Source organism: Leptosomus discolor, chromosome 8 (assembly GCF_034619465.1).
Source record: "Leptosomus discolor isolate bLepDis1 chromosome 8, bLepDis1.hap2, whole genome shotgun sequence".
NCBI lineage: Eukaryota > Metazoa > Chordata > Aves > Leptosomiformes > Leptosomidae > Leptosomus > Leptosomus discolor.
Window position 1 is genome coordinate 13,821,612 of NC_141398.1, and position 139,239 is coordinate 13,960,850.

The 139,239-nt window shown below is 41.2% G+C and overlaps 1 protein-coding gene across 2 annotated transcripts; it reads left to right on the top strand.

Annotated features, from left to right (window-relative positions):
• Positions 1-6,669: 6,669 nt before the first annotated feature.
• Positions 6,670-112,889, top strand: GRB10 (growth factor receptor bound protein 10). Of its 2 annotated transcripts, XM_086469148.1 has the most exons (16): positions 6,670-6,720; positions 30,918-31,011; positions 58,084-58,300; positions 61,119-61,260; positions 89,171-89,327; positions 95,114-95,229; positions 98,039-98,113; positions 101,244-101,381; positions 102,002-102,112; positions 103,210-103,308; positions 106,337-106,414; positions 107,077-107,193; positions 108,069-108,135; positions 109,149-109,236; positions 111,832-111,925; positions 112,743-112,889. In XM_086469148.1, the coding sequence occupies exons 1-16, from the start codon at positions 6,670-6,672 to the stop codon at positions 112,887-112,889; spliced, it is 1,791 nt and encodes a 596-aa protein (XP_086325274.1). The 2 variants fall into 2 exon arrangements, with proteins under 2 accessions (XP_086325274.1, XP_086325275.1); XM_086469149.1 differs by lacking the exons at positions 6,670-6,720; positions 30,918-31,011; positions 101,244-101,381 and having other exon boundaries at positions 58,092-58,300.
• Positions 112,890-139,239: the final 26,350 nt, after the last annotated feature.

Sequence of the window (139,239 nt, forward strand, 5' to 3'; positions counted from 1 at the left end):
CTTGTCAGATCTAAGCTTATGGCACTTGCTTTCTTAGCAGAAAACTAACCCAGCAAAACAAATGAGTTAATTAACACAAGCTGAACTCATTAAGGGCCATACATGGCACAAAAGGGGGAGAAAGAGGGAGTGCCATGAAGTTGCTGGGAGGAAGTGGAGGAAGAAAGCAGAGCGAAGGCTGATGGAGAGAGTGGGATGTCTGTCCTGTTCTTGGCAGTAACAAGCTATTAAATCATCTTAACTTGTATAACTTCACTCTAAATCTTCAGGTTGGATAATAAAAGCCTAAAATAACAGAAGGAAATAATTAGACTGCTTCCCAAAATTACAAAACTTTGGATTCTCTGTTATGAGAGATTTGACTAGACTATGGGGAAGAAAAAAAAAAAAAGGGCAAGAAAATGACAACACGGGGGATAGAGGCAGTATTTTCTGGTTCTCTAGAAGCGAAGAATATAGCGAGGACATGTATATACAAAATTAGAGGCCATTAGTCATGGCATTTTTGGCTGAAGTTGTCCTTAGGCTGCCTCACTATGCATCTCTTGTCCCAGTCATGCATCTGTGGACCTGCCCTACTTCTGTATATGGCTTGCTAATGGGATTGTCTACTGTTTATGACATAGTTCTTTATTTCAGTTTGTCTAATTAACATTTTGTTTAGACTTAGGTACAGTCTGTTTAGCTGTCAAAGTTGCTGCTTCAAAGCTATGGATTTAGCTATTGAGAGGCAGAAGAGGATTTTCAGTGATCAGGGGTTTCATAAATGTTTCCAAAGTTCATTATAGGTTTGTTTTTTAAACTGGAATACTTCCTTCAGGGACAAGAGTGAATGTCCTTACTTAAATGGGCTACATGCAAAGTAACTTTTTCTCCCAGGACTTTATCCTTGCTGTCAGTGAGGCTGCCCTGTCGGGAAGTGAAGATGAATTCACAGGCTATGAATCTTGAGGAGCCTTTTCAGAATTTTAGACAGCTTCAGGAAACCAAAAAATGCTGAACTGCATATATTTTATTTAATTTTATTTGGCAAGACGTGAAGTGGGATGGCATCAGCTCTTCTGTGCTTCTTCTGAAGTATGTATCTGTTTTGGCTTTCAAAAGCCTGAATTGCTGTTGCCAAGATTCTTCACTTTCTGGCAAAATTACAATGGCAAATGGCTTCCTTTACAAGGTGTAATATTTAGACTAACAGCTTTGCAATTAAGAATGGCAAAGAGAATTATATTCCGTTTTTTTTATAAGACCAGATTTTTTAGTATGGAACCGTGGGAGTGTTTGGACGTAACTGCAGTGCTTTTGATTGATGATTTATATTTTGAACAGTGCTTTTCATTTTAGTGCGCAACACTCACTTGAAATTTTAACTAGAACAATGCTTTGTTTTCAAAGATGTTCGAAGTATTTCTCTAGTTAGGTTGTTGCTGTATAGCATAGACTTGCAAATGCCCTTTGGGTACTTATGTGTAACAAAATGTGTGTGCACATACCAACTCATGCAAAGGAAGTGGGAAGAAATTGGGAAATCTGCAAGTATTCTTAAATATTACCTGCTGCTAATCTCAGTAGGTCATCAGGATGTCAGTGGTCATGTCATTGAGTCTTTTGCAGTTGGAGAGCGATAGTGTTCTGGAGTGTTTGGGGAGGTGTTTTGGAGGCAAAAGAACTTGTTTGAAGGGAAGTTGCCCAAGTGTTAGTTTTCAGTATGGGAAAACTGGAGCCTTTGGCTATGGGGTGGGACATTCAGAGCTGGGGAGAGAAGCAAGCGTGTTTGGAGTGAGTAAAATGGGGAAGTGGACAAGAAAAGGTTTGAGGAGATGAACTCAGTCTTCTGAGTGCCTAACAGAGCAATGCTGTGTTGTTCCTTTCGGAGGAAGTCTTTTTTTGGTTATATTTGTTTGGCAGCCTGCACTAATGAACCTTTGAGTCCTGCTGACCAAATGATCACCTTGGGGGTGGAGGGCATCCTCAGCCTTGTAAACTGACACAGTCTTTACCTGAAACCACCACCAAAAGAGTGGAATTTGCTTTAGAAATCCTTATATGTACTGATTGCTAGAGCAATAATGGAGTCTGGTGGCAGGTGTGTGTGCTGTCAAGGCTGCTATAGAATCTAGTCATCTTGATCCAGCCACCTGGGGGATCGGATCTCACTTTCTTGCCAGCTCATGTGGTCAGGCTTCCTTCTTGTGAGAAGGTCTTGTCCTTGCATGGAAAAGCACATCTGGGTCCCACAGTGTAAATGCAGCTGGGGACACTGTTACCTGTCAGGTCTTTCAACTACAGAAGATTCACTGGCATGCCTCATGATGCTCATATCCAAATCTTACTTCCGTTGTAACTATGGCAATAGGAGTAGACTAGTAAGAAAGTATAAGTGTATGTGTTCTCATGCCCTGTGTTGGTGTGGAGGATTGCTAGATGAATCCATTTAACTACCTTATCTTGAAGCTGTGCTTCAGTGAGATATCTATCAGTCTGTCTGTCTGTCTATCTATAGGTCTGCAGAAAAAAAATAAAACACCTCCCTAGATGCTATGAAGCAGTGGGGAGCATGGAGCCAGGTGGGTAGACAGTTGAGATCTTGCAGATTTCTCTTTATGTGAACCAACAAGACAGGGTCTCTTTTCCCTGACTCTTCAAGATGTTAAATTGTAAGTCCAGTAGAGCTGGCCCAGACAGTCCTGAAGATGCCTTAGGGGAGAATATTGTATGAGCTTATTTGTTTTAAGACTTTGTTATGTTTTCTCATAAAAATCCAGGTTTGGTTTGCTAAGCCTTATGCTGTAAGGTGGGGAGAAATGAAGTGGTGACACTGAATGTCTTGGAAAGTGAAAGATATGTAAAAGAAAGGAAAAGATTTTTAACCTGTATGTTAAACGTGAGGTCTTGGAGAGAGGTCTTCAGGTAGATCAAAATTTAAGGCTATATTGAAGCCTTTTTACCCTCCCTCTTCCATAGTAAGCAGTTCAGTTACAGAAAGCAAATCGTTACAGAAGAAAAATAATGAAATACCGAGGACTTGAAATAGTATTCAACAAATTTAAGTTACCTTTCATAAAAGAGCATAACTCCAGTTTTCAAGAGCTCTGGAGCTTGTCTTGCAACTCTGCCAGGTTAAAATATTTTCTTTTTTTTTTTCCTCCTCCTGTTCCTAACTAATATGCAAGCAATTGCATTTTAAAAATTATTTTTCTCTTGAATTTAAAGACTTTGACAGATGGCACATGTAGAACCTGGAAAACTTCCTGAATTGGCAGAGTGACCATACCCCTGCCATCTTCCTACTGCAGTATCTGTAGGTGCGTAGGCTGTGTGTGCTTCCAGAGTGCTGGGTGAGATACTGTTTCCTCTGCTGGGAATATGCAGAGAGCAAGTGATAAATCAAAAAAGCATACCTGGTGACAGCCTTAATTTGCAGTTAATAGATAACTTAATCTACTGGTTAGGCAGGTAATTTGATTGTGACTAGAAACAACTCATTCAGAGCAGCAGTAATCTCCAGGGTGCGTACCTGCAACATTTTCTGTGCAGGATGAATATCAATCTTTGGTTAGATAATGTGAGTTGGTTTAACACTTTCGAGAGACCGAGACATCAAAGCTACGCCTCACAATAGACTATTCTTTAGGCCAGAGGATATTGTACCAAAACCTAATCTTATGACCCTTGAAACTTGGTTTATTGTGACTGTTGTTCTTTCAGGGACTCTGTCCAAGGAAGACCTCTTAAGCCAGTAAAAGCACATGAAGTCGCTTGGTTTTGAATGTGCTCAGGCTGTCTGGCTCAGTGCGGCATGACAGTTTTCACCACTGAATGTCCTGAGTTTTGTAACAGTGATTGACTATAGAGCTTGTTTTCTGTTTACAGTCCTTTGGAGTTTTTCTCCCCCATCTAAGGCATTTTAGGAATAAGGCAGTAACTTGGCACTTAAATATCTCTTTGTGATTTGTGCTGTTTAACTTGCATGAAAGTTAAACATATAAGTCTGTATGCAGTTATGGTCTCTGAAGAGAACTGACACGCTAAAAATCGTGTTTAAAGACAATAGCAAAGAAAAACTTGATTTACTTTTTTTCTTTTTAAACCATAATTTTTATCTGCCGAACACATGAATTGGTGTAGAGTTCTGTCCCTATAAAACTTACTGCTTGTTGATGTGGTACAACAGAACCTTAAATCTGAAAGGTGAGCAAAGGCTTTTTGTATTACTAGGGTAGGACTGCTTTGATAAACTGCCTTTAGACAGACAAAAGAGATGCAATCTTAAATCAGTGTTAATGTGTGACTGACCAGGAATGATATCATCTAGAGATTATTGCTTTCCTCTGTTTCTGCGGTGTTAACAAATGAATACTCAAGAATGTAGCAGTGAAGCAAATGGGTCTTTATAAATTATGCAGTCTTGACTCCAGCTATTGTTCGAGGTAATTTATGATCTTCCATTGGCGTAGCGGGGCTATGGCATAAACTGCAGCACGCCCTAGAGTAGACAAATTGGTCTGGTATTGTTTGAGAACATATTTAATCTATCTTGTTATAAGTGAATCGGTGCCTTTTGCTGAAACATCAAGAGAAAGGCCAGTATTTTGATATTCAGTCCTAAATAACCTGCAGTTAAATTTAGAGCAGTTGTGCCTTTTTCTGTTGTGTAAATACTGAATAAACCTGTTGCAATCGAAGGCTGAATTCTTTTCCCTTATCCCTTTACATAAACTTTCTTTAATCTTGATGTGTTTAGAGGCTAATAATACAGTTCTCTGTTCTTGATGTGTTGTACCAACTTCAGAACATCTGTTCCAGTAGCTTGCCTACTTTTGCTTTAGATGTATTTACAGAAAACTACACTCCACAAAGTGAAAGCTTCTTTTTTCTTTTTTTTTTTGCATACATCAGCCAAGATAAGAAGTTCCCATAAAGATGTGCTTAATTATCCCAAAACCAGCTGAGCGAATGAGACAAATCTTGCCCTGAAAATAAAATCTTCAGATCTGTCTTAAAAACTTCTAAGTGTCGAGTGGGAGTTAGATGGCCGTAGACCATTATTTATATGTTTAAAGACTAACAACAGTGCGAGTTGGGCATCATGTCTATGGAGTGAGGTGCTTCAGGTGGGTTCTGCGCCCCCCCCCCAGCCTCTACCCCAGTTTGAATCCTGTAAGATTTTTGTGTTTAAACTTCTGTTAATGCTATGGGGAAAAAAGTATCTGGAATAAACAACTTGATTTATGCATAATGAGTTAAATAGATTTCCAGACCTGCTGTTGCCAAAACCAGTTTCCTCCCAAGGTAATTGGTGTATGAATTGATCCTAGAAAGCTGCTACCTCAGGAAAACTGTAGAAGGCCAGTAACTCATTCCTGGAAAGAAGCTCCCAGGAGTTTGCGTGCCTTTCTGATAGAGGAGGAGGCTACCATACCTCAGACAAACTTTTCCTGGAAATAGATAAAATAAAGCTTCCTTGATGAGTGCATGGCTTACATGGACCATAGGCTGCAACTCCTCTGGGAACAGTTTTTCCAAGATGTGTTTTACCCTTGTCCATGACTTAGCTGCCCTTAAATCTTTCTGGGAGTTTTGGTTTGGTGGCAGTTCATGCCTACTAGAGAGCAGTGGATAGCCTGTTTAAAACTCAGACTTTTGTTTTGGGTGCATAATTGATAATTAACAGTGAAAAAGACGGGAGCTCTCTTGTAGTAGGAGTAAAAGTTCTGTCTCTGCTTTGCAGTCTGCTCTCTTTCCCCCATCTCCCTTTTTTCATCTGCTTGGAGGTGGCATCACTTGTGTTATCTCCAGCTGAATGCCACTGGTTGGGAGAAATGCTGGGACCATCAAGTAGTGCTTTATGTATTTGTATGCTTTTATTTAGTATTGTTTCCTTTGTTATGAAGCAGCAGTTAAAAATACTTTCTTGACATTGGCTTAATACTGCCTTCTCTTTTGTCATTTTTAGTTCTTTAGCCATATGCACCTGTAAATATGTTTGCAGTAGATTTCTTTTAAAGCTCTATCTGATCACAGACGTGATGCTTAAAAGAAACATTAGTTGCCTTGCAAAGTTGCTGCTAGTAATCACCCAGAAGAGGAAATGCAAGACTTGAATGCAGATTTGCATAGGACACCCTATTAGGTATATTCTGTGAGAATAAAGCTATGAGAGAAAAGGCAGGTGGGAAAAGGTAAAGGGAAGAAGTTGTGTAACTAGGTGTTGAAGGCTAACGCTGCGTAATGATCTTGATCTTATTGGTCTCTTCCAACCTAAATGGTTCTATGATAAGTGGCTGTCATCTTAATTAACTCGCAGATTTCAATGTATTCTTTCCACAGTTGAAAACATAGCCTCAGTTCCTGTGAAGAGAGGGTTTCTTTTTTGCCTGGACTGTGGAAATAAGAGGAGCCATTCAGCCTAAGAATAGTTATGTTGGGCTTTTGAATGAAATACCAGGTTGAATGTGTTTTCTAGGCTACAGACAGCAAATGTGCAGATTTGCTACTCCCAAGTTCATGCAAATCCTTGTCACCTCATCTTGCTCTTCTCTGTCTTCCCCCTCCAACTGTTTTCAATAATAAGTTGATGAAATGTCTTCAGTATGGTTTCTGACAGTTTGTTTGTACTCTGCAGGTCCTGTGAAGCAGTAGATGTAATTTGAAGAAAATTTGAAGGAACAAATGGCTTTAGCTGGCTGCCCAGACTCCTTTTTACATCTTCCTTATCGGATAGTAAGTTATGAACTGCATGTTCCTGTCAACTTGTAGCATCATTGCTGTGTGCCAGTGACTGATTGTGCATTCAAACTTTTCATCAGACTGCTAATAGCTGTCTGGCAATTCTGTGGGTTTTGCTAATGTTTGGGAACAGAGCCTCTGTTACCACCCTGTATTCAAGACCTGCTGCTGAAAAAATTGGGTCAGTAATGTATACTAATTAAGATTTGATACCTGTCCTCAAAATGGCCAGTTCGTATTTGGAGAAGACACTTGTTTAAAAAAAAAAAAAAAAAAAAAAAGCTCCAATATTAGTGAAATGCCTTGCACCAAAAAGTATCAATGTTGGCTGAGTGCTATCTTTGTAGGAACAAAGACAGAGATTTTCACACTTGGTTAGTCCTATGTTTGTCGAGTCATTATGCTGTATCTAAGCAGCCAATATGGCATATTACAAAGCATATATTAAAAAAATCCTCAACTCAATTCGAAGGTGCTAGGCAAAAATGCACTTAGAAGTTCTCATATTGTTTGTGGGGTTTTGTGGGTTCCCCCCCACCCCCAGGCACTTGTGGTTGGCATAATGCATGCTTTGTATTTTTTATGGAACTGCAAATTTATTTTGGACATGACCTGTTTTTTGCCCTTTTTTCTCTTGTTTTCATAGTGTGCTTAGCACCCTAAGGATTCAGTTATGATTTTTGGGCCCTGCAGATACACAAATAATTAAACAGAGTATCATATGACCTTGGGACCTTTTTCTCTTTCTCCCAAGAGAAACATTACTAGTAGTCATTACTACAGTCATGCTACTCATTTGAAAGAGAAGCAAAAAAAAAAAAAAAAAAAAAAACCAGAAAAGACAACAAGATAATCCTCAACAAACCCCTGTATGATTTATACATCTGTTTTGTAATATGCCAACTTATAATTTTTTTCTCCAACAGGAAACTGAATTATTTAAAAGACTTAATGTTAGTGTATGCTGAGTTGTCAGTTGAATGTACCTGAATGCTTTTCCTGATAACAGGAAAAACACAACACTTCCTTTATAACTGCTTTAGCAACTATAAAAATAGAATGGACTTTGAGAAACTCTGTGTCCTGAAGATCTGTTACTATACTTGGATCTATGATTTTAAAAGAATATGTTAATAGATGTGCCTGGACTTCATAATTTTGATGCACTGTGAAATTATGCTTCCAATACATTTAGAGCATCATCTGAGTCATGATGCAGAGCTGAGGGAGAGGAAAGCTATGTAAGAGACATTGTAGGCAGTCAGTTTTGAGCTACAAATTCTTTACTGGATGTCAAACTTTCTCATTAAAATAGTGTCTTTAGTGGTTCATGCTCAGTAGGAATGTGAATTTTCCGTGGTACTTCCCCTTGCTCTTACAAACCCTGTAGATAATCTGCTTTAGTCTGGGGCAGTCAACAGACTAGAAGTGTCAAAGCAACATGAATGACACAAGATGGTGGGAAAGTGACTCCCTGTTAATTATTTTTGGTCATAGCTTACTGTATGTTAACTATCCTAAGTGCTTGTAACCGTTTTGAAGACCAGCTTTGGAAGCCCATTCACAACTACTGTGCTTTCTGTCAGAAGTGAAGTCTGCATTAAAAAACCCCTGAACATCTGTTTTTCCACCCTTACTAAATCTGACTTAGAAGCTTTCATCAACTTGTCTTTCAAATTTGGCTACAGTGCCAGTATTGTGTTGGTAAAGGGCTGAAAGAAGGTTAAACTAAATATGCTCTAGATTAGAGTGTGAAGAAGTATTCTATTTTTTTCAGTACATTTTCTGACTTAATGTGAATGGAAGGCTATAGAGGACATTCCTCCAGAGTCCCCAAGGTTGAGACCTTAATACTGTAACTTGAGTGTTCAGAATAAATTGATGAGTTGGAGTTTGGGATTATATTCGAAGCAGACAGCAAGAGAAATGAGAACCTGGATAAGTGAATATGTACTACAGAATTTCCATTAGGATGCCTTGTTGCCAACCACCCTGTACTCTTCCTTTTTTTTTTTTTTTTTTAAGGGAGATGGGCAAGGTGTAGATATCTGACTTCCTTACTGCCCTCTTTGTTTGTAGTGTTTGCTGCTTTCGGAAGCTTTCAGGTCTTTTTTAAGAGCATTTTTTTGTTGAGGTTTTGCAGTGGTTTTGTGTGGGTTTTTTTTGGTCTGTTTTTTTGTTTGTGTTTTTTTGGGGGGGGGGTGGGGGGGTGGTGGTGGTTGTTTGTTACTTTCTCAGGAGTTAGCTCATACACCAGTCACACTGAGTGCATTCTCCTAGAAACAATCTCTGGCTTTGTGGAAAAAAATCAATACTACCTTTTAGTGGCTTTCAGGAGCTCTTTCCAAATTCTCGAACTCTTCAATAAAAATCCGGCAGTAAGAATTGGCAGTGTTTGTCTTCTGTTCCTGGAAATTCAGAACATAGTCCCAGAATTTCTCAGAAAAAATGGGATGATTTACTGTGTTTCCGTTCTTTTGCAATCTGTAGTCACAACAGTATTTATGCGCAGTGACTTGAACTCTTGGGGAAGATTTAGTTCTTTAACCCTTTGATGCATGAATTGCACAACTCTTAGTGACATAAATAACAAAAGGATGGGTTTTTTCCTCAGTTTCTGAAGATAAAATTGTGGGCATGCAGGAATGTTTTGTTCACTTTCTATTTTCTGCTTTCCGTTTATTTTCTCGTAACCATGATGCAGACATGACTATATTAATAATTAATAAGAATTTGTTTTTAGAGAGCTGAATTCTTATTAGAGAAAGGACTTATTCGCGTCATAGTCATAGTCTAACTTGGCGTAAAATGCACTGCAAGCACTTGGTCACAAAACAGGGAGAAAATGGAAATTGCTTTCTCCTACATGTACAGAGCTGTGGATTTCAGGATTGCTAAATAGTCTCTTGACTGGATAAGAGAGCAGAATATTGCACATATGTGAGAAGCTTTGTGCACTTTAAGAGTAGGGAAGTAAATACCTAAGAGAATTAATCAGTTAGAGGCTAGCTACTGTTATAAAAGCCTCCTGGTGTCAGATTTGTGGATGTGAAGATGATGTACTGCTGTTACTACAACAGTCAATTTCTTTGCCTTCACTGGAGGAACAGCTAGGCACAAGGTCTCCAGGTTTTAATATGGCAGCTTTGATCCATATTTTCCATGAAATGGTACAGTAAGTTAGAAGACACCTTTGGAGGTCATATGATACAAGTCCATGGCATTTTGAGGTTATGCTTGTTTTCCTAGGGTGCTTCATCTCTGTGAATGTGGGTTTTCAGGAGACTTGCTTTTTCCATTTTCAGGCAGTGTTTGCTTTGATTGGGTGGTTAGAGAGGGTTTCTGGTTTAGCAGAAAAAAGAAAAGATGATGCTTGTATCTCTAATTCAGAATTACCTTGGTGGATGCCATAATCATCATTCCTATGAAAATCAGGTGCCTTCTATGTGACTTAGTCTTATCTCTGCCACTTTGGAATTGAACACTCTGATATTCAGAGTTAATACAGATATACATGCTGCTATCCGTGTTTGCATGCATTAAATGTCTCTTGTCCTAAAAAGCACAGCATAAAAAAAATCAGTTGCAGAATTTCTGTCCAGGTAGAGTGAAAACCTATGTGGGAAGAGCTGTCAAAATGAAGGTTTTGGCTGTCACGGTCTGCCTGACACTGTTTGAAAACCTTAGTTCACTTGGCTGTTGACAGGTTTTTTTATCAAGACTGTGGAGATCTGTCTTATGATTTGTGGTGGGTTGACCCTGGCTGGATGCCAGATGCCTACCAAAGCCGCTCTATCACTCCCCTCCTCAATTAGACAGGGGAGAGGAAAATATGACAAAAGGTTCATGGGTCAAGATAAGGACAATGGCGATCACTCAGCAATTACCGTCATGAGCAAAGCAGACTCAACTTGGGGAAATGAATTTCATTTACTACTAGTTAAAAAATCAGAGTAGGGAAATAAGAAATAAAACTAAATCTTGGAACACTTTTTTTCCCCCACCCCTCCCTTCTTCCCAGGCTCAGCTTCACTCCTGATTTTCTTTACATCCTCCCCCTGAGCGGTTGTGGTCAGTTCATCACACGTTGTCTCTGCTGCTCCTTCCTCTTCAGGGTGAGGACTCTTCACACTCTTCCCCTGCTCCAACGTGCAGTCCATCTCACAGGATCATAACTCATAGAATCATTAGGTTGGAAAAGACCTCTAAGATCATCAAGTCCAACTGTCAACCGAACAACACCATGCCCACTAAACCATGTGCCAAAGTGGCACATGCACGCATTTTTTGAACGCCTGACAGCAAACCTGCTCCAGCGTGGGCTTCTCTCTCCACAGGTCCGCAGGTCCTGTCAGAAGCCTGCTCCAGCACGGGCTTCCCATGGGGTCACAGCCTCCTTTGGACATCCACTTACTCCAATGTGGGGTCCTCTATGGGCTGCTGGTGGATATCTGCTCCACTGTGGACCTCCATGGGCTGCAGGGGGCAGCCTGCCTCACCATGGTCTTCTCCACAGGCTGCAGGGGGATCTGCTTCAGTGCCTGGAGCACCTCCTCTCCCTCCTTCACTGACCTTGGTGGCTGCAGAGATGTTTCTCTCATGTATTCTCACTCCTTTCCCCAGCTGCAATTGCACAGGTTTTTTTCTTCCCCCTCCTTAAATATGTTATCCAGGGGTGCTACCGCCATCGCTGATGGGCTCGGCCTTGGCCAGTGGTGGGTCCATCTTGCAGCCAGCTGGCATTGGCTGTATCGGACACGGGAAGATTTTAGTAGCTTCTCACATAACCCCCCTTTGCAGAGCTCCTGCTACCAAAACCTTGCCACAGAAACCAAATACACGATTTTTAAGATTCAAAATAAATGGCAGCTTAATTTATTCTCATAAGGCTTAAATGTATAAGGGTGCTGCTTATATAGAACTTGCCCTGGAGTTTGGTTTTTTCATGCTAACGAGGCAATATGGAAGGACCAGAGTGCACAAGCAGGCTTTCAAAGTCTTTGGGTGTAGCTGAGTGAAAAAACACCAGAGGCATTATTGCATTGCGTCATTCTTCTACATATTGTATGAAGAAGTGAGGCTGAAATGTTGCTACTGCCAATGCAGAAAGTCATCAGATTTGTGAAATATGGTGTCAGTCAACAGATATTTTGTTGATGATGCTCTTGTTTTAACAGTTTACATGTATGTGGTGTAGAGGGTTGACGGACTGCAGCAGACATAAAGCACAAAGCAGTGAGAACATTAGTGAATATTTTTACAAGACATGTTGCCTCCAATATGAAGCTATGAAATCTGTCTCCCTGAGTGCAGACTGCAAATGTTTTTTACAGATAGAGTTGATGCTGCTTGGTAATGTTTGTTGAAGAGCAACTGGAGCTGGATTTCTAGCCTCTTGTCTATTTTTCTTGGAAGAAATCTCTGCAAAAAATTGTCCCCAAAGCAAGTTGTTTTCACTAACATTGCAATAAAAGTGTGGTACTTACCGCTTAAGAGGCCATGGGAAGGGTACTACTGTGTCATGTCATCAGAATATTGTGTATGAAGTAAAATAATGTCAAAGAAATTTGTATCATACTAAGTTTTTGTACAATTGGTTAGTTTTGCTTCTTACAAGAAATACCTGTCAATTGCCTTTTTTTGTTGTACCAGCTTACCTTTGTACAATTCCAGCTGAAACTGCTCTTCAACTTTTGTTTTCTAATTTACACAAGTTGCTTGGCAAAACATGAAGTCTTTTTTTTGAAGGTGAATGTAAGCAAGAAATTTCAAGTTATTTTATACTTTTTCAATTATGTTAAGACTTTTCAACCCACAAAAAAGACTCAAAGCACTCTAATGGTCAATCATACCATTTACTACTTACATTACTACTAACAGTGGTGAGGAAACAATCTAGATGTTGCAAATCAAGTGAGGAAATGACAAGTAAATAAGCTTAATTTTATATCTTCCCATTAATGGTTTCGTGCTTGAACAGTAGACTGAACCTGTCTTTTAATCTTGTTATGTGTTTATATACAAGCAGTCACTTGATTTAGCTTTCGTTTTCATACATGTTTAAACCTACAGTTTGCTGCTCTTTTACTTAAGATCCCCCACCTCAGCCCTCTCTTATGAATGTATATAAATACCTGAAAAAAGGGTGCGAGGAGGACAGAGCCAGGCTCTTTTCGATGGTGCCCGGGTACAGGAAAAGAGGCAGCGGGCACAAACTGAAACACAGGAGGTTACATCTGAACATCAGGAAACACTCTTTCACCATAGGGGTGACTGAGTACCGACACAGGTTGCCCAGAGAGGTGGTAGAATCTCTATCCTTGGAGATGCTCCAAAGTCATCTGGACATGGTCCTAGGCAACTGGCTCTAAGGTGGCCCTGCTTGAGCAGGGGGGTGAACCACATGACATCTGGTGGTCCCTTCCGACCTCAATCATTCAATAATCCTGTGAAAATCAAAAGCAATGGGTCTCTTTAGGTTCTGACTTGTGGGCAACTTTTAAGATGCCACTTCCAGATTGTAAAAACACCCACGTTGATAAAACCAGACCATTTTCTGCTGTTCTCTCACAAAACTTCATGAGATCATTCTGAAGTTATGGTAACAATCAGTTTAGCAGACCGTAGCAACAAACTGAATCTTGTATATTTTTTCTTATGAATGGGATCTTTTCCAAATGAGTAAATATTTAACAAGCTGTTTACCAACTGGTTATTTTGGAGAACTACCAGTATGAGTGTTTTCATGTTAGTAACAGCTCTCACTTAACGGAAGAGAAAGTTAATGTACCAGTCCTAAAACAGCTTCATACTTCAAATATCTGAGTAAATGTAAAAGAATAGAAACTTGAAATGTAAGAGAATTGAAGTAATTATTTTTTTAATTGGCTTTGTTATAGTCAACTGGAATTGTGTTAATGGTAGTTTGGGGGTGTGTGTTTTTAATGAACCTTCCTCCTACAGATGTTCTGTGCTCTACATGTGAGTAAATAATAACCACTGGAGAAGATTATCTTGTTTTTTAAGAGGAAGATAAGATTGCTGTGTATTTGGAGCTGTCACCTTTCAAGAAAGTGCTGTGGCTTGGATAATTCTTAAGTGTTGCTGTCCTTGCCAGTTGGCTCAGACAGGCCTCTTCTATCCTTGGAAAGGACCAGCGATATAAAGTTGTCTTATGCGTAAATATTTCCAAGAAATATATCTAGATACAGTATCTATCCAGTAGATTTTCTTGCCTTACACAGTCTAAAGGGAGACTGATCAAAGGAAGGATAGTATCTCCTAAGCACTTACGCTTTCTTCTTAAATTAAGAAAGGAGGGCAAAAAGCCGCAGACAACAACCCATAACCAAAATCCTGTGATTCTGCATGAAGTTGTTTAAGTGTGATCAATTCTGAGAAGAGAATTTTTCTTTCTAAAAAGAAACTGTGGGTACAGTTTCCGAACTTTATTGTTAATGTGATGTCTTATAGCGGGGATCATTTTGTTTCTACACTTGCAGACCATCTAGTTGTAGTGCTGCTGCTGATTCAAACAAGAACCTATAGCCTTATCTCACCATGGCTTCAGTGGTGGATGTGCCACTTAATTTGCAAAGCTAGGGATGAATATATGAAGTCCACCTAGCACTAGCTATGACTGAAAAGGATCTTCACCTGCTTCTTCTGGATCCTCTTAAGAATTTTTCTTTCAAATACAATGCAATCTGAAATACTCTTTTAAAGTTCTCCCTAAGTTCCCACAAAACTCTGCCACTTTTCAGGTGTATCTTTCATTCCTAGAGTTGCAGGTACATTCCCTTCATGGAAATGTGGGATGGAGAGTGCAGCACAGAACGAGGACTTTAGTTATTGAAGGATTGACTTTGCTTTTTCAGGATGGAATTTTACCAAACTGATCAGCTTTCAGGAATCCTTCATGTGCAAAGGGCCAGATTATTGGTATTAATGGCCTTTTATGCTAGATAGTATTGATATTTTAATCCAAGGCATTAAGATACAGTGTTTTTCTTTCTGGTTTTGAAAGAACAACAAGCAATCAAAGGTAGGACACAAATGCCCGGCAAAGCTCTCAGGCTTTACTGCTATTTTAAGATAGCTTTGGCTTGTGTACTGGTAAGACCAGTGTGCATATTTGAAATTCTAGCCTCTACAATGAAAGACAAGCCCTCGGAAACAGCCAGTGGTTTTGGAGCATGCTTGTCCTTTGCAAGCTGAATATTAAACAATGACTTAAGACTCTACTACACACTGGCTGTAGCTCTTGATGTCTTACACACTGGCTCCATTTTTTGACATAATTTTGGCAAGTCGGGGAACCTGGCAATCCTTCATACTAGAGGCCTTAGCTCTAATAAAGCGCTTTAGTTATTAGCACAAGTAAATAGTTGTCCATTTGTGCTTCATTAATGCATATTAGTCATACAGTAAATACTGTCATGCTGGCAAGGTCCCCAGAATACTGAATACTTCTGCACAGTTCAGGAGGGGGTTTCTGACAAAGTGGTGTTGGCACCTTTCTTGAAGAAGTTCTTGAAACTATTAGTGTAGGAGAGTGACAGACCATTATTTCAGCTCACATGGGTTTTTGTAAAACTGATATTTCAGTGAGAGCAAAGAAGTATTTTTGATTAATTTTATGCTGTTGCAGTAGGTCCTTCTCAAGTTTGCAGTTAGCTTTTCTACAGTCTTCAGCTATATCCAAGGCATATTGCTTTGGGCTGTGGGGAGTACCAATGAGGTGCCTACTCTTCTAATGAACCTAATTAGATATTCTAAAATCCTGTAAGATTGGCCAATATTGTAAAACTTTAGCTATATATTTGAAGAACCTAGGCTGTGCAACAGTATGAGGAAATCAAAAGGCAGCACAATGATCCATGGTTTGTGTGTTTTGTTTTCTTGAGAGAGAAGACTCTTAATATAAATGATATAAAATTGTGAGCTGAAATGTCTTACATACAATGTATGACTTGTTCTTTGGAACAGCCGACATAGATTTCCCAATTGCTTTTTTTGTCCTTCATATGCCTGGCAATGACTTCCAGGACGACTTGCTCCACAACCTTGCCAGAAACTGGGCAGGGCTGACCAGCTTCTGGTTCCTCATATCCTCATTCTTGCCTATTTTGAAGATGAATGTGATTTTTGCCTCTGCAGTCATCAGGTTCCTCCTCTGATCAGTGACTGACTTTTTGAAGATAAGAAGGAGTAGCCTCACAGAGGTATTGGTCAGCTTCCTTAGAATCTTCTAATGCATCTCATCTGGTCCCAGGGGCTTGGTCCAGTTACCTTGTGTGATCCATAATCTTCCTTTGCTCTGAGTAATGGTGCAATCTCCCAGATGCTGATACTATGGTCAAAGAACGGGGAGATGTGAGGACAAACTTTACTAGAAAAACAGAAGCAAAGAAATCATTGATCTTTTGTGTCCTTAGCTGCTGGGTCCCATGCACAACTGAGCACTAACTAGACTAACATTGGCCATCTTTTTGCTCTTGCTCACCTGTAGCTGCGTCCCTTGTTTTTTTTTCTTGGCATCCTTTGCTTGCTCCAGCTCTTCAGCTTGGGCGATACCTCCATGTTCTTTCTGTATAGCCTCTTCCTGCTTTGACCTTCTTTTCATTTCAGCATTTGACCTGAGGCAGGAGTTGCCTGTCCATTCACCCTGGCTTTCTGCCATTCCCCTGTGACTTTCTGCATGCCAAAATGGACCATTCTTGAGCTCCAAGAGGGCTGTCCTGGGCCCCTTGGTCCTTCAGAGCAATCTTCCATGGGAACCTGTCAAGCAGATCTTTGAGCAAGCCAAAAATCTGCTTTCCTGTAGTCCGGGACTGTAAACCTGCTAGTAGTTTTCCTTGCTTTGCTTACTCTTGTTACCTTCATCTCAGCATGGCATCAGACTGCAATCATCTTCTACCTCTGCAACTGGTTCTTCTTTGTCCATGATTTGGTTTTGCTAGTTTGTTGGTCAAGCAGAGTTCCCTGGTTTGACTCACTGATCACTTGTGATGTGACGTTATCTTCAGCCTACTCCAGAAATCTATGTATTTCTGTGCTGGCTGCAGCTGGAACTGCACTATTTGCTTGAGTGGGTCACAAACATGATTTAACTGGCTTGTTTCCAGTTTCTCCCTATCCCGTGCACCTGGCTGCAAAAATGGACTTGCTTGGCCTAGGCAAGACAGGTATTCTTAGCTTTCATCTTACCCAAGATGTTGGGTGCCTATTTCAGAAACAAGCATTGAAGTGGAAAACTAGGGACTTGCCAGTGTGACAGAAGCAAAGGAGAACCTAGGGGTGCTAGCCAATAGCTCAGGTATCTCCTGGGCCACCTCTGTGCTTTGTGGCTTCCAAGACAAGCTGTTAGTCTCCTGTCATGGTGCCCTCCTACCTTCCCTGGTGTTTACTCTGTCTCTCAGGGTTTACATGCAAGTGGGCTGTCTCCTATGCTGCCTTCCCTGAGGACCAACTGCCAACGGTATCTCCTCAGAACCATCATTGGGGCAGGATGAAGAAGCTCGACCTCGCTAAGTGGCTTGTGAGCTTCCACCCTCAGGTCTGACTGGTGCTGCTATCCTTTGGTCACAAGTGCCCCTGGTTCCAAGTCATTTGGTGGGGATGGGCATGAGGTGCTGGGAGTCCTGGCCAGGTGTTTCCCTTTCTTCTCCATTGGGGGCCCATTTCAGAAGAGATGTCACCCTCCCATGCCTGGGGTGTGAAGAGGCTGTGCAGGTCAGGAAGTAAGGACTGACACAAGCCTTGAAATGCATGAACTGTTTTATTAGTTGTAAAGAGACTGTGCCCAGTCTGGCAAGGCTAACATCTCCCTTTCCTGACTGTGGGGTTTCTGTCTTCTCCACCCCTCTGGCAGGAACCTGAGCTGCCCAGGATTTGCTTGAGTGGTTGTGTGCAGGCTGATGGAGAGTAGTGCCTGGCGGAGCTTGGCAGAAGATACTTTTGCCTTCCTGGAAGTGACTATACCTTTGGCTAGTCCCCTCTGTGGGCTATCTTTCCTAATCAGCCCATAAGGGGCTTTGGGTTCCTGCCATCAGGTTGAGTGAAGCCCTTTAGTCCTGCACAGTCCTTCTGTGTGCTCTTATCCTCCCTCTGCATTTCCTTCCTCTAGCAGAGCCTCCCCCTCTCTTGGGCTCGTCCTTCTTTGACTAGCAAGTGAAGCAGGAACCCCTTGGCAAGCCAGGAGCGGTTGCCGTAGTCGCACTGCCATGACCACTTGTCATGACCTGCTGGATGGATTTATGCAGAAAGTAACTCTCGGGTTCTACGTTACATACATGTTCTTCAGTGTCTCATGTTATTTGTTCTTACTAGATCGCTTCAGTTGGCTCCTGAATGTTACGGATACCCGTTTATTATAGCAACTTACAGCATGTTTACCCACCCACACATGCATGGTCAATTTATATGAATTTTTTTCCGTTTCAAATTCATGACAGACTCAGGATTTTTCAAACCACATATTGACATCAACGTTTGAGGTAGTCACCTTAAGCCTTTTGTAGCTGGAGGTACTTGTAAGGCCTGTTCTCTAAGGTGAGTGTGAATTAAGACTTCAGAGTGCAAATTTCTTTACTTCTGACCATACAGAAGTATAAGGCGGTTGGTGGTAGGTTTGATGGGAAGAATGCCTTCCTACATGTGTGCTGATAAAATTTGTGCACGAAATATAAATATAGTTATTGTTTTTTTTTTCTTGACATGAGCAAATGGTTAACCAAGTGTGCTAAAGATGTTCTGAAAAAGGCATCTCTTGCAATCTTGTTTTTTCTGGAGTCTTTTATGTCCTCAAAATTATGACAAACTGCTGGCTGTTGAACATGAATTGGCTGGATGGTTTAGTCACAAACCATAACTGCTACGCTGGATGAGAGCAAGTTGGAAAAATAGTTTTCTGACAGCATATCTTTTTAGAGCGTGACTTGCCCTGAAGAATAAAAACCCAAACTCACAAAACCAGAAACTTCTTATCGACTATCTCACTAGCATCTTCTGGAACAGGGATGTTGACACAGTAACATGCATTAGTAGGATATAAGAGGACACACATACTGTCAGTATTGTGGTGGGGTGCTAATGAACTCCCAGGCAATCTGACAGTTAATTTTTTTGTTCTAGCTTGACGTAATGGTCGTCGGTTCAGCTGTATCCAGAAGGTGGCTTGCTCCTCTTGCCCACAGTTTGCTTCTGAAGCCTTCTGAACTTCTGAGTTTTTTTCTCTTCTCTTCCTCATCCCACGATTTTTTTTTTTTTAGTCTCTGGTTTGGCTTTAATCTCAGCAGCAATCTCTTCCACTACCTATATTCCACAGATCTGCATTTTTGGGTTAGAAAGAGTAGCTTAAAACTAGAGGAAGAAATACTGATCGTGCTGTAAAAGTTACCACCCTGAACTTTGGAGTTAATCAACATCTCAGCCAAAGCGTGGTAGCTGCTGACGTGCAAGCTGCTAGCCTGTTGGACTGCAAAGTAAACAAGTCACGTTCTCCCCATGTCCCCCCGCCCCATCTTCAGCAGTGGTTTCGGGGAAGAGAAAAGAAGAGAAAGGCAGGTGTTTTAAAGCTACTTTAATACTGACTAAAGAGGAGCTCATCTGACTGCATCCTGTCTTCCTCAGAGTGAACAGCGGAAATCCATTTGCAGAACCGTTCTCATGGTTAGTAGCTGTAGTGTTTCAGGATTGCTAATGGCAGCATGATCAAATGTTGCACATGTGGCAGTATTATAACTGTGGATTTCTTGAACTTTTCTTCTGGCTGACCAGCTTTGCAATCTGTGTTGAAATCTCATCCTGTTTGGAGGCCCCGTACCTGGGCAGGTCTTGTTTGGGTTGGTTTGCTTGTTTTGTTTCATGTGCTACCTTGGCAATTTTTGGCACACCAGACCTTTCTCCAGTAGCATGTTGGTAGTTATGAAAACTGTTTGGTCTGTTGAAGCTTTAACATAGCCCAGTGTTCAGAGGATTTGTACAGAATTAAAGCAGCCGCTGCTGCTAACCATGTTGAAGTGTTGCAGTGTATGTTCTGATGTTCTGTGGCTAGCTTTGTTGGATGTGTCCAGTAGGCGTTAGCAAAAAGTGGGGAGAAGCTGTACAAAGTAAGCTGTCACTTGACACACTTATGCTGTAAACTAGTTATAAAAGAAAACAAAAACAAAAGTTCACAAGCATGAAGAGCTGATTGGTATGCATTTGCTTTTCGCAAGTGAGCTCTTTTCTGAGTGCCAGTTTGTGCAAAAACTGAGTTTATACTTTGTATTGGGTTTTCCTGGGACAGATTGCAACTTTACATGTAATCTGTTACTATTTAAGTGCAAATTGCTGAGCTTTTGCGAATTTAAGTCAATAAAGATTTTCTGATAAAGCCATCTTTTTGATGCAGGATAACTGGTAGAGCTACCTGCAATTAGCTAGCTTCGCTCAAGGAGGGGAAGATGTGGCAGCCACTACATTGAGGCAGATATATACAAATATATATATTTATTAATACTGGAACAAGTGTAGCAATTAAGCACACTTCATATTGTACCTAGATTTTTTTAAAATCAAAGATAAGTAAACTATCCAGAGCACTGAGAGAAGTTCTCAGGCTAAAAGGTTGCTTTGAGCTGCTTGGATTCTACGATAGTCAAGTTAGTTAATTCTTTTTCATATTTCATATCCAGATAAGGACTCTGAAGACGTAGAAAATATTGCAAGTTTCTTTCATTTTGAGAAGCGAGTATAAGACACTGGTGCACTGAAATATCCAGGATGACCCCTGTTGGTAGATTTAGCTTAATTTTTGTTTTGTTTCCAACTATTGTGAATTGACCATTTGTATGTAAGCACAACTGCAGCATAGTTGTTATTAGAAATATTGTCCAGCTGTTGCTAACAGTTTGGAGCAGTGACTTCATGAAGTCTTAATAGAGGATCACTGTTGAGGGAAAACTGTTTTGAACATCAGTGTGAAAGGTGTGGTGATGTGACTTTCTTAAAACTGTGAAGGTCAAATGAGATTCAGACATGATTGAAGAAAGGCAGGCAGAGATGTAGGCATCCTGTTTTATTGGTAATGGTGTTTTCTTTTCTGAGGGCTTGCAAAATAACCTATTACTGCAATGTAAGCAGTACAAAAAGTACAAAAACTTTTTTTTTAATTACTCATATATTGTAGACTATTTCTTATCATTCCTTTTTCTTTGCATAAATTACGTTATTGATTTGCTCTGAGAGAGTAGAACCCTGCTGTTTGGTTAGGGGCGAGCACAATGGTCTGTTCCAATACAAGATATGATGCCGAGTTGTTAATCATAAAAAAGCATGATTGTTGTGCTTTAGAGATGTGTCTGATTTCTGTGGGATTTTTTTAGTAGGTTATGGAGCTGTGTATAAATCTTTACCCCGTATCTGAGATTCTTAAATATCATCTTTTTGTTAAGGCTTGCTGGTCTGGAGATAAGTGAAGAGTTAGCTCTGTATCACACTGAATGCAAGTCACCTCAACTACAGATGTCCGTGTCTGAGGTGGGCAATTAGTTCTGGGGCAGATTGCACCATGTAACAGGTAAATGTTTCTTTATCTAAGCAGAAGGGTGTGTGGCCAATACAATTAGGATCATAGGTTTGATCAGATGGGACAGCCATTTCTAGACCTAGTTAATTACTTCTGTAGCGCCAAGGATCACTCTTCAGGGCAGGAGAGGAGGGGTATCAAGCACACCTTAAATTGCAGCAATTGAGCAAATTGGCTAGAAAGTAGAGATAAGATTCATATTGCTGATAGTTGAAGCAAGCAAGGATAGCAAAGTAGTCTGGTATGAAGTTGTTCAACATAGCACTTAAAGTTAGTCAGATTTTCAGTTTGAAGACGTGAAGAACAATTTCGTTAACAACCTGAAAGTTATGTTGCTTGCTGGCATCTGGTAAGTTTTAATGGTCTGTGCGAGCACATTGGCTCTTGCCACACGGGAGGTTTATAATCTTGTCAGCTCTGAGGACTACAAAGAATCATCTTCACCAATCGGCCTGTTCAAACAGTTAGTTTAAACCTGAACTATCAAGAAAACAAAAGTGCATTAGTACTATTGCCTTTAAGAAAGCAGACCCACATTCAGATGGGATAAACTCCTTTGCTCTGTGTTTCAGTCGTCTTTCATTCCTTTGTTAGAGTTTCATCAGTCGAGTTTTCAGAGCTGCCTAGCTATAAGGGTGCATACACTTAAGTGTAATTTAGGTTATCTGGCTGTGGTTGCCGCTTCCCAAAGCGTAGCAATTTGAGTCTCTATTCTTAAAGAGAATGCACTTGTATGGAAATAGTGGTTCTTGCAACCTAGGTGGCATCTTCCCTTGTTTCCTCCCTCCCCCAGCCTGAGACACGCACGTGTTGCTGCAGTGTCAGATCCCAGAGTCCACCAGGTTATCCTTTCAAGCATTGAGCCTTCTGAGGTTAAAGCAGGGATCATTAGCCTGCGCTGGGACAAACTGTCCAAGGCGGTTCGCAGAACATCTCCCATCCACTTCTGCAAGGGTGCTGTGAAAACCTGACTCCCAAAGCAAGTGTTCTTGGAAGCAGCTGGCCAGCAGACCTCTAGTAGATTTGATGCCAAGTAGAACAGATGAGCTACCTTGTATTTCACAGGTCTGAGCATGGGGAGGGCAGTGGGTTGAAAAGGATCAAATATCCTGTACCTTCTTTCTGTGTGTTAAGCTTCCTCTGAAAGAACATGTAAAGATTATTTTTTTTTTTTAGTGCAAGCTGAAAGGAAATAATTTTGAAGACCCTTTCTCAGAATGGACAAATGTGTTAGCAGGTGTGTGACATGCTGAAATTTTCCATAGCACCTGGGTACAAATATTTTCATTGTCTGTCTTTCCATATTTCTGATGAGGGAATATAGTCTGAGCATGCTCTTCAGAAACTTGGTCAAAACATAGAAAGTGATTCTGGTAAGGAAGGTAGAGGCTGAAGATTTTATGAGCAACAACACATTGTTATGTGTTGCATTGCTCCCTTAGGTTGATAGGCACCATCCAGTATAGTAAAGATGTATGGGTTGCTAAGTGCTGTTGCTGTGCTTTTAACTCAATTTAAGTAGTATGGTCTGTTAAGTATCAGTTTTTTCATAAGAGAGTGATGCAAAATCTCACTGAAAAGCCTCTTTAAGAAGAGGAGGAATGTAACATACTAGCTTATACTTGCTCAGGGTAACAAAACTGGATGTTTCTGTTTAATTCCTATTGGCAGATACAATTCTCTCTCACAAAAAACAGATACTTTTTTTTTAGGAATTTTATTGGTGGAGCCAATATTGACCAAAACCGAAGAGCTTGGAACATGCAATAAATTGGTGTTCTGTTAGCTTGGTCAGTGGCAGCCTCTTGCCAGTGAGTATGACTTGCTTTGGAGGTAAGGCTAACTTACAATTGAGTACAAGCTAAAGATACATTGTCAGGATCTATAGGCACCAGCAGAAGAAACAGAATCTCCCTATAAGCATGTAGTTTTCTACTGTAAAGAATTTCCTAATATAAACTTTATTTATCCAGTGGTGTTTGTTAGAAATGAAAAGGAACCTGGTTTATGTTTTTAAAAAAAGAAGCAAAAAGACACTTTATCAGAAGGTAAGTGCTTTCTAGCTGAAGACAGCTCTAAGTGATTTCTTTCACAGAGAACCTTGCTTGTGCATTTGTTCCTTTTCTGTATTTCAAGACTTTATTTTAGCTGTAAACTATGTAAACTGTTTCTAACAGCCACGGTGGTTTTAGTCTCATTAAAAATAGAACAAAGCTTTTAGCATTTCTAAGCCTGTCAGTTGGATTCCCTCCTTGCTGGCTGATTAAAAGACAGCAACCATGATGCGCTGAATTTTATTCTACCATAATAAATGGCAGTCTAGTCCAAAAAGTGCACACTGTGGAATATACTATCCATTTTCTCTGTGAAGAGTGCTGGGAGACAGCTAAATTCTTGCAGAAGCGGTTACTTTCTACTAAGAGAGGACTGCATCTAGTGAGAGAAATTTTAATTTGACATAGTTCTTGCTGGATTCTGGGTGCATAGTGTTGAAAACCCTGCTAATGCCAGTATTGCAAAGTCCAGCCTAGATAAACTGAATCTGTAATGCTAGTGTGTGTGCATGCTGTAAAAGTGCATTGCTGAAGCTGTCAGCTAACACGGTATACTCGCTCCTGCCTTACTGAGGAGAAGCCTTTTTTGAATAAGCTGCTGGTGCCGGATACTGTTGAAGGTTGCTAATCATGGTCTGGCTCTTGCCACATTAGATTTATTTGTTTGTTTTACTTATTGGGGGGGCGGGAGCTGAAGAGACACTTGGTGGGGTGGGGGCTGAAGAGAAAGCTGGCCAGTAGATAACAGTAGTTTTTGATGTAAAACAATGCTGCCCTGATAGCAGTTGCAATGCAGGTAATGACAAGTCACATAACTGGCAATGCTCCTTAAAATAAATCTGAAACACCTTTGGAAAAACAACTTTCTGGCTCCGCTATAGCAGTATATTGTATAACTATCAGTCCATGTATTTAAGAAAGCTTTTTTTTTTTTTTTTTTTTTTGGTGTAGGAGAAGTAAACTTCACTGTCTTGGGGCACACACACTATGGGATTTCAGTGTTGACAACAGAGTCCAAACCCCAAATTTTTGGCTGGATTGAAGGACTTTCTGGTCAGTGGGTTATTGAAACTCAGATGGGGGTCGGGAGAGAAGTTCTTCCAAGGTCAGACTGGCAAGCGTTTCTGCCTTCCCCTGTATCATGGGATGTAATATAATTCCTGCGATTCACTTAACAAATTCCCTGCCACTGCAGAGACATAGACCATGGACGCAGGTCTGTCTTGTCTGTTAGTCTCTCTCTTATTTTGCTTCTTTCTTTGCTAATTCCTGGTATGTTATGTTTCTTGTAGCTATTGTAGCAGTTGCGTGCCAGGCTGGTAACTCTGCTGAGGGTTGTGTGAATGTGTGTATAGCAATAGGTCTGTGCACCCTGCCAGGTTACTGCATGTTTTCAGTGATTTGCAGCACCAAGGATCGGAGGTGCTGTGGTGTGTTGGGAAGAATGTACTGCTGCCTTTGCTGCTCCCGTAATCCCAAACTGATCTTGTTTGTTCCTGGTCTCTAGGGTTATCTCTCTCAATCTTGACAGCCAGTACTGTAAAATCCGAATGATTCCTGCAGTTAGTGGCTTTGCTACTTCAGGAGAGAGAGCCTGACTTTTGACAAAGCTAAGTGGCTTTATTTTAAGCCCTTGTTTGAACAAGCTCTCTTAGCAATGGGAATGCTAAAATTCTAGGTTCACGGTTACTCTGTTGACTTACTGAGCCTTTCACTTGGCTCTTACCTTGTCAAATGACTATAGTTAAGAGGCAGGAAACCTAGTTACAGGTCTTTAATTATGTAATATGTGGGTTGCCTGAGAATGCACTTTAAAGTTTTTTGCCTAGTGTGCAGAGCCTGGTTTTTCTTTATTTGTATGACATGTTAAGTACTGGCCCAGGGAAGATGTGATTGGAGCAGAAGACAGTAAAAAAATGTGAATTGTATTTGAGTAAACTTGAAATCATTTGCAAAGCAATGACTTTGGACAAATCTAAGAGCGTTGCTCTTACCTCACGACTGTACTTGGGACAAATTTCCTCAAGCTCTGGGGTGTCAGGCTGAGAATATGTCGTACCAAGCAGCTATCTGGTAGGGGACTGTGCTGTTGTATTTAGCCACTAAGAAGCCCATTGACTTAAATCTTTTAAGAAAAGAATGTCATATGCATTACTAATTGATCTAGACTATGGAGTTTGGATTACAGCTTGAACATTGGTCTGGATCTGTCAGGTGGATTTCTTCCTGTAATAGCCTATGTGTTTGCCTTTAGAGGGCTAAAAGTAAAATTGAATGACAGAACAGAAACTGTGTGGATGGCTGCGGATCTAGTAAGCTATAGGAAAGTTTACTTAGATGAATAGCAGGCTACTTGGCACTTACCATAATTGAGTGTATTCACCTTCTTGCGCATATGAAGATTTAAGTAAATCAAAGCTATAAAATCATGGTCTAAAGAAGTAGCATAGTTTAGAAAATGAGGAAAGTTACTTTACATAAATGCAAATAGTGTTTTGTTTGGAAAGTGGAGAATCATATGAAGCAATCCTCAGAAGAAATGCTGCCTAATCTGTTCATTCCCTAAGGAAACTCCAGAAGCATGTTAATAATGGCAGTACTGGGTCAGATAAAGAAATGTTAGTCTACTTCTGTGTCCTTCGTCTAAGACCAACAAGTTGCAGATACAGACAGAGTGTGATTTCTCAAAGTATCCCTTTGCTGCTTCTGGAGCCTTGAGCAGGGTTCACTGTTTCACAGCCCTTGGACACCTCTTCACTGAATTTTAATAATTGCTTTTTTTGGAAATCCTTGAACACTGTGCAATAGTTTCCTCAGTCTGTGCTAGCAGTAGGTACTTCATTTTGCTTTACACAAGTTGCCTAACGGAGTAAAGCTAAGGTGGCTCAAGTAATGACTTGGCTAATTTTCTCTTTATGCTCGACTAGTTTTTAGACATCTACCTCAGTGTGATAAAGTAGCACCATCAGGTAGGCAGCAAGCTCCTGGCGCCGCAGGAGTGTCTCTGCTCTGAGGCGTATCTGTCTTGATAGTCTCCTAAACCGCAGTGGGACCCGTCAGCACGTCTGACTTGAGTTTCAGTTGTGCTGGACAGTGTACAAACATCAGAAGTATGTCATGATCTTAATTTGTCGCTGTGGGACTGCTGGCATGAGTATGCGTGACTCTTGCTCAATTGAACCTTTTGTTCATGGGCATGGCTGTGTGGGTTTGCAGACAGCTACAGTAAATCCAAAACCAGGGACTGTCGTCTTGGTGGTCTGGACATCCTCAGTCTGGCCATGCTCCCAGGAGCTTCCAAGAAGCTGTGCTGCCACTCGTGGCCTTCCTTCATCTCATAAACTTCCAGTGACTGCTGAAGTTAGAAAAAGTTGAAACCTTTGGTAAAAGGGGATTTCCAGACTTCTCGAGAAAGCTGCCCTGCCTCTGCTAATGTCAGACCCCTTTCTCCAGAAGGAAAGAGGGAGAAGGGAATTATAGATGATATTTTATTATTTGTACTTTCAAATCTGCTTCTTCCCTCTCTAAGATGTATTTATCTCTAAGATTATCCTAAGTGACTGACTGGATAACCTTTGCTGAAGGAGCCAGGATGAGAGAAGTAGCAACACACTGGTCAGCCCAATAATGCTGTCTTGTGCTGATATAAATACTCTTTCTGAGGTAGGCTGCAGGTGGGAACAGGAGCACTCAGGGCCAAAGAAGTGATTAAAGAGTACATGTGCAGACAGCAGAGCTGCTATAGTATATGGCTGTCTGATTCTCTGATTAAAAGACCAGATGTAATGTTTTCTTTGATAACTGGTATGTTTATTGTGCTAGCACAAACAGCAGCAAATGTTGTATGACATAGTTGAAGGAGTGCAACTTGAAAGGCTTGGTTATAGATTGAAAAAATAAATCCAGATTGTCCTGGTTACTGATATGTAGAGATAACACTGTATGAGTGAACTTCGGCTCTTAATGCAGTGCAAGCATGTCACATTTTGCATCATGTAATACAGGTTTGCAAAAGGACACTGAATTCTAACCTGTAATGATAGTGTGTTTGGCTATATGAAATGCTAATGCTTTGAAGGACTCTGTAAAAAAAAAAAAAAAAAAAAAAAAAAAAAAAAGCCTGCTTCAGATCCTTCTAACACTCTTGCTAGTCACTGATGAAATCATCCTTTGTCGCGGACGCTGACTGACAGGGAAAATAGTACATGCAAACAAGTCAGCGAGGGCTAATGCTCAGCTAGCTTCTAAAAATACAATAGCTGGATGGTACAGTAAGTTAGGTAACATGCTTTAATTTCATATTGAGAGCATTTATTGGAAGAGGAGGGAGAGCTGGGGATTAAAACATGGAGCAAACACATGACTTACCAGGAGCCTGGTTTCAGTGGCAGCAGGGGGGATGGTGATGGACCAAAGCAGGTGCCCACCTTGCTGAAGGCCTGGGCCAGGGCCCTGAGCTGGAGCCTGACAAGAACGCCTCTGGCATGGACCAATTATATAATGTGGTTGATTGTTTGTTTTTTTTTTTTTTTTTTCCCCTTTCTTCTTTTAACCTTGTTCCAGTGTCTGTCTGATCTCTGCTGCAGCTGGCCAAGTGCCACTGTTTGTCTGCACACAACGGACACAAACAGATTCTGGAGGGTCATGTGAAACTACCCTGAGCTCTTTAAATCGCACCGCCCTTACCTTTTCTCCTCTGCTGCCCGCATTGCTTTAACAGGTGTGGCTTTGTTTATGCATGTCTGTCGCTTTACTCTGGCACCTGGGTTGTGCTGGCCCTCAGTGCCCGGAGGAAACCTTTGGTTCCATGCTTTGCTTGAGCTGCAGGAGAAGTCTGCAGACCTTCTGGGCAGGGGTTTGCACTTAATGAAACAGGCAGGGGCATCAGCTTTGTAAGGGCAGCACCGGCAATCATTAGTCATTGAAACCTCTGCTTCTGAAAACTTCTATATATATCTTACCATGAAGTCAGCTTAAGCTTTGTGAATTAGGCCTGTGGTTCTCTCTATCTTCTGGTACAGCTGTAAGGTGATTCCAGACAGGACGAATCCTAGTCCTGTAAATTACTGGCAATTGCTAGTTAAAAAAAAAAAAAAACAAACAACCACCAAACTGTTCTACTTGAAGAGTTATGAGCTTGCAGTCACCTAAAAGCCTGAAATATAAGTGTTTCTGTGTTACTGGTGTGGGAAACCCGGAGGTAAAAAGATGCGTCTTGGCCAAATCTCATCCTCTGTTACTACATAGTACTGCACGAATCTTGCCTTCCACTGGGGACTTTTAAGTCTTGAGACAACTGAAAACACATTTATGTATGTAACAAATAGCTGTTCCACCTTTCATTTCTGTTGGGGTGCCCTGTTGCTCTTCCCAGCTGAGAGGCAATATATGACTGCATCCATGCATCAGAGGTCCGGACTCATTCCTGGGAAGTGGAACTAACACTGCTAAACTGTGACAGTGGTGTTTTAGCTACCCTACGTGATGTTGAATTGCTCTGTGCTAGGAGGGAGGATGTTCTGCTGCGTTGTTCTCCATGCCTGCGATGTTCGCCTCTCAACCTTGGTACTAGGTTTGAAATAACTGAAGAGCAAGGGACTTCAGATTTGAGTTTTGACTTCCTAGATAAACATCTCTTCTACCCTGTTGTCCTTGGAGCCTTTGAATGAGTTGCGCTAAACTTCTGGGGAGTAGACTCTTAATTTTGTATGTGCTTGCTTTTTCCTTCCTGCAGTGGCTTTCTTGTGCTTCAAGTCCCGAATTTCCTGCATGAAATTTAAAATTGAGATGTTGTGGGCCAGGTCATTGATGATTGTGTGGTATCCCAGAGGAAATGAGATATATACAGTGAAAACAACTAGCGCTCCAAAAGCAGTAATAGCATTAGGATGCAATACCCTGCAGTTGCAAAGGATTTGAGAGAGGCAGGAGCTTGTGAGTTCCTTTTTTTCTGAACTCATATTCGGTTAGCTCCGGTGAAAGAGCTAACATATTGCCATGCTTCACGAAAGTAAAAAAAAAATACAGGCATGCTGAGAGGACGTCTGATTTCTCTTCTTGATTCTTCAGACGCAGCTGCAAAAACTTGAGATTGGCAAAATGTGGCTTATGAAACAACAGCTAGTGTCGCAAAAGATCAGTGGCAAGGATGTAAGGAGCTGTAAGGGGAAGTAGCCAATATGGAGACAAAAGACTGAGTAGGTCTCAAGTATATCTGGCATAGATAGATGGATGCTGTATGTATCTTACCATATATTGTTTACTTGTAAAAACCTCCCTTAGTCATTCCACTGTTGGCAGTTCTTGTCTTACAAATGCCTGTGGGCTCCAAAATTGATCCCTGGTGATGAAGTACTCAAGAGCAGTGCTTCAGTACTTGAATCAAAGCTCAAGTATCTGCTGTTTCAGACAGTCTCTCTGAAGAAGAGATAATATAACTTATTTCATATCCTATATAACTATGTACAATTTTTATCCCCAAGCACTACATCTGTTATGTTTTTGAGTATTGGTTTACGGTCTGTAAGCTGGAAGTGTTGGGCTGAGAGCTCACGGTTGCACATAGTTGAATTGCTGCTCACTGCGTGCATGTTACTGCTCTGCTGTAATTATAACGTCGTTTGCTATGAAGGTGGTTCCTATGTTTTGACATAAATGCGGGTCATGCTGTTACGTATTTATCCTATACTTTTGGGCACAGCAGGAACATGTATACAGTCACGTATATCACTGCAGCATCAGCATGGTTTATGGGCAGTGATATATTAATGTAGTCAACTTTATGCACTTGCTTCTGTTTTTCCATCCTTACCCTTAACCAGTATATGCAAAGGTATGCCAACTTTGTAAAACTGTGTACCTGTTCAAAATTTCCTTCTAAATTTCCTTCTTCTAAAACTCAGTGTGACTTATCTTGCTTTTCTTACTGTATTTCAATTTTCCTGCTTTCTCCTAGTTGTCTTTTTTGGCAAGTTCTGTGAGAAACCGTGGTATTTTAGACTTAGCCAAATTCAATCTGTGTTAAAACTTCTTGAAACCTGATCTTGTGAGAATTCTAGTATGAAAAAAAAAATAATACAGGTTGGCATGGAGAGCCATGGATGTTTATCTAAACTGAACTTCTGATTCCTCTTGAGGTTTGGTAGTTCACTACTGAATCTGTTTCAGTCCAGTTGATTAGGTAAAAACCCCTAAGCCACAGGCTTGGAATTGAAGAAGACAACGCCTCAAGCCTCCACATAATTTGACTCAAGAAGAAACTTTTATTAAAATAAAAAGTGCATTTACATCACCGTTTCCCAGTTTGAAGTGCAAAATTTATGTATAGGTGAGCCACCAGCATAGTTACTAATTCTGCATTCATCCCACCTGTATTAACGCGATAGTCTAGTGTCCCTCTATAATCTTCTCCTTTCTCCCCCTGCCCCCTTCTCCAGCACTGGTTTTTCCTTTCAGAGGTATGGCAGGGACTTTTTTTGTATCGCTGCTTTGGCTCTGTGCAGTGTAGCTAACAGGGAGTACAGAATGCCTGTTTTTGATAAGATTTTCTGCTCTTTTGTTTTTAGGACAATGTAGATCAGACTTCGGCTCATGGTCGACGGGATCTGGTGGAACCGGGTTTCCAAGAACCATCTAACCGCATCTCCCTGAATCACCAAGGTGAGGAACGGCGGGTGGGAATGCAGGCTTCGCAGGGGAAAGCCAGGGCACTGAGTGCAGGGATAGTTTTACCTCCGTGTTGTTCTTTCTCTTCCTCATTTAAAAAAAATAAAAAGAAGTTCTGGGTGGTTGGAGGAGGAGAACTGAGAGGGTTTGGTTTTTTTTGTCACAACTGTCCTGTGAGCTATGGATGAAGACCACAAAGAACTTGTGGTGCATCTCAAGCCTTGTAGCCCAAACCGGGATTGCTAGCCTGGGTGGCAGGTATAGCTTCCTGTGTTTAGGAGGGGGGAGGAAGGAAATACTGAAATTGAATTCAACATTTGTGACATTTAAGTTGCATTTGAAATATCTTTGATTAATATAAGAAGGGTTCAGGGCTCTGGCTGAACTCTTGCACTAGGAGAAAAGTAAATACATTTACTTGCTTTGCATGACAGAAATCAGTTCATTTGGGGAGAGTCAGTCTGAATTAGGCATTGTAAAATAAATCTTAAGTCTTTCTTTGCCCACTTCTGTCTGGTTTTTAGGTATGTCAGATACCTAAAAAAATCCAGTTACTGTTATAGCAGGGACTTTTTAGCTCAGCTTTATTATTTTGGGTTTGAAATAATTAGTAATATAGAGTGCCATCTTAACTAGTGAACCCCCTTACCCTCAGGGTTCATGATGGCTTAGTTTGGAACTAAGTCCTTGAAGGTCATCTTCAAATGTTGTCTCTTCAGTGCGACAGCTAATAGTGTTGCAGTCGGCACGAGGCTAATGAAACAAAGATCATGAACGTATTAGCAACTATGACAAACTTAACTTCCTCTAAAAATCCAGCTTCTTATGTTTGCCAAGGGTAGCAAGACTGGAATTTCATGACTTGTAGATCCTCAAGGTTATTTAAGTTTCACAAACAAGTCCCAGAATGTAATAAGGATTGTATTTAAGTTACTCCCTGCTCACAAGTCTTCCAGTTTTTTTTAAAGCTTTGCTTTCAATTGAAAATAGAAGGTAACAGGTTGCCATGTTATCCCATCTAAAACTTCCAGTATTGTGTTGTGGCATGCTTGCATGCTTACAAAAGAGAGTTTATAAATCCCATTTTTCAATCGTAGTAGAATGGTACTGTTACATTAATTTCATCTACTTGGGATGCACAAATCTTGGAGCAGATCTATATAGGTGCCTTCTTCTGAAGCTATTTGTAAATATCCCCTTTTGATCAAGGAATTTTTGGGGGAAACACATCCTGTGCGGTCTAAGTTCATGCATTAGAGTAAGAGTATGTGTGGCTGTGGCTTATGAAGTCTGAACATTTACTGAAGAGGTAGATAGTATTGCATTTTAATGGCAAAAAGCTAACTTCATAGCCTGACATTTTCCTTACATAGTTATACTTCTTTTTCAGATCCTCGTTTTCCTCTATCAATATTGTAGTGCTGCAGAAGGATCCATACAGTGTCACCTGATGTGTGGCTCTGCCTCAGCTACTTTGGGACACATGTCTGTATGCAAATTGGTCCAAATTAATTTAGGAAACAGCTATCTTTAAAGACAATGGTTTTTCATAGAGGTACTGGCTGTTTAAGGCCTGTTTATGAAGAAAGATCCTGTTGATGTTTTTTCCCAGTAGTTTCTGAAGTAAAGATCGCTTTTGCACCTGATAATTGTTTGGGGTATTTTCCTACATCAGCTGACTGACAGCAGTCAAATCCAGTATTTGTAAGATCTTTCTGATTTTGTTGCTGAAGTAGATATTTAGCACATTATTAGTCTTTCTTACCCCCATGACCATGAAACGCTGTTAAGTTAGCAGCGTAGATTAAGAACTGAAACCTGAATGCCCAGAGGTGGCCTTTAATGCTGCCCTGGGCTGTAGCACTTGTGTCTTTTTGCAGTGGTGGAGGGAAGAAGCATGCCTTACAGGCACGATACCTGCTGCTTCAGTATCTTTTGGAAAATGGAAGTGACCATAAGCATGATGTTTTGTCATGTCTTGTGTGTTTGTTCTGTAAAAGTATGAGCGTCTACACTCTTTCATAGCATATGAAAAACACATTCTTGTCCAAGAACTTGAAAGTACAAGGATTTTAAGAGCTGCCACATATTCCAGTAACTGACTAATGAATAGTACATAGAAAAATATAACATGAAGAGCTTCAGAGGGAGTTGTGACATGGTCTGAACTAGGTCCTTGTAGTCGTATTAGTCACACAATAAATAAGAAGACTAAATTAGCTGTTTGCTTTGATTTATTTTTTTTTAACTCTTATACTACACCAGGTTATCCATTACTTTCTGTAAAGCTTTGCTGACACTGAGTTTGATGAAAAACTTGGAGTAAACCTGCATCCAGAAGTAACTTACAGGACCACTGCTAGCGTTTAAGAAATGAAACTGTTTGATGGTGTATCTTGATTATGTTGATGATAAAGATATTTGCAACAGACTATGGCAAATTTTTCTGCCAGTTATATATAACATTGCTTGCTGACATCAGCTTATACTGACTACCAGATCTAAAGCTTTTGTTCCTGTCTTTTGCGAGACTTCTAAGGAAAACTTATAGGTTTGCAACAAAGCTGGTTTAATACGTATTTAATGTGAGCAGAAATTGTGGAAAGATTAGAATTGGCTAAAATATTTGACGTGTTAGGTACTCCCTGCCTTTTTCCATTTAGCATACTATGCCTTAAATGCTGCAGCTGAACTTTGAGCAACGTATTTGTTATGTTGTTTTATGTATACACTTCCAACTCATACCTGATCACATTGCTCAGTGAGCACAGCAGATTTGCCAGTTTCTGTTGAACATTAACTTATAGCCCTTTGCTTTTCACTGAGAGCGCTTTGGTACAAGCACTTGCAATTCTGAACCAGACCCTGCTTTCCACGGCCTATAAAAATGGTGATTAGCTTCCTCCCAGGCATCTGAATCCCTTCAACACAAGCTGGAAAAAGAGCATTCAAGTGGAGACTGAGATATCCCTGCCAACTGTCCCTGCGTGAATAAGCTCTTTCTTGTGAAGGGTATTTCAAGTACATGTTTCCTGCTGAATCACTCTTTTTGCACAAGCAGATGCTTTATAACTGTTCAGCTTTTTGTTTTGAAAGAATATCTTGTAAAGATTGGGGAGCAGAGAATACCTTTTGGAAAGTGAGTAGCCTTTAAAATAGGCAGGTTTCATATGAAATGGATGTAAAAAGTTGAGTGCAGATGGAATGCTATTTTTTCCTAGAAATTGTTCAATAACTGCTAATGTGTACGTATGCTCATAAACTTGCTTACTTTGACAGTAAGTATTTTTATATCTAAGCTGTTATTTAGTATTTGCTTTTCAGTGATTCTGCTAGTTGGGCAAACTTCGTAAAGGCACTTAACACAGGGAGCAGGAACTAGGATTTCTGACCTCTATTCCCCAAAAGCTACTTCATAAATTAAATGCAATAGGAAAGAGCAAGCATCATCCAGCTGAACAATACCAGTGTCCACTGATGTAAAGGAACAGATAGGCTTCAGCTACTTGTTGAAAGTTATAGAAAGTTAGCAACAGCCAGCCAGGATTTGTCGTTTAATAAACAGCAAGTCAAGTAATTCTTGAGCAGTCCTTCCAGAAGCTGTAGTAAAGACTCTAGGCTTGGAGAAGAAAAATATGTCAAAACGATGTGGCATTTTCTGAAGAGTTAAGGAAGGAGGTGAGGAAACAATCAAAAAAATTATTTACCATCTTTAAAAATACTAAGAGAAAGAGGAGGTAAGAGCATGCTTAGGATGGGACAGGTATTGTTATTTTTCTAGGTTTTTTTCCCTTCAGAAATTGAGTGTGGAGATAAAGGAAACTATAGGTTCCTCAGCTATGTCTCACTTTGCAAAAGATTTGGCACTCATGATGTTTAATATTTTGCCATGACAGGTTCTCTGCAGCGTGTAGCCTATAGCATTTGTACCGTGTATAGTAGCAAGGGGCCAAACTGGGGAGTGTAGTGGTGGTTTTAGTCAAAACACTGAAAGTGCTGTTTTGAGGCCTTTTGTAGAGATGAGGGGCTCCAGCACTCATTCTCCCTGTTCCGTCCCAAAGGATGCTGCTGATTCTCCTCTCTCCCCAAGTACCCTGGCAGTGCAGCCTCCATCCCTCTGGGCTGCGCACGCTGCTGTGCGGTGCCACCAAAGTTAACCTGGAATGTGTCTGAGTAGCAGGACAAGTCTATCCTATGGATTTCGCTGTGCTGCCTAGGAGCGGCCTTGCCATATGAAGTATGATAGCAGAATGCACCATGCTACAGAAAACCGTAAGCCCAACTGAATTTTGTTTACCCTTGAACTTCGGCAGGGGTTAACGTGCTAGCCATGCCACTGCCGTTTCTCATCTTGCTCTGTACTTCTTGGTTTTTCTTTTTTGAGGCGTGTTTCAGAGCTCATCTTTGTGTTTGTGTTTCTAGCAAGCAGCAAATAGTGCCCTGAAGTTTATGGGCAGTACCTTTTGTTGGTACTTTACGTGTACTTTTTGAAATTGCGTAGCTCCTTCTTATTCAGGATTTTGCAGCCAGGCATAAGTAAGATACATTGTCACCTTCACTTTAAGTGGAAATATCAGACATGCAATTCTGGCACTCTCTGTAATATGTGTACTTGTGGGATAATTGTCAGTGTCTGTACAAATGTGTTTTGCCATGGGTCTGTGGTGAAAGATTTATCTTTCTTTTATTAATGTGTTCACATGTGGCCTTCATCTCATGAGGTGCTCTTAGCTCTTGTTGGACTTGTTGCTTTTTGTCACAGCAGTTCGCAGACAGAGATGAGCCGAACATTGTGATACCTCTGGCTCCATAGCCAGGTGGCTTTGGCAGCAGAAAGGAAACGGTGGTATGAGTTGTTTTAGCCAACAGCTGTCCTTTGTCAACAGTCAGCTCGTCCTTTGGTGGTCTTGGTTGGTCATGATAGGAAATCTTGCCTCTAGTGAGAGAGACAATGAAGATGCTGTAGTTGTGGATCAGTTGGCACTAGGTTTCCTGCCTCTACATACAGACAACTTGTTCCCACTGAAACTGGAGGGATCCAGAGCAGCTGCCAGCTTGCATTGCACTGCAGCTTGCTCTTGAGGTAGATGCTCTCCTGTACTTCACTGGCTAGTAACTAATACATTAACTTTTATAGATACGGTAAATGTCAGTGGTGGTGGAAACTGCCCTTCTAGCACACTGCCTGGGTCCAGAAGACACATACCCATGTAAATATAAACAGACTTTTGAATGACTGTGGGCTTAGTTGAAGTATTATGGTGTCTAAGATTTAGCTCAGAGAAATAATGTTGTGTAGTGCTTTTATTCCTTCACCACTGTTGTCACTACTTGCTTTTAATATCTTTTCTTTTGTATCTGCCTCAGGATAGGCACATGAGGTTGAGGTGATTTTGTTATTCCTTCTGTGGCTGAGGAGGAGCACGTTTAGTAACAGCCGGTGCTACTTCTGATATGCTTCAGTTGTGGGATCTGACTGGCATGAGTTGGTTATTTGGTCTATCAGAACTGACCCATGTTTTTGCAGAATCCAGCTGGTACTGAACTGAAAACGTAGAGTGAAAAACAGACAGTCTTATTTGTATTGCAGAGACAATACTGCCAGACATTCATGAATTCTCCTGCTTTGTATAAATGTTGTTGTCATTGTCCAGCCTTAGAAGAAAAACTCCATTAGTGCCAAAAAGATTTACACTGACTACCCTTATACAGAGAGCAGAGCCCCTGCTTCCTGCCTAGCTCATTACAGTACCTTTGTCTTGTTTGGGAGAAGGCTTCCATTATATTTGGTGATGAATCTTGTTAGCACAGCTACGAGGAGGGCACCCGTAATAGCTGTGCAGAAGTTTAACTTCCCTCATTATATTAGTTCCCAAACCCTTGGGCTGACAGAACTCTGAAAAAAAATTAAAAAAAAAAAAAAAAAAAAACCAAAAAACCACCAAACAAAAACCCACTGAATTTAAAGAGGAGACAAAGTAGGTTGGTGTTTAGTACAGATAATTTAAGAATTTTTAGCAAGCTACAGGAAGACAAAAGAGACCAACTGGTTGAGTTTAGCAGGAGGCAGCTAATGAAGATTGAGTGAAATCAGTGAAATGAGAAGAAACAGACCACAAATTGTTTAAAATGTTGCATGTTCAGAGAAGTGTATTTGCAGGTGACTGATGGATTTCCTTTTATTGTATTTTTTGCTTTATATTTTTATGTATCAGCTTTGCAAATCTTAAGTTTTGGACATATTTAAAAGTAAATGTGTTCCACCTGATATGAATAATAAAAGCTTGACTATCTGATAGCTGACAAGCATAGGATTTTAAGTCTGTTTATAATCGCTCAGGATTCAGTGTCTTTTGGGTAAATTCCTCTGACAAGGCAGGATTCAGTGCAGGGAAGGAGCCCTCTGTCTTGGTTGTATAGGGTGTAGCATGGTTTGTCTTGGGGCCTTTATTTGTTGGAATTTTTACAAGTGGAAGTGTAGAAAAAAATTGAGAGTTTTAAAGTAACCCTAAAGCAAGAAGTGTTACAATATGAAAAATTAATCTTCCGTATTTACGTGACTGTCAAAGTAAGTTTTAAGCCTGTTTTCTTCTGTGGCCTATGGAAAAATGGTAAAATTATTACCAGGTTTGCCATGAACATCTTGCCATGTTGGAGGGGAGATGGTTGCTGGGGCAGAGTGGTTGTGTTGGGAGAGCAGGTGGAACTGGGCTGGGGAGTTGGGTTCCTTGCCTCAGATGGTCCATGATGCATTGTACTTATCCCTTGGGGACTGAAGCTGTATGGGTGTATGACCTCTGAGAAGGTGTGGGGGGTGTGGTTCATGCTGAAGATAGAGCGATTGTGCTCCTCCACCTTCTCTTTCAAGATTTGTATCTCTGGTTATCACAAGGTGGGGGGAGTAGATTCACAAGATTTGAATTTAGAGTGATTAGAGACTCCTTTCTTGTTGGTGAATTCTTGTCTAAGGCTTTGGGAGGAGAAGGTGTAAATTTGGCATTTGGGTGGTGTGATTCTTTTGCTTCTTTCCAGATCCTCCTCAGAGCAATAGGGTATTTCCCTCCCTCACCTCTTATGTGTTACCTACTGGAGAACAAGTTGACTTAGTACTAGTATAAGCCTAAAGTGATGACTCTTTAAGAAACTTGCCACAGATGAAATGGGGAGAGGGAGACACTGTGAAATAAATTGTAAAATCAAATGTCCTTTTTAATTCACTTATGTCCTTAATATTAAGGGATGTGCATTTCCTGCTACCACTGAAGCAGAGCTAAGACTAACTGTTGGAGCACTCGTCATTTTGCATCCTTTGGCTAGGGTCAGAGTAGGAATGCCCTCTCTTCTTGTCTAGGGGTGTATGCGCTTGGACATCCTGTGGAAAACTGTCTTTCTCTGCTGCGGTTATAGCACAAGAACCAGCTGAGTGCAATGTCACGCTTTGGGGGCGGTTGGGGGGGGTGGGGGTGCCATGAGGCAGGGGTGTAAATGTATTTGTTATAAGAGTCTGCTCTGTTAGCAGGAGGCAAACTTTCGCATCATGTATTTGTTTGCTGTTGGCATGCTTCACCAGAGGTGTATCAGCTCAGCAGGGTGATGTCATCGGTGGCACAAGTACTTTCTGTGCTGGTGTGGCTCGTCTGTTGTCGGGGCGGCTGGCCGCTCGCCGAGTGCCTGTCTGCCAGCAGCCTGATGCACCAGCCTCGCCGGTGACTGCTGGGGAGCAACAGCACCTTGCATGGGCTGTGAGAGGCCTCCTGGAGGAAATCAACCTTGCAAGTCCTTCATGGAGATGATGTCATTCGGGCTTTTCATTTGTGGGGCTTGAGCTTGTGAGTTCCATGCTTCTGTTGGAAATGGTGTGCTTGGGGAAGTTCAGATACCAGAGGGAAAACAGTGTCTCAATATCTACTCATGATGAGGTGCTTCTCCCAGGTACCTGAGCTGAGCTCATTTCTTGTGTGTTTACCTCATGTCTTTTGTGAGCAAAAGAAGCCCAAAATCCTATGGGTAGTGTGCTCTCTGTTCTGTAAATGTATTTACTTAGCAACTTCAGTCATCCCTGTCCTTTCTCTAAGCAGAAGCAGCCAAGTGCGATAGATTCCAGTATTTTTTTTATTGCTTTATATACTGATTTGTTTACTGTCCAGCAGATACGGGGAGACTTGTGATCTCAGGTTGTCCTCTGCCTCCTAGGTGGCTTATTTCTCCCATCTGAGTTAATGGTCTGTAATTGAGCTTGGTGATCTGAACTGCCCTCTTCTAATTTAGTCAATGCAAGTTAACGGTAAGATCTTGGGATGAACTCGTACGTTTTCTGGAATAACTTTTATTGCCTTTGTGTTCTCTTTTGTAATCTGACTAAACTTCTACTGTCAAGATGTTAGGAGAGTGGAAGGATGGAAATTCATACCATGAACAAAGGCTCTTTTGATAGCTTCTGGATGGTATTTTTAATGTGTCTGAGTTGAATTCTTGCCTGTGACACTCCTCCATCTTCCTGCCTGTCCTTGGATTCTGCGTATCCTTCCCTGTTAGGGGGCATGTTTTAAGTGTATTTGGCTTTATATAAGAAGCTTTTAAATCTTTCACTGAAGGTGTTACAGCCAAATGTCAAAACATGGCTGTGGTGCCCACTTAAATAGTCTCAGTACTAATGAGCTTTCCAGCTAGGTAAGTTGATTTATTATGTAGCCTAGTTTTAAATAATGCCATAACAATGACAGTTGTTAACTAAAAACAGTATCTCTGCAGCATCAGAATATTAACTTCAAATTCTGACACTTTAACCAAAATGAAATCTAAATTTCAAAGGCAGTTTGACATGTAAAGGGGAAGGGTATATTTAGAGACAGAAACAATCCATACTCACTGCCTGTTATGAAATACTGCTTAAAAGAATATTTTCGAAGGTGTAAGTATCTCTAATTTCTGAGATAAAAGTACAATGTCACTATGCAAGGTCAGCTTTAATGGAGAGAGAACTGCCTTTCAGTATCTGATTACATGGAAAGCTCTAGGGTGCTAATGTAGCTTCATGACTGTTGTGTTCAAGTCTGAAATAAAGCTATTCTGCGTATTCAGGCATTTAAGTGCCACCTATAAATAGATCAGAAATTGATTGCCATTTATCTGCAATGCACGTAATGTTTGAGATTACTGTGACTGATGGGGGGGGCTATTTTCTTTTTTAAATCTGTCTGCTTTTGTAAAATCTTTATGGAGCACAGTGTTACTGTACGTCTCTGTGCTTTCTGAAGGCAACTGGAGAAAACAGACTCCCTTTCCTGTGAAACTCATTCCAAGACACTGGTAGCAATGGTGTGGCAAAGTGGAGGCAGTTTTAATGACAGAAACTGCTCCCTGAATTCTTGAAATTGTCTGCACTTGAGCTTCACAAGAAACCTTTTAACAGCCTTAGCTCACCAGTATGTTTAGCAATTTTGTGACTAAATACAATTTTTATTCCTAACAGTCCGTGTCCCCCCCCCCGGCTCCCCCCAGTGAAATCCATTTAACTCCTTCAGATAAATCCCAGAGTTACTCCCACCCCTGTTTAAAACATACTGAACTGATTCGTGTCCTCTTTCTGATCAGCCACGCACCTTTGATCTCTCCTGTGATGGCAAATAATTTCTAATAGCTGACACAATGCAGCCCTCTCGTCTGTGAACAATTCTGAGACATGTATTCAATTTTTAGGTTTTTCTTTTCCTTTGACCTTCAAGGTTATATTTTTGGTCTCTATCAAAGTAGTGAGAGGGTGGAGAACAGGCAGTACAGCTCTTTGTTTCCTTCCATTGTTTGTCCTAATGATACAAGTGTCCTACCCTTTGGTTTCTGTCTCTTCTTTCCAGTGCCTCAGGTGGAGCAAAATATAAGTTCATTTACCTTTTTATGAGCTACATCCTCTAAGTGAAGCTTTTATCATCTTAGGAATGAATATAGAAATTCACTTTGCTCCTCTTTTGAAAAATAAAAATAATTAAATAAAAAACCAACCAAGCAATGTTTACTTTCTTACATGTTACAGTTTTACTGTTAGAATTCCAGGGGTTAGAAACAGAATGAGAGTGAGGTAAGACTCTTTTGCAAGTGAGATGGGGTGTATTTGTGATACAGCAGTTCTCCTGGCAAAGGCTTCTGTTGCTTTAGGATTCAACAACTTGGTTCTCTCTCTTTTCAGTTGTTAGCTGGTCTTAATTAGAGGAAGAATTGCAAATGCTAAACAAAAGTTGGCTTTGTACTTAAAAATTGAATGTATTATAAAAGTTGGCTGACACTATTACAGCAAACTTAGGTTAAGTGATCTGGACAAGTATAGAATTAGTTTAAGGTTTTAGTATCGTCCTCTGCATATTAGAACAGTTTTTGGGAGCTTATGTATTAGGAAACTGGGGTTGTCCATAAAGATGTAGCACATCTTACAGCTGAGAGAAAATGCCCAATTCAAGTTATAGGTTAAACATAATCTTTCTTAGAAATGCTTTTTCTAATCTGTTTATAAAAGAGATTGATTCTGCCAGATGACTGGGAAGTTGAGGACTGCGGATTTTAAGATTTTTTTGCAGCATGGGAACATACTTCCTTTAGTCAAGACAAACAAATTGCACTGGAATGTGCTCATGGTCTGTATCAGCAAGTATAGCTTAACTTAGGTATGTCAAGAAGAGTATATACTGTGGTATATCCAAAAAAAGGATGTCCCTAAAAATACCTGGCTAATAAATTTCTGTGGTGTTGAGTGAATGTGAAAGTAGGCTTTCTTAGTGGCAAAGTTGTGTTTATATATGTATCAACATGATTTTCTATGTTTAAAAAATGATTAAAGGTTCATGACTGAAGTTAGACTTAAGATAGCAAGAACAGTGCGAAACGGTACCAGATTTGACCACAGCAACATGCTGGTTCTTTCTGCAAGCCTGCATCTCTGCAGAGTGTACTGCCTGTACCCACAGCCAGTCCTCACTGAAAGAAGGCGATTTGAAGATGAGTGACTTTAGGCTGGCTGCCTACTTTATTGATAGCAGAGTCTTTGTTGGGAGAACGATTTCTTTTTCATTCATTTTTTAAGATGTGTGGAGTAACAAACCTCTGAAGTATGCTCTTTGTGCCGTCTTCCTGTGTGAACGACCGATTGCGAGCTATAGCAGTTAACCCGAACCAAAATCTGATTCTATGATTAATGATGGCAGCAGCAGACCTGACTCCCCTGTGTTGTTAGTTAGCCATCTATACCTCAGGCAGCTCTAAGCTGCTCAGAATAATTGGACTCACCAAGGTTTTGATCAAACTGACCACAAGTTGTTGCAGGATGCTGCTAAGTGTGCGTTTCTTCACATGAGCGCACAGCAGCAGCAGCGGGCTCTCCACTCCACATCCCCCAGCAGGAGTTGGGAAATACTTGCAGGGGTTGGCCACTGTGCCTGTGCGGAACAGGGAAAATTAGAAGCACTCATTCAACAAATTAGCTGTTACATGGGATTAAACAAATCACTGTAGATGTCTACCTATGTTTTTCCCCATCAGTGAAATGGAGATACTGCTATTGCAAAACCTCTTTGAAGTACGTTGTTGAGATGTGCTTCACAGTTTGCATGCTAATTTTGAAGATGAAGTCCCACTTTGCTCACATTATTAAGTTGAGAGCCAGTTCTGAAGAGATGAAGTCAAGACTGAAATGTCAACATATGTGAGACTATCCTGATATGTAGGGTAAACCATATCTGTTAGTTTGATGTGATAGGTAGCCTTTCTGTAGATTGACGTTAGTGTGCAGTGTATGACATGGAAGTGGTGAAAGATAACACAGCTTCTAAGTACTATAAATGTGGTTTGAAGGAAGGTGCATAATTCTTGACTCACAGCAAGGAGGCAGTCAGTGAATTAAGCTGAAGGGTATTTGAATCTTTCTCTGTGTGTGTTTGGAGGTTGAAATCAAAGTTGGGAACAGTGACCAGTCTTGCAAGTTGACCTTGGAACACTTACTAAAAAGAAAAAAATTGTCATTAAATGTGGAATAATGAGGTAAGCGAAAACTGCATGAGGCATAAAGCATGGTGAAGAGCCATGGAGTTTAAGATGGTTTTAGTATGTAGCTGAAGTGAAATAATTGAGATGTAATTCCTTTTCATTACTATAGGAGCCGAGATGTCTACTAATACAGTGTTTATGTTTGTGGTAATATCTTTCCACCATTGTGTATCTCTGTAAACGTTTTGTTTAAGAAACCAACCAAAGAAAGCAAAACAAAAAAACCTCTCGACCCTCCCTCTGTACGGTGATACAGCCAAACTGTTTGGGCCAGGATACATGTCTCCTGCTGTGTTAGGCTGGTGAAACACAAAACAGAGATCTCTTTCTGAAGAGCAAGTTTAGAGACAAATCTGGCAGATTGTTGGCTCCAAGGCAAATTGAGACTATCAGGGAGAAATTTGTTGAAGATGTGGTTCGGGTGAGTGCCTCATTTCTTACAGTGAGGGTGTTTGAGCAAGAGGACTTGGTGATAGCAGCGCTGATGACTTTACCCTGAAAAAAGATGTCCTTTCAAGTATGCTGTTCTCAGACCATTTACATTCCCCAGGGTCTGGTTTCTACCAGGGATTTGGTGGTACAGCTGTGCTGGCCCACTTCCTAATGTACTTGTAATAGCAAAAAAAAAAAAAAACAAAAAAAACCCCACCCAAACAAAAAAAACAACCAAACCCAAAAAACCCCCATACTTTGTCCAAAGGAAGTTTATTCTGGTTTGACAAGTGAAATTAAATGCAGCAGTGAAAGCATTTTTACACACTTATACTAGGCTATTTTAACAGGAAAAACAGTTGAAATGTGGAGTTGTTTCTACTGAACTGGTTGCGAGCAACCTTTCCCTGTATTTCAGGCAAATGTGCAGACCTCTACAGAGTGGTGGCAATGAATTCAAGAGGCTAGTGTTGAATATTGCATATGTCTCAGCTCCAGCCTGAACTTAGCCCTTTTGATGTTTGTGCTATAGAAGCACAAAGGAAGGCTCAGCCCCCTGCTAATGAATCTGACACAGAAGGGATAGAAAAGAAATGCTTTTGTACTATTAAGTTGTTGATTTCAAGTCTGTGAGGTGGAAGTCAGATTTTTAGTGCCATGGGTTAAATAGCTTTTAAATAGCCATGGAAGAAACTTCAGGGTTAATCTATTCCCAAAACTTCTATGGATGTAGTATTGCCAGTATAGGTTTGTGATCCCTTTACAGTATTCTATAGTTGTGATGGATGCTTGTGTATAGACTCAGTTGTCCCAGAAAAATGCTGCTGTTCAGCATACCTCACTTTATTCACTGACATGATAAACCAAGGTGAGTGCTTTTCACACATTAACGAATGCCTGCCTGCAAAATGTTGGTCAAAATACTTGACATGTCGGGTGCAGGCATCTAGATTACTTCAAGATGCATTTTATGGAGAGCATGTGGGAAGAGAGATTCTTCTAGTGCATACTCAGTTTTGGAGGGGCCAACAGACAGACTAGCTAATGAAGGCAGAATTGAGGGGTGGTGTTGACAGAGTGGGCACTATAGAGTATGGTAAAAGAAGAGCATAAGTGGTTCTCGGTGAAATGGTACCCACTGTGGTGAAGGAGGGTGGTAAGAGTCTGATGTTTATTTGAATCAAGTTCAAAAGAAAGTGTTGCTCTTCAGCTGATGCAGGATAACTCTGAAAATTAGTTTCCTGGAAGTTGAAAGGAATGTGGGATGTCCGCTCTGGAGGACCATTGGGAATGGAGAAAACTGAGGTGGGTTCTAGTGCGTTACATAGTGCAGAAGCTCTTAGTGCAGGTCTTTCCTGTTCTCAAACCATATGTTGGTTTATCCATTTTATGATTAGAGTTAAGAATGTATAGGTGTATAAACATGTCAGAAACCAGGAAGAATCTTAATTTATTTTTTACTACTAAAATGTTACAGTATTTTTAGGTAACAATACATTCTGATGTTATGCTACAGCTGCTGTGGCTTGTGCCTTAAGTTGTATATTTGTCAAATAAAGAAACAAAGTCTGTGCTTGTTTGTTTATTTTTCTAGTAAAGTGGTCCTCAAGTTCATCTAAGAAAAGATCGAGGAACACCAATGAAAATATGTTGTCATTCCAAAGAAAATTCTTCTGAATTTTTTAGAGAGGAGTAAAAGCAAAAGAAAGTATTTTAATGTTGCGTTATTTATGGTGCATGTAGCTTTGAAAAAGTCTTGCGGTGTTAAGATTGCCCCAAAATGAACCAGAACAGGACACTTCTGTAACTGATTTCTTACACTGCCTATAAATCAGATGTAGTGAGACTGGGGCTCGTATTAAGCTCACATAATAAGAGGGGGGAGGAAAGAAAAAAATCAGATTTCATAGCTTAATAAAATAAGCAAAATCGGTAGAAAAACAACTCTGTTGTAAATTGATGTCAGTTCTGCACTACATTTTTTTCACCACAGTGCAGCATTGTAACAATAAACCTCAGTCATCACGGTCTTTGAACTTATCTGACTGTGATAAGCAGTACAGTATTTATTTCTGCTTTTATGTAAACACTGTGCTGCGAGTGGTTCGTGACGGCACTTCAGTATGGCAAGCTGTGTCATGTGAGGATACTTTAGAAATGCATAATTTCAAAGCAGCTGACGTTCTTGCGTTGAGGATGAAGAAGGTTGTGGCACTTTTCTTAAATCCAGGAAACCAAGGGGAAGATCAATCTGAATTTGTTAATTTATTTGAGTCTCTTTGTGCCTATTAAGAAGGACAAGATTCTCTCAAGCTAGTTGTATTTTCAGCTAAAAAACCCTTAAATGGGGCAAACCAGCTAAACAAAAAAAATAAATACCAAAATATAGTGTGAGATGTAGCTAAATTTGGAGTTCTTAACAGCAAGCAGCTGCTTAAGTAATTAAAGTGTATAATGTGTTACTGACCAAAGCAATTAGTATGTAATTTCATTAATGGTATTACGATTGCAGTAACAATATTTAAGTCTTTCTGTCCAAATCAAGATTGCGGGCAATTTGTGACATGTAGAACACGAGGTTGGAGGCAGTGCAATATTATGGTATGTTACAGCACCACTGTCTGAGTGGATTTGTAACTGCGCAAGAACATGCCTTAAACTGGCTGTATATCTTGTTAATGCTCCTAATTGGTATACATATGCGTCCAAGTGCATATACATGAACTTGTAAATTTTTGTGAGTTTGTATGTTTGTAAATTTATATATTAAAAAGGGCTGCATGGGGGCTGCTAATTTTTTGTTTATCTTTGCAGTTCAGTTATGAGTTTGCTGCTATTCAACAGTAAAAGAGAATTATTCTTTTTGTATACGTTTTTGTGGTTTGTCTTTAAGTGATTGAAAACTCCTCAAGAGCACAGGCATGGTAAAATACTCTAAGTCCTTCTGAAATATAAAGTGCTGCAGATGACAGGTTTCTAAACTAGAAGGTCTGCAACTGAAGACAAGTGGGTGATGTGCCTAGGGACCACAGTTAGGTAGCTTCCATCCTCAAGAACAACCATAAATATTCTTCAGAAGATGACAATGAGTTTTAGAGACTGGGTAGAAAAATTAAGCATCATAGAGCGAATCTACTAAAGTCCGAATACAGGTCACCTTCAAGGCTAGGATAGCATCACTGAAAAATCATTCAATCAGGTAACGAAGCAGTGGAAGCTTGCTGCTGGGACACTGCTGGATGTTGCTACCACAGTGGCTAACCCGGAGTTGCTGACATTGGTAAAAAGCCATTGAGAGAAGTCCTTTGCAGTGTTAAGGCTTTACAGTGACACTTTTGGCCTACCATAAGCTCTGTCCTGTTCATGCATTGCCTCTTTCTAGTTCTAAAGCTTTCTAGGTCTATAAATACATGGGTGTGCTTTTGGTGGAGGAACCAGTCTTCTCTGCTCTTCTGGTCTGTATTTCAGATGTGAAACAGAGTGAGGTGAGCAGGTTGTCTAACCTCTTGCCAACACTGAACCTGTGCCTGTGGGTTTTTGGGGCATCTTTCCTAAAAAGAGTGGTGGGGGTGATTTCAGGAGATGCAATGTGACTTTGAGGCTCTGCAAACTTGTTCAGGTGTATCAACGATATCCTTGTTGTGCAGGGTGAAAGAAATGGAGACTGCCTCATCAGAATAAATGGTCTGTTAACAAAGTACCCTTGGGGGAAAATGTCTTGTGTCCTGCTTCCAGCGTTGTTCCCTACCCACAGCCCTGTGAAAACTGACCAGGTGGAGAAGAGCAGCAGGCTGGCTTCCCAAAATCACCAGGCACCCTGAGTACCTGAACTGGGAATGCACACACCTGGTAAAATGAGGCATGTGGGCCTCATTAGGAGAACAGGTGTAATGGGCAAGCTGGTTTTGACTCATGTCAAGCTCTGATGAATCTTCTCTGTTGCACACCTGTGGCTTTTGCTTTTGGGTGAGCCTGAGCCTGACTTATTTTAACCAGTGTACTTACCTGTGGGATGCTAAATCATGAAGGTCCATGCTTTGAGTAGCTTATTTAAAAAAGGAAACTTGATTTGGTGAGTCTAGAAGAAATGTAAATACGTTTCTATTTTTCTTAGGCCTAGATAAATTTAGTCTGATGTGATCGCTTTTCATTGAAGATATGAATGGTGAATTCAGATTACTTTTTCTTTTGTATTGTTGGTCTCAGGTGATTGACTGCAGTGGTTTGGTTTTGGTTTTTCTTCCTCAGGATTTGGTGTGGGGTTTTTTCAGTTTTGTTTTTGTTTTGTGTTTTGGGTTTTTTTGGTGGTTGTTCTTGTCTGGTTGTTGGTTTGTGTTTTGATGTTTGTTTTGTCTTTTTTTTTTTTTATAAAAAAGGTTGGCGAATAGGAGCTCTTGGGGTCAGTGTAGTCACAGCAGAGGGAAACATCGTGGAGCTTTTATAAATGACTGGTTTCCTCATCAGCGGTGTGGGGTATGGATGCCTTCAGCAGTGGCTCCACACCGCCATTTGGGATGCGACTGCAGCAATATGCTCTGCCATCTGGGGATCCGTGTGGCAGGACTGTGGCATTCCCTTCTCACACAGCAGAGGTTCACGCTTCGTTACAACAGTAATTCCTCTCAAATTATCCACCCTTTGCTGGCAGGGCCGGGGGAGATCTCCTTGTTCTGCACCCAAAAGGACTATGTGATTTTCTGACATAACAGCTAGGCTTGGGTGAAAGAGCAGCCTGAAATAGACTGATGACTCAAGGACAAAATATCTGTGTAGATGAAACGAAATGCATGCCCCAAAACATTGTTCCTTTAATAGTGTAAAGAAATGTAGCGAAAGCTTATATCGAGGTGCTGCCAAGGCAGTAAGAGGGCATCTGATGGCAGCCGCCTTCTCCTAGGAAGCAAAGCTAAGGTAGGAGAGCTTGCTTATTGTTATTTGTCAGGTGCCAGGTTTGAAAGTACCAAGTCGGGGGTTCTTAGGTGGCTTTTTTGATGCAGTGTTGCAATTCCAAACAACTGTCCCCCAGTTTAGTCTCTTGTAGTTAATTTACTGAAATGACAATTGGAGTTAATACTAAACTATTAAATCAACTCGTACAAGAAGCAAAAATTACCCTGGTGTTGAAGCATTTTACTTCTTCATATGACTTTGGTTCTGTTAACTGAACTCTAACTAGAAGTGCCTTAAATATTAAATATTCCTGTTGTCTGCTTTATAAGTACATTGGTCACATCTAGGTAACTATTATGTGCCTGAAAACAAAATCTTTAATTAACTCGGAGGAATAGCTGATTCATTAATTGCTGTGTGTAACTTTTGGAACTTGTATTACATCCTCTTAAACATGCTTCCTAAGCCAGCAATAAACCTGTTCAAAGCAAATTTTAAAACTCATGGTTTAATGTTAGTATGTTAGCCTAGGTATCAAGTGATGAGGTACACACGTAATTTAATAATAATAATAATAATGATGTTTCAGCATCAGCTCTGTGCACCCATTGCTTCCTGAAGAGAAATGCTAATGGACTTTTTGGGTTAATCCAACCACTTTTCACTTGAAAGCTTTATTTAAGTTGTCACAGTGTGGCTTTGAAATGAAACCCCCGATGCAAGAAGCCTGGGGTTTGCAGGCTGCCAGGCAAGGACTTCCCCGAGCAGGCTGGCAGTGCTCTCGCAGAGCAGCTGCCGGCACTGGTGCCTGAGCAGGCAGGGTGTTACAGGCTTTGGCTGGAGCGACACAGCAGTACGTTAGGAGGTTATGCACGATGTTTCCCGGAGTGGGGTTAAAGCTTGGGCTTTCTTGGCAGGATGGGAGGGACTAATCTTTGCAGTGGTACTTACATCAATTTGTAAGGATTGTTCAACTGGGATTATTTGGCTGGGTATTATGGTGTTTAATCAGGGAGGGAGAACACAGATCTCCAAAAGGAAAGAAATAGATGCTTTGGCTGTGTTTTTAAGTTTGCCTTTAATAGCTTTAGACTTATAAGACGTGTTGTAGCTCTTCTCGTCTGTCTGAATTTTTAACTCCCTTTTGAACTGTGACTTGTCTATTAGTGTTGTTTATTTGTGTATATTTGATTTGCGCGCTCTTTTTTTTTTTTTTTCCTCTGACATGGTCAGTAAGAAAAAGATATCCAAGTAAAACTTTTAGAGAAGCATTATGAGTAGAAATGTGCATATAGGAAATGATAGAATAAATTTTGAAAAATGGTAATTTTCAACCATGTAAGCATAAGGAAAACACACAGTATTTTAAAGCTTTTTATTCAGTTTCCTTAAAGTAAAAATATGTAATCTTAATAAATATGCAACCAAACCTGACCTTTGCTGTGTCAAATTGCAGCTGTCACTGATACAGGATATACTCTTACAGCCATTCACCTGTAAGTGTGACTGTAATAGAAGATGCAGTCTGCCAAGCATTTACCATGTGACCAGCAGACAGTACTTCGATTCATCTATCCATTGCCATCCACATTGTGCTTTCTGAGTTCTGACTTGGAAGTACCTTAATGGCTTAGTAGGTTAACACGGTTTTCCCCATTACCTGGAAAGCTTAAGTGGATTTTCTGTTTGTTTTTGTGTGGGCTGCGCAGTCTAGGAGCTGTTCTGCTGCCCAGGTGTTGCCCCAACCATGTCCTATTGAAGGATGAGTGACGGTCTTTCTGTAATCATCATTTCATGATGTATTGCCAGAGCTTTCCTTCCCGGTTTTGCTATAGAGGTGGTGCACCAAGATTGAGGCATCCCGTTAACCTTACCAGGAAGATAGGACTTAAATAGAGAATCCCCGAGTCAATCGGTCTGTGTCTCATGCATTCGCTCCTGCTCACTCTCTTTTCTTTTTTGTCCTGAGTAAAGAAAGGTCCACAACCAGGCCATAGGTGTGTGACTACTCCTTGCAAAATTATGACTTAAGCTGTAGGTTTCCCTCTGTTCATATTTCCTTTTTGGTCAGGAAATCAGTCTGGGCTGCTTACCCTATAGCAAACCATGTCCTGCTCAAGGATTTTTTGAGGATTAGTCTACTCCGACCCCAGATTTGGCCTTGGAAAGAATACCACATTCTGCCCTCTGTGGTGCTGCTTCTTTTCTCAATTAATGTTGTTTTCTGCCCTCTGGGTAACTGAGGCCGTTTTGGGTTTTCTTCTGTCTTGATAAACCCAACCAAACAAATGCTTTCCTTTTAAGGTCTTTGTCTTTTTCTTAAATTAATGAACTAAAAGTGGGTAACATGAGAAAATGGTACACGGAAGCCAGTGAACCTAGGATAAAACTGCAGATGTTACCAGTTTCTTGAAAATGAATCTTCTGACTGGGTTTTGTAATCAACTCAGGAATGACAATTTGCCAGAGGTCTACTTAACCTCAGATTCTGCTTTAAGTGGTCTGTTTACTCAGTATTTACTATACAGCAGTGGTTCTGCAAGCATTGGCCTGCAGAGAGGGATTTGAAAGGCTGGTGGTTGCTGGTAGTTGCTGTTCTGTGGAGCAATGGCTGGTGTGTGGTGTGCTCACCCAACAGGAGCTGCACAGTCCCACTGTCTGTGCAGTCACACAGGATCAGCTGGTGTCCTGTTTGACTTTGGATTGAAACTTTGACATGCTGCTTCTTTTAGGAATGTATGCTTTTTTGCTGTCTTTTTTTTTTTTTTTTTTTCCTCCCCCCGCCCCGAGCTGAAAATTTCATACTAGAAAGCAGGTACTGGGAAGATTGAATCCCAACTCTGTGTTCTTTAAGTGGGGTGTGGGGGTCTGGAAAGAGTACTGTCCATAACTTACATATCTTTTGTGGTTGTAATAAAGCTGGCATGTATATGTATAATCAGCATTCTAGATGTTCTAGACTTTTTCCTTTGGTTTCAAACTCCTCTGTCATTAGTGTGTCAACACCCGTGTGTGCCTTAGAGCCAAGTGAGGCCTCAGCGGTGGTGGTGGCGATACCCACCTACAGCAATCGTCTGTTGAGGCGACAAGCGTTAGTCCACTCCACAAAAGGACCAACGTGGTTATGGTTCTTGGGTTAGAAATGGGAACGTGCTGGGAGGTGCTTCTGAATGTTGTCTGCGAATAATTGCAGCCTTATCAAAGGACAAAACCCTTAAAATCGTTCAGAGACGTGCTTTTCCTTAGTTTGTCTTCGGAATTAAACAAGCAAACCCTCCTTATCTACTCCCCTCCCCTTAAATGCCTAGCTTTCAACATTACCCTTTGTGATGTCAAGCATTAGGTGTGTGAACTGGACGAGAACTGAATTATCCATTTTATTCCATGAGAATTCCTGAAACTTATTTTATGTGGTAAGGACTAGTCTGAGGGTACAACTTCATTCCTTCCTGCTGTAGGGCACCAGTAGCCAGTTGCTCCTGTTACTTGTTAATACTTTGATTTTTTTTTTGACTAACACCTTTGATGTGTAGCTTATTCCTATAGTTGTTACCTAGCAACATTAATTTTGTTCAATTTAGTTTGTGTCTTCTATTTCAAGAAATCTATCAGATGCGTTAAGAACGTTTCTGGAGTCCAACCATGAACATTCACTAAAGAGGTCTTTATAAAGTGAATTCTCTCCAGCACCTGTAATTAATGTACATATGTTTGGTGTTAGCCATCCCAGCTGTGCTGTTGACTTCTCTGTGTGACATTTCAGTGCAGAGCATATGTACCCATCTCAATTTCATGCTCTTTTACTAACCAGCATCTCCGCTTCTTGCCCTTCTTTCCATGCCATGGTCAATTTAGGATTTTGGAAGCTGTACGTGCACTGATGTGACATTTTGTAGGCCAGCAACCATAGTTACAGTACAAAGTAGAGGATTTCACTTAAGCTGACGAATGTTAGAAAGTAATAAAGGACTCTTTGATGCAGAGTGCCATAAGGGGACTTACAGGATACATACAGTTCTGGGGTTTTGGGGTTCAGGCTTGACATTTTTACTTTAGACTATGACCGCTCTGGAGTTAGTGAAGTCTCTAGGCCACAGTGTTGGGTTTGTGTCCTCTGCCTTTACTTGAAACGAACAGAAAAATATCTATGTTTCTAATGTTCAACCAAGGCAATCTTGATATTTTTTGTAATTGGGTCCAGCGGCAGACCTGGAGAACAGTGCATAGGGTTTGCAAATGGTTTTTATATTGTCTTTTTGTTCCTCATGCAAAATTACCATCTCTAGTAGTAGGAGGAGAGAGAGCGTATAGAATTGGAGCTGGTATTGGAGCTGGAGGGCGTCATTCAGCTGTAGTATTGCTGTAGAGGTCACTGCGGGACTTTTAAAAAATTGTAAGAAAATGGCTTACTATCATCCGTATTCTGTTGCATGCATCCCTCAGAGGTGTAGAAGCTGCCACGTACTAAATGCATGCAACCGTAGGGCACATCTCATTGTGGTAATCCTTACCTGCATTTTTGATCTTAAAACATGAGATGTCCGCAATACCGAAAGCCTTGCAAGACAAGCTTGTGTCATCAATATGTATCAGAATAATTTACATGCAGTTTTAGGAGATTTGAAACAGGATGAGGTTGATACCACAAGTATTTAGATGCCTCCCCCCCCCCTTAAATTCTAGTTAAGTCCTTCTCTTCATTTTAATATAAATGTATTTTCCCTGTATTACCTATAATTTACATAGGGTTTCGCTGCATCATCAATGCAGGATGGTAGGGTATATGCAACTGTACGTTCCTTTTCTTTTGCTGTTTCCATCCGTCTCCTTGAGGGTTGGTTAATGTGTGCCGGTAGGCCTGCTAACCACTTTGATACCATCCTCTACTGAGCTAAACTTGAGTGAAATCTTACATTAGTTATATATTAGAGTCTTCGCTTAGGCCAGCTGGATCTTGAATGTGCTGCACTGAAACTCATTTTGGGGAGCTGATTGCCAGAGTTAGGCTGTCATATAGGAATAGGTGATCAATCAACAGCTGCCTTACTGTGATATCAAACACTTGTTTATATACTTGCTGTTAGGCTTCATACAGTATCAGACTTACTGCCATAGCGACAGAAAAGTGATACAGCCTTTTTATAAATCTTCTGCTGAATTCATGGTAGCGCTTGCCTCAGTCTTGTCTGTGAACTGGTATGAGGGATAATAATGGATAATTAAATTCTGAAATGAGCAAACAAGAAGGAAATAACTTATCTATGTACATATATGGTTTTTAAAAGCCTCTTAAATCACAGCTCACTTAAGTCCTGTTATGTTTTTCATAGTATTCCCTATGAACTGAAGACCATATGGAAAAGAGAAGGGTGTTTTCTGGGCTGCCGTTGAGAGACATGAAATGCATCCTGGTCTGTAGTACAAAGCCAGGATTCTTTCCATGTTCAGGTTTTTTTCGGTAAACAGAATTTCTGCAGTGCAATGAGCCCCTTGATAGCTATGGAAATACCTACTTTCTTCAGGAGGCTGGCATGGACTAAGCTGAGCAAGGCTTATTTCAGGTTTATGTTGCTTCAGAATAAGCAGGATCCTGCTTAGTCCTGTTAGCTGAATTTGAGGCATCGAGACCAACCACCACCACAATAAATAAATAAATTAGATCTAGGGGATAAGGCTAGAAGCAGAAAGACAAGTGGGACATGGTTAAGCACAGATTAAAGTTTGCTAAGGCCTAATTTGGGGGTTATCTCTCCTATGGTATACTCCAAAACATTCAAATGGTATTCAAAGTGCTTTCGTTTTTTGCTTTTTCGTTTTGTGGAACTTCATCGCTTAGCTCACTAGCTCAATAGAGGTTTTATAACAAAAGTTTTTTTTTTTCCTTGAATTGAACTTTTAAATTTTTTCTTGCAATTGAAATCATTATTTACTTTACTAAAAATATTTCTTGCAACATCCAGTGGAGCTGGGTTGTGAACAAAGCCAAAGTTTTAACAAGTTGTGGGCAGAGAAGCAAAATGAAGTTGACAGCTGCCAGTGTGTGCACTTTGGTTCTAGTTTGGGAAAGGACATTGGTCACAGACGTACCAAGTATTTTCTTGGTATAAGAAGTCTACAAAACTGCCAATACCCTATCTACCACTGGTAGTATGTCAGGGCTAGGTTTTGCCAGTGCTGTGCTTTAAAAATAACTTTCGAAAGCAGAATGCTACATGCTGTTTGTGCATGGAAGTGATAAGCTAGCCTCTCTGCTGTTCGATTGAGAGAAATAAAAACAGACCTCAAATATCCACTTTCATACTCCGCGATCTTATGGCAGAATTCAATGCAGATTAAGGAAAATAACCTTTAGTAACCCTGGAAGCATAGGTCTGCAAGATAGCTGGGAGCTGGAGGCTCCTCAGCTACTTGCAACTCTGCCTGCTATAACCTACAAAGGTCATTCTTCCAGGTCAGTTGCAAACTTTGTGTGCGCATACTTAGAGGACCAGCGTGATGCCATGTTGTCTCAAAGCCCAATGATTCGCAAATTTTGCTGTTAAGTAGCAAGCCTCAAAATCAGTTTTGTCAGCTTTTTAATTTTCCATGTAGGGTTGATAGAGGCTGGATCTTGCCGGTTGCTAGAAAAAAAGTACTTCGAAGAGTTGCACTGTATATGAAACATTCTTCTGAATAGTATACCTGCAGATGGTTAAAGTGGCTTAGAAATCCCATGGCTGGCTTATTTGATTTTTGTTTAGTTAAGCTCTGTGGAGAGCCATCACAAGTAACATACTGGATTACTTGGCAGGCTGAGACATCTGCTGGCACTTCTGAGGTAGGCTTACAGCAGTGAGGTTTCCTGTTGCAGCATGCTGAAATCTCTCCAAAACATAATGGTATTTAGTAGTAAATGCTATTGTATAGGGATGAAACTGTACGAAATTCAAGATTGCAGGCTTTGTCTTCAAAAAGCTTAAGGATCTGCGCTCCTGCAGAAGTTTTATAGCAGGACTGAGGGCTATTATTAGCAGTGCTGCACCTGCAGAGAAAAGGAGCTGACAGAGGAGTGAAACCAGATTCTGGACTTCAGTGCAACTTATTATTATGAAAACTCTATATGGACCTTGTCAGTGCCTGTCCTGTTGGAAATTGAATTTAGGTGTGTAATTGATATGCTTAAAAGCCTGCTAATGGTAATTCAATGCTTTAAACTATGTACTTGGTTTGCTTAGTATTTTGCATGAAGTGCCTCATTTTATGCATATTAGACTTCATATTACACCTTTGTGCTTATTCGATTATTCAGGGATAGCTTGAGCTGACTCTTAATCATTCCTCCCATGTTACGATAATCTGAAAACTTAATGGTTTTGCACGTTAATAGCTTTGTCTAAGTTGTTAATAAATTAGCACCCACAAGGACCAAGCTGCATGAACTTGCACAGAACGTATGCCTTGACTTTCTTCCCATTCTGATTTTCACTCTGCTAAACAATTGCTGTTAGTTGATGTAATTTACTCCCTGACTCTGTGGCCAGGGTCTGTCTTTTATGTCTCCTTCATCCAACCCCTAAGCTTTTACTTGACAGCCATCTGACACCCTACATGTTGGTCTTGCAGTACTTTAGATGAATGATAAAATTCAAAAGCCTTGTAATTCAGCCTCTCCCTCTTTATACTCCTACTCCTGTGGTTCACTTGTGATTGCTCAAGAAGTGTTTTTGATATGTCCTCTCCAAATAGGATAAGAATCTGGAGGATGGAATGAAATTTAAATTGCAACTCTGTCTTGAGTTCCCTAAAAATAGCAGGAAAATTATTGTAGACTTTGTCCAAGCAAAGCAAAGTCTAGATTATTGAAAATGCATGAACTAGCTGACGGACAGAGAAGATGGTGTGGCCTAGTGAAGGTGAGTCTTAGTAGCAGGGTAGTAGCTGTTAAGTACAGACACTGAGAGAAATAACCATAAAGAAATTAAAGGAAGAGACCTGCTTGTGGGTTGATGGGTGGTGGTGGTGGTTGTTGTTTTTTAACACATGTTCAGATCTAGAAGTCCGGTGAGTACATTTTCAGTGAAGGCTAAGTGGCTTTTCCTTTAGTGGAGGGCCTACGGACCTTCAGCAAGTAGTATTTTAAGTTATGAAATAGAGCTCAAATGCAGGTACATGACCACCACCTATTTAATTTTGAGCAGCTCTTTGGTTCATCCAACACTGAGAACTGGGGTCATCAGCATCCAAAACAATTGCCATGTAAATGCTGTGTTCAGATCCCATTATGGTTATTGAGTCCTGTTATTGGTGGACAGAAACTGAGTGGTGCTGTTTCTCATTATATCCTCAACAAAGGTGATATTGGTAAAAAATCGTTTATGGTATCTCAAAGAAAGTACTGTAATTGGTAGCAAGCTGAATAGCTACTCCTGGTAGCTCATTTACCTAGACAACCATGGCAAAAGAGTGGCTATCAGAAAATATTTGGGGTGAAAAGCACATTTTAGCTGCATAGTGCTGTGTAAATGTTTGCTAGCTCCATTGCTTGGCTCTACTTTCCGTCTGTGTCATGAAGAGTTTCACGAGATACAAGGTTTGCAGGCAGCAGTGGTATATTTATATATTTTACTAGGCCAATTGATAGAGCTGGAAAATAAGGGCACATTTTTGGATGCACAAAGCTGCGTTTGGTCTGAAGTAGCTGTTCAGGCAGTTGCTGTGCAGTAACCAGAAGCAGATATCGATGTGTGTGTTCATCAGCCCACTGAACTCCTGATACGGAGTGATGTAACTTGTGGCTAGGGAGTAATTACAGTACTCTGCAATAGGAGTTCAGAGAGTGGTTAGTGCAAAGGGCTTGCAGAGTTTTGTTGTCTTGCAGAGTAATTATGATCGTTAAGGAGGAACGAATGAGCACAAGTTACTTATTTACTGTGAGGTAAGATGGCATATATAGAAAGGTTGGTGCACTTTTCAGGGACTGATGTTCCTCCAGCCCCCCACACCACATCCCTGGTTGATTTACGTTGAGCTCTTTAAGATGGGGGTGTCTCTGTCACATTGCAAGAGCAAGGATACAGATCTTTATAAAAAGTCCTTGGAGTGACAGTTAAAAGCTTTCCTCGCCCTTCGAAATACCATATGACAAAAATACACAGAAATACAGACGGGATTTTTAACGAACTACAACGATTGCTTTTCAACGTGTACAGCAGAGGAGTGTGTCTTCCACCTCTTGACTTCTTCAATACTGTCTTGGGGTTTTTTTCCTTATGAATTACTGGAGCTTGCAAAGTGTTTATTACAGCGTTTGACAACCTGAACTTGATACATTGATGAGCTGAACTGAGGTATTTGTAAGTGATATACTTTTGAAATGGATGTCAGTTTATCAGGAAGTGAAGTGGTGCTTCACATCAGCACTGGCATTATTAAAAATCCCACCAAATTTTGATTATATATATATATATATACACATACAGTAAATACTGGAGTAGAAGCATTTCATTCTGTGCCAGTAGCTTTTCACCAAGGAAGGCAACATAAATGTTTATTGCTGGCTGTTATTAGCTTTTTTTCTGCTCTAAAACAAATACTTCTACAATAAAAATTTCCACTGTAAAAATATAACTATAAAATTATGTGATAACTTTACTGAAACTTTGTCTTTGATCTTTCCAGATTTCTTCTGTCTGGGGCTTCCAGATGGCTTATGCTGCCTTTATTTTTTTCTTTCAGATGACGATGTGGACCTAGAAGCTTTGGTAAATGACATGAATTCCTCATTTGAAAGCTTATACTCTGCATGCAGTATGCAGTCGGAAACCACTCCACTCCTTCAAAATGGTCAGCTCAACCGCAGTCAGTTGCCGTCCTCAGGGTCTGGCGCGCTGCAGCCCGTGTCTCCAAGGCAGAAGGTGCAGCGGTCTCAGCCAGTGCGCATTATGGCAGTCAGGTAGGAAAAAGGGACTTGCCTCCTTTCTGTTAAATTTGTCTTGAAGTAGCTTCAAAAGAGCTACATTTTAAAATAGGAGATCAACTTTGGTAGAAGCCTAGTAGTGTTAGACTAGGCTTTTGCATGATAAAAAAGATGTACCAGGTAGGTGAAGGACAAAAATTTTCCATGTATTCTGTAAAACGCAAAAATGTCACATTTTCCTCCTTTTTTAAATCAGTTTGATGTACCTGTACTAGAAGACGTGTAGAAGTGTATCATTGGCACCAATTTGCAGAAATTAATGTCCATATTTGGATTTATTTCAAAGCTGTTAAAAACTGTTCTCTTGAGTGTGGTGCCTACTGACAGCTGCTTGGTTTTATAAAACATAAGAAGTCATGTCGATAGATGAGGGTGCGTTCAGCTAGTTTTGATGTACAAAAACCACCTCTCTTTGTGGAGGTTTCCTGAATGGTCCAAGAGAAAAAAGGAGCACACCATAGTTATTTAACTGTTCTTTGTAGAGCACTTTCAGCGCTCTCACTTCAGAGCATTATGTGGGTCATTACCAAAAAAAAAAAAAGCGTTTAAAGTTGTCTCCCTGTTGTCAGGGTGGGGACTTGAATTCAAGCCAATCCTGGTGGTGATGGGAGAGTCCAATTCAATCTTGGTGGTGATGGGAGAGTCTATTAAGTGACACTGAGGTTCTTAAAAATCTTCTTTTTAGGCAACAGAAGGAAAGGAGCTCCTGTCAGCATTAGTAGATAAATTGTCTGAATCTGAGAGATCTGGGGTTTTCCTTTCTTTCTAGTTAACAGTGTCTTCTCCAAAAGAAGAGAGAATTAAAAATAATAAAAGAAAAATCCTGGATGTGGGAAGGGTTGCTCCTAATTTTTTACTCTGATGTATTTCCTATAGGAATGGTATTCTTAAGACAGGCAGCTTTTCTGTTTGAATAGGTAGTATGCAGTAACTGCAATACAACCAAGTCAGCTAATGATGCAATCATTTCTACAAGTGTTTCCTGTTTAACCTGGAATAGGGCTGTACTAGAAAATGCACTCCCTAGGGTGCTATAACTGTCGATGTTTTGTAAATATCTCAATCAAAATACTTCATTTAAACTATTTTTGGCATTTCAAAACTTAGCAACTCTTTTTTGGGAACACTCTGCCTTTCTGAACTGTGTACTTCCATACGCAGAAGAACATTGTGTGTTTATTATTAAAGAAAATAATGGCGAAACTTTTATTCAGGGTTATCTAGCCCCCTTTCCCACAGAGGAGGTTGGCTGTGTCATCTTTGCAGCCAGAACAGAATAGTTGACTGCGGTAATTCTCTTAAGAGCACAGTTTTGTGTGTGTACCTGTCATGAAGTAAATGATGCACTGCAGCAATGTAGGCAGAGCAGAGCACAGCATAGTGAATTCTCATTTTAAGAAAACCACACCTTTCTAATCGTGACGAGTCTGTAGTTCCAGTTCTTACAATGGAGGTCAGTCAAAAACTTGCAATACAGAGCACTGTTACACAGCTGCTGGTATGACAAGTCTACTGGGCTGAAGAAATCTCAGACCATCTTTTACCCTATGGTGTAGGAAAGTGCACACACGGGTAGCACCAAAAAAAAAAAAAAATCAAGCAGGTCAGGTAGTTGTTTGCATGAGTCATGGTTGGAACCTGCTATTTATAGCAAAACCCCAAATCTGTAAGGCTCATTCGTGGAACACCAAGGCAACTAAATTGCAGGATAGAGTTACCTGTGGAGCAGATTTCCTGGTAGTTATTTTATCAGCCCTCGGGTTCTGGTACAGGCAGAGACAGCGAGCATGCCCTGAGTGGGACATGCTGCCAGAGGCAAACCCAGCAGTTGTCTCCCAGGCAACTCTGTTAAGAAGGCTCTGCTTGCTGAAGGCATGGGGAAAAATGAGAACAAACTGAGTTTTTAATGATTTGCATTTCAAATCCAGAAGTCAGTTGTCTCTGGAAACTTCCACGATTGCCACTAGATGGTGCCTTCTGCAAAGGCGCTGCCCACGGGCCTGCTGCAGTCACGTAGTACGTCTTCAATGGTGATGCCCCAGCGGTAGGGAAACCTAAAGCAATCTGTGGGGTCATGAGTAGGTCTTACATCTTTTCAAGCTTTTCTGTGGCAACTGGTAGGCTTTAGTTTTTCTTTTTGTTGGTGTGGGCAGTACAGGTATATTACAAACTGAAACTTATAACTGTTGGTTCTACGTAGAGGCGTATCTCAGGAGATGCAAACTTGTCTGAGCTGTAACCGTACAGCTAGCATAAGGTGGGAGAGTGTAATTGCAGTTGATTGCTCGAGCTGAGTCTTTGCGTTTCCATTTCTCCAGGAAATGCCAAGTTGCTTGGAGATGGAATCTGGTATTGTAATGAGGCGACAATGTTGGTTTCAGTCTCAGCTTAGAGACTTTACAGGGGTACACCTTCGTTTGCAGATCCACGTGGGATTTGGCTCCAAGTGACTGCATTGTGTTCTCCTCTTTCACCTTGGTTTGGTAGAGCTTAACTGACGCTAGTGCTTACAACAGAGAGTACAGACGGATATTTCTGTTTATCTGCACAGTTACCTCAGTTACTCACCCAAGTAATCAAGTTATAAACACCAAAACAAGCATAGATGCCTGACTGGTCATTTTTCACATGCAGTTACCAGTTTATGCTTGCAGTTGATGTAACTGTATAGTAGTTGCTTAGAAAGAGTGGTTTTGATTCCTTTAGTATCATTACCGTAAATGGTGGAGCAGGAGATCCAGGCCTAGTGATGCCAGTTTGCTCCCCTTAATGCTTAGTGCTTCTGTGTTTATAGGCGTCTTCAAGAAGAAGAACAGCAATTCAGAACGTCGTCTTTGCCGGCCATCCCAAATCCCTTCCCAGAACTTTGTAGCCCCGCAAGCTCTCCAGTGCTGGCCCCTGGATCTTTACCTCAGAGTCAACCTGCTAGTAAGCATGTGAGTATGGGACGAAGCTTTGAGTCATCCATTTGCGTTCAAACCAGCAGTGGACTATTTCATTTTGAAGGCAGAAAGAAAGTTTCAAGATGAGTAGAAACACTTTTGTAGGCTTTGACCATGAGTAGGGCAGCACTGGCCGAGAGAGTGTCTCAAACAGGCTTCAGACCTTTATTAAAAGGTTTGTAAGAATGAAGTGTAAAAATGAAGCAAGTCTTTGATATGTGCATGTTGTGAATGAAGCAGTAATGCCTAGTATCTTTTGGATTTTGTTATCCAAGGTAATGAATTAACTAATTTAGAAATCAAGTTAATTAGCTTGGAGAAGGATCTGTGTGTGTTATACTGCATATTCTAGGTGCCACGAAGACACTGAACAGCTGTTTTCTTTAAGGACGTGATGCTGCTTTATTTTGCTGTTTTTCATGAAGCTGCTCAAAAAGCGAAATAATGTTCTTAGAGCATGTAACTAGGCACAGCTCCTTGTAACAGGACTTAAGGGGAGCACTGTCCCATGGAAAGCTGGTTGAGTGGCTCTGGGTTCTTGGCAGTGGAGGTAGCATGGACCAAGCTGTCACGCGGTCCACAGCAGTAACCTCAGTGATACTGCAAACAGTTTTTCTTCTCTATTCTATTCTACTCCACTCTCTGAGAAACAACCATCTTGTTTTGTATCAGTCCTTGGGTGTGTTTAAAGACTAAAGCTGGGCTCAAAACCCATTATTTTGTAAACTGTACTGACTTAAATGGGGATGAAAAGATGGGTTGCTCTTACTGACTGTGGCTTAGAACAGTTCTGTGCTTGAGTGCCCAAAAATATGATGATGTTCTCTATCACTGCTCAGTTAGTTTGTAAGCAGCTCCTACATCTGCTCTGGCTGATGAAAGGGTTTGGGTGGACAGTTCAGCTACATACAAGCAGTAGACCCTAATGTAGGCCCTCGCATCTCCTGTGTTGCTTTACATCGCCATAAACAGCTGTCTGCTTTCTTGAAAGACACAGTGCATCTTCGTTGGTTTTACTAATTCTCGTTGGGAATTTAGCAGGGCCTCATCAGAGGCCTGGGTACTGGCTAAGCAGGGAGGCTGTTTTGCCTGTGCTAATCTGGCTCCCAGGAGACAAAACAAGGGGCAGTTCTGCCTCCTGGCATTTGCCAACGGGACAGCAGCATAGCTGCCTTTCTGAGACAAACTGAAGTTGCTGATGAACGGGTGTTTACCTTCCAAATAGTCTGTAGTTGCAGGGACTCCTGCCTTTCAGCTTTATGTTTTACTAAAATTAGCCAAGCCACCCTGAAGACCACTCTGTAAAGCCTTAAGAACCTTGAATGATTTGTATGTCAGTTTTCCATGGAATTTAGAGACTAGGAGGAATTTAGTGGTTTAACAGCAGTTAAATATAAAAGTAAACAATCTTTTAATGTGTGTAAGAAGATGGCTATAAAGACAGAATAAAAATATTTTTCCTAAATTTTATTCAGATTTTTTTTTTAAATTAATTATCTAATTTAAAAATGAAAAATTCTGGCAAGACTTTTCAAAGACTAAAATGAAATAAATATTCATATTGTGTAGATATGCTTGCTACTGAAGTTTTTAATCAAAACCAATCCATTATAATGGTAAAATCTTAGGGTATGAGATGAGGAGGTAAAGCATGTTGGACAATGGTGGCTTCTTCTGTAAATGTAGACACGCTGCTCATTTCAGTTTATCAAGTGGAGGCAGATGAGAAACACTGGCTTGGGGTGAGGGAAGGGAAGGGAAGTGTTCTTTTCCTCTCTTATGAATTATTTTCCTCTTTTTAATGAAGGAATAGAGGAACAGAGCTGAAAAAACCGTCTAGTTTTAAAGTTGATGGATAAAAGTAAGAAAAAAAAAAACAAAACCAACAAAACCAAGAGTAGGTTCAGCTTCTTCATGAAGGACGAAAACTTTCTTTTTAATACCTCAATTTTAAATGTGAGATGTTGTTGGATAACAAAATAATCTGTTCAGCTTCCTCATAGGATGTTAGTTATCTTTATTCCAGTTCTAGTTACCTTCAATGGAGTCTGCTGAACATCATGAGTAAAAAATTAGTAACTTAAGAAATGTAATACGTCTTTCCAACTTCATCCCGTTAAAAAAATGTAAAGTTTGGGAATTTGAGTGAATTATTTTAAGACATGCTCATGTTTAGATAAATATTCATAGATACAATATAAACTACTGGTTAACAAATATGTGATGAGCTTAGTTGAAGGACTGCAACAGCATGTTTTAATGGCTGGCAGTTAGTGAAAATGAGCTGTGTTTTTAAGAAAACTAGAAACACAACGTTAAATGCAAACCAAGATTAAACATAATCATGCTTAATTTCAGGTTTTCTGCTTGCAGATTATAAACAAGGATTAACATTGAAGATTGGAGTGAGCCATTCTGATTATATGAGGTGTTAGTGAAAAGTAATTCCCTTTGTGCCTCTTGAGCATTTGCAGGTAAATAGGCAAATAGCAGTTCCAGCCGGCAGTGCGGTGGCTCTGATCACACAGGGAATCATAGCACACGTGTGGCATGGAGGAAGTGTTACCTTTGGTCAGCTCATATCTAGGGGACTTGAGAGGGACCCAAGTTAATGTAGTCGTAGGGGATTTTAAAAAGGAGCGGGTAGTTTGTTTGCCAACCATGTGAAACTGGGGTCGGTCACTGGGAAGCTGGGATGTCTGATACGACTAACTAAGAAACGAAGTGTCATTAGTATTGTTCCTCATTGAACAACTCAGTCTTGTTTTTTAATAATTTTAGAATACAACTCTGCGGTTACTAGATAAAACCTACTAGTGGTTATGCAAGAGGAATTTAAAGATCTGGTTGTGTTAAACACAGAAGAGTCTCATGTCATATTGCCAAGCCTTGGGCGTAAAGAAATGCCAGCTCTGTTCAAGTTTTACTAAATTAAAACTTTTTCTCAGTGTATTGTTCCCTATAGGAAAAGGATGCATGTGTGAATGAAAGAGTGAGTAAAGGAGCTTTCAGGTCATAAAGCTTGAATTATATTTACAGCTGAGAAAAAATAGATGTTATCTTTTCTCATATGCAAAATTTTATTCATGTAGCTGGAGACATAACATTTCTTATTAAGATGCTTCTGATCCATTCCCTTATTTTTTTCATGCAGTTGCCACTGCTGTTTTTTAACAAGCGCTTCGCGAGGTTGCTTATGCACTGCTCTGCATTTGTTTCATGTTCTTTCTTGGCTCAGCAAAGAAAGGTAAAAGCAGCAAAGAAATGAAAAATAGCTGTAATATGCCTTCTTTTTGTGGTAGATTTTTTTGTTGTTGTTTTCTCATGATGATGAAGCATTTTCCTTATTTTACTCAAAAAGTGCATGTATCGGGAATAATTTCATTTTTTAAAATACGTTTTCTGAGATCTGTTGGGTAATGGTACCAGTTTCACCACAGCAAGAAGCAGTATGCCACCTCTAGCTCTGCTGCCAGTCAGGCACAGAATACTGCTTTTAAAGCTGATGGCTGCAGTACTGCAGCTGCTCCCCAGAAGCCAGAGAACAGTAAGAAATAATGGGTCTTCTATACTAGCACAAAACCAAAAACACGTGTAGGCAAATGGGATAGTCATTTAATGGGAGCATCAATATATCAATCTGGGAGGTAAGACTGGAATGCTAGGCTTTGAAATCATTGCAGATTTTGGTTTTTTTATTTGACTCTGGATAATCTTCTCTGGTTTAGGAAAAAAGCCTAAATTAAAAGAGATTTTGTAGATACTTTTTTTTTTTTTTTAAATCACATAGGCAGGTTGAGTAACTTAATTTAGTAGTAAAAGACTTAGAAGAGAAATAACTGTGAACCTTTAGGTTACATTTCTAAGGCTGTCCTGTGTGAGCAACCTCCACAGTGGCGGGGTCTGGGCTAATAGCGGTTGTGTGAGCAAACACGTCTGGTGGTAGAGGTTAGAAGTGACTTGTAATTAAACAGGTACGTGCTCCTTGGGAGTTCAGTGCTAGGAGCCTTTATTACAATTCCACAGGTGGAAATGGACCACTTTGAGCTAAGTTTTACGGTGAGAACTGTTAGATGCTGACCTGTTGCTGGTGAACAGCAGGTGGTTCTGTAAAAATTCTCACCACTGAAGGTTTAGTAATATAGTCAACCAGCTGGTGAGTACCTGGGTGAAAAGTACCAACTAGCTATGTTGTTGAGTCAGTAGCGACTGGTGTGGTGAGCGAGACACTGCAGTCATCTTGTGTTTGGAGAAAGTATGACCCTTCAAGCGGTAGCTGCCAAAAAGCTCTTTAAGTTCCTGAGGCGAGAGCAGCGTTGTCCGTGAGCTTGGGCAGAAGGAGGTTGATGGGAGAGGAGCTACCTGGTCAGCGCATGCCCAAGTATTTCCTCCTTCATCATGTGCCACTCTATCCTCTTAAGTACCACCCTCTTTCTTAAGGGTGCCTCTCACCACAGAGCCCAGCTGGGAGCTGGGAGAAACTTCAGCAGACCTCTGTGCTCGTGTAAGCGCTCCCACTTTCCATGCTGGGAAGGGCAGGTAAAGGCAGGAGCAGGAAGGACATTTTCTGGGTGATGCCATATGACATTGCAAGATCATTTGGTTTTTGGGTTTTTTTTTTTTTCCCTCTTCCTCACATCTTCGTTCATAAAATGCATGCACACCTACAAACACAAGATCACCTCACATCTGAGGGGGACTGATTGTGGGCTGGGAGAAGGGAAAGCTGACAGTTTTTAAAACATCGTTTACTTAACAGGATAAATATGTTTGTCTAAGAGAAATGGAAACCAGAAAATTACACCAAACCAAGACCAAACATTCATCCAAAATACTGCTAAAAACATCAGACAGCTAGGTTACCCCTAGTTGAAGTCCATCTTTGTGTTGCTGGTATAAACTTAAGAACTGGTTGGTAACTTAGGTTATAATTTCTGGTTGTGTACAAATATTTTGGAAAAAGCATGCAATAATTACATGTAGGTCACTGCAATGCCACAGGATATTAGGCTAAAGTATCTTGTGTGAGTCAATGAAGCTTTCAACTGTAAAAATAGGGCAAATTTCTCACACACCCCCCTCTATACAGCCCAGGCAAACTTCCAAATAGCAGTTTGATGTACCAAAATTATTTACTCTTTTCTAGCAAATTAAATTCCCAAATGGGTATGAATTAATGCCATTCTCTTTTCCAGATTTAGTTACCCTTCAAGGGGACTCCTGTGGACAGACTTCTTGGTTTTAATTGTCTTAATTGCATGTTATGATGCACACTTTTAATTTTTATTCCTGTAAAATTTTATATTGGCTCTTTTGAAAACAAGGATGTTGATTTCCAAAAGAGAAGCTGTATAAAAATACAAACTTCTGTATAATGAAAGCTTTGTGTACTAAGTTTGATTTTTTGCATGTGTGACAGCAAATTTTGTATTTCATCTTGCAGTTGAATCGCCTTTAGCAACAAGATATTTTGAAAATAAATACTGGTATCAAGTTGAGTCAACAGGACTTTCTCTGAACAGGGCAAATCCTGTAGCTGAATTAATCTGGACAATTCCTTGGGTCCAGGTCCAGGCACTCCCTTTGGCCCAACTTTAAAAAGTACAGGTTTACATGGGTGTCTGCCATGGTATATCATGTTGTTTCAAATCTTTCCTTGAAGCAAAGGTCTTAAGCTAAATAGATAAAACATATAGATTGCTCTGTGGCATGTTTAACTCAGATGCCTTTTTTAAGAAAGGTGGGATTGTGTTTGGGAAAAATTGGGAAGGATCAGGCCTCTGCTGTGGGGCTATGATCTAATGGTATGAAAACAGGCCTCGCACTTCCCTGCGTGCCCCTCTTGTTTGGAGAAATAATGCTTTCTTGAACTAAATGAGCTAAATTTGATGGACAGTGTAGGAAAGATGTTGCATTACTTGTCATCTTGTCCCCTGTGTCACGCGAACATGTTGTCCGATTACTCCTGAAGAAATCTGGGGGGTGAGCTGACATGGTTTTGAAAGTCTCATTTGTTCATTACTGAAGAGAGTGACGAATAACTGAAGACTTAACGAGTCTGCTGGACTAAGCTGAAAACAGGCAGTCCTCAGCACTGTAGTGCTGGGTGGTCGGTGGGTCTGCAGGCACTTCAGCCGAGCCCTGCGCTCACTCTGCCAGGGACAGGGATCAGCACGGAGTCAAAGCTGCTGCTTCTCCTTCCTCACACCCGTTGCAGTGAGAAGCTTGGTGGTAGAAAGAAATGAGTCTATTCGTTCTTGCTTTTGGAAAGTGCCAGAACAGTAGTTACAGTCCCAACATGAATTACTGGATATATTAAGGGCATCTCACACTCAAACCCAAAAGTATGCTATTTGTTGGGATTTTTTGTTTTTAATGACACAAACCTGGCCCCGCTCCCGGGAGCATTTTGGCTCCCTACCCGTAAGTGATGCTCCGGCAGCGGGAGGGCGCTGGGAGGAGGGCTGTGTCGTCAGGACCAGCGGCAGCAAGATGGGGTATGCACTGCCCAGCTGAGGGTGGTCTGGCACATGCTGCGGGGTGGGACTGGCCCGACCCAAACCTGCCCTGCTGCACACGTGCTGGTAGCCCCACCGGCTGTTCAGCCACACAGTAACGCTTGTGGTTGTTTTAAAAAGCTGGTTTACAGTAGTAACGCCGTTGCAATTAGCCTTTAGGACTGCCTTGTGTAAATACTGAGCAGTCTGTAGTATATGCTGCAGTAGCTGTGTACTAGTGTATTCACACTAGATTCTTGTGTGCGTGTCTGTTACACGTACCCTTGCACATTTTTGTTGCACAACATTACTCTTGCTATATATTATTAATGTCATAGAGAATATAACTTAGCTGTTCTATGGTTTGATCAGGAATTGACAGAATTGAGAAGCTATCAGTCTGAGAGTGCAGGGAAAAATGAGAAAACGTAACATGAGAGAAATCCTAGTTCTCTCTGTGCCTAGTGAGGCAGGCAAGAGTGGGTTTGGGTGTAAACATCAGTGCAGTAGGGAATTAAAAAAAACCTCAGAACTATATTGAGTGATTGTAATTATACCGTGCATGAATGGTTGAGATGAATCAGAGATGTCATAACTTTCTAGTGATAGCCTTTAAGGAGTCACTCCACATAGTGGGAATAGCTATGCTGAGTCTCAGCTCTACTTGCCATCTATGCTGTCTGGATTTGAGGTGTGAGTTCAGGTCACCTTTAGACATTTTGGATAGAAACCATTTTGGACCTCTGCTACGTGGTAGGACAGATGCAAGAAAGCACCAACTCACAGGTTAGAGCCTCTGCTGTGTATCCTACGTGAGCTTGCAGCACCATGTTGCTAGCAGTTGGTAGGTGAGTTGACCTGAGGTCCTTTCTGAGTTGAGCAGAGGCGAGGAGAGCTACGCTGGCACCTACAGCTGAGCTGCGGGTGATCCCCTGGTGGATGCTGTGGGCATATGTAGTGCAGGACTGGGAAGACATCCGATTTTTTCCTTGCTTGCTGGCATCTACTTCTAGGGCTGGAAGGCAAAGCCAGTGTTCACTTTATTCATTTCCAAACCATCAGCACAGTGATTGCTTAAGTATCAGGGGTAAGGCTGTTTGTTCACAGCAGGAGAAAGGCTTCCTTGGGCCTGCTGTAATTACCTGGACAGTGAAAGTGGAAATGTATTTGAAATGTCTGCCTTCCCTTAGGTGTGGTGTTTGTGTGAGGACACACAGGGGAAGAACAAACTTGGAAGTTCATTGGTGTGTTCACTGGCATGGGGTGTTTATGCATTGCTCCAGAGCTTGCAGATACAGTTTTAGAATCACAGAATCATTAGGTTGGAGTCGACCTCTGAGATCATCAAGTCCAACCGTTGACCTAACACCACCATGCCCACTAAACCATGTCCCGAAGTGCCACATCTACACATTTCTTGATCACCTCCAGGGATGGTGACTCCACCACTTCCCTGGGCAGCCTGTTCCAATGTTTGACCGCTCTTTCAGTAAAGAAATTTTTCCTGATGTCCAATCTAAACCTCCCCTGGCACGACTTGATGCCGTTTCCTCTTCTCCTGTCGCTTGTTACTTGGGAGAAGAGACCAACCCCTACCTCACTACAACCTCCTTTCAGGTAGTTACAGAGAGGGATAAGGTCTCCCCTCAGCCTTCCATTTCCTAAACAGAGGTGATGTTAGTTGGAATTTAATAACATTTTTGCATTAGCAGAATACCGCTGAGTTAATTAAATCATTGTGGGGTGAGTTTCAATTCTCTGTGCTCTTGATTTATAGTCTCCTTATTGCTATCAAATTCTTACGGTGTTGTTATTTTTTTCTATTAGGAGTGCAGAATTACTGTACTAAAAAGTGATTTTGTTTAATTCATGTAAGTACCTTCAATCTTTGCTTCAGCCTGGCTGCAATCTGAACATCATTTACAAAACTTACATAAAAGCGAATTTAATCTGGACTTGTTAAAAGACAAGCCATCACTGAGTCATAAAAGTTCCACGTCCTGTTTCTCCATTGGCATTAGGATTGCTTATTCTCTCCAGTGATAGACCCTGCTGCTGCCAGGTTTACTGGAGCTGGTTTCTCCTGCTGCATTTCAGGAAGCAACAGAGTTGGAAATATCTTTGTTATGCTTCATGCCATAAGCGTTCGGGTTTTGTCCTGTTGCTGAGGGAGAAATGAGTAGCACTCAGAAACAAAATGGATTGACTATCAGCTGAGAGTTTTGATATGAGATCCCATGTTGAGCGTGGGATTTGTCTGGTGAACGTGGATAAAGCAACTTTGATTCAGCAGACTTATTACCAGTGAAATTTTATTAACAGAAAACCATAAACTGTTCAGAAGGTTTTTGGGGGGGTAAGGGGTGAGAGTTGGAATGGCCTTTAAAAGCTGCTTTTGTTTCTCACCAAACAGGTAGCACTTTAAAGCACGCAGATCTTTCCAGACACCCTTTTTAGCTGTCTGGATGTTTTGTCTGGCCAGAGTGAGGAACTGCTCTGCTTTTTGGGGATATTTAGCCTGTGAGGACACTGCTTTACCCTGGACACCCCCCATGTCAGCAGTGTGCACCCCCCATCCAGACATCTAGGAGCATCGTCCCCACCCGTGCCTCGTTCGGCCGCATGGCCCACGCCGTTGCAGGGGAGGCGTGGGGCTCGCTGAGGCGTGCTTAGCAGCTGCAGAGGGCCCAACCATGAGGAAATGGCTCCAAGTGCCAGGAGTAATGTCTGTGCCCTGCAGCCACAGGGAAGGTTGGCTGCCTCGCTGTGTGGTGACCTTGCACGTGTTCCTCCTCTCACCTTTTAAGTTCACCTTCAAAAATCACATCTTCCTACTATCATTGCAGAATAGGTAACAAGAATAGGAACAAGCCATCCCTAAGGAAAAAAACTGTTACTTAAAAAACCCCTGAAAACCAAATGAGGTGCAAAACATCGTGGAAAAGAGTATTCTAAGCTAAACAACAGCGTCCTGATATTAAAACACCAGGATTTAATTTTACCAGATAATTTGCCCTCGGGCTTCTGTGAGTCATTTTTGAGATTGTCCTTGCCTGCAGACTGTTAAGAGCAGCTAATTACTCTGAAGTAACTTGCTTGTCATACTGTTTCTGATCTTTTCCCTATTGCTTACTAAAACCCACTGAAAGCGAGCCAACCACAGTATTTACAGAGCGTACAAATAGCTTTACAGATGTTTGCAGCAATTCCCGTTCCCCAAGTACTCAGTTATACAGAAGAAGCTATAGATGGTTATATAGGGTAGATGGTTAGATAAGTGTCTGGTATCAGATACACAGTTTTAAAATTGGAAAATATCGATCATGTTTCAGTTTATGAATGCTCTTTACTGAGTTGTCTCAAACTCGAGAGTAAGGTTATGTTTAGGCATTTCAGGTATATGTGTCGTGTGTGTGTGTATATATATATATCTATATCTATGTGAATGAATATATATATTTATATGAATATATAGAAGATGAGAAAAATACTGCTTGCAATACTGTCACACACCTTGTAATGGATTTATGGAGCAGCTTGAGAAGAAATAGACATTAAATATATAAAAATCACTCTCCTCTTCATTAAGCAAAGAACTGAAAGCTAATGTTACAGGAATAACAACATCTAGTCATGCAAGTAAAACCTTGTATCTGGTATTGTCAAAGTGTTTTTCTGCATTATATGCTTTGGTTTATGGATTTATTTTTTTTTCACCATGGCTGACCTTGGAACTTCTTCCTTTAACAAACTTTGTAAAGCTCATCCAAGGGAGGCTGAGCCTTGCCTCTTGTGTTACAGCCTTGTCAAATGAGCATCTTCTGATAGGCAGACTCAAATAATGTCCAGCTGAAAAATATCCTGTGAAGCTAATGTCATTACACTTGTAGCATTTAAAAGGTCCTAAATATATTTGAGAACCTACTATTAATTTCCTTTCATCTGCTTCACAAGAGGCACCAAGGCTGGATTTTACTCCTGAACGTGGATCCAGTCAATGTTTTAAATGCTATTTGGTGAAAGTTTTGTTTATGCTTTTTGTTTATCTTTGAACATACTTATCCATCATGATTTGCATCCTAATTTCTTGAGGTTTGGGGGTTTTTTTTGAGGGGAGAGAGGTTGGGTTTTGGTTTTGGGTTCTTTTTTTTTGACTGCACAGATGAAAAAGGTAATCCAAATCCCAAATCGTTTATTGTCTGCAGAGGGAGGCTGTCATTCCAAGGGGAGCGGAGCACTCGTCAGCTGGGGGGGCGGGAGAGCACCACATTCAGCTCCAGGGATACATAATGTATATTTCTAGCCATTTGTACAGTGTGACACATTCCTTAATATTTTCTAGGATATTAATAAGAAGGGGAAATCAGGAGGCAGCCAGCTATATTTGTGCAAATGTACCTTCAGTGTAATTTCCCTTTGCTCTCAGCGAACATTTAGTTCTGCATTACAGTGCATACAAGTTACAAATGAGCATTTGCTTACAGGCTAATTAAGCATAGCTTAGAGCAGTACTTAATTGCAACACTTCAAGCAATACAGAGGAACTTCAAGCCAATCCGGTTAACAAGAAATTAACTTTGTGCTCTGCCCAAGGTTGCGCTAGCTGCTGTGTCTCTAAGGTTTCATTACCGCTTGCCCTCTTATGTGCATGGAACTTGGGCAATCTCCAGAAGTCACTTTTTTGTCTAGAAGAAACCTTTAGGATTTAAAGTATAGCCGGAAATTCTGAAAGAAGGGAGACAGGGCAAGGGCATGATGAAATCTTTCAATGGGTAGGGAAATTGCTTGTGCAGCAGATGCTGGCTTTGAGTATCTCCAGCAGTTCATCCATCGAACAGATGTCCAAACAGGTCTGAGTTGAAACTGCTATGTTAATATATAACCATTAAAATGAAAGAGCTGAATGAGCTCTATGGAAAGCTTTCTATATGTTACTTTTATCCCTTAAATAAATAAATAATCTAGTAGTTCTGAAGACGGTGAAATGAATTTTACAGCACTGTAAACACGCTCACATCAGTTTCTCCTCTTTACTTCTTTTTCAATCCTTCTCTAACATGCAGCTGTAAAAGCTGTGGTGATTTGCTGATTCTTGTCTACCAAAATGGTTGAGGATGACATGCATGCAAAAGGCTTGGTTTTCCCTGAAGCCAGAGGCTTGGAAGTGCTAATGGCCCTACATTCAAATAGCAGCCATCAAGGAAGGGGCGACCCTAATAAAATTCCAGCAAAAATAACATAAAACATGTTTGTAATGCCAGACATGATTCAGGGGGACTGCATTCCTTTAGGAGTTTGCAGCAACTTCTGCTTTCTACATAATTGAGTTCATCTCTACTACAATTATGTCTTTTCTGAACTGCAAAGTATCTGGAGGTGCAACTTGGAGGCAATATCTGAGTATGAGGGCTGATTGAGTGTAGCGGAATTAGTTGCTTTTCTTGGTGGACTGCTTTGTTACTGTTTTGAAATCCATAAATGTAGGGCCAGCCTCCTCATCGGTTGCTCCTCCTGAAAGAAAGAGCAGAGTTAGTGTGTCTGCAGAGATGCTGGCAGCTGCAGGGCTGATTTTTTTTTTTTTTTCCATCATCTGTTAAGGGCCTGTGAAAAATGATCAGTTTCTAACCACATTCTTGTTGTGCAAATTAAAGTCAGTGCTCTTCCACACATCTCCTTACTGTTTTAACTTCAGTATGCGGTGTTCAGACGTCTGGGGTAGCCATTTTCAGTAGATGAACATATATGAGATTTGGGGAGGGAATACAGACTTTCACAGACAGATGGTTTTAGCCATTGGTACTTGATACACAACAGTGATGCCAATTCTTGGAAAAAATAATATTTTTTGAGGAACAAATGGGAATGGGCGTGGGGAGGGCTGCGAATATCTCCTCTTTGAGAGCCCAGAGCGGAGAGTAATAGCAAGAATTTCTAAGATAGAGTTGTGGAATTGGACCACCATTTCAGAAAGTAAATGACCTCTGATTTGTCTGCTGATTTTTATACTAGGGAAAGCTACCCTCAGTTCTTGTTTTGGGTAGAAAACCAAATGCAACAAACATAAATTGGTTTGTGAAGAAGGGGGGAGGGTTAATTTCCCAAAATTAATTATCTTCACATTGGATAATCAGTCATTAGGATGTGTCTCTGATGTTTTAGTTTAAAAAGCTGAATTTGTCATTTCGGGGTGGTTTCAGTGTTGAATGAACCTACCTGGTAATTTTTTCTAATTCAGTTTGTACAGATGGAAAAGAATGGTCTTTCAGAGAAGGCTGGGCCATTAGGCTTAACACATCACTGTTCGTGGAAAGGAAATGTGTTATATGACCCCTAGAACAGGATGCACCTTTTCACTTATTCTTTAAACACAATTTTTATGGTTTAGCTTAAGTAAGTTCATGCACTAGCTATTTTGTTACGCTTTAAAAAGTGAAATTCATAGAGTGTACAGGTTGGCAAAGCCTCAGTTGATATGAGCCAAGCAAACTTGGGTTGTTTTCTGTACAGCTGGGTGCACTGAAAGAAGAACCTGCAGAACTCTGGCAACAAATCCACAAAACCCCTTATTTCTTACACTTTGGGTCTGATCAGTGTCTGTTATGTTGAAGGGTGTATGAGCAACAGTCGAACTGAAAGTAGTTTCAGCACAGAGTATTTTTTGTTAATACCCTGTAGCTAGCCAAAAATTTTTACTTTTGCCATGTGTAATCTTGGGCAACAAGATGGGGGAGTTGTGGAAGAAGCAAATGTTGTGACACTTTTCTACATTGTACAAAAGGCAAGATAGATTTTTCTCCAATAAGAAACCTTATGGTGGTTATGCTAAACCACCATCCAAAGACAAACCTGCTGAAGCTGGAAAAGGCAACGTGTAGGAATGTCTCTGTGTGGATGAACGAAAAGTGATATTTGCTGAAGTCAGAAGATTTGTGTGGGACACAGGCAGAAATGCAGTAATAATTATTAATAGCTGATAATTATTACCAGTTATAATTATTCATGCAGTATGTTTTAATGGACACTTTGTTTCAAAATAAATTAGTTTTGATGTGTACAACTATGTATTTAACCGAAGAAATTCTACATGGCGATTGAATGGAAGAAGTAGGTGTTGCAGTTTGAAATCTATAGAATGAAATTTGAAGGCATGTTACTAGTTCTCATAAATGCAAGACTGCAATAAGCATGTAATCTAAAGGAAGTAGATCCTAGTATTCAGATTCATACCAGAACCAAGCTCGTGTTTTGGGGCGGGGGAGGAAAAACACTGTTTACATTGGTATATATTTATTTATAAAGTTTTGTCTAGAAGGGACTATTAAATTATGATGTTGCCCAGGATCCTAAATTGAGATGTTTACGTATCTTCTGTTATATGTTGATCTAAGTTGTACTTTTGCCCTTTAAGCCTAGCCTTCTTAAAGTTGTTCTTACATAGTTGGGTCTGTTTGCCAAGTGCACAACATTTTTAAAAACATTTTATTTTGGATGGGGATGGAATTAACTCACTCATGGAAATAGAAACTTCAGAATAAGAAAGATATGCAAAGGTTGATCTACCTTCTGCCAGTCAATCTGGAAAACAAATGAGCTTGTGAAAAGGCAAACTAAACCTGACATCAGTGCCTTCACATTCTCTTTCAGTTTCTCTGCGGTTCAGTTTAAGAAGGTTTCAATGACCTAGATTTTTCTCAGCATAATTCTTAAAGAAGATCCATGATGTAAATATGGAGCCATCAAAATCCTTTTAAAAAATTGTCATCTGTGCCAGGATGGAAATAAAGTTACTGGTATTTTTGCATGGTGGATTTCTTTAACTTATTGACAATAATTTAGGGGGAAGGGGAAGAAGGGAGCACGCTTGAAAGTAATGACTGTTATGTGTTATCTATAATACATAAAAATACAGAGTCAACTCCCTTGTCCCTGCCTTTTTGAGTCTTGGAAATTGTTGATTTCTCCACGATCAGCTACAGTACTAAGGCCACTGTTAAAAGGTTTCCCATTTAATACCATGCAAAATTGGTTTCTAGGGGATGTCTGTTGTCTTGAAGAAAAGATTCGCCCAATATTTGGTCTTTTCCTCTGGGGTTCTTTTTCATATTCATTTGCCTATGATAAACAAAGAAACTAGACACGTAAGCTATTTGAATATAAATGTCTTTCTAATACAGCTAATTATTTTACATGTTTAATGGGAGCCTTGTGAAAATTGTTGCATAAACTTTTCAATTAGAAGGCTTGACGATTACGTTTGTGCAAGATGTTTAATTGGGTGGACAACACAGAATACATATATTTCGAAATTATCTCAAATTGCCTACTTTTAGGGGAATGCCTATAGGGAGGAGAAAGCTTTGCTTCCAATCAGCTTCAAAGATAAGATAGCTTAATTGGAAGCTGACTGTGCCTTGACAGCTTCAGAGCAGCAGTGACTTCCATATAAAATAATCTGAAGCAGATGCTGAATGAAAAAGTAGCATTTTCTTTCATGCAAGCTTTGGCACCAAATCTCTAGCATTATGTTATCTAGTTCTATATCGGGAAGCATTTTTTTTATTTGGTTTCAGCACACTACCTCATATTTAGACTTACACAGTTAAGTTCATCAGCCTTTGACAAAAGGACTAAAAGTGTTTCTGAAGCACTTAAAGGGAATTTTGAACCACTGTGGCATGGCTTGGGAAAATACTGATGAAAGACCTAGGAAAAGACCCATTTAGGGTTCCTAAACTATGATCAAACTTCACCTGATTTTTTTTTAATGCTTTTAGTTAATATAATGGTATTTACATAACTGTGCTATTTATATAAGAGATTACAGGCTAGAGAAATGAGCTGCCAGAAACCTCATTAAATTCAACAAGGGGAGGTACAAAGTCCTGCACCTGGGGAGGAACAACCCCAGGCACCAGTATATGCTGGGGGTCACCCAGATGGAAAGGAGCTTGGCAGAAAAAGACCTGGAGGTCCTGGTGGATACCCAGCTGAACATGAGCCAGCAATATGCCTCTGCCGCAAGAAGTCTTAACGCTCTACTGGGCTGCCATGGGCGAAGCATTGCTAGCATGCTGAGGGAGGTGATCCTTCCTCTTTATTCAGCATGGGTGAGGCCATACCTGGACTTCTGTGTCCAGTTCTGGGCTCCCCAGCATGAGAGAGACATGGGCATACTGGAGAGCATCCAACAAAGGGCCACAGAGATGATTAAAGGACTGGAGCATCTCTCCTATGAGGAAAAGCTGAGAAAGCTGGGACTGTTTAGCCTGGAGAAGAGAAAGCTTAAGGGCATCTTAGGAATGTATATAAGGACCTGAAAGGAGGGTGGAAAGAGGCTGGAGCCAGGCTCTTTCTAGTGGTGCCCAGTGGCAGGACCAGAGGCAGTGAGCGGAAACTGAAACACAGGAGGTTCCCTCTTAACATCGGGCAACGCTCTTCTAACTGTAAGGGTGACTGAGCACTGGCACAGGTTGCCCAGAGAGGTTCTGAAATCTCCATCCTTGGAGATATTCCAAAGGGGTCTGGATGTTGTCCTGGGCAAAGGGCTGTAGGTGGCCCTGCTTGGGCAATGCGGGGTGGATGAGATCACAGAATCACAGAATGGTTTGGGTTGGAAGGGACCTTAAAGATCATCTAGTTCCAACCCACCTGCCATGGGCAGGGACACCTTCCACCAGGTACCAGGTTGCTCAAAGCCCCATCCAACCTGGCCTTGGACACTGCCAGGAAGGGGGCAGCCACAGCTTCTCTGGGCAACCTGTTCTGGTGTCCCACCACCCTCACAGTGAAGAATTTCTTCCTAATATCTGATCTAAATCTCTCCTCTTTCAGTTTGAAACTGTTACCCCTTGTCCTATCACTACACTCCCTGGTAAAGAGTCCCTACTCACCTTTCCTGTCAGCCCTCTTTAAGTACTGGAAGGCTGCTAGAAGGTCTCCCCAGAGCCTTCTCCAGGCTGAACAAGCCCAACTCTCTCAGCCTGTCCTCACAGGAGAGGTGCTGCAGCCCCCGATCATCTTTGTGGCCCTAAGATGATCTCCAGAGGTCCCTTTCACCCTGAAGCCACCTGTGATCGTTCTGAAACTTTTATAAGGGGGAAAAAAAGGTTAAAGGCATCATGACTTTGAAATACATGATCTATGTTATGTCCTAATATTAAGTTTAGAATTATGAGGAGAAAGCTCATTGTTAATTCTTTTATAACTGCTGAGTTTCTAAGAAGAGTAATCTTTTTACTTGCCTAGTGTGTGCCAGCGTTATCAATGTAACCCACTTGAACATCTATTCTGTTAAAATTTATGGGGGGATTTCTGTGTTGAATGTTTGAATCTTATTTGATAAACAACAGTACTGAAATTAAGCAATGGCAATCAAAGTATACCTAAATATATGTCTACATGTTCTATGTCATACATCGGCAAAAACAGAGAGGAGCCAGTTGTCTGATTTATAAATGCTGAGAACCTGGACTAGAGCACTTAGAAGATGATGTGTTCTCATGGGAAATACTTAGCCTTGGAGACTCTACAAATGAAATCACTCAAATGATGATTTAACTAATCATAAGTACAGCTTCAGAATAAAAGATTACCAGTTGATAGAAAAGATGATGGAAAATTTTTAAGGGCTGTGAAATGAGGTTTATATGATTCAGTGAAGCTTTGCACTGAAATCTGTGTGATAAGTGTCAGTGGAATACTGACAGCGATGTATCCACAAAGGTGAAAGCCTGGTCTAGGAGTATGATGTGAATTGCTGGGGGGGGGGTGGGAGTGTGTACTGATGTCAAGGTAAGAGGAGCTGCTTTCAAGCAGGTAGCTATGTTGGTCAGCAATAGAAAGCAGTGCTCATGTCACCGTGGTGTGACCTGTGATGGGACGTACAGAGAGATGACATGTTAGTCATCAGGGGTGGGCTAAGGAGAGGAGTTGCAGGAGAGGAAGGATTGAGCGGTGTGTGATAACTGCAAATTAGGCTGCTGAAAACAGCATGGAGAACATGAGAGAGGAGAGGCTGTTACTGTTCACAGAGACGGTAGTGACATGGTCACGGGTCCTTTAAAGCAACTTGTGTGCATGTCTGCTGAACATCTTACTCATTGTAGCTTTAGCAAAGTAACCTTCTTTTTAAAAGTTGGAATGAAGGCTGCATGCTTCCAACTAAGTAATGCTGTCTATAACGAGCTAACTGCTTCACATTTGAGCCACTGCTGCTCCAGGAATTAGTGCTTGGAAACCCCGGTACACCTAGATGATAGGGGAGAGCTGCTACAGGACATTGTTGTGAGCAAGATTGTATAGAGGACTATTTAGTTGCCTTTGTTTCTTAGCTTTTGGTAAAAACTAGTTGAATCCTTTCAGTTCCTAATAGGCTGTGTTCAGATACTAAGCTCTGTTTCTATAATGTCATGTATTGCTTGTTCGGCATCTTTTTAATTAGTGACATTTTATTTAGTCCAAATTAAATATGCCAGATGTAGCTGATTTAGTGGCTAACAATGATGAGTGAGGGGAGGGAGAGCTAACATTATATAGCCGTCTGTTCTCAGGGAAGTTGTGGGTTTTGTGGTGTGTGTTTTTTTTTATTTCTAGTTCCACAAGAGAAGTTGGAGTGGTAACCATGGCAGCAGGGAATTTGTCCCTGTAAGCTAAGCAAAGGGTTGGGTTGTGTGGGGTTTTTTGTGTTTGTTTTTTTGTTTGTGGTGCCCCTACTAGGAGGAAGGGGTATGCAAAGTGGTCTGGAGCAAGCCCTGGAGAGGAAGCTCAGAGGAGATAAGTCAGGGGCACTTGCCATGGAGTTAACTCATGTGTTGGTCCTGCCATAGCATGCACAGCTGGATGGGTGCAGCAATGAAGCAGAGCAGTGAGAGATGTGAAAAATTTCTTGGTAACTTGGATCTCTACACTAGGTGTTTTAGAGCAGGGGGGTTAGACACTATATGCTAATAAATCTCTTCTATGGTTGTGTTTGGGTTTTCTCTGACATTTTTCTCACTTTTTTCCATTGAAAATGAGTAATTCTTAGCAGGTTGGGAATGAGATTTACATAGGGCTAACTGCATTCAAGAGAGAATATCTAGCTTAGTCATGATGACATAACCCCAGATTTTCTATCAGCCCCAGGAGCTGTTGGTGTATCAATCTTGAACTGGGGGAAAACCACTCTGGTACCTAAATTTACCAAAAATTAAACAGCAGAGTAGTTTTATGGAGCAGTTTCCCATTAAAGCAATTGCTGAAAAGGAGAATTATGTGCGCATTGAGGAGAAGATAACGTGAGCTCTCTTCTCCCATGAATACAACTTTTCCTGGGCTAAGGTCTGCAGGGGGTTAATTCTGGCCACACAATCGATGCTTACACAGTTGCGCAGAAATACTCTCCCAATGCAAGCAGCTCTGTTAAAAGCATTTATTGTGTGCATGTGACAAACTGACCCATAAAACATCCTGAACGTTGCAGGCAGCAACAATTAGCTGATACTCGCTGCTTGAAATTGCCGGCTTCCAGAGCCGGTAGCTTGGGAGATGGGAAGTTAAGCAATATTGCTGAATACTGAAACTCTTTTTATCCCGCCGTTGTCAATTCTGGCAAGACTTGTCAGATCTAGGAGCTGGGACTTCAGCTAAGAACTTGTTTTCTTTTTTTTTTTTTTTTTTTTTAATTTATTTTAGCCTTCAGGGCTGCCGAGAAAACCTTAGGAACTCTGCACTTGCAAGCACCAGGGAACAAACTCACAAGTCCTTAAATCCTTGGCTCTTTTGCTCCCTGGGATTTTATTTTTTTTTTTGGGGGGGGGGGAACAGGAGTGGGAAGAGGGTCCATCTTTGTATCTCTGTACTGCATTCTAGGTTTGTAATTTCTGCCCAGCTCTGCATCTTATACTTGCTTAGATTCCTTTGCTGCTGGACTAGGTAAATTGCACTGCAATTGTTCAAGGCAAATTTCATAACTATGAGCTCTTAAAATAATGCGTTTGTTTTGTCATGTCTGGACATTCCAAATACAGCTTATTTGGCATCCTCCCTGATTGTTGGGCTGTTGTTGCTGTTTTATTTTATTTCTGTTATTATATCAACCGCAGTCAAAATCCCAACATCCCATTGTTATCAATAAAAGACAGTCAATGCCCCAAAGGTTTTCCCATGCATTACAAATGCTCATATTTTCAAATACTAATCCTCAGTTTCCAAAAATACCTTCAAAAGTGGTCTCTGATCCATTTCCTAATAATACGTGACTGGACCGGTCCATGCAAAGGGAGGGCTGGAGCCAAGTCTAACTATATATACGACCCTTAATGGTGTTCCTGTTTCCTGCTCTATCACCTCTCTGCTCCTTTCCCCTCAGCATGCAAAGGAAGGGGAATTTTGTGGACTACCCATGTAGAAGTTGTAGTTGAATAAATCAGAGCTAGAAGCCAATTGTACATTGCTGGACCCTGTGCTGAAATGGCTTTCTGGCTCAAAGGGTGGCCTGGGCACTCAGATAGCAAGTGTCTCAGCTGCAGTTGTCACAGTGTCCTATTGGGAAAGGAGGAGCCACCTGCACCATTTTTCTAAATCCTATGGGAAGCTGCTCCCTGGAGCCTTGTTGCGCTGTCTGCCAAGCTTCAAATTAATGTGGTTCTTGTGGTTGAAAGCCTGTGCAGCAAGGAAGATGTGGTAATAATTCCTTTTCTACAGAGTAATTTATAATGGCAAAACAATTCAAAATACTCAGTAACTAGCTTGGTTACTTAAGAATTTTAATCAAGAAATTACTATGTTTTTTTCTTTGTATTACCCTTTCTAGGGTTGTTAGTGACTTAAATTGTGTTTGCAAGAACTTTTCTCTTGGAGCAAATTCAGACAATAAATAATGTGTTCTGTAAGCACAGCTGAGGAAGATTGCAAGCTATCTAGGGATAAATTGCACAATAAAATATATGAAAGATAAAGGTTAATGCCAGCAACACCGCTTAATGTCTTTCATTACATAATCAAAGGAGTGTAACAGTGCCTGTAACTATCTTTTTTTTTCTGTACATAAAGGATCTCGAAACTAGAAAGGATTTTTGCATGAAAAGCAACTGCTATTGGGAGGAGCTGTGTGGAGAGAAGGGAGCTCATTTACAGACTTAGAATCAAAACTAATGGGAAATGCTGGGTAGGGGAGGACACAGGCAAAGAAAATGTAACCTGTCAGTGCTGTGACCACAGGAAGAATCTGGACGCCCAGATTTGGGACTGGGTGAGCTGGCTGTTGCTGAGCTGCCTTCTCACTAGTGTGGACTGGTACTGTCAAAGCGTATCCAAACTGCTTCCCAAGCTTTCTCTCTTCCAGCATTCTGCAAATACCCAGAAGCTTCAGCAACATTCATAAAGGCCTATTGTTACTCTTGAAAGGACTGAAAATTAGTCTCTCTCCTTTCTTTTACTTAAAAATGAGAAGCAAACAAGGAATCGAGTGGGAAGACATGAAAATGTCAAACGGGTCAAATGATTTATCTGAACATGTGAGCATTAAACCAAAGTGGGAAAGAGTAAAACAGCTTTTGGGGATACTGTGACAAAATCTGTGTGTTGTCTGTGTGTAGGCATGTATCAGTTAAAACTGTGTTCTGTTATTTATTGGTAAAATATGTAAGCTACATGGTAGCATCTTACAGTTGCCAAACCTTCAGCCTCTAGGTATGTAAGCACATGTTGGAATAAATCTTTTTTGTTATGCATGCAGCGGTTATGTCTTGAAAACAAGCTCTGTACAGTTTTTTCTTAAAAGTACATTGCACACTTCACACCTTTGTGTGTAAACAGCTGAGATTTTTGAGGAAGCTTTGATGCAGTTGCTATACAAGCCTAAGCCTGTACAGAGGGCATTAGTACTTTAAGTCTTGAGAAAATAGAAAACAAGTATAGACTTCATCTAGTGTCTCTGTAACAAGTAGCTGTTTTCACATGTAATTTTGAATGAAGGAGGGAAAAGCTGTGGCTTGTTTTTACAATATTCAGGTTGTAAACTTTAATAGTACCCCAAATGTGCTCATTGTTTATGTTCCTTTAAATGTGCTTTGTGTATATGCAACATCACACATTTTGCTTATTTTTTTTAAGCTCAAGTGTCAACAATTGCAGTGTGTAATTGTGCCAGTAGTGCAGAGAGACATGTTTACTTGATTAGTCACCGTGGCCTGAATTCAGCCAATATAGCTTACAGCATCCAGCTGAAGTCCAGAGTCAGGAGCCTAGATTCCTTCTGCAGCTAGCAGGGACACACAAATGCCTTTGTCATGTGCTTTAGATCTTAAGTTACCCCATCTCTCTCCCTTAGCTTCAGAAGGAATTTAACTCTCTAAAATTACCTGGGGTGAACGTGGGCCTGGGTGTTCGTACATGACAGGTTTGAAAGCACAAACCCTCCAAATATAGATGCTGACTTGAACCCGGCACTAATTCTGCCCTGCCCTTCTCTGCCCATACTGCTGCGATTCCCAAAACCTGTCTCGCTGGTGCGACCCTCACGGAGTTCATGACTTTAGGATTGGTGTTTGATGACCGCTGAACATATGATGATACTGTGATTCCCCTTCAAGTCAAGTTATTCGTCTGCCTCTCAGAAATTCAGAAATGGGTTTAAAATTCAATAGCTCAGCAAGGAGGGACAGAAACAGGGTTTTGTAACACGGCCAACTTAAGTCCTTTTTTTTTTTTTTTTTTCTGCAAGTGCAGTTCTGAATATGAAAGTCAAAGACTAGAATCTTGATCTTACAACAATTGCTCTCCTTTGTTGTTCATGGGCTTTCAAATGTGTACCTAAATATAGTATATGCCAGAGGAGAGAGTTAATGTTGCTATGAGAACCTTAACCTTAGCATTTCCTAGGGTTTTATATTTATATGTAGGGAAAAAAGAAATGATCAGATAACTCACAATTGTTTTTCTTTTATAAGGAAGTACTGTCTGACGCCTCGCGTATGAGTGACCCTATCTGCAATGTATTGCTGTTAACTGCTGCTGTTTGTCTGAAGAGCTTTTTTCCTGCATGAACTGTGCACCAGTGGAGGCAAAAAGAGCCATAGGGTTGACCTATATATTTATTTCATTGCAGCACTTGAAATTTCAGCGTCTTATAATGCCGTCTTAATGCTGCTGGGCAAGTGAGGGGGGACTGGCTGGTGCTCCAGTGTGTAGATGTGGTTGACTGAGTTGCTTGCCTGTTGGGTGTGCACAGAGCATACTTAGAGGCTTTTCTTTATCAAAGGTTTGCAACTTCAGGAAGCAAACCCTTCCTTTTTTTGTTACCTCTTCCACTAGGCAAACAGCAGTTGAAGGGTAACCTGCATGCAGAGCTTGAGTCTTCAGCAGCTTTGAGTTGACTGATCCTAACTGAAAGCTTCTCCATTCCTCCAGTGACTCTGACTCTGCTCTTGTGAGCCCATGAGCTTTTGAGTATAGAAAGCTTTGGGAAAAATTATCTCATCAAAACAGGGTTCCAGTGAAAACCACAAGTACCTGCCTGGTACATAGGTGCCTTCCGCAATAAATCGCTCCTTCTGCTTGCACAAGGTACATGCATGTCAATTCAATTTTCTTTCTGTTCACCTCACTGATGGTGCGGTTCCCGTGTCTGAACAATCTTGAGTGAAATCGGGGGATGAAAGTCAAAACTTGCTGGACTGATTTTCAGTTTGTGCAGCTCTTGGTAAAGACTCTTCAGTGTATTTTAATGGCTTTCTGTGATGTCTCTGATCTTTGTCTCTTCGTTCTCTTGAAGAACTAGTGTACTGAAACCTTTTATCTTTTAGATTTCAGTCAGAGGGCCTTCTGATCATGGATGCTCTCCCCTTACACTTAGTTTGGAATCATAATCCAGGATAACAAAGGTTGGTTTGCACTGATAGAAATTACATTGTGATTCATTTCAGTTTGTAGAATGCAAATTTAGGTCTGTTTGATCCTGAAGATTTTCAGCATAACATCATTTAAAAGTGTGAATTTTTATGGTAATTGTATACAGTCATAGGTTTTCTTTTGCAGAAAAAGGAAAAGAATAGCAACGATAGAAAAGTGGAGAAGTAGTAATGTGACCATGACACGACTGGGTTTTTGGGTTTTTTTCCTCATTCCTAATAGTGTTTACATTATGTGATGCACATGAAATACTGCAGTGAGGCTGAGGAACTGAGGCTGGAAGATGAAACAGCCATGAGGGTACTCAAGATACACGACCCATTATATGAAACCACTGAAGTGATGAATATTAATGTTCTTCTAAATTTTTAATTTTTAAGTCTTTCTGTCTTTCAAAAAAAAAAAAAAAGCTTGGAGGAAGAATTCTTCCCAGAACAATGGTGCAGTCTGTTATCTGCTCCTTTGCACTGTAAAGCACTGAATGTTCAGCCAATATAGTGCTCTGGTTGGCTTAGCATTCTTAACCTTAATTTTGAATAGAAGGTGCCTTGTGCTGCTGACGTAATTAGGGCCTTTTGTAAATCACTGTTGCAGGCAGACTGCTGTTGCATTTCACTGCATTTCTTGGAGGGATGCAGGGCAAAATGTCAGACTAACTTTCTGAACCCATCTTCAGGCTAAGTGTTTTCATTATTGGAGCATTTTATTCAGAATGAATTCTGCTGCTTTTTCCTTTGTGGATAATAAGCCCCAAATCAATTTTGCAAGTGAAACAGTGTTTCTGGTGGAAGAAGTTTGAGTAGGGAGCCCTTGACATCTTAAAGTAGGAGTTGCTTCCTTGAAAAAAAGAGGGGAAAAAAAGAGATAGGAAGTGTGAGAGAGTTGGATTTGACCAATTGACTAAATTAAGTCCCCTCTGTGATACAGGAATATTGTTATTTGCCTCTTTTGTCATGGAAACTATCAGAAAGTTTGAGCTGAAGCTTTGTCAGTGAGGCAGTTTCGTGTTTGTGGTTACACATCATGCTCTGCAGCGTGTGCGGGCATTAAAATCCCCTTACCTTTCGCATAAGCCTCTTAGGGACCGCTGCACTCTTGCCTTTGCAGAGGCATGGGGTTTCATCTCACTTCTGTCTCTCTCCGGTCCTCTAGGGCAGGGTTCAGCTCAGGCCATTACGTCCCCTCCTGATGCAGTCTTTTATATCCATGATGTCAGTGGTGATACACGGCCTTGCGCTGTCCTTGATAGCAAACACAGTGCTATTAATAGCCAGTGAAGTTAACTTGCTCATTTCTGCATTCTCGCCGTCCACCCGCTGTACTCCAGTCCTTGGGCTCTAAAGGCAGTGTTAAAAACCCCCACCGCTGATCGGCCCTGCGAGTGGACATGCCTGCGTTTGTAACGTCGCTCCCTTCGTCGCTGTGGTGTGGGAATAGTGGGGTGCTGGCGCACGGGAGGAGGGAACGTGGCATCACAGCGGAGTCGCACACTGGACAACAGCCGCTGTGCATCCCGTACCTGGTTGGAGATGCTGTGGTACACCAGGGTAGCTGGCACTGACTTAAACTCAGGGCAAGGAGGGGGAGGGAGGGCCATGCACCCATGACCCCTTCACTTCATACCGAGGGAGCAGGGCATGAATGAGCCTAACAGACAGCTGCAGCCTTCTTCCAGTGGCCATACTCCATTAAGTCTTTCTGTGCTTGGGAGCAGGGAAAAGTAGGGTGGTTGTCTTAACAGGTCTCTCTTGTCCACCTGCAAGGACTTGAGAGGCACCCTCAGCAGAACAGCTTCCCCTTTCTTCTGGGACTTGGCAGTGACAAGGATCAGGTGCAACCTGCCCGGTATCGCTGCCTCGTTCCCAGCAAGACCGCAGGGGAGGAAAAGAGGGGTTTTGTGCTCCAGGTGCTGCAAAAGCGGCGTTTTGTCTGGTGTGTGCCTGGTACAGGCTCCCCTGTGAAGGCAGAGGCAGAGCGCGGGGCTGTGCTTCTCAGTGACTAATGAATGAATGAATGATGTCACCAGCGTGGCTCCTGAGGCAGGAAATCCATCGAAATAGTTCAGTTTCAATACAGAAAGTGCAGTTATGTGCACAGAGTAAACCGAAAGTAGAAAGGAATTCTTTCACCACCACCACCTTTTCGGTTGTGTCACTCCTTTCCAACTTATTGCGATAAAAAGTAGTTTAAAAAAAAAAAAAACGAACCCAAGCGGGTATTGGTTCCCTCCCCGTTCCCCACTAAAAAGAAAACAAATAAAATAGCAACTTTCTGTCCTGTTGAACACTGGGTTTTTGGTGTGCGTGCACGTCCGGAGGGGGGGAGGCGGGGCCGCGCTCCCTTGCTGCAGACCGGGGTCCTTCGGGCCGGGTCCCGCCACGCTCCCGCCCCGAACCCCGGGGCCGCCACCGCCGTGCTCCGCTGCGGGGCGGGCGCTAGCCCCAGGGCACGGGCTTGCCCGCGGGACAAGAAGCGGCGCCCCAGCCCCTCACCAACAAATCTCTGTGGGTGTGAGGGTGCCTCTGACTTGGTTCCGTGTGGGCAGGAGCGGGAGCGCAGCTGTAACGTTGTACGGCGTGCATACCTTCCCCAGAGCTGCAGCAACCGCGTCCTCTCCTCTCCTTTCTCTCTCTCTCTCCCTTCCCTCTCTCTCCTCTCCCTCCTCTCTCTCTCATCTCTCCCTTTGCTCTCTCCTCTCCCCTCTCCACTCCCTCTCCCCTCTCTCCCTCTCTCCCTTCTCTCCCCCTCTCCCCCAGAGCCTACTTCCGAAAGAGCTGCCTCATCCCCGCTGTCAGACGAAGCCGTTCCCTGAACGCGCGGGTTTGAGTCACTTGGGCTACATGAGGCGTTAACTCCTCCCTCCCTGGGCTTGATTTTGTACGTAGCCGGGGGAGCGGGGCGGGGGGAGGCGGCCGGCGGGCGCTGGGCGGCCGGCGCTGCCGCCGTCCCCTCGCCCCCAGCCCGCAGCGCCCGGCCCGGGGGCAGCGCGTCCCGCGCCCGCCGGGGCGCGGAGCGAGAGCGGGGCCGGGGCCGGGGCCGGGCCCGGCCCAGCCCAGCGCAGCCCGGCGGGGAGCGGCGGGAGGAGAAGTTCAAGTGCTCAAGTTGCCGGCGGATGACATCAGCCGCTGCCGGGCCGGGCTGCGGGCAGGCTGGGCGCCGGCGCTCGGGCAGCACGCGTCCCTCCGCCGCCCGGCTCCCGGGGCGTCCCCCCGCCTTTGAACTTCGGGGCTGCCCCGGGGGTCTCAAGCGCCCCTGGGTGGTCATAAAAAAACAAATTTCCTTTGTAATTTCTTTTTCTTTGGGGGGTGGGGGGGGGGGGGGGGCGGGAATAATTTGGAAGTCTGATAGTGTGTGGGAAATGATTACATCAGTCGGAGGGAGGGCTAGGATTGGTCTACACAGTGTGGTTTGATTCACTACCGCAAAGATTGCGTGTAACCCTTTGAGTGGAGCTCTGGCAGAGTTGTTTCCCTCCCCAGAAACAGTCCCCATAGCAGGGGCTACGTGACAGGTACGGTACCGCCGTCCGCTGGCACCCCGGGCGCCCGGCCGTAGGCTACAAAGGGTCGGCGGAGGCAGAGAACAAACTCTCTCAAGAGGCAATCTCTATTTAAAATGCCATCTTGCTCTTCCGACTGCTGCCTTTTACGTGCCGTTGAGGTAAGATTTTCCATATCGAATTACCCTCCAGGTTTTTGTTAGATTCGCCTTCTCTTGCTAGGATGCGGAGCGTTTTAAACGCAGGCTTGATTTAAATCTCAGACCTGCACGTTCGCCCGGAGAAATAATTTTGCGGCAAGTGTCTCTCACTTGAGCAGAACAATGCAAAGAGGAAAGCATCTGTGTAATTCAGGAGGTGGAGAGAAGGTTCCTGACTTGTTCTCTCATCTCCATTAATATTTAGGGTGTGCAGCATAGGCACATTTGGTTTTGAATTACTTTCAAGCTAGGATCAAAAGAGAAGTCAGGGCAGGGAGAGAAATGTGTGGACTGGGCTAGCTAACTGATTTGCCGGCGAACTGCAAGTGGGACTTCCCCAAGCGAAACAATCAAAAGTTAGTGGGGAACAAGAGAGCCATTTTTAATCTTCGGGGTCTTGGCCTGCTCCTCTGTAAGTGTTCGGAGGCCTCCAACGGGATCGCAAAGAAAATTGTGTGTGTTTGACTGGATGTAATTTCTCTCGCCCACTGTTGCCGAAGTACTCTCTTGATATTGTTTCACATTTGCTTACTGAACACAGCTTTATACAGAACCTGCTCTCTCCCTTTTTCTCTGTATGTGGTCGTATTAACCCTGCTGAATCTTTGTTTAGTGCAGGGAGGTGTTGGGGAGGGGGGAGGGGAAGTAGGGCAAGGGGGCACCAAGAGAAAGTGTTATAAAGTGAATCATCCATGTCATTTGTCCTGGCTGCCAAGGTGCTTGGAACCATCATGCTAAGAGGATGCTTTTCTACGGTAGCTGTGTGGTTTGCCTATGTTCAGAGCTGTTGATCTGTAAGTGTACCCTTTATGTTGCAGGATGTAAAAGTCTTTAGTGAAGATGGAACAAGCAAAGTGGTCGAGATTCTAGCAGACATGACAGCCAGGGACCTCTGTCAGCTGCTCGTTTACAAAAGTCATTGTGTGGATGATAACAGCTGGACTCTAGTGGAGCATCACCCTCACCTAGGATTAGGTAGGGAACGGTCAAAGGGGTGGCATGGTTACCTGGGAACATAAAATATGTGTAATTCGTATTAATGTGCTTCCAGACGGAACGTTTTCTTTGCACTGCTTTTATTTGTACAATTAGCTGAAGTCACATACGTGCTATTTTGTGTATTACAATTTGATGTGTTAAGCGTTTAAGCCATTTTAAGTCCTTCTCTTATTTCCCATCCTCTGTTTTTTTATTATAAAAAAGAAAAATAATTGTCTAATCTTCATGCTAGTGCTCTGTTGCTACCTTGCTGTGTCTGAAGCTATTGCAAATAAACAGCTTAGGCAAATTAAGCTTGATCCTTAGAGTACTGGTCCTGTGAAACAGCTCAGCTCATCACCAGCTGGGAGACCTGGGTGAACAGACTCAGCTTTGCATACCTACAGTAATGCTTATGAAAGCTAGACATGCTGAGGTGGGGGAGGGGGTTGGCTAAACTTGACTTCAGGCAGGGAAAAAAATGGTGGCACCACCCGCAAATCCATGGGCAATTTCTGGACCAGCGGTGGCATCTGCTCTCCAGGCAGCAGCTCCTCCACCTGATTGGAATTGAGGTGTCATGGTTACAGTCTCAAGAAGGCAGCAAGAGGAAGAACTGTGGGGAATTAAATAACACCGTGAATTGGTTTAATTATGGTACCTGAAAGGATCTCATGTTATTCAGTCTTGCTTTTCCTGTTGTTTTGTGGCACTGATTAGTTGCAGGGTTCTGCTGTGCAGCTCACAACTGCATCTCGCTCAGCTACGCTATCTATAATTCTGCGCAGCACACAACAGTGCTTTAGACAGTGTAGCGTTTGGAGTGTTAGTTGATATACTTCACGGGGAATTTTTTCTAGAAAATAGAGGAAGACAAATCATGAACTGCGATCACCAGCACTGGAATTGTGAATGCTATCTGTAGCTAGCAGAGGGTTTTTTATGTCTAAAAATGTAATTCAGAACCCTTACAAATAAGGAAGGGAAACAATTGGCTGGAGATGTAATGCCCTGAACCGATACTATTAAGCGCAGATAAATTCGCTGTTCTACAGAATAGCACTCAAAAAAAAAATCATAGGATATCCTGATTATTTAACGGTTTTATTTGGTATCTCTCCTAATATAGAAATATGTGAAAGAAATTAACGTGAAATGTTCGTTTGTATATGTCTGTGAAATAGTTTCAGTTCTGAGGACATAGGATGAGGTGAAGAATTAAGGTATAAATTACAGAATCTTTATCTCTGTACCTTAATATGCCACATCCGTGCTTCTAACAACCTTTAAAAATTTTCATTTTTATCAATGCTCATTAAACTACCAGGCTCTCTTTTTCTATATTCTCTTTCCCATCATTGCTGATTGCCAAGGTATTGTGTAAACAGAAGCCTTCTCCTTTGTAACCAACATCCTTCTCCTGCCAGATTCATTCAATGATGCCACAATTCAGTGTTTGTGACATCACAATAGCTTCCATGGTGACTAATTGTGCTGTCAAACTCTGGTGTGTGACATCTCTGAATGAATCGGGCAGGAGGCTGATTAGGAAATCAAAAGCTTCTGTTTACACACAAATAACTTGGTAATTAACAATGATGGGAAAAGAGCAAGATACTTATCGGGTTGCATTTATATACGTGGGGACCTGCCTGCCTTGGACCTCTGTTTCACAGTGAAGCACAAAGAAGGGCCCGGCTGTCCCAGCCAAACGGGGTGTGCAGGCTGGGGCTTCAGCAGCCACCAAACTTTTTCCGCAGGGACTGCTCCAGGGCTTTCCTCTGCAGGCCACGCAGTAGATCCATGCAAAAAGTAAGGCAGCCTTTGAGGGTGTAAAGCGAATAGACAAAGGAAAAAGTATTCGAAGGGTCGAAAGAGATGTAATGATACAGATTTCGGGTTTTTGAAAGGATGTGGACAGAAAAGGGAATAAAAGGTTCATTTAATGGGACACATCTAATTTCTTGTGTTTGGGGACCAAAGTATACACCGTGACATATTCAATAAACTTTAAATACCAGCTTTCATGCTTCCACCCAGTTTTGGTTGCAGTTTGAGTTTTTTGTTCTATGGCTGCTTATTTCTAGCTTCTCAGTAGCTTAAATGTTACCCTGTATTTCAGAGACTGTCAGATCAAGGTAGTAATCTGTCCACACCTTAGGAGAAGTTATTATGAGGTGTTGGATGTTCCGTATTTTTCCCTCTAGAAATAAGGTTGCTAGTATAAGTATGAAACAATGGTGAATAGATACTTAGCAGTGTGGAAAGACATGCGGTTTAAAAGCAGTGAGAATTCTGTGTTTCCAGAAGATGTTTCTTACTCAAGATGTTCTTGCTGGCTTAATGCTGTAGGTGGTAATCTTGAAGCCCACCAACAGAGGCAAGTTCCTTCATTAAGTTCACTATCTTACTTTTTTTCCCCTGGTCTTGCCTAATATTATTTTCCAAAAGAGCTCGGTTTGCAGAACCAGTTCCCTCTTTTTACTCTTGGGCAGACTGAGGACAAGAGCAAATTTTTGAAGCCAGCTGCATGTTTATCATTGTGATGATCTTCTAGGCCCCAGTTTTTAAGGAACCTTCACCTGACTGCTTGCTTTGCACGCGTAGTCGAGTGTATTCCAAATAACACGTGTGCTTGCAAATAACTTCCAACAGCTATTGAACTGCACAAAGTATTTGTGTTCTACTGGAGGCAATGGTGTGACAATTTACCATCAGACCTGCTTAGATTTGACACGTGGAAGTGCTTCCTGCTGCACGGTACCACTAGTATCTAAACCACTTTGTGGTCAGGTTTTAAGCAGTCTGTGAAACTTAAATTGGTCCCATTATTTCATTTGCAGCTAGAAACACATGTAACCTGTTCATAAAATGTAGTATTCTCCCTGTGTGCTACCCTCCATGCTTAACTGTCATCAATTTAGGATGGGGACTGAGATACCTGTATGGACATCAACAGAAATAATAATAATAATAATGATGAAGACAGACTGTCATGATAGTATGTGTCTGGACACTGAAAGAATCCCTACCTACAAACATCATTTTTCCAGCTCCAGAATTGATTGTACAGCTTCATGTAGTTGAAGCAGGAAAGAAAAGTAGTAGGGCTCTGAGATATATGTAGGGTTAGAAGAAAGAATTGCTGCATAGTTTGGTACATGGATTTTCTTGTTTACATGTGCATTGAATTTTATTTGCCTTAATCTGAACTAATCAAAAGTGGAACAGTTAGACACAGAGCTTGCTAAAATATGAAAACCGGGTGGACTATTACACACTTCGGTCCACCTATCGTTTGTAGTGATTCTCTGACGGAATTTCGGGCCGTGTCTGCTAGTTGTTCAGCTCCTTTTCCCATCTTGTATCACTTCTACAGTTCTGTAGAAGTTTAGATAATAACATAAGGCATTTTTTTTTTTGGGGGGGGGGGGGGGGGGAGCCTGTCCTGTCCTTCTAGGGAGTGTGTGGAGGAGACCAGTTGAGCCTAACAGATGAGCTAAAAGGAGACGTTTCATGTCACTTTGGCAGCAATGCTACTTGAAGACAGACTGACCTGTTGAACTTACTAGCCTGACATCTGTGCTTCTAGTTTTGTAGCAGGAAGCTCAAAGCAGGGCTGAGGTTGACTTGCTGGTGTGTCAAGTGGCATTTCATCCCATTTCTACTAACTGAGTGCAAATTACCAAGGACTTCCCCAGTGCACAACTTCTATGAAGTAGTAGCAAACTGGCCAGGGCTAGCTTCCTTTTTACATGCACATGCTATGAAGTGCTGCACCTTTTCTTCAAGATGTCTTTCACGACTAAAATGAAAATGTAAACATTAAATCAGCAGGAGTATCAGAGTATCACCACGTAATCTCAAAGGAGTCTTGATTTAGTAAAGAAATACATCTAGGTCAGTTGCCTAAAGCATCTAAGAAGCAGTCACTGGGTATATTTACACAAACTAACAATCAAAATACAAAACAAATTGATAAATGTTCATCTATACTGTATTTCCTCAGGTCAGAATGAGCAGGACGCGGTTCATCCCTGCCCTTAGGCGAGAAACCTCCAGTGCATTAGGAAAGCAAAGACAGGTGTGATGACAGAAGCAGGCAGTAGCAGGACACGTGGTCTTTCAGTGTTCATACTGTGGTGAAGATTCATACCAACACAATTAAATCCATTTTGGAGGAAGCATCATTTAAAAAACAGAAAGGCCCTCCACTCTCAGGCCCACCGTCTTCATCGTAGTGTGGTGGAGGTTTGATGTAACCAGTTGCCTAAAACTGTGACAGTAACCATAGATGAGCAGCAATACCTGAAAATTCACCTGTGAAGCCCCTAGATAATGTGGAGGTTTAGGTGGTGAATGATGAAGTGGTGCAAAATGTCCTTAATTAACTGCTACCAACAGCAGTATTGTCACGTGCATTAGGTGAAGAACTACCCCTTAGAAGTGGTGCTGTGGCTAATGCTCTAAGCAGCAGCTCTTTATTTGAGAGCAGCCCAGTATGGGAAATCTTCAACATTAACCTCTTGAAACACAATCTATAGCAAAGCTGGACATTGCATGGTACATGCTGAAGTCATCAATGAACTGGTGATGACTGACAGTCTAAATGCAGGTGAAAAATACAGTGGGATCGTTCAGAGATGTTTTAAATTTTCAAAGAACTTACATTAATCTGCTAAATTGAATAATTCAAGTGACATTCAAGAGCTTGCTACTTTTTGAGGTACCAGTGACCGCTTGCTTTCTATCCTGAAAACACCCCAAGAGAACTTGGGTGGCAGCCTGTCATTTCTAACCGTGGGAATGCGAGGATGCAGGAACATGAAGTGGGGAAGGGACTCTCCAAACTTCTTTGGCCAGCAAGTCGCACGCGTTTTGGATAGAGCTTTGCGAAAGTTATTTTTTGTTTGACCTCATTTTTTTTATTTCCTATTAGATAAGGGATGAAAGTACTGATTATTAAGACTTTTGAAAAATACCTAAATATTTTCTCAGAAACTTTTGAAGATTTGGGAAGATAATGAGTTCAAGAAGTAGCGCACCCTTAGCCCAGTTGCCTTCTTTCGAGTTACTGCTTTCAGTGAATTGGATTTGTTAAGCTATCTGTTCATGCTTTGATGTGCCATTCTTTTGACCAGAGAAGTGGTGGTTATGGGGAGTTACCTTGTAACCAAATCTAGAGCAGAAAATTGCCCTGTCATGTGTACAAAACATTTGTCTCTGTCAGTATTCCTGTAAAGTAGATCCTGTGACCTCTTTCATAATAAACCCCATTGTCTAGCATCTACAATAAAGGCCTGAAGTTCACCTTGAAATGAACTGGTTTTATAGAGTGTGATCAAATAGGACACTGTATTTCTGTGATAGTTCAAGACCTAAAGGGGGCCTTTCCGCAGCTTTTTTCCCCCTTAAATCTGTCCACCCTGCCAGTTCCACAGCATATAGCCAGCACCAAAAGAAGAGATTTCGTGTGTTATTTAAGCTACTGCACACAAAAAAAATCTTAACGTTCTTTCCTTTCTCAAAAGTCTGTGCTTATGAAGCCCTGATGTAGGAAATCTTTGAAGAACGCTGACATGTAACGTTAAACTTCGTAATACTTACGCCCTGGTTCCTTTAGATGCCTCATGGCAGTATGGTTTGAAAGCTATGATACGTTTTGCTAACTTCTTAAAAGGTAACGGAGTTACACTGGGATGTTTTTACTCCTGTTCTTTGGAAGTTGGTCTCGCTGCTTCTGCTGGTTGGCTGTGTGTTAACATGATGTTCTTTTTCCGCAGAGAGGTGCTTGGAAGATCATGAGCTCATAGTTCAAGTTGAGTCCACAATGGGAAGTGAAAGTAAATTTTTGTTCAGGAAGAATTACGCAAAATATGAATTTTTCAAAAACCCCATGGTGAGTCTCATTACTTAGTTGTTTACACCACAGAGAGTGGGATGGATTGCAGTAACATTGCTGGGCGCTGTTATGTCTTAAACATCTATTGGAAAAAAAAAGCAACAAACAAACAGAATTCTTTCCAAAGAAATTTTACCAATGTTTAAATTCCTTGTGGTCTCCTCTCAGCCTAAAAACCTCAAGTGTTTTCAAGCTACCAAATATACTTGTTTTAAAATGGCTATTGTTACGTTGGAGGGTGACTAGAACAGGGAAATCTTTGGTGGTTTAAGAAAAATGGTCAGTAGTGCAATTTACTCATTATCTTCAAAGTTACTTGATTTGAAGCAAATTGATCACCTAGTGTGTGTTATCCAAACCTTTTAATTTCTGACAGCAATAATTAAAAAAAAACCCCTCTGGGTAATCACTAAAGCACTTACTACATGCAAGGAACTTCCAGTTTATTGTTACGTGTGTTGAACAGTGTCTCACCTATGGCTGTGCTTTGTTAGTGTGCTCTGCCAGCTTTACTGGTCATAGTAACTCGTCCTCTCTATGTCCTCGTGTGTATCCATGCCTGAAGAGTATTGTATGTCATAGCTATACTTACTTCTGGATTTGTAAGAGCCTTTGAATGTTGTAATTTTAAACTGTTTGCAGTGTAACTGCTTATTTGGGGATGATTTTTCACATTTTTTCTAAACGATTAAGTTGAAACAGGCTGTTGACATGAACCAGTGTCAGCTGGTGCGACCCATCTAGATAGCTGAAGAAGGGTAATCCAGAGGTGCTTTAGGTGAGAACAGATTTTCTGTCAGTCGGGCATTTGTGATGCCAGAAGAAAAAAGGTACATGAGGTCACATGAAAACTCATTGCTGAAGTTACTGTGGATGATAAATTCATTCCTTTCCTCATATTCGCTAATGCACAGTTGCTGCATCTTCGCACGTGTGCTTGCACGTACGTTTGTCATCTGCTAGTGCTTGTTTCGGAGGCTGTGCCTTGAGTTACTGTGTGAAACGTTTCTGTACATGGAGTGTTTGTAATTTTTCACTTGTGTTGATCTTCCCATCTGATAACCTATGAACATCTGAGTGTTGTACAGAAATTCTGGTATCATAGGAGCTAGCACATTGGTTTCGCGTGGTATACTTTAATTAATAACAGAGCATGGGAGTAAAACCCAGAATGCTTGGCATTCAGTCCCAGGCTCCTGCAATCAGAGAATAATTCATTCTTTTGGTGTAAGAATGTGAAGGCTCCCTATCCGTTGCATTAGCTGTTGCCATATGGCACTGTTTCTGCTCAAGAGAGGCTGGTAAATGTTAGCTTTCATAATTCTTTGTGCAACTTACCTGGCAGAAGGGTGATTCCTCTTCAGCCTCTCTCTGTATGCTCTAGAGACTGAAATTTATATTGCCTGAAGAGTGACGAATGTTCTAAACTGGAAATGCTTTTGTTGTGATTCATCTTGTTATAACCAGTCATTGTTTTATTTCAGGCATTTCTGCATGTCTTCATGCTTCAAATAGTGTTTAAAAACTTCAAGAATGACTTAATGTAATTGCTGTGTATAGTAAACTCAGTGTACCGAATTAGATAGGCATTTTAAAACATAGCAAATGAAAAGGAGAACTGGAGGAATAAATCTGAAGTCAAGTCATTGATTTAGCAGTCAGAAAACTGTGTGACCTTTGTCATGCAAAGATTCAGTATGGGTGAGATACTGTACTGGATGCCTGAAATCAAAAAGCTCTGTAGAAGCACCTGTTAGTGTGTTAAACAGTATTTGCTTCTGTATTTGTGGGATGGGGGAAAGGAGGTAGATGTCTGCTTTGAGATTATTCAAGTCTAGCACATGAAGCAGGGCATGCAGCACAGAGTGGAATTATTACACGTGTCCTGTTCGGGTTTTATTGTTTCATTTCATGGAATCTATGCTGACCTACCCTTACAAGGAAAAACACCGGGGTCTGTTATGTTACCCTGAAACATATAGGGGTAGATTTTGCAAAGGGCTTTTCTCTTGACAGATTGAAGGGTTTCAAGCCCTGAGCATCACCTGGCTGTTGAACCCAAATGAAAGCATCAACAGTCACACATGAGCTCTTTCTCATAATTAAGGTCAGCAAATGGTGCTTTGTTTGGAGCCTTCTGAGGGACTGAGCAGGTTTTAGGGTCAAGCAGATACAGCACTGAAGAACTGTATTTTGGATAGAAAGAGAGTGGTACCAAAGGTAAAGATGTACATACTGGAGATCCTGCAGCATTCCTGACTTCTTTTGATGCATTTGCATCCAGCCTTACCCCTGTGAGGGTAAAGAAAACTTGTTATTTCTCCTGTTCTGCATCTTCCAAATCGGAAGTGGAGTTACAGAGGGTTTGTTTGCTGAACAGTTTTTCTGGGTGGAGAGGGAAGCTGAGAAATTTGGTGGCAGAATATGTAATGAGCAAGGAGTTGCTAGCGGCGTATGCAACCTGCAGGACCATTCATCCTGTCCTTTACTAGAAAGTAGAGGCTGTTACAAGATCCCTGAAAGCCCTCAGTAGAAGAGGAAGTGATGGGAAAATGCACTTATGAAATGCTGCATATCAGATATTTTAAAAAATCTGCATTCTGTCTGCATGGGCATTTTGTGAGCAGAAGGAAGGGAAGAACTGCACTTGAAAGCCTTAGTATTACTTTCTGAGTCAGAGGATCTCCAAATTGATTGAAGAGTGATAGTTTCAAAAAATTAATGGCTGGAAGAAAATTCCACTTGTTCTATGTAAAAGCGTTCAAATATAACATGACTTCCAATTGTCTTCTCTTTTTGTGTCTAGAATTTCTTTCCAGAGCAAATGGTTGCCTGGTGCCAGCAAACAAATGGCAGTATCCCACAGTCACAACTTTTGCAGGTACTGTAAGTTATTCGCATGGGCAAAGAGGGTTTTGGAGCTGGAGGGGAGATGTTGAGAGATCTTGAGAGGAAGGAAGGGAGAATTCAAAGGTCTGGAAATAGCTAGTTCGAGAAAGGCCAATGTAGTGAGTTAGCTATATGGTACTAAGGTTGCAAATATCTGACAAAGGCCTTGCCAAGCGGCATTGGGAGTCTAAGTTATAAACACAAAGTATTCCTAGCTAGGTTCGTAGGTATTTGTTCCATTCATATTCATTTTACTCTGTGGGTACCTGGTTTGGCCACCTAGTGTTGTTCCTAAAACAGTCTCAGATTTATTTCTGGAAAAACAGATACATCTTATAAAAAGCCAAACAGAAGTACTCTTCTATACTCCACATCATAGCATAGGAGAAAGTGTAAAAATGCATGTGTACATTAGAAGATGGGCTTCAGATGGTGAGAGGTTTTCCTTTAGTTCTTATGTCACCTGGTTTTGCCTGGCGAGAATTAACAATAAGGACTGCTTCCCCATGGTTCAGCCCACTAGCTGCTCTTTTATATAAAAAAGTAATTCCCTAAGAAGTAAGTGCAAGTAGTTACAGAAAATTTTTTGTAGTATTTGTAAAGTAATCCCAATTAAAGCTCCCCAAGTGAAATTACAGGAATTACAATTCCTGTAATTAATAAAGAATTACAGTACCTTATGCGTATGTGTTGGTAGAGCTGTGTAATCAGCGGTGGCACATACACTGAGTTTATACTGAAGTTTTGATGTTGCTGTACGGTTTCTTACTTGCTTATGAAGGAGCTGTCGTGGTGGCACAGTTAGTTGGTTGGCCTCCAAGGATGGTGCTGAAGGGTGGGCTGCCTCTGGCCAGTAACTCATTCACTTCAACCTCTCAATTTAAGCACTCCAATCTAAACCCTGTAGTCTAAATATTTTTTCACTTTAGTTGTTTTCTCAAATGGGGGACATTAAACTCATGAGGCCAAATTAAAACACACATTTATTAAAAGAGTATTATCTTAAGAATGTAAGACCATGATGCCCGGAAGACAGTCCCACGAATAACAGGCAAATTACAAAGCAGAAGGCACAAATATACGAAGAAAGTATACATACAAATAACTGATTTAGCTTGATTTCTGTCATTTTGCGTGTTTTCAAATACGCACTGACTCTCTGTTTAAATACAAGAAGTTTCCACTGACTTTTGAACTAGTGCACTCATTTTGTGCTGTAACTGCTTCAAAATTCATTAAGTACTGGCTCCAGGTTCACTGAGAAGAATTTAAAACATTAGCATCCACTTCCAGCTGGGAAACGAAAAAAAAAATCAAACCAATTTCTGGAATTAAAAATGCAAGTCATGTGGAACGGGGTTGCAGTCAGGAACCAAAGCTGGTGTGAGCAGGCATTGCCACAGACTGGTAGGAGCAGAGGTGTTCACACATTGGACCCTTTTTCCTGCAGTGCAAGTGGAGAACGGGGTTTGCTTGTTAACACAGGCTCCCTAAAAGAGCAGGATGCTCTTGAAGATGGAAGAGTTACGAACCTAGGGTAACTCTAGCAGCAGGGAAAGGAAAACCTTACAGCCTTGTAAGATACAAGAGTTTGCTTCTGGGAAGGCTCAGTCAGGTACAGCCCTGGAGAAGCATAAGTCACGGGGGTTAACAGTGCGAGAGGGCAGGGGAAAGAGGATGGGTACCTTCTCTTTGGTTCGTTGTTTAACCATAAAAAACAATCTTCCTTAAAGCATTTATATTAAATACACCTTTCCTTTTAAAAAAACGCACAACCAGTTTTCATAATTTCAATGACAGTTGTAATTTGTTGAAGGTAAATTTCCTGCAGCCCAGTGGTCATTAAGCATGTTGCTTCTGTGGCCACCTCAAACACTGAGCAAGTGAGCTGTTTTTAATTACACACGAAATAGGAAAAAATATTACATATCATCTCACAATATCATATACTGCATTAAGAGCTAGTATTTTTAGTCTTAACAACAGTATGATCTGTTTTCCCTAGTGTCAGTCTGGCTCAGATATGCAAAAAAGCACGCAGCTTAGTTTACTTTTGGTTTCTCTAGCTGGACAGAGAAAGTATATTCTCCTTTTGGTCTTTCCCTTTCACAGTTGAGAAGTAGATTCATAACACAAATAGGAGGAAAATTGACTGTTCTTTTCCATTCTGTTAGATGAGACGGGGAGGAGGACTGGAAAAAAATAAATAGGTTTTAATGCAACTAAGAATTCTGACACAGGGTACTGATTTATTTTTTTTTTTCACGTGGGATTGTCCACCAAATAACAGCAAAACACAACTTTCAAGAATTGCAGAGGCATCTACGCCAACCTGGTTTATGCATTTTTCTTCCTGTTATTGAATTGTTTAGTTTGGCATTTAACTTACTGAGGAAGCCCTCTGTCATTTACAGAATTGGCTCATTGTACTAATGGAGCAATCCATCAATTCGCTAGCCATAGTTAATACTTTCATCCTTTGATGTATCGCAAATCAAATGATTCCATATGTGGTCCCTCTAATTATGTCAAGAACTTAAATACTTCTGGATCTTTAAGTCTAGTATAATTGCTGACACTTATTTGACTGCTCTGTGTTTCATTTTGAGTTAAATATTCTGTTGGCTGTCATACCTCTTGTCTTGGGACAGGTGTGTGTGCTATGTAAAACTTTAATGTGGAAAATCCTGAAACAGGCTGTTCCCATTCTAAAACTTTGGGATAAAGTTGCAGATTTTGGCCACTGTTTCCAAGTTAGTTGCCAGAAATGTTGTCACAAGGTATTATTTTAAGAATTAATAAGCTTAACATTGTGTCCCTTCAGGCCAAGTGCAAAAATAATGAGGAATGGTTTGTCCCATTGGAGATTTAAGTATTGATACAGAGAACAAGAAAATATCAGTGGCAGGAGGAGTTAGCTAGGTAGACCTAACGGGAGGAGCAGGAATATCCCTTTTGGTCATAAATCTGTTCAAAGATCTAGGTCAGTTTAAGCATAATGTGAAACTGCCCCCCAGGTCAGCAAAGTGATTGGCCATTTGATTCTCTGTTCTGCAAATACAGTGACAGTTTTATGATCCATTGGTAGGACACAACCCTCATTTACATTTTCCTCTCTACAGAACTTTTTAAACTCCAGTAGCTGCCCTGAAATTCAAGGGTTTTTGCATGTGAAAGAGCTGGGTAGGAAATCATGGAAGAAATTGTACGTGTGTTTGAGGAGATCAGGACTCTATTGTTCTACAAAAGGAACTTCAAAGGTAAGATTAAAAAACAAATTGCACAGTACTAACCTGTGATAGGATTTTCTGCTTTTACAGTGGGTATTTTTTGCTGGTTTTTAAATATCTGCACACAGTGTTCCTATTTTTTGTCACGTAGAAGAGGATAAGTAAGCCATGATCAAATGGCAGTCAAGCTCTGGACTCTCAATGCATGAAAATGGCTGTGTAGCATTGTTATATAATGAAAACAAACTAGCCAGACTACGTAATTGTGGCTACTGGAGTCATGCTGACAAGGTTAGCAAGAAAAATCATGCTCTCCAAGCACATGGTTCATGAATTTAGTTTAAATGATAGCTTGAGCAATATTTTATATTATCTAACTTTCAGATATCTCTGGAGCAATATAATAGGCTATGCCATTTTTAATGTGATGTGTTCGAATAAGTATTTTGTCAGCTTCTTGTATAAAACACCTTCTGCGAGTAGGCTGATATTTAGATGGTGACATGCTGTGTCCACTTCAGGCTGCCTGAGAACGGAGCAGTGTTCATACACTGCCCTCTGTTGGAGGCTGGTCTTGAGAGACTGCAAAGCTTGCAGCAAGATCTGCCAAAATCTTACACTTAACCTATGATAAAACGTTATTTCCCCAGGAGCCAAGACATTTGCAATTGTTGGCTGACCTAGAAGACAGCAATATCTTCTCATTGATTGCAGGCAAGAAGTTGTACAACGCACCTGCAGAGTATGGATTTTGTATAAAGGTAATTCGCCTCATTAAGTTTTCCCAAAGTTCAAGGCAGTATTGGTAGCTCGGAGTCTTCCCAACCCCCATCTAAATGGGATTTGTGTGTAAAACTCAGCAAGCGTTTCTGTCATGAGGACTTGATCTTTAACGTCTTTCATTTGGCAGGCATGTCCTGTGAATCTTGCGATCGTTTTATGTGACACTTTTAACACTTTATCTGGTGCTCCTTTGGCTTGGGAAATTTCTGTGCAAGATCAGCTCAGTGCTGAAGCATGGTGTGCCTGTGAGGTGGCCTTGGTTCACCTCACAAAGGAAATTTTTTTTCCCAAGTACTCTTAACTGAATAGGGAAGTTTCTCTGGACAGTGAGCACCAAAAATATATAGCAACAAAGGATCATGCTCCGACTTGGTGTGATTGTACCATTATTGTGAGCCAGAGGTTTGCATTTATTTGAAGAAGAAAGTTGTCTTGGAAAATGGAAATAAGAATAAGCAGTTGCCTCTGAGGATTCTAAAAACTGTTGTGCTGATGGATAGGTTCAGAAAGTATTTCAAAGCTCCATATAATTTTCTGAGTAGAAAGTAAGGCTGGGAGCTAGTTTTATTGACATCTGGGAGCTGGTTTTATTGACAGCAGTGAAGTAGTCTCCTTCCTGGTAGCCGTTCCAGAGCTAGACAGCATGTGTTTTCCTCAGAGAGTAGAGACCAGCTGCGGGATAGATCCTAAACTGATGGAAGCAGACTTTCAGTAACCTTCAGTTAGAGAAACTTTGGTTCTTCACTTCTAAATGGGGGCTTTTAAAACTTCTCACAATTCTTAAAAAAACACCCCAAACACCTTGGTTCTGGTTCTAGCATGGCCTGAGTACCTTGTGCCTATAAACTGCCAGAACTGCAAGGTATTTCAAAGCAGGTGCTGACATTTATCTTACTGGACCCAGCTGAGAACGTGATTTCTTTCAAAGCATGCTCAGCCTCTCCTGGACTTTAATTCAGGGTGGTGTGAGCTTTTTCTGGCCAGTTCTTAGACTAATACTGTACCTGCTTTTACTCTGCAGTAAACTTACTGGTTTTCTCCTGAATGTAGCTGACTTGCCTGTAATACTTTATAGCCCAACAGAGTGAGAAATGAAAGTAAGGAACTGAGGTTGTTGTGTGCTGAAGATGAGCAAAGCAGGACATGCTGGATGACTGCCTTTCGACTCCTCAAGGTACCTAATCTCTACTCTGTGAATAGAGCTACGCCTATAGTTAAGTCACATTCGTTATTTTGTTCATGAGAAAATACCTGTACGTTCTTAAATATCGTCTGCCTCCAGAACGATACATCTGAGAGCAAAATGCCAGGTAGGCCTGTCCCTCCTAAGGTTTTAAGCACGGGACTGACTTCATTACTTTCTGCATATGAATCAAGTATAATCTTAGTTTTGGAGCCAAATTTATGATATGTGAATGAATAAAAAGAACTGCTTAACAAGGTATTTGCAAGTTACCATAAAGCTAAAGAAAATGACTTGATAATGGTAACATTAACTCTACTCTTAAATAGAACAGAGTGCTTTCTAGAGCCTTTGCTTTTTTTTTTCCACTTTTCTGAAGGTTCTATTAAAAAATGTAACAAAAATAAGCAACCCTATCTCTGTGTGAAAGTTATTAATATCTGAGAGCAAACAATGAGATTTCTTGATAATATGGTAGGAGGCTTCACAGGTTTTTAGAAACAAAATTGGCATGGAAGGAGCTGAGGAGAAAGTTTACTATTTTGCACTGTTTGAAGCAGAGAACTTTCTGATCTTCATAGGGAAATGTGCAAAAGTTTTGGGTTGGTTTGATTTGGTTTTAAATCTTTCCCTGAAGATGCTGCCTTGAAAACGACAGTGTTCTGTCAGCCTACGCCCTCCCTCATTTTAAAGGGAATATACACATAGATAAAAAATATAATAAATACAGATAATGTGTTACCCATGAAGTTCCCACCTCTCCTCCGCGCAGTTATCCTACTCGCTAATATTCTGTGTCAAAGTGTAATGTACAAAATGTGATAAAAAATAGAGGCGTGCACAAAGTGGTACTGCGGTACTTGGTACTAGATACATGTCCACCAAAATAGGGTGGAGAACCTTGAGCTCAGTCAACTTCGGCTCTCTTGGTACCTCACAGATCATTTCAGATTTGGAAATGAGGGCACGGCTCTCAGTCTCCAACCACTGAGGTCAGCCCACCAGTGTCCTGGTGGCTGCCGTGTGCCGGGCTGTGCCCAAAATGGGGCGTGTAACCCAGGGGCGCTGCGAGCACTTGGTCTCTCTGTCCTGAACCAACAGAGTCACCACTTCTGCCTAAGTAGCAGCCCACATCAGCAAAGCCCTCTCACCCCTCTCTGCCAAAATGCCCGTTTCCCCACCAGCGTTTCACACCCACCAGCTGAAGATGTATTCCTGCAGCATGCGTCCAAGGGACTAAAAGGGGGTGGGTGCAACAGAAAGAGTATGAGGTTTTATTGCTTCCTGGTCCACGTGTGGCATTGACTAGGAGAAGCCACAGAGATTCCTGTCGCTGCATGAGCATTGTTTATTCCTCCACTCCCTTTCAAAAAATTCATCCCATTTGTTTATCCTCAAGACATAACAAATGTTTGCTACAATCACCTGTTCCTCTCCCTGTGCAGACTGTCCATCATGCAAAACCCTGTAAGAGCAGGGAAAGCAAACCAGACTCCTAGGCCTGTGGGTATGAAAAGACAATGCTTGTTCCCCATCTGCGTTAAGGGGTCACCTACCAAACCAGAGCGCATCTCTTTGGATGCTCTCCAAAAATTACCTTGCTTGTTCATTGTAAGAGACTCTGTGTTGCAGTACAGAAATCCCTACTTGAAGTTGTTACAAAAGCAGGTGCACTAGCTGTAGTATGGGCCAGGATGCAAGAAGCAGTCCGAGGTACAAGATGTATATTTGATTTCTGTGGAGCTGATACCTCTGCTGGCTATCATAATCCACTCTCCAGTTACTTAACTTGACTCATGTTTAATATACGCTAATAATTACGGCAAGAGTTTAGTCTCCAGGCAATTCCACATGCTTCTTCTCAGCTGTCCTTTATTTTCCCTATTTACACAAAATTTTGCATTGTGGGAAAAGTGCTCAAACAGAGGATCAGATAATTGTAGTGAATTGTGCCACTTGTTCTGAAGAAATGAGTTACACTGGTCGAGGCACTGAGGTTCCTGAATGGCAAGGAAATTCGTTCACAGTGTACAGAGTTAGCTATTACCAAATAAGTAGACATGCATCTTGCTGTGACCGTTCAGAGGAATCTTTCTTTGCAGTGCGACTTGTGGCAGCAACGGTACTGTATGGCAGTAATTTCTGTATACTGGCATGTAACATTCACCCTTAGGCAGTTAACACTAGGGGAAAAAAAAGGGGTTGATTTTAAGGAACACTGAAAGATGATTAAAGGTATATAGTCAGGGAAAATTAAGGCTGTGCCGCAAGGCTGTGGTCATGATTCTCCTTTTTATTAACCTACTGATTTAGTTTTCCATAGTCATGTATTACCCTATTTACAAAACTATATATATACCATTTCAGTTAGAACATTCAGTAAGCAATGTTGCTGTACTTTAGCACTGTGCCTCTAGGGAAGGCACTGAGTAGGTGTTTTCCTACCATCCTAGCTACTAGTGCTGCTAAAATTTATCATGTTCAACGAGGAGCATGACTGGAATTCAATCACCTTACTTTTATAAGGATGAGAAAAGTACCAAAAGTGTTATTTCCTGCTGAAATTTATTAAAAGAGCTAGTGAATTAGAAAGATTCTTAGTTTTTATCATTATGAAAACAGAGTTTGAACATCTTCTGCAGATTTTTTTTTTTAAGTTCGCATTACCAGAAGGTAAAAAGAGGGGGAGGGTTAATATGTGTGTTCTGACCTCGAGTAAAAGCTTGTATTCTACAAGGAAAATGTGGTGATAGCTGAGAGTGGCAGACATTACCTGTGTACTTCACTCAGGCTTGTAAAAGTACTGTCTTTTAAATAAAACTTGTCGTGCATATTTACTGCTCGATTGCCACCTGCCAGTCACTGTTACTCAATGCAGATTTCTTTGGGACAGCATCTGATCATGAAAATAATAAACTGGTGGCACTTTGCTCCAGTGTAAGTGATGTTGTGAAATCACTACAGTTTTTTTCCTAGGGTATATATTTGAATAATAATGTCCCTGCATTTCTCTTGGCAGTATGGAATGCTACTGTATCAGAATTACAGAATTCCCCAGCAGAGAAAAGCCATGCTTCCACACTTTTCCACTCCAGTAGTAAGTAATGAACTTTACCTCATTAATGTATGATGTTGGAAAAGATACATTTGCTTTTGCATTTTAAAAGTGGAAAATCTTAAGCTAAGAAATGTAAATTCAGCATTGTGTAGCAAATCAATGTAAAGTTCGCCTTTCGCATGAGTACAGTTTACGTGGTTGGCTCTCCATTATCTTAGGCTTACATGATCTACATGACTGAAAAATCTTGGCTACGTCAGGCACTTTGATATGTATGGTACAGAGACATCTGGCTGTCTCTGCAGAAGCCAGCTTAGGTCTGGCAAAACGAACACGTAAATTTCCTAAAATATGTTGGGCCAAGAGCTGACTGTTAGCTGTCTAAAAGTGAAGATCCTATATTTGGATCCCAACTGGCCCTGAAAATGACTGGAATATAGTAATAGGGCAAGTGGGCAACTTGAGCAATACAGATTTTACTCTCAGCCTTTGAATCTTCTCCCTCCCCTGCGGCCTAAAAAGAAAAGCCATCTATTTTTGTGTTTGCAAATATTTGGAAGGGGAAAAAAATGAGATGTATTTTCTGTGCTGTTAAAGGATAACTTGGGACAATCATCTGAAACCAAAACATTTTGAAATGAAACTCTCAAGCTGGTTTTTTCTTTCCCTGTTTTTTGAAACAAGTGAAAATTCCTTTTCAGAGAAGTGTATCTGAAAACTCACTAGTAGCAATGGATTTTTCGGGGCAAATAGGAAGAGTTATTGAAAATCCTGCTGAAGCACAGAGTGCTGCCTTGGAAGAAGGACATGCTTGGAGGGTAGCTATCTTCTCTTCTTTTCTATTTTTGTAATTAGTAAGTGTCTGTTGAGAGCCAAAACACAGAGCGTGCTATGATGTTAGTGCAGTGCTGGTCACAGTATAGCTTAGCTCCGACCTGAAGCAATCACACTGCAAGCATGCAGATCTGAAAGTCAATATCCATCTTTAGCAAAACTGTCACATTCACAACAACCTTCTACCACTGCTTCTCTGTCCCCCTAGTGTCCAGAGGAAAGTTGAGGGGGAAAGCAGACCCACCAGAACTTTACTGCCAGTTTGCAAAACCAGTCTCTGAGGAGGAATATGTCAAATTAAATGCTTCCCCACATGGAAGAGGCTGGGGCTCTGACTAATGGCTTGCTCCCAGTAAGTTTAATTGCAGAATATACAAGAGGCAGGACCTCTTGCAATGAAAACTGATGTAACTTGTTTATAGTGTCTTGTGGACAGACAGCTGCAGTACAAGTTTTCCCACATGCTCGTCTCTTAGGGAATAGGAGTCATTACTGAAGCACTAGTTGGTGCTTTATGTATGGGAGGGAAATACTGCTTGATTTACGGAGTGCCTGGTGTTTTGCCTGAGCAGAAACATATCAGACTTTTCTTTTTTCTGTCATTTTTTTTTCCTTTTTTTTCTTTTTTTTTTTAGATACTAAGCTTTCATCATTAACATCTGGCTTGTGTTTTAAGCCAACTGAAATGAGTTGCTGCTTGTAGATTAGCCCTCTTCAAAGTTGCATTTCTTTTTCTCATCCTTGCATTAAACTTGCCCAGCCCCCAGTTTCCTGTAAATTAAATCTGTATTGCATGTGCACTAATTCTCTTCTGTTGAGGCTTTAGTGTGGATTTAACGGTAATTCATTTTCTCTGTAGAAACGTAGCACAAGAATGAACATCTTGGGTAGCCAAAGTCCACTCCATCCTTCCACACTGAGTACAGGTAAATTCTGCTGGTTTGTAAGCAAAGTATCAGAGGCCTCTGTGGGTAAATAGAAGTTTTGTTTCATATAGAGGCAGAGATAGAGTGCAGTCATGTAGAATTAATGCCTTGATGTCAATACAATGTTACGTTTATCAGTAGCTTCTGTGGCATTAACATGCTTACCCATACGTAGTGGAAGGAACTTGTTTCCCTTTGAAGGCGCACTCAAGCTTTCTTCCATATTAACCTTTGGAAACTCAGATTTTATAAAAGTAGGGACTCTTTAAGTGTTTCCATTTAAAACAACCCAGAAGTCAATTCTTTGTTTTAGACAAGGAAAGTAAATGAGTGATATGTTAAACTTCAGAGGGTAAAAATGAGAGTCTTCAAAATAGCCTTCATTCTGTGATAACTGAATAATGTAAAATACAGATGCCTGTAATGTGAGTCCTGAACATCTCTTTGAGATTGTAAGTTGATTAACATGCTGGACTTCTTAGAAGCAGCACAGCTATTCTGTGTTTCTATTCTATCTTTCTGTTCTTTGAACAGGATTTAAAAATACCATTTGAAAATCAATAAAACAATAAACATAACAATATTTGGGGTAACTCCACTATTAAAAGCACAAGCTAAAGTGCTTTTCATTATTTGAGAGTTAAAGAGACTTGGTTCTAACTCGTTAGCTTACATATTGTATTGTAAGAATTGTTTAGTCCCAGCATTTTCAAGAAGCTATGAAAAGCCAGTATTACAAGAGATTTCTCTCATTAACCTAATCATACCTTTGCAAATCAGAAGATACATGGAGATAGTGCCTGTCTACTTGGTATATTAAGTAGATGCAACAGCTGGTGCAATTTTTAATATTGATTCATTTTTTATATAGATTGATGAAAGATATTTTATATTCTGTAACAAAACTATACCCACTTTTAAAATGTTTAAATAATTAGTTTGTGGAAAAAACTGCCGCATATGTTACTGGTTTTAACCATCTTCTCTTTCCTTCTTTTCCCTCTCGCCTCCAGTTATTCATAGGACACAGCACTGGTTTCACGGCAGAATCTCTAGAGAAGAATCTCACAGGATTATTAAACAACAAGGGCTTGTAGATGGGTAGGTATTTCTGTTGCTTAGTGTTTATGATCTGATGGTAAGTGTTCTAGACAAGAGCACAACTTGCTATAAGGGTTTACAGGTTTGTGACCACTTCTGAGTAACCTGATTCTTGAGTACTCCCCATTATAACCTGCTTGGATTTCAAAAAGTCAGATACATGTTTGTAGAAGTGCGTTTTAACTCTTCATTTGAAAAACAAAATACTAAGAATACATGTAAACTTTCTTTAATCCAACAGTCAATCAATTTTTAGAGAATGTTAGAATTTGAAAATAATTAATTCCTGTAGTCTATTGTACCTAGCCATTTACCCACAAATTTATTGTCAGCCATTTGTGCTCTTTTGCATGAATCAGAGCAGTTAATGATGATTCTCACTATTTATTTCTCTCGTAGAACAAAGAAGTGAATTACCTGTTCCAGCGCTCTCTGAAATGTCTGTAGTTGAGAGTATCTTCTGAGAATCTGTTTCCCTTATTTATATGTAGTTATGATTATTGAAGGGAAATTGCTTAAACTGCATTCAGCAGGTCTTAATTTGTAGGATGGGAAGAGCATGGTTGCCTTTGGTTCATTAATTTCATTGCTGTCAGGGTTAAGGTAGTAACTTCCATGATGGCTCCTCAGAGACAGTCAAGTTCAAACTTTTCTTTGGCATTTTCTGACTCGGGAGCATCACTAACCTCTGTGAAGAATGAAATACATTAGCAAAATATAAATTGCTAGTGTATCTAGCAGTGTGGGTTTTTATTGTTTTGGGTTTTTTGCTGGGATAAGTCTATTGTGTTTTAGCTGTGCAGCTCAAACAGAGGAGAGAGGCTGAGAAAGCAAAGGAGCACTGCTGACTTGATGGGTTTCTGGGTCTCTCACGCTACAGATCTTCTTTACAGTCTTGGGCTGATTTTGACTTGTTGCCTTAGGAATCCAGTGGCCCATCCTTGGGGTTTTCATAAATGTGTTAATGCCTTTGAGGCAGTGTTAAATTTGTGCCTAGCCAGCTTACTCACTGTGGAAGGTGAAGGTTAGTTTGGCTGTAGTGAGGTCAGTCAGCGGCAAAAGAACCATGTTACCTATGTGGTCTGAGATCTAAGGATCATGGTTTTCAGGACAAAAACATCTTGCCTGTGTTTTCCTGCTCTGTGTGTTCTTGAACAAAAGAAGGTAGAAAGTTAACAGTCTTCTGATGACTCCTGTAAGATGTTCAGCAGTGTATATATGCAGATGATACTGCTATCATTTGGCTGTTTCTGGAAGCTGTTGTTGAGGATGCATCTATCTTTATAGTCATTGTTTGTGTGGACAGCCCGTTGCTTGCCAGAGGTTGAGTAAACACTTGCAGGATCAGCTATGCTGAGCTTTGCTTTGTGCCACCAGCTTTTGATACCACGCATTATCTGCAATGGCTAGATGAAAGATAATTTAGACATACCTGCGTGAACTGCAGTAACCACAGGGCAAGTAAGATCTTTCTCCCTCAGATGGATCCTAATGTGTAAAGTCTTTGGTCCCCTTTCCACACATCTGGTCTTGCTAGGACTAAAAAGGAATGTTCAAATATCATGCATGGTTTCCGGTGGTGGCAAGACATGCCTGTTTCTGACTGTTGGACTGACCCGGGTTAGGATGGTGCATTTTTGTGGTATTGACATTTCTCAATCGGTTCTGAGGAGATGGAGTAAGTTCTTCTGGGTTCATAAGACTACAAGGAGTTCTTGCAACTCAGCCTTCAAAAAGTGTGTTCCTGGCTTAGTGGTTAGCAATTATGAGGGCTTGAGGCCTGCCCCAGTACTGTGCTTGGCCATCTCACGAATCCACTAGGGATTAGCACTGTGAGCCTTATGCCAAAGGTATATTCTTGTTTCCTGTGGCATGGAGAGGTTCTTCTTCCTTAGTTCATAAATGTCAAGGGGAGGAAACATTATTTGACTAGATTTTTTTCTCTTCTTTTAAGTACGTATTTAACGATTTGAGTTAGGACTTCAATTTTGTGAGTCAACATAAAAGTGACAGTTACATAGTTGCTAGCTATATTCCTAAAGTATATTCTTTTCCAATGATGCTGGGGGAAAAATACGGTGACTGTTTTAGAGGAAAAATCAGTGTGTGTTTTCCCCATCTTGATAATGTGGATGGTACTTAACTGATAAGGCTTTTTAAGAAAGTATTGAGCTGTTTCTGTGCAATTGCAAGCCATTGAACTAACACTGGATTGATGTAAGATACAGTGAGAACAGGTTCTCGAGTATTACTTCCACATCTACGGAAATCCAGATTTGCTCTGGAATTAAATGAGAACATTTTCTTCATGAGAGTACATATTGGTAATGGAAAGCTCAGTTAGAGAGACCCTTAATAAAGCCTCATACATACATTCACAGGGGAAGAACTACTGTCATGTATCTTCCACTTCTTGTTTCTTCATCTATTAGTGTTGCATAGCCATAGTATAAAAATTGAAAGCAAAGGTTATGGAATTGCCTGTTAATGCAACTAAAGAGTTAGGCAATAGCACAAAATGACTTAATAGTTCTGATTATTTACAAAGACAGGGATTGTGGTATTCAGTGTGTACTTAAAAATGTTCTCTCCTAGACTCTTTCTTCTCCGGGACAGCCAAAGCAATCCAAAGGCATTTGTACTTACGCTGTGCCATCATCAAAAAATAAAGCATTTTCAGATCTTGCCGGTAAGTAGATTATTTTTGATACTGATCACAAAAAAAAAAAAGAAAATTTAAATCATAAAGCTTTGCCAACATCTGAAGAGACCTTTTATTAATTACTGATGTAATTAACAGGGATGTTTCCATTAGCAAGTATTCTTTAGAATTGTCAAATGTCTGATTAATATTCTTTGTTAACATTGCCTGGAAAGTTAGTCTAAGTCACTTAGGTATGTAAGTAGCGCACAGAACCAGTTCTCTGTGACTGGCAGCAACAAGAGCAGCAGTTGTCTCCCTATCACTTCGGCAAACATAGAATAACTTAGGGAAACTTTAAAAAGTTTTATTCTGGACGTTATCCAGGGATGTTGAGCTTAAAATAATGTTACATTGAGATGTCAAGAACCTATTTGATTTTTATCTTGATCAAAAAGGCATCAGAAGTTTAAGATCACGTGGACCTCTTTATTGGTCCAAACCCCCTTCCCTTTCTTCTCCTGCCAGTTCTACAAACAGCTAACAAATTGAGCACGGGGGTTGGGGGGGTGTGGTGTGGTGTGGGGGGGTGTGTATTTTTGTTTTGTGTAGTGAAGACCAGTGCTGTCTAAAACTTTCAATTACTCTGCCCATGAGCTTTCACTTTGCTAAACAAAACATTTCAAGTTGGGTTAATGCACGTTCTTTTCTAATGCTGTGCATGGTTTCATGGAGATCTCTTGGCACTCGGTTGTTTGGGCACTGCCCATCGTTTATCTTACGTCACACGCTTGCGCTCTGTGTTTTGCCACGCTTGCATCTCTTCATTGCAGTCTGACTTGAAAAGGATCTTTTGTTTCCCCAGTGTGAAGATGATGGACAGATATTTTTCAGCCTGGATGATGGGAACACCAAATTCAGTGATCTAATCCAGCTTGTTGAATTCTATCAACTAAACAAAGGAGTCTTGCCCTGCAAACTCAAACACCACTGCATCCGAGTGGCCTTATGACCTCAAATCTGACTCTCACTGAAGACTGGATTTGCTAGAAGAGTTATTGTAAGAGAACGTTGACACTGGGGAATTGGCAGATTTGTAAGTTGGTAAAAATAAATAAAATATTATGCACCTTGGGACTCTGAAAGGGATGGATTCGACAGGTGCCAACAGACCAAGATGCTGGTTTGTCTAACACCTAAGAGTGATTGCTGCTGAGTGTCCCAGCATCCCAAAAATGGGGGGAGGGTATGTAAAACCATGAGTAAATTTGAAGCAAAACTGGAAACTATCTTGGCTGGGCCACTTAACAGGAACAAGTGTGAAGAGAAATCTTTGAAAAGAACTCTTGCCCTGGAATAATCTTGACAATTAAGACTAGTGTGTTTACTTTTTGTATTGATCACTTTTTTTGCACTCCTACTTTGTTTCGGATATTGTATGCAGCCTATATTAGGAGCTGATGTGGCTTTTAAAATTCATGCAGGAGTTGGGTATTAATCTGCACCCTAAAATGTATGGAATGCTTCAGCCTAAAAGGATCTAGAAGAAAATCAAGAAGTGTGTGTGTGTGTGCGCGCGCGTGTCTCAAAACTTCTCTGGAGACCTGAGGTTCGATGATCTGCAGATGTCTTTGAAGAAGCAATGAGGATACAATTCTAAAAGAACATACCACCATATACGTACTCTTAAACTGTTGACTTGTAGCATTATGGCTGTAGTATGTTGATGGCATATTAGTGGCATCCAGTCATGCAAAGACTGTATTAGATTCTATGCACAAATTTTTATTATTGGAGTGGTGGTTTGTTTTTTACAGCCTTTTGACTGTTTTCCTGAGGAAACTTACTGTTACTAAATAGAATAGGACTGAATGACTACACTTGTATTTGAAACCACCATTTTTTGTGAGAAGATTCTTCTGCGGGTAGTCTTAGTGTGACAAAATTAAAAAAAAAAAAACCAACAACAAAAACAAAACCAGTGTTTTTAGCTTTATAGCTCATTGAATTTTCAGACTGTTTCAAAGAGCTCTTTCCATATAGTAAAGCTACAGTGACACAAAGCTCTCCTGGGGAATAGGGCATAAAAAGAACTGAACCCCTTCTGCTTTCTGTAGGGCCGTGAAAGTTTACATAGTGAGAAAGAACATACTGGGAATGGAAACACATTTGATTGTGAACTAGCTGCTGGCGATACCATCCATCGAGGTAACAGGTGATCCCTTTGTCATACACACTACTTGCACGCCAGTATCCTTGGCAGACAAGCACGTATCCTGCTCTGGTGCTGGTTTGTCATCAGAACTACTTTATTGTTAATGTTTAAATGAAGTATGTAATGTTTACACAATAACTCTTTCTGATGATAAATTGGTATTGAAGTTAGACCAGTCCCACCTTGATCCTCCAGTTGCAAATACCATTCTTTCAGCAGCGCGGCTGGTGCAGGAAGTGTCAGGGAATTCCCTTCCCGGTGCTTGGTGCAGGTAGCCGCAGCGAGAAGTATTCCACCCTGGGAACCTGCGGAGCGTTGGGCAGACGGCAGCATTCTTAAGAGGGTAAACGATTTGCGCAGGCTAGTTCATCCTTACGAATATTTGCCACTGGGTTTGAAATCCTAGCCATCTGAAAGGGTAAAGAAGGAAAACCAATCCCACACCTTTAGGTCTTCATGTAGTGTTGAGAATAGCTTAAGACAAACCATAACCTGCCTGAGTCGTCCATATCAGCTTATAACTATGTCAATGGTATAGAAACACTGTATTTTAGTTTACAGAACACATTTAGTATTTTTTTCCATTTAATGTCTAGATATTAAAAATGAAGAAACTTGATTTTGTTTTCAGTAGAAGCCTTTTTTGTTTTGTTTTGTTTTGTTTTGTTTTTTAATTGTACATAGTGAAATGAGTGTTCCTGCTTTCTAGACAATGTATTTTAAAACCTTGAAATTAAGCTAACTTAAGTCTGACTTCACTTTGCATGCTTCTATTTGGCCCCTATTAGGAGAAAAAAGATAATTGTATTGACTACATTACCAGTTTAATAAGACCATTTATGCTGTAGTTTTAAGTTTTTCTGTTTACATAGCTTAGTGGCAACCATGCATTTTTCCCAGTAGGCGAATAGTATTTGCAGTGTTTCATATTTATAAAAAAAACCTTGCATCTTATTTAAATTGAGAATAAAAGTTTGACTATGAATCATGATTTTTGTATGTAGATGGTTGACTTAGTATTTTGTACTTTTCCCAGCTTAAGTGAGCTGTTTTGAGAAAGTGACCACCTTCAAAGTGGCAACAATCTTACTTAAGCAGATCACTGCTTTGTCTTCTTTCTGCTGGAAAACAGTCAATGCCACCTTAGTTTTCCAACAGATTCAGCTGGCTGCCAGCTCAGAATACCAAGGACTGAAGGACATTTGACTCTTATTTTTGTATTTAAATGACATGAATGTAAAGGGGATGCTCAGGGTTGTTTTGGAGCCTGTTGAATTTTTATCTTTTTGCCTGTGATTTTATTTTCTAAATAAATACTTCATGTAGCAATCTTGAATATGTTGAGAAGGAAAATGCCAAACCATTTTGGTAATGAGGTTACTAGTTAAGTTATGTTACGATAGGTGTTAAAGTACAAAAAACTTTTTATTTGTTAATTAATCTTGAAGAAACACGTGCCTCAGTTTAGATGTTTTGTCTTTATCTTTTCTGCACTAAATACCTGACAGTTTGACCAATCAATGCACCTTTCCAGTGGCAAGACTTGCTTATCGTAAATTATATTGTCACAATGCAAGATTTAGTGACTGTAAAATGGAATAAAGTTTAAAGTTTCAGGGAATGCAAAAGGTATTAACTTAAGAGACAAAACCTTTATTCAATATGCTTTGCTTCATACTGTAAATAGCTTTTTGGCTTGTGAACCTAATTGTAATCTTTCAGGTATTTTTGTACAAATAAGGGACTGATATTCTGTTTCTTGTAATTAGAAATAAACGTTAATACAATGCTATTCATTTTATATTGGAATGAATGTTGTCTTTTGGATATGTCTGTACACTCTGTATCTTTTGCCTTAATTCTGGGTTACTTGGGTGGGTTATATTAAACAGCCTTTAAGAAGAGTTAAGAGGAAAATAGAATTCCCCGGATATCTTTATTCTGGCTGTTCTGTCTTATGATTCCTATTAGGACAGACTGTCCTTTATTTAAAAAAGAACTTGTTCACCCCTTCTGTTTGAGGAAAATTATTGGGGATATTCTGCCATGATATTTACAATGTTCATTTGGGAAGGTTACTAGAATCAAATCAGGAAATAAACCATAAGCATCTTTTGGGTCATAAAACAAAGCTGTAACTCACTGGGAATGTACACGCTGCATAAAGCACTTTATTGGCCTGATAGTTGTTGCATCAGAACACTTTGGTCCATCAGCACTTGCGTGGAAAAGCACATCTGCACAAAATATGTTTTTGCTTAAAAAAAGCCATTTTGGGGGGGGTGAGAGATTGGTGGTTCTTCTGGCAGATACAATAATAGAAGGTTAGAAATGTTTCACTTTTTTGTTGGACACAATGCTTTTTCTGTTTCTGCCTTGTTCATCCACAGAAGCCATCAAATGCATTCCACTTGCAGCCTTAGTCACACTTTGGCTTCTGCATGCTGCGTCTTCGTGTGCGTTTGTGTTGCACTGGGGCATGAGTTACGTGTGGGCATTACGGAACTCATTCATCGGCACCTAAAGGCAGAGTACTTATTTTGGGGTTTGACACTGCCAAAAATGTTCCTCTGGTGGAGATGCACGTTAAAGTGCTTAAAGTTCACTGTCCTGCATGCAGCAACGTAACTCTTCTCTGAGTTGAAAGGGCTCTGCTTGCTCACAAAAGGTCTGAAGATACCTATTTGTCGCTTAGATGAAGGAAGCTGTGCTAACATTGGAACTGTAACTCTACACAAACCTGTAAAAAAACAACCAAACAAACAAAACAAACAACCAAACAAAAAACCAACCCAACCCCAAAACCCCACCTTACTTTATTGTATGTATTGAGTTTGGAACGGACAAGAAGATGGCACGGAAAAACCCACCAGCGCAGTAAGAAGGTGTTGGCAGGCCTGCCCCACGGCAGGGCAGGACGTCTGCGTGGCTGTCCCGACTGCCCGCAGCTGCGGCAGGTGCAGAGCGACACCTGCGAAAGGTGGCCCTAGGCGTGAACAGCAGGTACCTGCGCTGTCAGCACGTCACCAGTACAAAGTCAGCCTGGGCCAGAAATGGGGGTGTGGGACAGATTGAACTGTCTGATTGATAGGAGGTACATGCTGCTTTTGCATCAGTTGCAGACATCTGATCCCACGTGAAGCCTCCTGGCCTGACGTTCACCTGGCAAAACAGCTTACGTGCATTTGAACCTATGAGTAAATTTGTATCGCACTATAGTGTTTTACAGCACTTTTATCCTGATACACAGAATCCTAAAATTAGGTTCGTTTTAACACCAAATCGGTGCTTCAGCCTGTACCTGCAAAACCAGATGAGAAAAACATCACCAGATGAGCCATTTCCCTTCAAGTAAGTCGAACTTTAGATGATTTTGGGTTTACGTTACTGCTAATTTAGTGATGCTTTAATCTGGTTTGTAAATGTTCAGCTTGTATATTGCTTTGTGTCTCGGGCATTGTTTGTCTAACATCTTGGAAACTTCAGTAACAGTATCAGCAGATGGAGAAAAGAGATACCTTCCTTTGAAATATCCACATTGCCTTAATTTGGGTTGCTTCTGCATTTTTAATCTTATGTCCTCCTTCCTTAACTTGGAGCACAATTTAATTAGTATTTGAAAACCTACCAGAACAACAACTATGTCCAAGAGCTATATGATTTTCGTTAGATATTGCGATTAGTCACATCTGAGACTTCAAAATAAGTTAGTTTGTGTAACACTCACATTGCAAACTTTTAGCCTGAAGCCGTTCTGCTCTAATTGCTCATCATTTTGCACAGATATTAGCAGATGTTTTAGCAAGAAAGATCAGTTCATCGCAAGACGCTGAGCTGTGATTAACAGGGTCTTACCAGACTTGTTGGTTACCCAGGTTTGTATGATTTGCTATAATCAGGTGTCTTCTGTCTGTTGGCTGCAAGATTCTGGTGCCACAACTGGGGAACAGGAAGGTGTAATTACAAGTGCAGCTGCCAGCTCTGAGTTGAAGCACAGCCTGGGTTTATGGGCTCTGAACTCAGCTCAGCTGCAGTCACAAGTACAGCTCTTAAGAAAAGAGCTCAGAAAAGCTGGGCTGGGAGGGAGATGGAGTGGATAAAAGAATTGCTCTTGGGCAGTATTGTCCAAGTGATGATTGGTGTGTGACTAGGAACACAGCGAAGACAGTGGTGTGATGCCTGAGTGCTGCTCTCCGGTCCCTCAAGAGTCAGTTTCCCCTCCTCTTCCCTCAGGCTCGTGGAGACACTTCTAGGTACCGATTTCCATCTTGCCTTTTGAAACACATTCTCCAGAGGTGTGGGATTAGCATTTGGGATTAACAGGCAGTGAAACAGCTATGAAATTGGTGTTCTCTACAACCTGTCCATTCTCCAAAACTAATTGTCTAACTGCTAAGAGAAAAGGAAGGTAAAAGTATGGTTCTGCCACCATGACGAGTGAACGGCTAAGCTCAGTACTGAAAATGTACAGTTTCATTGATCCACAAAGAATGCTAGATACATCCTATTTCGGAACACTGGTTAGACCTTTTCAGTATTTGATTGTTGATACTTCTATTTGCTGCTGAATTTCTACAGGATATTAATGTGCTCTGCATGACTCTTGCCAGCTCTTAGTTTTCAGATTACTGTAGTACTCTCAGAATCAGGTCCAAAGACAAAAACAAATACAGAAATGAGGCAAGCTGTGAGGATTAGAGCTTCCTGAAAAATTACCCCACCACACAGCTAGTCATGGAAGAAAACAAATTGATAATTACAGAACTGGTGGGTAGAAAAATTAATTTGGTTTTTCACTAAAGACTATGTGGTTTGTGAAAACAGCTGGCTAAACAAGGATGAAAATTGTTGAAAGCTTACAAAGTTTGCCTCAAAATACTTATAATCAATTGCCAGAACAAGCGTTTGATCTGCTGTAGAAAACTGAGTGCTTCAGAGAGTGTGCCTGAGAAGGCATTGCATCCTCTGGCTTGTATGCACACCTTCACAAACAAAAACCTAGGAGCTGCTGTCCTTGAAAGGATAAGGGAGCAGAAGCTCCTAGGACAGGAACAGGAAGGGAGGCTTAGGATGCAGTAGAAATGGAAGAGATCCAAGGAAGAGCAAAAAGGATGGTCAGAGGAACAATCAGATACAGTAAGACTGTTCAGCCAACTGGAAAGCAGAGACTGAGGGCAGTATAATAGACTTGTAGAAAAACATAGGCAGCTTAGCAGAATACAAAACATTTAATTACGCTTTCTTTCAATACAAAAGTCACAGAGCATTGCCTGAATTATGCAGGGGCCCCGTTCAAGAAAACCAGAAATATTTCTTCATAGACTGCTCATGCAAGCTCTAGTGTTCTCCACCACAAAATGTAGCACGTGGCAAAAGTTCACATGGGTTCACAAAGGGCTTAAACATCATGACAGAGAAAACTCAGCTGACGGACATTAACTACAAAAGTACTGTCTTTCACTCTGGAAGTCTATGGACCACACGTCACCAAGTGCCAGGAGCAGTCTTTAGGGGAAGAATCATTACTTGAAAACCCATATTTGGACTCCTTCTTCCCTACATGGCCACTACTAAGGATTAGATAAGTGCTAGAGAGATTTTTGATCTGATCCAGTACACGTGGCCACATGAGGGCCAGCTCATACAGAAACAACTGGAGGCAGCACTAATAGCTAAGGAAAGACCAAGAAAGCCTGCGCTACAGTCAACTGCAGGCTCCCTTTGACTGAATTAAGGCTGCCCTTAGAGAAACAGACATATAAGCATTGAAATTGCTCCGTTCCACCCCAGAAAGCGATGCCCCCAGGGTCTGTGACAGCTGACCTCCCCAGCCTGCCACTGGGAGGGTTTGCTGGGGGTGCGGGGGGTGCCTTGTTCAGCTGCTACAGCAGAGCAGAGCCGTCAGGGCCCTGAAGCTGTACAAGGGTAGCATCTGGCTTTATTTGTCCCCAAAACAGAGTGATAAATGACAGGGATTAAGCTGAGTTTATGCCTCACCCTCTAAAATGAGCACTAGACTGGGAATAGATACTGCTCACTTGCAAGTCAGGAGCAGGTGTCCTAAAAGTTGTGCATAAACGGGTAACTCCGGGCTCTTGTTCAGCGGTGCACAGGATGTGAAGGCTTCTCCTGGGTAAAATGCAACTTTTCCTCCCCCAGTGCAGGAGCTGAGGAGCAGAAAGGGGCATGCCACTGCCACAGCCCGGCAGCTCTTCTCACCGAAAGTTGCGGTGCCGCAGGAGGGACAGGGCTGTGCTGGGGCGAGCAGGCCAGGCCCCAGGGGGACCAGGGTGGCCTGCCAGGCTCTCCCCGACCATCCACCACTGGTCAGGCGGGGAGAGAAGGGCAAGAGCACATGCTGGCACTCACCCCGTTACCTCTCTGAGGACCGTGCTCCGCCATGGCCTGCCAGGAGCACACACCAAAGGGCGCTGGGCATGCCAGCGGGCCGCTCACCCAGGCCCCCAGGCAGCTGCTGCCCTGTGAGGGGCTCAGAACCCTTCCAGCGGAAAGGCAGCCTCCCACAAACAGGAGATGGTGATGATGATGTCCTGGAGTGCATCAGGACAAGAAAATCAGTCTTCCAAGAGGAAAAATAAATAAATAAATAGGTAGAGAGATCTGTCTGCCACATCAGTGCAAGCCAGCTGAAATACAGCCTGGACTTTGCCTCACTCCAGAGCTGAATGAACCCGGGTTTTGCACGCCAGAAAGCTTCAGGCAGGGAGGGCCCCTGGCCCCTGGCCCGTGTCCCGTCGCCCCAGCCCTCCTCCTCCACCGCCTCCGGCGGCCGGGCCGGGCCGGGCCAGGCCAGGCCGGCAGAGGGCGGCCACGGCCGGGCCGCAGGCCGGAGCCCCAGCCGCTGTGGTCTCACGGTCCTACGTTACACCTGCGAGGCTTTTTTTTTCTCTTTCTTCGTTTGGTTTGCTTTGTTTTACGGCGGCCACCGAGCAGGGCAGCACCCTGGGCCTTGTCTCCCGTGAAACAGCAGTAGAGCAGCCCTGAGTGAAGGTCGGGTCTCGGCCGGCCTCCCGCGGGGCGCTTGCTGCAAATGGCGGCGCCGACTAACGGGTGGCACTGCCGCCCGGGGCGAGGGGTGCCCGTCCCGTCCCGTCCCGTCCCGTCCCCCGCCAAGGGGAGCATGCCTCCGGTTTGTGAGCGTGAGGGCTTCCTTCCCCCCTCGGCAGTGCCGGGGCAGCCGGGCAGCCTCACACCGCCTCTGCCAGCCAGGCCCCTTGGTGCGGCCGCGGCTGCTCTCGACCCGGGGGTTTGGCTTTGGTGTGTCCTTAATTTTCCCACTTGCTTTGTGGTGTGAACTGCCAGACATCCCAGTTGTGTAGGCATTTTCATCAGCGTAATTCCCTGGCTTCAAATCGGCAGACGCAGGATCTGCTGGGGCTGTCGGCTTGCTCTATTCCACGTCTCATTGGCACCCAGCGCGTTTCACTTGAGGCTCTGTGAGTAAGTTAAAAGGCCCATGTCCCTCCCATCCAAATGCCTGTGGGTTGCTGCTGAATGAATTCACAAGTTTTCTTTTCTTCCCTTGTTGAGAGAGAATGGCTGATAAAGCTGATGAGCTAATAAGCATAGTGCTACATGTAGTTAATAATTAACGAAAAGGCGCAGGGCAAGCACAGTAGCAATGAAGACCAGATAGTTACTGGAAAAGCCCTAGAAATTTCTCGAGATTAAAATTCCTTAGCTACTTCTGGTGACCTCTTCGTCTCAGGACAGGAGAATATAAGGGAACTACAGAAAATACGTCTTTCCAAAGTACCTGGAAAAGGAGTGAAATTTCCAAACAGGTAAGGATAAGCTCACTAATGTCTGAAAGTGAAGTTACCTCTGTACTTTCACCAAATCATCCGATCCAATAAGTCTGCGTAATTTGTTAAGTATTAAGCTGGTGAGCAATTAGAAATGCAGCATAATATGCTAACTGTAATTCTATTTTAATTCACATGTACTTAAACCAATTTTGTTGAAATAGTCAAGAGTTCCTGAAATATTTTAAAATTAAAACTTTGCAATTCACCATATTTTTAAGAGAATCTCTTCTTAACTGCTTCTAAAAATTGACTTGAGGGCACTCAAGGGCTGGTGAAATGAAGCAGTCTGGAGGGATGGCAATTCCTTTGAATGATGCCATACTGGGCAACCTTGGAGCTGAATCCCAGCTGACAAGGAAATTTTATTAATCTTTTCAAATTTGGTCAGGAAAAAAGTTCTTATTTGTTTGAAAATTCAGTTCTCTGTTCCTGTAGCTTGGTTTCATTGTAAATGTGTCACATGGGGTTTGTCCTCTTGTAGAGGTCCTGTTTATGGCACAGGGACTGGAGCGATACCCGTACATTGATATCACAATTTTACGTGTGGATAAATGTAGAACAGACAAAATTATTTCAACACTGGTGAGGTTCAGAGAGCAAGAAGATGATGAAATTTGAACGACTATTCATAGAGATATAGTTGGAAAAGGAAAGGGGAACAAAATGACAGTTTTTACCGTTCATGTTAGACAAATTTCCTCTTTATGTCAATGGTAAATAAAAGGGGGGGGGGGGGGGAGGGAGAGAATAAAAATCCTAATGAAAGTGTGATGAAAAACAAGTTTCCGGTATAACTGTGATGTGTGCTGAAAGGTTTCCTCAGGAGAGTGACACTTGAGGGAAGAGCATCCTGGAAGTCTTCAAAGTGTGCACCTCCCACCAGTAACACAGACTAAAAGGAAAGTGAGGAAACTGGAATGTCTGTTGCAAGAATAGTGGACTTACTGAGGCCAAGGGAGTGGACTCTGGATTTTTAATTATACAGCTATGTCCTTCCTGCACACATAATGGGGTAAAACTTCACTAATAAAACAGAGACTGTCATCTCTCCTATCTGTCCTATACTGTGAAGTTGGCAGGACTGGGGTGGGTAGAAGTTTCATCTGTTTATCTGCTTAGAAGACAGTATAAATCTCTGTTAACAAACAAGTTGCTGAAAACTCATGTTTGGGAGTAAGGAGATGAAACCGGGCAGTTTTCAAAGGTGGCTGCAAGCTGGCACATTAATCTTGTGAAAGTGCAGAAAACCTGAGATGTATTTTGCCTTCCCCCTTTGCCAATCAGCTGGCTTTTGTGGAACTTCTGTTTCATGGGACCTGTGCAGAGCCAAGACAAGTAGGTGAGGGGATGGGTAACAGCTTTTGAGATGGTGAGTTGTTACACTGAAATGGAAAGAAAATTGCTGAAGGTTGTTTAGAGTTGTCAGTTTCACATCCCTGGGAAATTTCCCTGTTGCTTCAATCTTTTCCATATTCTCCCTTTAGTGAATGTTTCTTACTCTGTTCCTTCCATTATACATCGAAAAGTGGTTGTTTCATTCTTCTGTGGCAACGAAAATGATAATTTTTTTCAATAGCAGATAATATATTGTGTAATTAGCAAAAACGTATGGCCAACGGTATTTTGTAATACCATCATTTGTAAGTGAAAAAAATTAGTCCACCCTATACAACTTAACTTCCAGCATATCCTAATCACAGTCCTGTTATTCAGTTGCCTCTGCATGTACACAGGCCTCCAGCGTTCCTCCGATGAGTGTCTCCCTATCTAACCAATGCTCATGCTGGTTGCATGTTTTATTTCTTGGCAAAGACACCTTCCCTGTAGGAAATGTTCTGAATGCAACAACTGTTTTGTTGTACATTTGTCACCTTCTTTCTCGATCCTGTGCAGATTGTATCTCCATCTGTTCACAAACAAATAAATAAACAGGAGAAGAGATCTTATGGTAAATAGCCATGACTTGAAAGGTAAATTGGGATTTTAGTACTAGTTTCTTTCTCAGAGAGCTGGCAAGAGCATTGTACACTTAAAAGGTTGTTCTTACAGTTTACTACTAAATAGAACTATAACATTTTTCCCCTCTTGCTTTCGAAATGATCATTTGTTTTTAAAATTGAGGGAAAATTTGATGAACTTTGTGAAGGTGTAATAGATTTTAGTTTTACCCTTCCTGGCTGTATGTTTTCAAAGGAATTGGATGGTTTATAGGAGTCAAATGTAGTTTAATGTTATTATTCTTGATTTATGGCAGGTGTATTACTTTATTCCTGATTTTATTCTTTGCAGTTTCAAAGGCAGACAATTAAGAGAGACTCTGTCTCTAGGAAGATGACGACTGAGTGAGGATTAATGGCAGCACAAGATATTTTTTTCCACTGGTTCTCCATCAGTGAAATGTCATGCTGTAAGTCTGGATGTAGGAACATGGGGTGACCTGAAGGCAAAGATGTGACTCCAGTACTGTGTAACCTATCAAACACTCTCTAAAGAGGATGTCTCTTCCCAGTCTGTTTTGTACAGCCGTCTTTACAAACCTGGGTATGAAGCAGAGAGGTTAGGAAGGTTTTGAAGTGGTTTGAACAAAGATAGGGTGGAAAGGTTTCAGGCACTGAAAGGGGTGTAAGGAGAGGGGACGTGGGACTCTTCTGATCTTAACACTGGAGACAATTGAAGTGATAGTGGCAGTAACTCTGCAGTCCAGTAGAAGCCAGAATACATATAACCCTAAGTGAGGGTTATTATTAGCATTTCAGAGTTTCACAACAATCTTGCCAAACTTGGGTTTGTGACATTCCTTATGCTTTGGAAAAATCTTTTTCTTACATACCAAGTACCATCTACTGTCTGATTGCTAGAGTAATGTCAAGCACTGGTGTTAGAAATGTAATTGGGAGTTTAAGGGATACAGCAGCATCTTAAAATGCGTAGAAGGGTGCTCCAAAAACGAAGGGAATAATCTCTTCCTTCTTGGTCGACAGGATGTAAAGTAACAGGCTAAAATTGATGGAAAAGAGATCCTAGGAAAAAAAATGCACTAGACTGTATTGCTTAGGAAAGCTAGAAATTCAGTGTCGGAGTAATGCTACTGTTAAGTTGCTTATAATGCCTCCCTATGTTTTGCCCTCATTTGCACTTAGTTGTGCTGTTGACAACCTGTTTAATTTAAATGAAAAACCTCACTGTTTCTAGATGTTCTTTGCTCTGGCACATGACAGTGAGGTACGGTTAACATGAAATAATGGGAAGCAAGCGTCATTACTATGACTAATTAGTGGAGTAAAAAAGTGAGATGGGAAATTACAGAAATACTGCCTATGGTGCTTTCTGCTTTTAAAACCAATCTGAGCTCAAAAAATGAGGAACAATCCATCTACTCATAGAACCAGGTATATGAATTTCAAGGTGAATGTACATTTCCAGACGCATTGGACAGGCTGAAGGCTGCTGAAATGCCAGCGTGCTGGGGAGAAGGCTGGCAGACACCTTTTCATCTCAGACAGTACCGTAAAGGAACTGGTCTTTCAGTGCGGCTCATATTTTCCCTTTCTGTGCTGTTCCTTTAAAGGGAGGGAGAGAGAATGAATGCAAAGGATTTAGGAGGAGGTGACATTTCTTTAATGGTATCCTGTGGGTGCATTATCTTGCAGAGACCTTTTTCTTTGTATCTCACTCTGATTAGCACATTTCTTTGTGCAGCTTTAAAATGCTTGGACAGTTTTCCCTGAAGAAATACATGTGCCTTCCAGCAGTTTTAAATTGCTCTTGATATGTTTGATATCCTTATACATCTGCAAACCCATCAGAATCTTGCTGAGTTCTTGACTGCAGTGCTTCCTGTGGTAATTATATTTTATGCAGTTTTAACCACACATGATGTGAAAAAGTGTTTCCTTCTGTCTGTTTTTAATCTTCTATCTTTTAATTTCACTGAGTAGTCCCTCTTGGGCTTTTGAAATTTGAAAAAGAAGTTCTTTATCTTCTCCCTTTACTCTTTCTTTCCCTTATTCTTTCCTTGTCTTCCCTCATGTTGTTCTGTTTTCAAAGATAACCAGGCCCACTCATTTGAATCTTCCCTAGAGGAGGGGGTAACTGCCTTTGTAGAGGAATCTTCTCTTAAACTCCACGAGGGCAATGAAGTCTTTTTGAAAGTGAAAATCTGAGAGAATATTGAATATTCCAGAACTGTTCCAACAATTGATCAAAAGTCACTAGAATATTTTTCATATGATTCACCAATTTGTTCTTATTGGATCCAAACTTCAGGCTATTCTTGATCATACTACTTACTAAACAGAGGTTTTCATTCAACAGTGCCACAAAGTTGCTTAGACTAAGTCCGTTAGTTTGACCCTTAAAATTTTAGGAGGTTTAATTCCATCCTGTATGCTATGTTACTTCAGAATTAATGTCACTGAGCTTCCTGAGACTCTGTACTGACTATTCAAGATGTGGCATTCCTAGCTCTCCTCCCCGATTCCTGTGGCTGCGTCTTTAATAGGAAAAAAAAAAAAGGGCGGGGGGAGGGGGGCGAATGGGATGGTAGGATGATGTCCTTTCACTGCAAGCTTTCATATGCTTACTAACAAATACAAAAGCCCGAGGCTTTCATGTATTTGAGGCAGCTGAGGTAGAGAAGTCTGCCAGACCTCCTCAGCAGGAACTGTGATTGAGACGGGACATAGAAAGAATGGAGCAGGAGGAATACTCACTGTAGTGATGGCTAGTGACAGGTCTGAGACAGGAGATGATGAGTAAGCTTGTACTGTAAAAAGAGATAAACTAACGTCTGAGAGATCTTGTGGGAGAGAAAGATGAATATTGTGTGTATCTTTTGTGCATGGCTGTGGACACCTATGCAAGATGTTCCGTAAGATGATAGTATGTTCTGCCCAAGCAAAAAAGACCAGCTAATTTTACAGAATTTGCACAGGAAGTGGAAACACCCAGAGAACAAAAGAATATATCTTTGTAAAGAAAGAAATGTTGGCTAGAGAATATCTGTTTGAAACATCTGTCATGAAAGGTTAAAGCTAGGAAGGTGTTAACAATTCCTTTGTATTAAATATTAAAAGGTTAATAATTAAAAGTACCCTACTGATGATGTAAATCTGTGGGGGAAAATCTCTCATATCAGTAAGTTTCCAAAATGATGTGTAAATAAAATGTAATGTTACAATGTAGATGCAAAGGAAAGGCTCAGTTGTAGAGAAATAGCTTGGAAATCTCTGTATGACTATACTTAATGCTATTTAGTATTAAGGACCAATGATAAACTGGGGTATACAGTCAAACTGCATCACAAATGTAGATACAGAATTATCATTGCCTGGAAATATAAATCCTGAGATCAAATACATTTTTTGGTATTCATTCATTCACCTTAATTAACTAATTCAACTGATTAATTCAAACTAAGCAATTAAGTAATAGAAAACATTTGGAAAGCTTTGTAAACAATAACAGCATAAGCATAGCTCCAAGGAATGTGCATACTCGAACAGAAAACATTTCACCCCCAACCAGAGTGCAAGTACAGGCACCCCTGGGCGGTCACCAGCCAGCAGTGGGGCCCTGCCGCAGTCCTGAGAGCTTTCACCACTGGTGACGTGGCCTGAGTCAGCAGGAAAACCAGCCAGCTCCAACTGGATGCACATGCTATGTATACTCCCATGTTTTTAATTTCTTTCTGGTTTTTAGCATTTTGATTGTTTTGGGGTTTTTTCCTGGCATAATCTTCTGTTTCTTCAGTATTCTTTTTCCTCCAAGGAAATTTATATTTAATGTTGGCATCTGTCTCTAGAATCCTTCTTTTTATCTTGTCCTAGAATTTATTTAATTATTTAGTGAAGTCTTCCTTGCCATGTTTGTTGAGGATAATGACATACTACTGCACAGCCTTTACTCGGGTGGGTATGTAAACACATGCTTATATATGTTAAGCTCCTGTTACAAGATCTTTCCAGGCTCTTAGAAGTTCGTTCTTTGCTGGTTGCTAACATGACAGGTACCTCACGTTCTCTCTCCCATTTTCTGTTGCCTTGCGCATGCCAGAAGTATTTTCTTGGCACTGCTGCCTGGGATGACGACTTGTCCCCTCCTGTGCCTGCCTTGCCAGCTTTTAAATGGGCCCGTCTTGTGCCATTGTCTTTAGGTACCTGGAGACCCGATACATAGGTGATGATTCCTGAGTAAGTATTGCAGGACCACACTCCTGAGGCCTGCCACACCCACCGGGCTAGGTGCCTTATTGTGCTAGGCTACTGAAAATAGCATTTATTATGATGCAAAGTTTAAATTCAAAAAAATAAACCCCAGAGCCTTACAAATGTGGTTTGTGCTATGAAAGATAAGACACTGTTCTGGTTTGGCTGGGACAGAGTCCCAGTTCAGCCGTGCCAGGCAGGCCGTTAGCAGTTTCCAGTCAGCCAGGGCAGCTGACCTGAGCGAGCTACAGGGGTAGCCCATCCCATCATGGCATGGGCATTATAAAGGGGGAAGGTTGGCTGAGGAAGGGGAGCTCCTGTGGGGTTCTTGCTGTGCCTTTTCTGGTTTCCCCTAAGGACTGCTCTCTTGTCAGTTGTGGCAACTGCATATTCATTTGGCTGAGTGTAACTCTGTATATCTCTGTTAGTATGGGTGGTGTTTCATTAGATTTGTTTCACTTCTACCCACAGGTCTGCTCTCCGTTTCCCAATTCCCCTTCCTGGCTGGTGAGGGGTTGTTGGGTGATCGAGCAACTGTTGTAGTTTAGCCCCAAGTACAGGCTAAATGTAGACAGACACACAAAAAAATAGAATATATTATTATGATTATGTGCAAGTGTAAGGATTCTCTGAAGCTGTGTCAGCAGCATAGCTAGTTATAAGGCTTATCTCAAGAATAGCTGCCCATGGCGCACAGCTCCTGTGTGAATCCATGCCCTGGGTTGGTTTTGCGCCTACCTCTACCTCCTTTTCAAGGTTATTGATGCATGTTTCTGTTGTACATCCCCATGAGCATGCTCCTGGCTTTGGTGATAGCCTTTCTAGCACTATCCAAGAATCTGAGATACAAACATATTTTTTGCCCTTTATTTTCCTCCTTTATTTTAAAAAAAAGTTTTTTACTGTTATAGTAATTTGTTACAATGTTGATTGTTGTTCTGTTCAGCCCAGTAATTACTTAACTGTGTACTAGTCCTTAAATTCCTTTAGGATTAAGTGGTGAACTACTCATTTGCTACTACTCTGTTTCTCACACATTTCCTTCCAAGGTTAAAAAAAAAAAAGTTAAAAAAATCAAAAATCTGAGTTTGTTGCTACAACTTTTTCTTTATTTTGGAGGTTCCTTTGGGCACCACTTACATAATTTTTCATAAGCAGTATTTTTTATCCTTTTTAATATTTATTTCTTGAAAATATATTGTGCCCTTTTGGAGCAACAGTTTTTAACATAATGCTTGTTTATAAGTAGTCATTTTAAGGGTGAAATTTCATAGCTGGCAGAAGGAGTTAGGTATAAATACATTAACAACGAAAGGAGGGCTAGGGAGAATCTTCCTCCTTTACTAGATAGAGGGGGAAACACAGTGACGAAGGATGACGAAAAGGCTGAGGTGCTCAATGCCTTCTTTGCCTTAGTCTTTAGTAGTAGAACTAGTTGTTCCCCAGAAACCCAGCCTCTTGAGCTGGAAGACAGGGAGGGGGTGCAGAATGTGGCCTTCACAATTAAAGAGGAAGTGGTCAGTGACCTACTACACCACTTAGATGCACCCAAGTCTGTGGGGGCAGGTGGGCTACATCCAAGAGTACTGAAAGAGTTGGCGGATATGCTCACCAAGCCTCTTTCCATCATCTACCAGAAGTCCTGGCTAACTGGAGAGGTCCCAGTGGACTGGAGAATAGCAAATATAACACCCATCTACAAGAAAGGCTGAAAGGAGGGTCTGGGAAAATACAGACCCGTCAGTCTTACCTCAGTGCCAGTGAAGGTCCTGGAGCAGATCATCTTGAGGGCCATCATGAGCAATTTACAGCACAACCAGGTGATCAGGCCCAGTCAGCATGGGTTTATGAAAGGCAGGTCCTGCTTAACTAACCTGATCTCCTGCTATGACAAGATGACACTCCTGATGGATGAGGGAAGGGCTGCGGGTATTGTTTACCTCAACCTCCGTAAAGCCTTCAACACTGTTTCCCATGGAATTCTAGTGAAGAAACTGGCTGCTCATGGCTTGGATGAGCGTACGCTGTGCTGGGTAAAACACCGGCTGGACGGCCGGGCCCACAGAGTGGTGATCAATGGGGTTAAATCCAGCTGGCGGCTGGTCACAAGTGGTGTTCTGCAGGGGTCAGTACTAGGGCCACTGCTGTTTAACATCTTTATCAATGAGCTTGACGAAGGGATCGAGTGCACCCTTAGTAAGTTTGTAGACAACACCAAGTTAGGTGGGAGTGGTGATCTGCTTGAGGGCAGGGAGGCCCTACAGAGGGATCTGGACAGGCTGGATCGATGGGCCGAGGCCAACTATGTGAGCTTCAACAAGGCCAAGGGCTGGTTCCTGCACTTGGGCCACAACAACCCCATGCAACGCTACGGGCTTGGGGAGGAGTGGCTGGAAAGCTGCCAGGCAGAAAAGGACCTGGGGGTGCTGGTTGACAAGTGGCTGAATATTAGTCAGCAGTGTGCCCAGGTGGCCAAAAAAGCCGATGGCATCCTGGGTTGTTAGGAATAGCGTGGCCAGCAGGACCAGGGAGGTGATCACATCCCTGTACTCGGCATTGGTGAAGCAGCACCTCAAGTACTGTGTGCAGTTTTGGGCATCTCAATACAAGAAGGACATTGAGGTGCTGGAGAGCGCGCAGAGAAGGGCAGAAAGGATGGTGAAAGGCCTAGAGAATAACTCTTATGAAGAGCAGCTGAGGGAGCTGGGGCTATTTAGTCTTAAGGAGGCTGAGGGGAGACCTTATTGCTCTCTACAACTATGGAGAGGACATTGTAGAGAGGTAGGTGCTGGTCTCTTATCACAGGTAATTAATGATAGAACAAGAAGGAACAGACTCAGGCTGCACCAGGGTAAGTTTAGGCTTGACATTAGGAAAAATTTTTTCGCTGAAAGGTTTGTCAGACACTGGAATGGGCTTCCCGGGGAGGTGGTTGAGTCACCATCCCTTAGTGCATTTAAAGGTCGTTTAGACATAGTGCTTGGAGATATGGTTTAGGGGTGTACTTGGTAGGGTAGGGTTGATGGTTGGACTTGATGATCTCAAAGGTCTTTTCCAACCTGAATGATTCTATGATTAGAGGTGGTATAGGGAAGCCAGTGTTACTAATCTTACAAAATAAAAACTTTATTACAGAGCGGTAAGTACTGTCTGTTAGCACCTTCTTTCTCACTTGGTCTTATTTCTCCTACTGTTGAACACGGCTGTTAAAAAGCATGGTTTAGTTACCTTTTTATTTAGAAACTCATCCCTAACTCCAATGTTTCATTGTTTTTGAAGCTTAAAATTATCTCAATGTTCTTCAGGTTCTGTGGTGGATCAATTGGCTTGTTTCTTCTGTTATACTAGGAAAGGCATATTCACACACTTTTGATTTATCTTGCTTGTTGCTAGATTGAAGTGTAGGCTCCACAGCCTCATTTTTAAAAAGAACTCGTGATGGAGGCTATTTGCTTTTAAGTATTTATTTTTAGTGTACTTATGTTTGGTACATAAATTGCAAAAACTGTGTGAAGAAAGGTGATTGCTCTTCTGAAGCTTTGAATATTGTTGCATCATATTATTACATTACAAAGAGTATCACATCTAATACAGCTGACCTCATCACCAGGTGTTGATTTGTCATCTTTTTGCAGTTTCTACTGCTCAGCACTGTTCCACGTTAGGCATGAATCCAGTATGTGTTTTCAGAAGAGGATTGGCCTTTAAAAAAAATGCAGTTCCTACAGACTACTGGTAGTTAGTGTAACAACAGAAGCCTCTGATAAGCAGTGAAGATGCTCTGAAATTACTAAGATGGTGCATCAAAATTTGTTGTATCCAAAGCAACATAAGACATCCTTTTGCATGAGAAAAGTATCTGTAAAAGGAACCTTGAAGCAAAACAGAACAAATGTAGACCTAGAAGCACCATTCATTTGTTTGAAAAGCAGCAGGAAGGTTATCTTTTCAACCAAATAGGAAATGGCATGAATATAGGTGGCTTATTCAATAGGTATTTAACATGACAGACATAAAGAGAAATATGAAATGGGTGGTGCTAGATGATGGAGTGTAACTGAGCTCTGAGCACAGGAAGTTGTATCCTCTGCTGTAATTTGTATGTTATTCCCTGCTTCATTGCACAGTGCCTCTACACTCCCAGTTCAATCCCAATATTCAGCCCTTTTTTCCTGGAAAAAAATAATTAAATTTAGATGCCTGATGAGGATGTGAATACAGCTTCGTTGTAATAAACCCCACAGCTCCATCTATCCCTATTCCGAATTCAACAGGCAGAGCCATAGCGAATGTTTTGAGTCTTAACACATGTTCTGAATCCCTCATTCCCCAGTCGTCTTCCACATGCTAGTTGAAGATGCTTCTGGTCACCTTGCCATCACAGTTTTACAGCTTGTCTTTCTGGGTAGCAGCAGTAGCAGCCAGCAGAGCTGTAAGCTGTAGAGCTGACGAGAAGTGTATTGTCTTGAGGATTCAGAAATACTGTTGGGCTTTTTGTGACAGCTTGCTGTCCTAGAATTGGTAGAAACCAACTGGTTTTTGTAAGCATCCACTGAATGTCTAACACTATTTCTCATGTTATTTTTTCAGTGAATAGGAAGTGTCTTCCTTTGTAAGGAGGTCATGTAATTAATCCCTTGTTTAACATTGCATTGAGTTATTTCCTTTATCTTAGCAATGTTGCAGGCTTGGGATATGCTTGACATGCATTGTACTTGCAGTTGAAGAATCTTGAGTTAATGTTTATTTTTTTATATAGCAGATTAATTACTCCAATTATTTTTCTTGAAGACTGCAGTTACGTAACATGTAGACTGCTGACCTGGGTTGTGTGAGTTTATTATTGTGTAAAATACAGTAAATAAATCATAACTTTGATGAAAGGTTAGTGTGATTTTTAGATGTCGACCACACATATGAAGAAACAAAACTAGCAACAATGTAAAATATTAACTGCTTGTGAATCATTCACAAGTCAGAGAACGCAGATGCAGAGCAGTTTTCTTAATTTTTGCTTCGGTGGGCAATAGGAATAGTTTTAGACTGGTGTCTTGTTCAAAGAAAGAAACTGAAAATACCCCCTAGAATTCAGCAGAAGCTATAGACAGGTAAGGTGTTTTGTTCCATTATATGTTGCAATGTATGTAACATAATTTTCCTTCCGTCAGCATACTTTCCCTTCATTCTGTATTCTCTGAGCACTGAAGAAGAGTGAAAAATGACATTTCTTAACCACTTCCTGCAACAAAATTTAGCCTAGTGGTAGAGGTGGAAGAGATGTCTCTTAAGACTATGCAAATCAAGATCACTTCTAAATAAAAGAGTTTTTTAAAGAGTTAGCAGGAAGAAAAAAAATTAGAAATCTCAAAACTCCCAAAAGTTTCCTAGACTGTCTTTCAGAAAACTATGTGGAATGTCAGACTGCTGGTTGCTTCTAGACTGGCAGGATCTGACCTCAGCAGAGGCGTTCAAAATCTGTGCCTCTGACCAGAGACTAACTGCCACAGTGTGGGTGGGGAGGTGCTGCCTGGCCTAGATTGAGGCCATTTGGATTCCGAATAGAGTTGGAGCCAAATGTGGTAACACAGAAAAATTGGCTAAAGAGAACAACCCTTCCTAGCAAACTATTTTATGGAAGCTGCCCCTGAGGACTTACCCAGAATTGCACAGCATATGGCAAAGACTTGCATCTGTACTTGAAAACAAGAACTTGAACTAAGGTCTCTGAGCACAAAGGTAATGAATGCATCAGACTGTCCTCCTTATTTAACTGCCTGTTTCCTCCAATCACGTGTAAACCCTGTCTGAATGAGAGCCTGTCTCTCCTAATGATAATGTGGAAGCTGTGATTATCTGAGGTGTGGAAATGAACAGTATCATAAGGAGGACAGATGGCAGGCAGTTTTGAGTGGGGATACGGCTGGCTGCGCTGTGGTGAAGCTACCTGCAGCAGCTTAAGCTGTTATCTTTCCTGGCTGGCTGTTTTGCTTCCTAGCTGGAGATGATTGCCCTTCTTATGTAGTTGGCAGGATGGAGCGTGTGAACACTTGGTGGCTCTGTCACCCAATGCTACAGAGACAGGCAGGTTCTTCTAGGGATCTTTGGTATAATGAGGGCCAGTCACAGGGCTCTAGTTACAATTACAGCTTTATTATTACATAAAAATATTTGATTATCAGCAATTGTTATCTACAATTTCTAGCGTTTAGTGTGGCTTATTGTTCCACGATGTTTTTATCTATTATACTTCCAGTGAAGCAAACTTTCTAGTAATCGGTGTAGCTTTACTATCTAGAGTCTTTAGTCACCTAGACTTTTAGTCACCAGACTTTAGGGTACACCCTCTGCAGATCAGGTCAAACTTAATAGTCAGTGCATAATAAAATAATCATAATCTGGACTCAGACTTTACCCAAAAGAACATAAGTCTCTTGCTTAATCTTCAGAGGGAGAGGGCAATGTTGAATGTGTCCCAGACCACTGGGGATCACAGGTTTTGCTGTCCAGCAGCAGGCAGGACTTGCAGCTGCTTGATTTTATAGGCAGTAGATGACGTGCTGTTACACTTCCCTGTTCCATAACGGGTGTCACCGCATCCCGCCAGCAATGCTCAGTGGGCAAATAGTCTTGTCACAATGCTGACAGGAGATCTGGCTGTTCTGTGACGGGGGTTATCACATCTTGGTGACAACCACAGGGTTGAAAAGGGGGAGAGAGAAGGAGGTTATAAGTGATCAGCACACTTGCATTTTATGGCCTTTTGTCTTGGGAGATGGCATTGGTTGTGCTAACTGTATTACCAGGAGTCAGGAGCATGCCATACCAGTCCCATGGCTCCAATGGAAAGCCTCACCTTAGTGTAAATGCATCCTCCTAAGCAAAAAAATCGCTCACTGCACTCAGGCAGTTGAGATGTGTGTATATATATATACATATATCACTGCCACCTCTGAGATGGAGGCAATAACCCCCAGCAGAAGGTAGCAAACTCATCACTTCAGCTGTGAAGGTGTATCCATGACCAGGGAGACTTGTGGATGTGGAAGACTCAGTTCTCACTTAGTTCTCCAGAGCCCTAGGTCTGTGATATGCATAAAGTAATTCTCTTTCTTGGAGAAAGTCCATGTACTTGGCAACTTTTATGTTATATTAAGCATAAATTCTCCAGAAAATTGGCATTGGACTTTTCTGGAAAGGTGCTCATGTTAGCACAGGACTGAAGGGGAGTCAAAGACACCTTTGCAACAAAGCTGCCAGGGAGGAAGGGCAAGAAACACCAGTATCATCCCTTGCCGTAGTACTTGCTGTAGTCTCAGACAATTGAGCACCAACATGCTCTTTATGAGGAGACTCTGATGGTGTTCTCATCCCATAAAGAATGACTCCAGGCTTATATTGGTAGCAAATACTCTTCCAAGCTTATTGCAGGCAGTGCATGGTCCTCATGGCAATGCATTAATCACAGTGACATTAATTAATGAAATTAATTAAAAAAATAAAGAAATTAATGCCAGTGACAAAATGTCTTCTGGACGAAGTGTTATGTGATCTTTGATATCTTCGTAAACAATGATCAAAACAAACCACTTGCATAAGAACAAGCACTGCATTATGTTCCCTCTGTATCTCAAGCTGTCTTGTTCCTCATGCCTCACCTGGGTCTGTCTTTTTACCCACACAGTGGACTATTCCATTCATAAACTAACTGCTATAATTTGCTTTTCTAACATGAGGCCTCAATAGCGCGTTTAAGCCCTGATAGCAGTTCGTCTATCATCCACAGCTTCTGTGAGGCTCACGGTGGTCAGTGCTTGAGGAAGTTCTTTCTGTGACCAATATATGGCTGGACGAGTGCCCCAGCAATGCCTCCACCCCTAGGTAAGCACAGCACCTCGGCTCACAGCAGAAGCTATTCCTGTCTCTGTATTGGAAGAGCCAGCCTACTGTGATTGCAGCCTGCTCTCACTGTCTCTGTGACTCTTCACAGCCTGTCAGTTTTTCTGTTGACACTTTTTCAGTTCATCACAACCTCGCTCTTTTCTGTAGGCTTGCTTCCATAAGAGTAAAGTGCTTAGGCTGCCTCAAACCAGCAAGTGGTATGTTAACTCCTCCGAAGCTGTGTGTTTGAGTCTGTGTCCATGTTCACTTCGTTAGCAGTTCCTTTTTATCCTTCTTTGGTTTACCTTCACATGTTCACACAGACAGCAACACGGAACTGAACAGGGAAAACAAGCCACACATAAAATATTCATGAAAGATAAGAGAAATACTTTCCCAGTTTATCAGATCTGCCTGAGATTCATCTCCTGGCTAATCTGTTGCAAAGTCTACTTACGTTATGCAGGAGACTTAGTTTTTATCCTCATACAATTCAAGTAATCCATCTATTTGTGTCTGAAGGCTTTATTTAATTATTACTCTCTTCCAAAAGAAATGCACCCTGTTTTACTCAGAAAATTCTTAGTTGCACATTTCTGCTAAAATACTCTCTTCTGTCTTGTCTCATCTTTATGGTTCATGCAGATTTGGGCCTTGTTTATGGACCATAAGGACTTTTCATTCCAGTACACCGAGTGATTCTTAGAGGTTGTTTTTTTTTCTTTCCTTTTTCTTTTTGTAGATAATTTTCTTTTCCATTACTGGTATATTACATTCATGGAGGAATATATGCGGGAAGGGAAGTAGAGAAAGGCAGGTTTCTACTACTGTCCTAGTTTGAGGCCAGCCCAGCCCTAACCCATGACACTACTGTTCTTCTTCTGAAGGAGCAACAGTGAAGGAAGCAGGAAAAAAGGCCTTCTGTCCTCAAACTATGAACAAGGAGTAAACCAAGCACTAAGCAACAAACCAGTGTTTTTTCTTATGCGTAGGCAACAGTGACTGTTCCCTTAACATCAAATGTTGAAAAGAGGCACAAACATTGTGCTAGTATGAGTCATAATTAATTGTTTCAAGTTTTTTTCTCAGTATCTAAGATATTGATGATATGAGTCAATTTAAAGCCCTTGACATTATAGCTCAGAACAGGTTTGTTCAAATAATGTCAGCCTCTGTGATCTCCAGCACAAACACATCTTGACCAAATTTAGTAGAGAGCGCCACACCGGGCTATTCAGGTGAGGAAAAAAATAAAGTTCAGGGTAAAGCTATCTAATCATAACTGGACTGACGGCCTGGGAAAACTGACTTTTAATTTCTAATCTGCATTATACAACGGTGGAAAAGGTGAAGGCTATTGGAAAGTGGGTACAAACCATTTAACTCCCTCTGCCTTGATCCATGCCTGTGCACATGGACTGGCAATGGGACTGCGAAGTGACTGATAACGCATTGTCTGCATCATTCTCCAGTGCTACACTGGAGCCTCCTGTTCAAACACGTTATCTCTCCCACCTTGTTTGCAAACCAAAGAGTGCAGCAATGGTAATAAATTGGTACCATTACTGCACAGGTACAGCATCACTATATATCATCATCAGGGTGACATAGCTCCATGTGCAAAAACATGTTGAAGCCTGCCTTGTGTTAGCTGCGCATAATATGATCTGTTGGTTGCTTACCAACAAGCCCTGGCCTTTAAACCTTTTAGGATCATCTGCTATTTCTCACACATGGTATCTTGAATTTTGAAACGGTTTGGCAGTAGAGGGGAGATCTCTAGTCATTGTGTTTCAGCAGTAGGAGAAGTTCTTCTCTGTGAAAGAGCCAGCACACTGAAGGGTCTGGAACTGATTTGCGGGGGCACAGCAGGTCTGACTTACTCAGCTTACCTGTTATGGGAAACGTAATGATCTTGCTTTTGTCCACCACAGAAAGATTCTGCTAAGCAAAGTTTAGTGTATTGCCAACAGTTGATGAGGAGGATTAAGTAGTACGAGCCAGAAGAATTATTAGAATTATAGAGAGAGATGAGATATGCTTTCTAGAAGGACATTTAATTCCCTTTTCCCACCTTGCCTGTTTTACCTCTCACGCTTTGTTTCCTTTTTCTTCTTAAGAAATAAAAGAAATATTATTTTAATAGAAAATGCAATTATTTCCTGGGCACAGCAACTTATAAGGTGACTTACAGGTACAGCAGAGAAGTAGAAACAAATCAGATGACTTTAAGGTGGTATTTCAACACTGATTGATTAAAACAGCATTTTAATACTCCAATCTTAATTTTAGTTTCCATTTTTAATGTACTTTGAAAGTTGTTTACCTTTTGCAAGCCATTCGGATGAAACATTGAAGTTAGATTTGAGTTATCTTTATTTTTACCAGAGACATCTTCAGTTTCTGCATCTCTTTTATCCTTACAACATATTTTGAATTTTTAGCCTTTTCAGTCAAATTTAGGGAGAAATTAAAACCACCTTTTTTTCTTATGGGGTCTCAATTTGTCGAGGCTATAACCCTGTGCACTCAGGAGTTGATTTCTGTTGGAAAACAACTGAGAGCCAGCTGCAACTGGCCCTGGGATTTCTTGGTGCTTTCAAGACTGTAGACTGATTGATACAGCAAACACAACCCGGCAACTGAAGACGCAAGTCAGATCACAGGGTAACGTCTAGCACAACAAGCGCAATGAAACCCTCAAGCTGATCTGTGGGGTTTAGGTCTTGTTTTTATTTCAAATAGGCTCTTTCAGAATTGTAGCAGAGTTATAATTGGCCTTATATCATTATAACAGCAAACACAGCCATGACAGTTTTAAAATATATGACAGCCAGAACTTTTTAGTCCTTCACAAAAAGCTTGGCTGTAATACTGCAGTGCACTAGAGACTGGTCTGGGAGCAGTGGCTGTCCCCAATCTCCTGCTACACTGACTGGCTGTAAACTGTTCAGGACTATGAAATGCTGACAGTATATTTTAAAATGAATTTGAACTAAATAAAAATGACAGGCAGTTACCCAGATTCATCTAGGAACGAGAACTCCCCATAATACTTTTCTTTTAGAATGAGGAAACAAATCTTGAACATTTACTATTGCTTTTAAGTATACGTATGATGAAAGAGAGAAACTGGAAAGTTAGATACAGCATATCCAAGGATGTTAATTCCGCATATATACCGGTTCAGAGCCTGCAGTCACTTGAGTGGTATTTCAACCTTATCTGTGTTTC

Excerpts from the sequence above, each read along its gene's own strand:
- GRB10 (XM_086469148.1), top strand. The coding sequence starts at position 6,670 with ATGGCTTTAGCTGGCTGCCCAGACTCCTTTTTACATCTTCCTTATCGG. Across the intron at positions 95,230-98,038 it reads AATTTTTCAAAAACCCCATG|AATTTCTTTCCAGAGCAAAT; the intron begins GTGAGTCTCATT and ends TTTTGTGTCTAG. Across the intron at positions 108,136-109,148 it reads TCCTTCCACACTGAGTACAG|TTATTCATAGGACACAGCAC; the intron begins GTAAATTCTGCT and ends TCTCGCCTCCAG.